Raw genomic sequence first — 143,583 nt, forward strand, 5'->3', positions numbered from 1 at the left:
CCAATTCTTTCTTCTTGGTTACTAGGGAACAAAAAGAGTTGAAGGCATAGTCTTAAACTCTTTTGCACAGGAAGAATTACACTTGAATGCTAAAGCCTTCCCGAAGATGAAGAACTTAAGATTGCCCAAAATCCGTAATGTGCACCTTTCTCAAGGTCTTAGTAATCTTTCTAACAATTTGCGAGCCATTGATTGGCAAGGATATCCTTTAAAGACTTTGCCATTGACTTTCTCACCTGATAATCTCGTTGAACTCCATATGCCTTACAGCCGCATTGAACAAATATGGATGGGAAAAAAGGTAAGATCTTCACTTATGCATGTGTGTTGTTTTTTTCCTTTTCAAATTAAGTTGATGAGTGCTTAAATGTTTTTCCATATGTTTATTGTTTTATCATAGAGTTTACCCAAGTTAAAAATCCTTGACCTTAGTGACTCTCGGAAGTTGATCAAGACTCCGGACTTGACTGGAGCCCCAAATTTTGAGAAGCTGATTTTTCAAGGTTGTGTGAGCTTATTTGAGGTCTACCCATCCATTGGAGTTCTCAAACGACTTACATTACTGGAGTTTACAGATTGCAAATCTCTTACTAGCTTTCCAAGATTAACATGGATACCCTTGGCAGTGTGATTATTTCTAGTCTTTTGAAGATCATGAGGTTTCCAAAAATTGGGGAAATATAAAATCTTTGTCGGGACTTTGTTTGAATGGGACTGCCTTAAAAGGACTTCCATTATCAACTGAGAATCTAATTGACCTATTCTCAAATATTTTACTCCATGATGCGAATCACCATTGGATTTTGGATGGGTTAATCTGGATATGATATTTTAAGTAGTAAGCATTTGAAAGTACATGTAACATTTCTCTTTGAAGAAATCTGTTGAGGACCAACGCTGCAAAAGTGACTCGGCGCCCATCCGTTTGAAAACAGATCTTCAGTCATTGCTTTTGAGAAATGCTATGAGGTCTCTCTCTCTCTCAACACCATACCTCTATATTTTACAGGTAAACCATGTACAAATATATTTTTTCCGTTAAGTGAATCACCGTTATGGTTCAGAGATCATGGTAGGAAGGTCGCAGTTAACAGCCATCTGCCTCCAATTTATATGATAATAAGAGATGGATGAGATTTGCTCTATATGCTCGGTATTCGATGATTAGCCCACTGCTTCCTGTGATAATCTGCATTCAACAATTTCTCACAACTTCTTTGGTCTTTTGGGTACAGATGATCATGATCTCGAATATTTTATGGTCTTCTCCCTCTCCAGAGACATCTTTGTTGAGTCACATAGACTTTTGCTATTTCATGTACCACGTGTGTTTTTCACTGATAAGTTGAATCAACAGAGTTGCATTTGAGCTGCATTTGGAAGCTTTAGCCCTGGTGTGGAGGTTGAAATGTGTGGAATCAGAGTACTAATGCAGCAACACTTGAAAAGGCTTGTCCAAACAATAGCAGAGTGCATATTAAGGAGTCCGGATAAATACCATCAAGGTTATTTCCGAAGTCTTGAAGATCAAGCAAATGGGCTGCTGAGCGATGTTCCTGAGGCTGTATCCATTGAGTGCAATCCCTTAAAAGGAGAACAGTCTGTTCCTTTTGATCTATGTACCTCATTGCAAAGGTAAACCTAAATGCATACATCATTATTGAATCGTCTAATGTTAGCTGATAAAATATCTTTTTTCTGGACAAATGTAGGAGGGTTCAATTCTTAACTGCTGGAAGGGCTTCAAGAGATTCAGATTCCAATGTATTCTTTTTGGTTTAAAAATACTTTCAGGTAATCAGCTCCCTCCCTCCCTCCCTCATCCAAAACCAAATTCTATCTTTCGGGGCTTTTCCTCCCTCCCTCCCTCAAAACCAAATTCTATCTTTTAGGGCTTTTATCCATGCCATGTAACTGATATTGTTTTACCTCACACTGACATTCCGGAGTGGTTCAAACATCAAAGTAGGGGGCCTTCTGTGACTATCCAGCTACCTCCAAATTTGTATAATGATAGTGACTGGATGGAGCAAGAATCAGCTACAAATATGATCGATGCTCTGTATATAATTCTTGCTTCTCATTATCTTATTTGTTGTTTGGCAACCAACATTGATAGTATAAAACCACCCCCATGTCTATTGCTCCACTAGAGGAGATGTCAAGTTGTTACATCTAGGTGGGTTCATGTGGCTATCCTATATTCCACGGAGGTCACTTCCAGATTGGTTGAATCAATGCAGTTGCATTATGGCTTCAATTTTCAGCAGCAGCCCAAGCTTGACAGTGCAGAATTGTGGGCTCCGTCTTGTATACTGGCATGATGAGGTAGAGTTTAAGGAAGCAATAAGGCACTGTATTGCCTCATTGTCTGATAGTTGGGGTCTCGTTCATCATTTGACGGTTGATCATAGACAAAGAAATAAGCAAATTGCCCCAGTAGAACTGGCAGCTCCAGTGAGGACGCTGACCCTAAAAGACTCAGAGGATCCGTTGATCACAGGATTAAAGACAAAGGCAAAAGAGTTCTAGAATGATTTAATTTGATTTGAATGATCGATGATAAATGTACTGTGTTGAAATTCTCTATTGTTAGCCGTTATTGTGGAATCAAGAAAATAAATGGATGACTGCGATGTAGACTCAAACAAGGACTCCATTTTGCTACATTGATTGAATATTTCAGAACAGTTTACTGGGCATTACTCTATCTGTTTGTTATTTTTTTTTTTTCATTTTTTATATTACAGATAGCAGCTAAATTATTCTATTGAAGGATGTTATGATATAAATTAGCTACACAAAATTTCGTTTTATGGCAAGCTTGTGCTAAACCTAGGCCTTGTTTGATAGAATACAAAACAATACAACACTGTTCATGCGTTTTTTTTTTCTTTCATTTTTTTATATTTTTCACCACCAATCAACATCAAAGCATTCCTACTTTTTCACTTTTTATATCACATCAATAATTTTTTATTCACTACAATCTAAAACTTTTTCACTTTTCTATACATTTTTTAAAATTTTTATATCTCATCATCACTTTTTACTAATTCCAAAATTAACAACCCATTATTTTATTATGTTCTATTATGTACAGATCTTTGCCAAACAAGCTCCTAATCTCACGGGATTCAAGCCATATAAAACTTTGGGCAACTCCTCTCTTGTTTGAATTGCATATCTTAGTCAATTTCATTTGCTTTAGCTATAGTGTTTTTGTCCTGTAGCAAAATATGTCAAAAAAAGTGCTACATCCGGCTCTCTAAAGTACCCAGAATTTTTGTCGGGTGTAAACTATTCAACAACAAAGCAAAACACGGTTGAAACAACAATTAAAGGATTCAAAAAATCCCCATTCTTTCTCTCTCTCTCTCTCTCTCTCTCTCTGAAGTTTCTAGAGCGAGCGAGTTTTCTTTGTGAGAGACGTTTCACCGGGGGGGGGGGAGGCCCTCTCACCTCCCCCTCCCGGCGCTGTTCCTCCCCTTAGCCTTCGGCTAGTGGGGTTTTTGTCCTCCTGGCTTGTTGCAAGTGGAGGTTTTGTTCACCCGGTGTTTGATCCGGTGGTGTTTGTTTGTTGTTTTTCCTTTGTTTTGTTGTTGTTTGTTGGAGCAAATAGAAGATTTTCTGGTTCAGATCCGTGACAAACGGCGGGTGTTAGTGGTTTCGGCTGAGGTGTTGCCAAAGCTAGATCTACAAAACTCGGCTGGGATTTCATCGACAAGGATCTTTCTGTTGCGGTCGCCGGCCTTTCTTGGTCATGGTGGTCATTCGGCGAGTCCGTGTGGTGCGCTCCTGTTCGGCGCGTGACCAACACGCGCCGGGGTTTCTTTTCCATGGTCTTGCGTGTGAGAGTCACCGTCTGCTTCTCCGGCCTTGGACGGTGACTATTTGGACTCCATGAAGGTCGTCTGGTGCAAGAGAGGTTCCCGGAGATGGTTCGTGTTCTACATGTGTTGTCTCCGGCGGCGGTTTCTTACGGTTTCTGGTTTCCGGAGTTTTTTCTATTTGTTTGGTGTACATTCTTGTCTATGTTTCACAGCTTACCGTAATGGTAGCTGCTCTAAGCTAGTTTTCTAGCTTTGTGGTTAGAGAATCTTCTTCCCTAATCACTCCTATGGCCTTCGGGCTCTGATGGTTGTAGATCAGCTTGTGATGCCGTGGTTCTTTGTTCTGTTCTTTGTTTATATTGCCATTTGGGCGTATGTTTCAGTAATGATGATACCACTTGTTCAAAAAAATAAAAAATAAAAAAATAAAAAAAAATCAAAAGACGGCCTTTTTTATTCGTCCATTCTCTGTCCTGTCAATATTTTGTTGCCTTTTCAATTCTCTCTCCGTACTCTCTCAAGTCTCAACACAAAGAAGGCTGCTGAACCCCTCGACTGCCACTACTCCGTGTCACGCCGCCTCAGCCCTGTCACCTACACTGCCGCCAGCGGCTCCCGCGACTTCAACGGGGAGTTTGAGATGGTTTGTTCTCTCTCCCTATGTTATATTATGTGAATAGAGATTGGAAATGAAACTAAGATTTTAGAGTTTTATGCTGATTTTGTGCTTGGGATTGGCTGAGAGGATTTTGGGGTAGGTCTTTCTCTGTGCGGTGTTTTGTCAAAATGCTCTTGTTTTTCTGAATTGTGCATTCTATTTGTTCAGAAAGTAGTAGAAATCAATAGTTTCAAGTTCACTATTCTTTGTGCGTTTTATTTGTGCATTTAGAATCGATTTAGCGTGAGAATCAAAAGTGCATCTGTTTAGCAGCAACTGGGATTCAGTTTATGAAGAAATCTTATAAGATAAATAGATGCTGTATAAGAGTAGGAATTTCTAAGTTAGCTTTATGATTTCTCTTGCTTTCTTCTTGTCGAAGATCTTATGCTCTTTGCCCCTGTAATTTTCCTATTTCATTTTTCTTTTCTCTTATAAAAAATCCTAGTTTAAAATTGATACCTTGGGGTCAGCCTTCCATCACAAATATCTGTTCCTTTTCAATTGCAGTATATATGTATTATGACAACTAAAACACGAGCTCTTTTGGCTTTAGAATTTTCCATTTAAATCTTGACAGTGTAAGAGTTGGTCTTCATTTGACATTGATATTATACCAAAGGTTGTTTGCTGGTTCTTCTGTCTGTCTATATGTGTTTTTCTGTATGAGGATTGCTAGACATTTCCCTGTAGCAGATGGAAGTTTCACCTGATTAATTCACTGAGCTTAGTTGTTTGGGGATGCATTCAACTTTTTAATTCTACAAAAACTATGGAACTTGATATGTTATTTGCAAAAGCATTAAGCCAGGGGGCTGTAAAATTGTTTGCCTTCTTGTCAACCTAACCATGTCAACAAGACATTGTTAAGGAATGATGCTGAGGGCCTTTTTGTTTACCTTTTGGATTCTTGTGGCTTCAAAGTTTAGGTAATGCTGATATTGTTGTTTTAAGTTGATGTTATTAGTGGTTGATTAATTTCTTCTCCTCCTCTTCTTCTGGCTTCATATTCTGGCTTGATGCAGCCCTAGCTTAACTTTTTGGTTCTGTGCTTGAGGTGGAGGGTTTGTCACTCCACACCAACCCTGTGCAAGTACAACATTTCTAAATTCTATTATCCTTCCTCTGTCATTTTTGCTATTAAATAGATCATAAAAATTATTGTTCTTCAATTAGCAGGACAAATGACCATTAAGAAAATAAAAAGGTTTTAAAAATGTGACCGTTAAGAAAAAAAAAATCAAAAATATGATTATTGGAAGGAAAAAATAAAGAAAATATATTTAAATAGATAGCTAAAATAGAGTGACATGAATAGTGTATTGAAAAATTGATAGCTAAAAGAAAAAAAAAAATTCAATTAAATTTTTAACTAAAATTTAGCTAAACTTTGATTAGCCGGATGTGAATGCTCTTATTATGTATTGGATTTCATTCCATGGATCTTTATGATAGTTGAATTTTTGTTATTGTTTTCTGGCACTTTCTTTGCTATGAATTGAAATGTTCTTTCCATTACCTGACCTCCATTTCCTCATTCCCCTCATAACCCTAAAGAGCTTTCACAGATAAACCTTTGTTATTATCATCCCCATGGTATCCATGCTGACCTAATGTAATCCACTCTATTAGTTCATATTAATCTAGACATCTCTTCCATCTAGAAGCCATGACAACACATAATGTAAATGAGAACTTTCCTACAACCTTCATATTGCCCAACAAGCTACAGAAAGAACCATAGATAAGAACCACAAAATTCCATAGTAGAGCAATAGCCTGCAAAAGGAGGATACCTATTGAAAAACAATATTCTGAGAAGGGAGGAGAGTTGAACCAACATTCTGAATGCACAACAAGGTAGAAGATCCAATAGATACAATTATATTAGATTAATGTGCAAATTAATACAAAAATCATGCACAGAAAATTTACCAAAACCAGCCTGAAATATGACAACATTGCAGCAGCAAAATAACACGGTTGCTGGTTTAGGCAGGCTGGCAACCCCTTCAGGATTAGCGCGATTGGAATTAGATCGGTCCTTGCTTAATAAGGAATAAGGTGGTCGGAAGATTCTTGGCACCATCACCCCGTTGCATCCGAGTTCTCATCTGCCTCAACCAGAGCTTGTAACTCGATCTTATATGAAACAGCAAAAGGAACTTCCTTGGTTACACTACTAATATACAGCTGTTAAGAGTATCATATTGCTAAGGTATGCCTGGGTTGTGAGCTTTATAAGCCTTGAGCAAACCTCTTCCCTTAAGGCGTCTTTTGAGAGTGAGAAAGGCCCATGGACTTTTACATGGTATGTTAAAGTGTCCCACATTGGTAAGAGATCATTGTCTTATAGACTTTATAAGCCATGGACACCCCTCCTCTCTTAAAGCATCTTAGAGAGAGAATTGGGTCTTCCCTCCCGCTGTTACTTTGATGCAATATACGTGTTCAGACAATAGTGCCACACGTGAGGGGACGTGTTAAGTGTCCCCCTTTCCTAAGGCGTCTTTTGAGAGTGAGTAAGGCCCATGGACTTTTATACCTGCAAACTCAAGGTGGAAGATTCTGAAATCTTGAGTTTGAATAAATTTTTTTTTTTTTTTTTTTTTTTTTTTTTTTTTTTTTTTTTTTTTTTTTTTTTTAATGTTGGGTCAGATATGACCCAATTTGGAGAATAGTTTTCTTCTTCTTCTTCTTCTTCATCTTCTTATTTTTCTTCTTCAAGCCAACTGTGGGCTAAATGAGCCTTGGTAGCGAGGTTTCAGGTAGTACCTCAAAGGCTAAACACATAATAGGTCATCTATGGGCCAAAGAAAATAAGCCAACTATGGGCTGCAATAGGCATAGGTTTTTAAAGAATACCTCAAATGCTAAAAGAAATGTGAAGCCATCTATGGGCCAAGATAAGAGCCAACTATGGGCTGAAATGAGCTTGGGTTTGAAACAATACCACAAAGGCCAAATACAAGTAATGGGCCAACGAAGGGCAAAAACAATTTGGGCAACTTTGGCCTCTTTTGATACCATATTGAAGTCACTTGAGCCTTACTCATTCCCAAAAGGCACCTCAATGGAAGAGGTTTGCTCAAGGCTTATAAAGCTCACAACCCAGGCATACATTGGCAATGTGGGACTCTTAACACGCCCCTTCACGTGTGGCATCTTTTGGCCAAACACGTGTTCAACATTGGGAGGAAAGGCCCAACATTGTCCAAGGGCTTGTGGCTCTGATACCATATTGAAGTCACTTGAGCCTTACTCATTCTCAAAAGGCACCTCAAGGGAAGAGGTTTGTTCAAGGCTTATAAAGCTCACAACCCAGGCATACCTTGGCAATGTGGAACTCTTAACAACAGCTAGGATGAACCACCATCCATGACTGCATTGTCTCATGCATAGACAGTAATAAATATTCAAACGTAATCTATCTTGAGCTACAACAACCCATTAACGATCACTTCTATAGAAGATTTGGGTTAACTAAAGAGTGCACAAGTAGCATAAACTTCAATTCTATAACGGATTTGGCTTGCCTCTGGTGATCTCCCATGGCTCAAGTAAACGATGAAGATTGCAAGACAAATTTTAGCCCTTACCATTGTCATGATTTCTTCCCCATTCTTACAATCTTCACCGTTTATTTGAACTATGGGAGATCTCTAGGTATTTAATCACCGGAGGCAAGCCAAATCCTTCTATAACAATTTCAGCCATTTGCTGAAGCAGCATAGGGTTTTAATATTCCCATATTTTTGTTTCTCAATGCTCATCCAAATATTCACCCGCTATATTTACCACATGGAAACTTCCATAAGTAGCCAAATTTCACGCCCAACACCACATACACACTCTCAAACCTCAGTTATACCACTCTGCATCAATCAAAACAAGAAAAATGAACACAAAATACCACCAAACTCGTGAACAAAGTTTTTCTCTAATTTAAGCTAGTAGTGTCCAAAATGCAAGTAATTCTGGTCTCTTGAGGCAAGCATGTTTAAAATGCATCTTAAAATTACGTCTATTTTTGAATATTTCGGAACAATTTACTGGCATTATTCTCTCTGTTTGTGTTTTATTTTATATTTTTGGTCATTTTTTATATAATAGATAGCAGATTAATTATTCTATTGAAGGATGATCTAAATTAGTCTACACAGAATTTTGTCTCATGTCAAGCTTGTGCTAAACCTAATCTCACTGGATTCAAGCCACATAAAACTTAGAGCAACTATTCTCTTGTTTGAATTGCATATCTCAGTCTATTTTAGATGCATTAGCTGTAGTGTTTTTGTCAACCTCGTGTTAGGAAGATTTTCTCATACTGTTTGATTTTTGTCTTAGAGCATTCACATCGTGCTAAAGCTAATTTGGCACAATGTGTTTGGCACAATGTGAATGCTAAAGTAGCCCGAAATTTTGTTGAGTGCTAAAGTGCTTCACAAAAAAGCAAAAAAGAGACTTTTTTATTCGTCCATTCTCTATCTTGTCAATATTTTGTGCATGCCTTTTCATTTCTATCTATCGTTCTCTCCGCTCACAAGCACAAGCTCCTCTCTGCTCTCTCATTCTACACAAAGAAGGTCGCCAAGCCCCTCAACCGTCGCTACTCCGTGCTGCGTGCCGCAGCCCGCGTCTTCAACAAGGTGTTCGAGATTGGTTTGTTTTGAAAATGAAACCAAGATTTTGGGTAGGTCTTTTTCTGTGCTTGTTTTGTCAAAATGCCCTGTTTTTCTGAATTGTGTGTTCTATTTGTTTGGAATGTTGTAAGAATCAATAGTTTCAAGTTCAAAAAACAAGGATAAAACCTGTAAATACACTTGAACTTAAAATGTTTTAAAAATTTATCATCTGGAAGCCAAAATGATGAACACGTGATAGCTGAATTAATTTCATTGCATAACCCTTTAGGCAATTGAAACACATTCATACTGTATGTTGGAATTACTTAAAGAACCTCCATAATAAGAATCTCTTTCCCGGCTTGTGAAATAAATTTTTGCATCCACCCATTAATCTATCCAGATTCTCTCCTTCATTCCCTTGAAAGTACGCGTTTTCTATCTTCCCACTATTTTCTTCTGCCCTTTGAATCAATGAACTCAAGCCTTCAGCACATAAAATAAAAAGATATGGGAAAAATAAGATCACATTGCCTAATTACTTTGGTCGGGATAATTTTCCCATGAGGTTGGCCGTTGATCAACACAAAGTAGCTTACTGATCAGACACATGCCATAATTAGCCCCACCCATCTCTTTGCGAATCCCATTTTTTTCATTATTGCCTCCAAGAAATCCCATTCCACTGTCATACACTTTACTCATGTCAAGTTTAATCGCTATGTAGCCCTTCTTCCTCTGCAATTGGGATTCCATTGCGTGGAGTGATTCATAAACAACTAGAATGTTATCTTTAATTAATCTTCTTGAAACAAAAGCACTTTAATCCTTGGATATAATAGTAGGCAGAATTTTCTTTAGTCCGTACACAAGCATGCACCTTAGAAATTAATTTGTACAAAACATTGTATAAACTAATAGGCTGAAATTCTGTCACACTTCAACGACTGCATATGAGGTAAGGCAAAGATAAAGACGTAAACGACTAGCTCCGTCCTTTGTAAATTTCCTCAGAAGTTGATTATTCATTCACGCCAACCAGTCTTTCAGATTTGAAAAGATTTTTATAATATTAAAGGAAAGCAATATTGATCTCTTATGGTTTCTCATACAAACGTCCGTTCAGATCTTTAGTCTTCCAAATAGAATTGTGGATTCTATTTGTTTGGAAAGTAAGTAGAAATCAATAGTTTCAAGTTAACAAAATAAGAAAAAATCGCTGACTAATTAAAGTGAATCAAAGTGAAATTGAGGAGATTTATTTTATGGTTTAGATTAGAATTCATAAATTTAAATTATTTAAATTTTAAATGATGTGGCATTATGTATAGTTAGAGGCAAAAAAAGAAAGAAAAAAAAATCTTGATAGAAAAATAAATTCTCTATTTCACTTTAAAGGAGACATGACCGGTTATTTATTACATTACATTATGCAATTAAAAATAATTATTAAAATTTTAAGAATTTCACCTAAGAATTACCTCAAACGGATTTGACTTAGGTCCGTGCAATAGTTGAGATTTAACTCCACTCTCTCTTTCTTATTAAAAACTTGAAATTAAATCTAAAGCGTTAAAAAAAATAACTGCACTATAATTTTTTTTTTTTTTTTTTTAATATCACTTAAACCAAATTGGCCTCCAAGAAATGGGTAAGAAAGCTTTTGTGAAAGCCCAATAAACACTTGGCCCAATCAAACCCTATATTTGTATTTTTAATATATTAATATATTTTTTTTAATCAAAAGTGACACGAGTTATCATTTTATTAATGCTAACATGGCAAACTAACGAAATCCGTCAGTTGCTTTTTACAGAATTTGACTTCAAGGACTAAATTGTTAGTATGGCCCACCCTGAGGACATTTGAATTATTATTTATACCGTATGAAATAATTTATAATTTAGGCCAACCATATGGACTCATTTTGTATTTATTCATTTTTAATATATATATATATATATATATATATATATATATATATTATTAAAAGTGATATGTCTCATCATGCTACTAGTGTTGATATGGCACACTAAAGAAATATATCAATTGTTTTGACGAAATTTGACTATAGGGACTAAATTGTTACTTTGACCTACCCCCGATAATTTCTAAATTATTTTTTATACAATAATGAGTGATTTGTACTTTAGACTAACCACATAGACTAATTTTGTATTTATTTCTTAAATTTATATCATTACTATTCAGTAAATCAATTTCGGTCCATGTTGACTGTTGTATAGCTAATAATTCTTATACTGTCTAAAAGAAAAATATTCTAGAGATTATTGATTGCAAGAATAAAATCTTGAGATGACGTGGGCTTTATCTTAGAGGGTGATTTGCTGTCAGTTGTAAATACAATCAAAGCAACGAAAAAAAAAAATTTGGAGTAGATATGGCCAGATCATTGAGAATACATAATAAGTATTTAAAATGATAGGAAGATGACAGGGATATCATATATAAAGAGGGACAATAAAACAAGTCATGAATTGTGAAGTTGTATCCAAAAATTCCAAATTGTATGTATGAAGTTCCAAAAATTTCAAATTTTTAGAGCTTTTGGCTCTAGTTTTATCGATATCAATGAAGATTAATAAAATTTTCAAAAAACAAAAAAAGAAGAAGAAAAGATTATTGTTTATATTTAAATATCTTATAGATTAATAGACTTAATTACCTTTATTTGTAAAACCTAGAAAAAGAAATTTATTCTTTATATGAACCAATTAATATGGAATTTTGTTGATGTATGTTGAGAATTGAGCCGACAGGGTTTTACAGCCCACAAGAACCTCATAACCAGCCCGTAAGCCCATTAGTAATTACAGAGAATCCAACCCCACGACAATAGAATGAGCGCCATATCCAATCTCAGGATTGGATTGAAACGTGTGCCCAAACAGTTAAATGGGAAATCTTATAAAAGAAATACATTGGGTAGGTAAAAATGAATTTTGGGTCGTAAGCTCAAAACTTTCATTTAACACTTATATATATATATATTTAAAAATATATACTGATTTAAAATACATAATTTTTTTGTACTTGTATTTAGTTGATACAATGATTAAATATAATAAAAAAATTAACTGCTGATTTTAACCCAAGTAAACAAAGGCCACAACTATAATACTCGGATTACCTAATAAATTAATTTTAGTCTTCATACTAATTTATAATATATATTTTAGGACGGTTAATGTAGTGTATTTCAAATGATTTTTTATTGAAAAAATAATAATAACTTAAAACCAATTACATCAATTTATTTAAAAAAAGTGCGATAAATAAATCTAAATAAATCGGTTTTAGAATTAACTCTATTACCTATCTTTCTTATAAAAGGTTAGAATTAAACGTGAATAGTTGAAAAAATTATGACAAATGTAAACGTTCTAGAAAAGAGACCAGTTATTTAATAGAAGTAAGTCTTTTTTTTCTTTTTTCTTTTTTTTTTTAAAAAAAAATTGTATATTGGTTCTTGAAATTGACATATATTACAAATTACTTTTTGTTATATAAAAATTATATAATTACCTCAAAAATCAACGGAAGAAAACTGCTATGGAATAAGTTTTATGATTTTTTTTGAAATTTTTTTAAATTTTAAGAAACAACTTTCCTCTAAGAAAGCTGAAGTGAATACTCTAACTATTGAAATAATTACATATGACCCACGTTGGATCTGTAAAGATTCTTCGAAATACAGGAGTTAAATGCATCACGTGAAATAGGTGGCAACAAAAATGACAAAACGCTGAAATTCATGTGCGGAAGAGGCCCACGTTTTCAATTCCACCTGCCCCCAACTATTTATTTATTACTGCATTAAATGCTTCACGTGAAGTGCTTCTACGCTAAAAAAGTCATGTGCGATGAAGCAGAAAATCGTCAGAGCAAAAGAAATAAAAATGAACTTTGCCTTTTGGGGTTGTGAAAAAGAAATAAGAAAAGAGATATTTTATTATTTATCATTTTATATTTTTGTGTGGAAAGAGTTTTCATCAAACAAAAATTAGTATTTTACTGAGGTTATTAGAAATGATTTTCTTTTTGTACTTTCTAGTAATGTAGCTAATAAAAATGCTCAAAATCTGTCCAAATATATATATATATGCTCAAAATATATCTACAATTTCAACAAGTTGGCAATTGGGTTGAAAAGGAATGCCATGGATATGTACAAAGGAAACGTACAATAAAGAAATGAATGACTTTATAAGCATTAATCCTCTTTAGGAGATTTGAGTAGGTGCAAATGGATAAAACTGACATGTGCTTTTGTGCTTATTCTTTATTTTTTATTGAGACAATTTATATACAAGACAAATGAGCATTGTAATGGGAGGTCAGGGAGGACCTAGATATTAATCACATTGACTGATTTTATATTTATCTCATAAATTTATATCATTATTATTCAACAAATCAATTTCGGTCCATGTTGTATAGCTAATAATTCTTATACCGTTTAAAAGAAAAATATTGGTTACAAAAATAAAATCTTGAGATGATGTGGGATTTATCTTGAAGGGTGATTTGCTAACAGTTGTAAATACAATCAAAGCGAAGAAACAAAATTAAAGTACATATGGCCTGATCGTAGAGAATACGGAATGAGTATTAAAAATGATAGGAAGTTGACAAGTAGATCTAAATAAAAGAAGTGTGTCAAATAGATCTAAATAAAACGGTTTTAAATTTAACTCTATCTTTTTTATAAAAAGTTAGAATTAAATGTAAATAGTTGAAAAACTATGACAAATGTGAACGTATTAGAAATTAAAAGAGACCTGTTATTTAATCCATGTAAGTCTTTTTCTTTTTTCTTTTTTCTTTTATTTTTTTTTAAATAAAAAAATTATATTATTAGTCTTTGATCGATGTAAATTACATATCACTCTATGATAAACAAATGAAAAATGCTAAAAATATATTTTTACATATTCATTACACATTTATATATATATATATATATATATATGCTCTACTATATGTGAAAGGGTGAGCATACAGTAAATGTGTAGGGCCTTACCATTTGCAACATGAGAAATGCTTGCCTTACAATCTTCACCTAATTCATATGGGTTCTACACATATAAGTAGGGATTATGTGAGAGTTGAATGGGAGTTGTGTGTGTATCATCCCTCTTGTACTACTCCCTTATAAAAATTAGGAATTCTCAAGAATTAACCGTACAATTATTGAAATAATTACATATGACCCACGTTAGATCTCTAAAGATTCTACGAAATACAGGCGTCAAATGCTTCACGTGAAGTAGCTGACAACTATTGAAAGTGTTACGAAAACTTCTCCAAGAAAGCTACCCCACAGGTGAGAGACAAAAGTCATAAACATGATGACCCATGAAGTAAAGTGATTGGAAAACTTTTTCATGGCCTTATTTGGTAAGAAAAAGGGGATCGGTTGCGAGAGTTATAAGCATGTAATATAAAGAAAAAAAAATTTTATAAAAAGATAAAAAAAAAATTTGTTTTGTAGTAAAATTTTTTATTTAAAAAAAAATTATTGATATAATATAAAATTAGAATGTTTTAAAGTTAATTATTTTTGAGATAAGTGAAAAGGGAGGAAAAAATTTTTATTGCCGTTCCTAAACAAGCCTAATGAAAAATGCTACAAGTGAGACAAAAGTTAATGAAAAATGTTTGTTTTTATTTTCTACTTTTTTTGGTATTCATCTAAAAGACATAAAAATTTAATAAAAAATATATATTTATTTCTTTTTAAATAATATAAATATAATTTTTAATTTTTTTTATTACATCTACGTCGTTCTAAATAACGCTAAAAAAGCTTTAGTATTCTCAAAATTAATTACTTGGCTACTACGCGGAAAATGCTACAGGTGAGACAAAAGTCAAAAAGTTAAGAGAAGGCTTGTGAAATGCAATTTCGACCAGTTTTCCACGACGCCCAAAGCGTGGATTTTTTTTGGAGCAATAACAGGGAAGGGGGAAGGAGGGAGGGGACGAAAGCGGGGATCGGATTTACTTGCATAGATATTTATAGCACTAGTCCGAGCTTAGTATGTTTCCTATGGCTTCCATAACCAGTACTGAAACATCTTCTTCTTCTTCTTTGCCTCGACCGAAGTACGAATATGATGTTTTTCTCAGTTTTAGAGGCAAAGACACCCGCAACAACTTTGCGGACCATCTGTACGCTGCTTTGGATCGGAAAGGAATTAAGACCTTTAGGGACGACGAAGAACTTGATAGAGGAAAATCCATTCGGCCAGAGCTCCTGAAAGCCATAGAAGAATCGAGGTTTGCCGTCACCATTCTCTCAAGAAACTATGCGTCGTCGACGTGGTGCTTAGATGAACTTGCAAAGATTGTTGAGTGCATGAAACAGACGAGGCTCACAGTTTTGCCTGTTTTCTACGGTGTGAATCCATCTGACGTACGCCAAGCTGGGAGGGGGAGTTTTGAGAAGGCCTTTGAACGTTTCAAGGAGAACAGACAGAGGGTGCAAAGATGGATAGATGCTTTGAGAGAAGTGGCCGATGTATCCGGATGGCATTTACAGGACAGGTGACAATTTTCTTTCTTCTTCCGCTGAGAATTTTCTGATTTTGACTGCAAAAATGAGATATTTATGTCATACTTCTTTTCTCGTATGCCAAGTAAATTTATCTATCATGCACTAGTTAGCTAATACGTATCAATTAGAGCGAAGTAACCAATCATATTATGTGTGTACAGGAAGAAGTTATAGAACTAAAATAAGAGCTCAAGCCAATGTCACAAACACATAACATTATATTTATAAACAAAGCGTATAGATTGCAGTCTAACAAGAAGCCCAGAGATAACATAGGTCTCGTTGAGGTTATGAGCTCAAATTGAATTTGCGGTACTCTTACCCGCATTCTTTTCCCTCCCCCTATCAGATTTCTGTTATTGAAGAACAAATCAGAGAGAAAGTATGAAGCGTGCGAGAGAAAACTTTGAGAGAAGAAAGGATTCTCTGATTTTATTGATCAAAAACTTATCAACTGTACATTACTTGCAGTATATATATACTAAGTTACAAGACTTGCATTGTAAGATACATTCTAACAGAATATCTAACTAACAGAAAAAATCACGTGGCTATATAAAATTAAACACGTGTAAAATGTAATCTAATACCCCCTTTGGGGTTTCAAAAGGAGACATTGATTCCACGATCTGGGATATGTTAAAATTTAAAATAGGAACTACACTTAGCCCCACCAATTATCACCCAATTTAATTACAATGTTTTTAAAACTTTAAAAAGTTGCAATTGATCTCAAATTACTTAGCGTTTTCACTTTACTTAATCTCTTGTTGTTAGAATTTTTTGTTAAATCCGATGGAAGACAGGTCATGTGCAATTAATACACAGTAACCCCTATCAAATAAAAATTTCAAAGAAGACAAAAAAACATATGATAGTGCATAATTATACTTTTACATTGACTTAGATTGATAAAACAGTGTATTAGTGGCCTGCATCCTCAATGAAGAAAGCCCATATATTTTCATTCACTAAGATTGATAAAACAGTATTACGACCTTTATTTATAATGGATATATATATATATATATATATATATATATATATATATATATATATATATATATATATATATATATATATATATAATGTGAGCAAGTAGTAAGTCTAATATATTCTATATAACTAACTATAATATAAGTATAATATATAACTATTGTTAACCATGTGTGATGTGATATATGCGTTTATATATATACACTAACTATTAAACATTGTTATATTTTTATATACTAACTATTAATAACTTAATATGTTAGTTTAACATACTAAATACTATTATCAAAATATTATAATTAATATGTAACACTCTATTTACGTAGCTAGTATACTATATGCGTATTTAGTGTGTATATATATATAAAGAAATATTGAATAACATATAGTTAATTACATTTACTTAGTATATGTTAATTCGCTAGAAAATATGTTAGTTTATGAACTAACTCGTTAGTATGTTAACTAATACACACACATATAAATATTAAGTAACATATCTAACATATATTACTTAATTACTAATATACATGCTTAAATTTATATAAATCATTTTTAGTAATACACACACACACACACACACACACACTTTCCAAAAGTCGTGAATGCAAATAAAAAAATCTCCTGGATAAGCTTCGCGACCCGGTGGTCTTCGTAATAGAAGAGACATTTGGCAGCAGTGGGGAATTTTCCGCAATGGGCGAAAACCTGACGGAGCAACTAGCTGTTACCCCACCAGTAGTAGGAGATGTAAGGATTGATATATAAAATAACTTTTTATTTACTTGATAATCATATAAAGCGGAAGATATTTTAGCCATTTGCATCAAGCTTAAACTTCACACACACGAGAGATATGAACGAATTAACGAGTCGGAGTAACGAGTCGGGCAACCAATCCGGTAGAACTTTTAATGAGCTAAGCTCGTGAGCCCCTATCAAGTTTTGTCAAGTAAGTCGGGTATGTATCACTTACTAATTGAACGGGTTTCTACAGTAATGAGCGAATTTCTACGGTATCGAGTTCGAGTTCGGATCGGGCTAAATCGAGCGGGTTGTCGAACGGACTGATTTATTTATATCCCTAATGTTTGGTTTAGCGCATTTTCTTGTTCATGTTTTTTTTATAAATTTGTCTTTGTATTGTGTGCTTCAAGCTGTTCGTGCTTGACGGTAATTATTAGAGTATGTTAGGGTTTAGAGTATATAGGTATTTTAATCATTCTAATATTTTTCAACCTATATAATAAAATATGTGAGGCTAAGTGAGGAGGAACAAGCCTCCATCTTCTCTCTAAACTTTTCATGCAAACTACTACACCTTCATTACCATATTCATGTGTGCAAGGTTTTGTTCCATCGACAAAACCAAGGAGGTCATGGCTCTTCAAGAACGGTAAAAACCAGGCAAGCCATAGTTAGTTCGATCAAGTTTGATCAAAACCACGTGTGAAATGTTGGAGGTGTAGCCATTGTCGTAAGACTCATGGCTCTGATACCATAAAGGATTTAAAAGGAACTTCATAAAAGTGAACTGAATACAACAAAAGAAAGAAGAGAAGTGCAGGATTTTCTGCAGTAGATTTCTTGTATTCCAAAGTTATCTTTCCATCAAGTAGGATCACCTATTTATGTTACAAGTATACACCTAATTATAGCCGTACAAAATTCAAAATACAAGCTAATTATGTAATAGTTTAACTAGATGAATCCCCCATTGATGTTAATGAATTTGAAGCAGACGTTTCCTTCAATGAATCCCCAATTGATGGTGATGGATTTGGAGCAGATTTGATGGGATTTATTTGATTTTAGTCAGCCCTTCTATGGATGGGAAGCCCTTGAACACACCCCCCCCCCCCCCCCCCCCCCCCCCCCCCCCCCGTCTTCTCTTCCCCCTTCTGGAAAACGAAGCTAAAGACACATTTACTAAATGTTTTCCTTTTTTTGACAATCTGTCTCATAAAAAAGATTATTTGATCTCCTTAATTTGCAGGCTTGAGTCAACAGTTATTGAAGAAATTGTTGGGAAGATACTTGGTCAATTGGATTCTATACCTCCGTTTGTTTCCGATGATCTTGTTGGAATAGACTCTCGGGTAGAGGAACTGATGAATTTATATTTAGGAATAGGGGTGGGTGATGTTCGCTTTGTAGGGATCTGTGGTATGGGTGGAATTGGTAAAACAACTCTTGCACGTGCAGTTTATGGAAGAATTGCTTGTCAATTTGAAGCTAATTGCTTTCTTGCCAATGTTAGAGAAGAAGCGGGAAAACGTGGTCTTGTTGCTTTACAAAAACAACTTCTTTCCAATACTATCCAGACAAAAAGCAGTATTAATATATGGGATGTTTACAAGGGAGCTAATGTGATTAGAAACCGACTATGTTCTAAAAGAGTTCTTATCATTCTTGATGATGTGGATCAATGTGAACAATTACGTGCATTAGTAGAAAAGCGTTGCTGGTTTGGTCGAGGGAGCAGAATCATCATAACAACAAGAGATAAGCGTGTGTTGATTGAACACGATGTGGCTGAAGATGATATATATGAGGCTAACAAATTGAATCACAATGAAGCACTCCAAGTCTTTAGTCGGAAAGCCTTCAAAGAAGACCACCCCGCTAAAGATTTTGTGGAGCTGTCCAAGAAGTTTTTAAAGTACGCTAAAGGCCTTCCTTTAGCCCTTGAAGTTTTGGGTTCATCCCTGTATCTTAGAAGTGTAGATGTATGGGAAAGTATGCTAAGTAAACTAAAGGAAATCCCTGATGAGAAAATCCACGATAAACTTCAAATAAGTTTTGATGGACTCCCAGAAGTAGAGAAAAAAATATTTTTAGATATTGCTTGTTTCTTCAAATGGGAGGACAAAAATCGTGTGGAAGATGTCCTAGAAAGTTGTGGTTACCACCCAAAAATCGGTATAGATAATCTGATTAATAAGTCACTTATAACCATCTTCGGAAAAAAATTGTGGTTGCATGATTTGTTAGAAGAAATGGGTCGGGAGATTGTTCGGCGTGAATCTTTTGAAGAGCCTGGTAGACGTAGTAGATTGTGGTTTTGGGAAGACATCCTTCATGTGCTGAAGAATAATACAGTAAGTGGCAAGTAAAGAATATAAGCTAGTGTTTTTGCATATATTTTCTGCACTTCTAGTTTTTAATATATCTTTCACTACACCAATACTTTCTTCTTGGTTATATACTAGGGAACAGAAAGAGTTGAAGGCATAGCCCTAGACTCTGCTGATGCTCCAAAGGAAGGAATACAATTGAATGCTGAAGCCTTCTCGAAGCTACCAAACTTAAGATTTCTCAAAATTCGTAATACTGTGCACCTTTGTCAAGGTCTTACTTATCTTCCTAACAAGTTGCGGGCTATTGATTGGCCTGGATATCCTTTAAAGTCTTTGCCGATGAGTTTCTCACCTGATAAACTCGTTGAACTCAATATGCCTTGTAGCTACATTAAAGAAATATGGAAGGGAAAGAAGGTAAGATCTTCACTTATGCAAGTGTGTTCTTTTTTTCCTTTTCAAATTTGTTGATGATTGCTTGAATTTGTTTTCCTTATGTTTATTGTTTTATCACAGAGTTTACCCAAGTTAAAAATCCTTGACCTTAGTGATTCTCCAAACTTGATCAAGACTCCAGACTTTACTGAAGCGCCAAATCTTGAGAAGCTGATTCTTTCTGGGTGTTTCAATCTCAAGAAGTTTCCAGAAATTGTGGGAAATATGAAACGTTTGAAGAAACTTAAATTGGATTGTACTGACATAAAAGAACTTCCATCATCAATTGGGCATTTATGTGGCCTTACTATACTAGATCTAGGAAACTGCCAGAGACTTTTGACTCTTCCAAGTGTCATTTGTAATTTGACCTCTCTCCAAAATCTCACTCTATGCGGTTGCTCAAAACTTGATAAAATGCCAAAGGACCTTGGGAACTTGAAACGACTGAAGGTACTTGATGTCGGTAGAACTGCTATAAGACAAGTACCATCCTCCATTCAAAAATTGAAGAACCTTAAAGATTTATGCTTCAGTGGATGTAAAGGTCTGTTGGTGTATCCTACTTCATTCTTAGGTTTATGCCATTTGACAACATTAGATTTGAGTTATTGCGATTTACCGGATGGAGCAATTCCCAATGATCTCAGCAGCATGTCATCGTTGCAAATTCTAGATGTACGTGGAAACAATATTGAGCACATACCTGAGAGCATCTCTCAACTTTCTAAGCTTAAAATAATTTTATTGAGAGATTGTAGCAGGCTTCGATCATTGCCAAAACTTCCACCAAATGTACTATATGTACAGGCTGATGATAGTACCTCATTGAAAACGCTTTGTAGGGAAATGTTTGGATGGTATACAGAAGGACAACACCTCTCGGTCTCTCTCTCTCTCTCTCTCTCTCTCTCTCTCTCTCTCTCTCTCTCTCATACCCGTCTACCTTTAACATTTTTTGACAGGAAGTCATTCGTCATCTTTCCAGACTAAAGACTGAGATGCGGAAATCGCATTATAGGGAAACTCATGCACTGATATCAGTAAGATACCTCTCAGTCTCTCTCTCTCTCTCTCTCTCTCTCTCTCTCTCTCATACCCATATACCTTTTAACATTTTTTGTTTGGACTATTTTTGACAGGCAGTCATTCGCCATCTTTCCAGACTAAAGTCTGAGATGCGGGTAACACTTTTAAGTAGAATTGAGACACTGATACCAATTCTCCTCTCGGTCTCTCTCTCTCTCTCTCTCTCTCTCACACACACACACACACACACATACTCGTCTACCTTTAACATTTTTTGTTTGGTCTATTTTTGACAGGTAGTCATTCGTTATCTTTCCAGACTTAAGTTTGCGATGCAGGAAGCACGTTCTGGGGAAACTGATGCACCGATTTCAGAAAGAAACCTCGAAGTCTCTCTCTATCTCTCTCTCTCTCTCTCTTTTCTCTTCTCTCTCACATACCCATCTACCTTAAACATTTTTTTGTTTGGTCTATTTTTGACAGGCAATCATTCGTCATCTTTCCAGACTAAACTCTTGGATGCGGGAAACACGTCCTTGGGAAACTGATGCACTGATATCAGTAAGATACCTCGGACTCTCTCTCTCTCACACACACACACATACCCGTCTACATTTAACAATTAATTTTTGTTTGGTCTATTTTTGACAGGCAGTCATTCGTCATCTTTCCAGACTAAAGTCCAAGATGCCGGAAACACATTCTACGGAAACTACATTGATATCAGTAAGATACCTCGAAGTCTCTCTCTCTCATACCCGTCTACCTTTAACATTTTTTGTTTGGTCTATTTTTGACAGGAGGCCATTCATGATCTTTCCACACTAAACTATGCGGCCTCTGCGGTGCGGGAAAAGCAATCTAGAGTAACTTTTATGTTAATTCGCATGCTACTTCAATTTGCTTGCCATATATTAATGTTTTGGGCAGCTCTAAAGTACATCAACAGCTTTAAATACTTTCTCTTAAGATCAACCATTGAACACTTAGAGTTTATATGTGAGAAAACAAATTCATGGTTGATCATAAAAATTTGTGATTGGTGCATAACACAATTGCACAATTACATATGTTATATGACCCATGTGCCGGGTTGCACTCACAGGAGTCTCTTGTTTGGTGCACGTGTTTTGATATTGTGCCATGCAAAAATATTTTTCGATCATGAAAAGTATAAAATGTAGTTAGAGTTGTGCAAGAAATAATTTTTTTTTTTTTTTGGATGAATTGTGCAAGATACCTTATTCTATATGTAGAGGCCGATGATTGTACCTCATTGGACACGCTTTCTATGGTAATTGTTGGATGGACTAGAGAATGACACATTCTCTCTCTCTCTCTCTCTCTCTCTCTCTCTCTCTCACCTGTCTACCTTTAACATTTTTTGTTTGGTCTATTTTTGACCGATTAGGATTCCTTACAATTTCTTTAAAATTGTAAATTATCAAATTATGTTAATTTATGTCGTTTCATGTATCGAACGGCATGTAAAATGTTACATATTAAAAATGTGATATAACAATTAATGATAATTGAATATATTTTTATCAGTTTCTTACACTTATGTCGCAGAAAAACTTTGAGCAAAAAACCGTTTTTTGGTTTAGTAAAGAAGAAGGGTCACTTAAAAAATGAATAAAAAACATTTTTGAATGAATTTTTTTTTTTTTTTTGTGTCTCAGTAACATGTTATATATATAATATATAATATTTTTCATGTCGTTCGATGTAAAAAGCGGCCTCTATTCATATAATTTTAGAATCTAATTTTTTTTTTAAATTATAGAGGATTCTAATCCCATTTTTGACATGCATTCATTCTACTGGGAAGGGGCTTTCACTTAATCGGCAGCATCTGGTAAATGGTTGTGTGGTGAAATTTTTATTTGAATGGTAGCAAGAGTCCGGTGATTAATATGATATAAAGTATAAAAAAAAAAATTTAAATTGTTTTATAGAAAAGTGAATGATTGATATGATATAAAAAGTAGAAAAAAAAAATGTTTTAGTGTTGACTTTTTTGAGAGATGAAAAAAAAAAAAAAAAAAGGGAAAAGAAAAAATGGTTATATACCACTCAGCCTCTCTCTCTCTCTTCTCACACATGACATACCCGTCTGCCTTTAACATTTTTTGTTTGATCGATTTTTGACAAGAAGCCAGTCATGAATCCATATTGATCTTTCCACACTAAACTATGCGGCTTGTGCGGTGTGGGAAGCGCAAAAAGCACAATCTAGAGAAACTGTTATCTTTAGAAGATAAATAATTAGTTATCATTACGTTGTCTATATTATATAGATGTTTTCTAATTTATTTTATAAGAACTAGCCTATAACCCAGGCTATGCGCCTTTTTTTTTTTTTTTTTTTTTAATTTTAATTTACTTGAAAAGTCTCTAAACAATTATTAGTAACCAATTTCTTGGCAATATTAGTTTTAAGTGTTTTATAAAAAGGAAAGAGAAAATGAGGTTAAATCTTGGTCATTGAAAATACTAGAGCATCTATGTTGATATTGACGAAATTTGCTGATAGTTGTAAATGCAAGTAAAGCGACGAAGCAAAATTGGAGTAGATATAACCACCAGATCGTTGAGGATACAAAAGGAGTATTAAGAATGATAAGAAGATGACAGATCTCTCTTATAAAAAGATAGTCCAATTTTGCTGCACACATGCTTGCAAAAGCAACAATAAAACAAGTCATGAATTGTGAAGTTGTATCCGAAAATTCCAAATTGTATATATGAAGTTCCAAAAATTCAGATTTTTTAGAGCTTTAATTCGGCTCTAGTTTTCTCGGTATCAACGAAGATTAATACAGTTTTCAAAAAAAAAAAAAAAAAAAAACCATGAAATCTATTCTTTATATGAACCCATTAACATGGAATTCTGTTGATGTATGTTAGGAATTGAGCCGACAGGGTTAAACGGCTCACAAGAACCTCAGAACCACCCATAAGCCCATTAGTAGGTACAATAATCCATCATCACGGCAACAGAATGCCCACCATATCCAATCTCATGATTGGGCTGAAACGTGTGTCCAAACAGTTACATGGGAAATGTTATAAAAGAGATGTTCATGATAGGTAAAAATGGATTTTGGCCTTAAACTCAAAATTCTGATTTAACGCATTTATAGTTTTTTAGTTTTTTTAAATACTTATGGACTTAAGCATTAGAAGCCTCCTACCAACAGGCTTTTGTGCTTATATCTTTTTCTTTGGTAGGTGCAAATTGATCCGGCATTTGTTACTTAGAAATTGTTGTAACAATGGGGTGTTTGGTAACGATTGTTGAGTTGATTTTTTTTTTTTTTTTTGAGTAGTAGCAAGAAGTGATTGACGTGATATAAAGTATAAAAAATTTGTATGAAAACGTGAAAAAAAAAAAAAAATGGTATTGTAGTGAATATTTTATTTGAATAGCAATAAAAAATTATTAATGTGATATAAAAAATAAAAATAAAAAGTTAAAATGTTTTAAATTGATTGGTTTCGGGAAAAACAAAAATAAAGGAGGAGATGGGGTGTATGTTACCATTCACCCTTGTAATTGTAATATTCAACTACGTTTTTCTTTTTGACCCATTCCTTTAAACCTTATTTTATCTATTTTCCTTCCGTCAAATTTCTTGGCTCCCTCCTTATGTTCTTTCTTCTTCTTTCTTTCATATATACGAATCTTCCTTCAAATTTCATTAGACTCGGTCTTTGTCTATGAAGATCTTGTCAAAATTAATAATTATTTGAGTTACTCGATTGGGAGATGTGTAAGTGAGAGTGAATATCTATATATATATATATATATATATAAAACAAAGTCGGGATTTCAATAACACGAGGATAACGATTGGTTGTTTTCAGATGACGAAGTATTCGTCAGCGATAGGGTGAAAAAGCCCTTGAACAAAAGGAAGAGAGAAAGACAAGCAGAGGATCCAAAGGAGAAAAGGAAGAAGACCCCCTATTGACGAACGAGCTCTTCCTTAGAATGACGAAGGGAGGGACTCGATCGGGGGGTTAAGCAGCACAGGGATTGGGACTAACAAAAATGATGAAAGAAGTGAGGGGCAGAGCCGCAAGGGGGTTAGGGATTTTTTAGGTCTTTTAGGTTTAGACAGGACGGGGCAGGGCGGGTGGGTCGGGTATACGGAGTTTTAAAAATTGTATACCCGCAACCCATGCCCGCCCTGCACGGTTTTGCCAGATTTGGACCCAGACCCGTGATTTTCAACCTAAAATTTAGTCTTCACTGGTCGGAGCGGGGCGGGGCGGGTTTTGCCCACCTCTATATATATATATATATATATATATATATATATATATATATGCTTTCTTATGAGACTTGAAAAAGCTATACATATATTATGAGTAATATTATATACCATATTTTCTGAAGATTAGTTTTCTAAGATCAATTTCTAATTTAAGCGGTCTTGAAATTTAGAGATTATAGTTATTGAATATTGGCAATGTTACAATGATATTACTCAGTTTATACTATTTTTTCAATTTTAAAATTAATTTCATATATAATTAAGGACAAAAATTTCTTATAAATTGGTTTATAGGAAATTTCCTACGACTCACATGTAAGAGTGACATGTGACCTTTAAGCATGTGAAAATCACATATTTTTTTTATAGCATGTGCTTCTTACATTTTTTTTTTAATAGCATTAATAAAAACAAAAAACATGTGATTCTCAAGTGCATTTAGGATTCCATTGTGTGGAGTGCTTCATAAACAACCAGAATGTTATCCGTAATTAATCTTCTTGAAACAAAAGCACTTTAATTCTTGGATATAATAGTAGGCAGAATTTTCTTCAGTCCGTACACAAACATGCACCTTAGAAATTAATTTGTACAAAACATTGCACGAACTAAAAGGCCAAAATTCCGTCACACTTCAACGGCTGCATATGGGGGAAGGCAAAGATAACGACTTCGTCCTCAGTTAATTTCCTCAGAAGTTGATTATTCATTCACGCCAACCAGTCTTTCAGATTTGAAAAGATTTTTATAATATTAAAGAAAAGCAATACTGATCTCTTATGGTTCTCATACAAATGACCGTTCACATCTTTAGTCTTCCAAATAGAAGTGTGGATTCTATTTGTTTGGAAAGTAAGTAGAAATCAATAGTTTCAAGATAACAAAACAAGAAAAAATCGAAGTAAGAGGCTGACAAATTAAAGTGAATCAAAGTGAAAGATTTATTTTATAGTTTACATTAGAATTCATAAATTTAAATTATTTAAATTTTAAATGATGTGGCATTATATATACAGATACAAACAAAAAAACAAAAAATCTTGATAAAAAATAGAGTTTCTCTATTTCACTTTCAGGGAGACATGACAGGTTATTTATTACATTTTGTAATTAAAAATAATTATTAAAATTTTAAGAATTTCACCTAAGAATTATCCCAAACGGATTTGACTTTGGTCTGTGCAATGGTCAAGATTTAACTCCACTCTCTCTTTCTCATTAAAATCTTGAAATTAAATCTAAACCATTAAAAAATAACTGCACTAACTATAATTTTTTCTGTAATAGCACTTAAATTTACCTCAAAAAAATGGATAAGAAAGCTTTTGTGAAAGCCCAATAAACATTTGGCCCAATCAAACCCTATATTTGTATTTTTAATATATTAATATATATTTTTTTTTTTAAGAGTGATACGTGTCATCATTCTATTGATACTAACGTGGCAAACTAACGGAATTCGTCAAGTATTTTTTACGGAATTTGACTTCAGGGACTAAATTGTTAGTATGGCCCACCCTGAGGACATCTGAATTATTATCTATATCGTATGGAGTAATTTGTAATTTATGCTAACTATAGAAACTCATTTTGCATTTATCCATTTTTAATATATTAAATTTTTTTTTTTTATTAAGAGTGATATGTCTCGTCATGCTATTGGTACTGATGTGGCACACTAAGGAAATATATCAAGTGTTTTGACGGAATTTGATTGTAGGAACTAAACTGTTATTTTGGCTTACCCCCGATGATTTCTGAATTATTTTTTATACCGCAATAAGCGATTTATACTTTAGGCTAACCACGTGGACTGATTTTGTATTTATCCCATAAATTTATATTATTACTATTCAATGAATCAATTTCGGTCCATGTTGTATAGCTAATAATTCTTATATAGTCTAAAAGAAAAATATTCTAGAGATTATTGATTACAAGAATAAAATCTTAAGATGATGTGGGCTTTATCTTCGAGGGTGATTTGCTCACAGTTGTAAATACAATCAAAGAGATGAAACAAAATTGGAGTAGATATGGCCAATTCGTTGCGAATACAAAAGGAGAGTATTAAAAATGATAGAAAGATGACAAGGCAACAAAATTGGAGTAGATATTGGCAAATCGTTGTGAATACAAAAGGAGTATTAAAAATGATAGAAAGATGTCAGGGCTACCATATATAAAGAGCGACAATAAAACAAGTCATGAATTGTGAAGTTGTATCCAAAAATTCCAAATTGTATGTATGAAGTTCCAAAAATTCCAAATTTTTAGAGCTTTGGCTCTAGTTTTCTCGGTATCAACGAGGATTAATAAAAATTTTCAAGAACAGAAAAAAAAATAAAAATAAAAAAGATTATTGTTTATATTTAAATATCTTATAGATTAGTACACTTAATTACCTTTATTTACAAAACCTAGAAAAAAAAAATTTTATTCTTTATATGAATCCATTAATATGGAATTCTGTTGGTGGATGTTGGGACCGGCCTACAAGAACCTCATAACCAGCCCATAAGCCCATTAGTAGTTACAAAGAATCCAGCCCCATGGCAACAGAATGCGCGCTATATTCGATCTCACGATTAGGCTGAAACGTGTGTCCAAACAGTTAAATAGGAAATGTTATAAAAAAGATATTTAGGGTAAGTAAAAATAAATTATGGGTCTGAAGAGCATTTCCAATGAATTATCTATTTACAACTTTAAGCTAAAGTAGTTAAACAAAATATTAAAAACACACTCTATTGAATTATCTAAACAAAAATCTAGAATACATTTTTCTTAATTCCGTAATTTGTACCGCTACATGAAGCGTTGTGAACACAAACGCTACACCTTCTGAAAAGGAAGGATTTCTCTTTTTTATTTCCTTTTCTCTCTCTCTCTCTCTCTCTCACACTTTCCTCATCTTTTCTTTAAGCTCTTCACTTCTTGTTCTCCACGTCTCTCTCTCATCCTCTTTCTCATTCTCTTTTTTTTGCTTTTCCCTTCTCCATGTTGAACTCGTACGCCACCGAATGCCCCACCTGCGCTTCCTTCACAGCGAACCCCGAATCGCCGAAGACCACCTGACTGTCGTCACCCACAAGGCCACAAATCAACGGAGATCACCTCAACAAAGATTGCCGGCAGTCACCCAGAAACCCACTAGAAACCCGGCACCAATCGAAACTGTTGACCCTCTGCCAGTACCCACAGAAAAGCACCGAAAAATTCATTGTGTTTTGAGAACCATGGGCTTGGTCTGTATTTGTGTATGAGGAAATTAACGGCAGAGTGAGGTGTGATCTTGGCCGTGGAAGATGAGGATCCAACTCCCCTTTTTTTTTTTCCTGTTGTGCTTGGAAACCAGGGGGTGATGGTTGTGTAGAAGTTTATGTGGGCTGGGTTGGGTGTGGTGCGGTGTGTGTATAATGTTCTGGTGTTTTATTTAGTGTTTTTGGTGAAGATGTGATTTTAATTAAAATGAATAAAAATAAAAATTGATTATTTTAATAAAATAGAGAAGAAATTTAAATAGGCTGATGGAAGAAGGTGTTGAAAAGTGGTTATCTAAACTAACAAAAATGAGTTTTCGTTAGCTATTTTAGATAAAAATTTACATAAACTATTAGGAGTACCCTAAGCTCAAAACTCTAATTTAACACTTATATATATATATATATATATATATATATATATATATATATATATATATATATATATATATATATATATATTGATTTAAAATACATTATTTTTTCACATTTGTATTTAGTTGATACAATGGTTAAATATAATAAAAAATTAACTGCTGGTTTTAATTCACGTATACAAAGGCCACAACAATAATACTCGGATTAACCATTGGTCCATTATCTAATAAATTAATGTTAGTCTTCATATTAATTTATAATATATATTTTACGACGGTTAATATAATGTATTTTAAATAATTTTTTATTGACCAAAAAAATAATAACTTAAAACAAATTACATCAATTTATTTAAAAGAAGTGTGATAAATAAATCTAAATAAAACGGTTTTAGATTTAACTCCATTATCTATTTTTCTAATAAGAAATTAGAATGAAACGTGAATAGTTGAAAAAACTATGACAAATGTGAACGTTATTTAATAGATGTAAGTCTTTTTTTTATTCTTTTATTTTTTTTATAAAAAAAAATTATATATTAGTTCTTGAAATTGACATATATTACGAATTATTCGTTGTTATATAAAAATTACATAATTACCTCAAGAATCAACGGTGTAAGTATTGAAATAATTACATATGACCCACGTTGGATCTATAACGATTCTTCAAAATACAGGCGTTAGAAACTTAGAAGTAGTTGGCAACGCGTTAAAGGGAAATGACAACACGTTAACACTGTCAACGAAAATGACAACACGCTGAAATTCAGGTGGGGAAGGGATCCACGTTTTCAATTAGCATGATGCTTCACGTGAAGTGCTTCTACACTGAAAAAAGTCATGTGCGTTGAAGCAGAAAATCGTCATAGCAAAAGAAATAAAAATGAACTTTGCCTTTTTGGGTTGTGAAAAAGAAATAAGAAAAGAGATATTTTATTATTTATTATTTTATATTTTTTGTGTGGAAAGAGTTTTCATCAAACAAAAATTAGTATTTTACTGAGGCTATTAGAATTGATTTTCTTTTTGTACTTTCGAGTAATGTAGCCTAATAAAAATGCCCAAAATCTGATCCAAAAAAAAAAAAAAATGCTCAAAATATATCTACAATTTGAACAAGTTGGCAATTGGGTTGAAAAGGAATGCCATGGATATGTACAAAGGAAACGTACAATATAAAAATGAATGATTTTATAAGCATTAATCCTCTTTAGGAGATTTGAGTAGGTGCAAATTGTTAAGGTTTGGTGACTTGAAAATCAAGTCGGTGGACCCACCTATTTGCTCTTTCCTTCTCAAGTGTTTGAAAATCCTGTACAAGTTACTTTTTTGGATTTGGTCATTTATGTGTTGACCAATTACTTGTAGGAGAGGGAAAGATTACACCTCCTATTGATTACTTTTCCAAGTTGGGGATTTCTTTCCTTCCTTGGTCGGGTCCTTTCCAAGGAAGAAAAGGAAAAGGTGTGGTCCTCAACCACTATAAAAGGAGAAGTGTGCAATCAAGGATTGTGTGGGAGGGGCAAAGAGAGAGAAATGAAAGGTGAGAGTTCCATAAAAAAAGAGGTTTTTCTTTTTGTTATTATTCTCCTTTTGGGTTAAAGTGAGAATTTGGTGTATTGGGGCTTTGGGTTTGAGTAGTTTTCTCGCCCTGTTATTTCCTTGTACTCACCTTTTGATAGTTAATTTTCTCCGGGATTGCCTCCGCCAGTGGACGTACCTCGGTTTGAGGGAACCACTTAAATCTGGTGTCGTGTGTGATTGCTTATCTTTGTTATTCTGCTTTCTTCTTATTTTTCGCCTCTCACGTTCTGGGGAAATAGGACAAAATTTCCCAACAACTGGTATCAAAGCCAATTTTGGTTCGGGTGGGAGCTATGGCAGTAGAAGAAGCAAAGATTGGAATTGAAAGGTTCAACGGCACAGATTTTGGGTATTGGAAGATGCAGATTGAAGATATACTCTATGGGAAGGATCTTCATCAACCCCTTTTAGGAAAACAGCCTGACGACATGGATGATGACAAGTGGGCTTTGCTTGATCGCAAGGCCCTAGCAGTTATCAGGTTATCATTGTCAAAATCAGTAGCGCACAACGTTGTAAAGGAGAAGACCACAGCAGGTCTAATGACGGCCTTGTCAAGCATGTATGAGAAGCCGTCGGCTAACAACAAGGTGCACCTGATGAAGAAACTGTTTAACTTGAAGATGGCGGAAGGGGCATCGGTGGCGCAGCATCTGAATGAATTCAATACTATCACAAATCAATTGTCTTCCGTAGAGATTGATTTTGATGATGAGATCCACGCATTGATTGTCCTGGCATCTTTGCCAAACAGTTGGGAGGCCATGAGAATGGCTGTGAGCAGTTCTGCAGGGAAGAGTAAACTCAAGTATGAGGATATTCGGGATTTGATTCTGAGTGAGGAGATGCGCAGAAGGGATTCTTGCGAAGCCTCATGTTCTGATGCTGTCTTAAACCTCGAGACGAGGGGTAGAGGAAACGGTAGAAACTCTGGTCGAGGCAGATCAAGATCCAGAAAAGGTAGAAGCGAATCCGGATATGGTAACCAACTAGAATGTTGGAATTGTGGCAAGACTGGCCACTTTAAGAAGAACTGCAAGGAACCAAGGAAGAAGACTGTGAATGACTCTGCAAACGTGGTGACAGAAGAAATATATGATGATGTCCTAATTCTCTCTGTCGACAGTCCTCTTGATTCTTGGGTCTTGGACTCAGGAGCTTCTTTCCATACAACCGCAATTCGTGAAGTTCTCGAAAATTATGTTGCCGGAGATTTCGGGAAGGTGTACTTGGCTGACGGATCGGCGTTGGATATTGTGGGCATGGGTGATGTTCGCATTAGAGTCCACAGTGACTCGGTATGGAAACTGCAGAAGGTCAGACATGTTCCGGAACTGAAGAAGAATTTGATTTCAGTGGGACAGTTGGATGAAGAAGGGCATGCTATTAGCTTTCACGGTGGTAGGTGAAAAGTTAGCACTGGAGCTAGGATTTTGGCTCGTGGATACAAGACAGATACTCTCTATATGACTGCAAATAGAGATAGAGTTAATGAGACATTTGGCCATGGGTTTTTGGATGACCAAAACCGAAAAATTATTAGAAGTAGGAAAATTACTTTTAATGAACATGCTGTGTACAAGGACAGGTCAAGTGCAGACAGAGCTCAAGAAGGTGAAGCACTGACTGACAGCCAGAAAGGAAAACAAGTCGTGGAGGTGGAACTTGATAAACAGCGCTCACTCACAGATGAAGGTGATGACGAAGAATCTTCAGGAGATTCACGGCACAGGAAAGAGCCTGGTAGCGGAGATCCATTGTCTGTTCAGAATGGTATTCCGAAAGAGGTGGAGTTGCTACAGAAAGGTAAAGCTTGGGAGTCGGTAGGATTGCTCAAGAGAAAAAGGGCTAAATGTTGCAGATGGGTCTACAGGAAGAAAGAGTCATCAGAGAAAGCGAGGTGGCCAAGTGGGCTGGTAGAAAAGCATGGTGGTCTGTCTAAACCATGTCACATGCTCAAGTTCAAGAGACACTTGGACTTGAGTGGCACTTGTGGATTATGATTGCCCTTTGAGGGCAATGGGCGGAGGCATACTGAGAGGTGATTGCTAGACTTGATGGGTTTCAAGTCAAGGTGGAGATTGTTAAGGTTGGGTGACTTGAAAATCAAGTCGGTGGACCCACCTATTTGCTCTTTCCTTCTCAAGTGTTTGAAAATCCTGTACAAGTCACTTTTTTGGATTTGGTCATTTATGTGTTGACCAATTACTTGTAGGAGAGGGAAAGATTACACCTCCTATTGATTACTTTTCCAAGTTGGGGATTTCTTTCCTTCCTTGGTTGAGTCCTTTCCAAGGAAGAAAAGGAAAAGGTGTGGTCCTCAACCACTATAAAAGGAGAAGTGTGCAATCAAGGATTGTGTGGGAGGGGCATAGAGAGAGAAAGGAAAGGTGAGAGTTCCATAAAAAGAGAGGTTTTTCTTTTTGTTATTATTCTCCTTTTGGGTTAAAGTGAGAATTGGGTGTATTGGGGCTTTGGGTTTGAGTAGTTTTCTCGCCCTGTTATTTCCTTGTACTCACCTTTTGATAGTTAATTTTCTCCGGGATTGCCTCCGCCAGTGGACGTACCTCGGTTTGAGGGAACCACTTAAATCTGGTGTCGTGTGTGATTGCTTATCTTTGTTATTCCGCTTTCTTCTTATTTTTCGCCTCTCACGTTCTGGGGAAATAGGACAAAATTTCCCAACACAAATTGATACAACTCACATGTGCTTTTGTGCTTTTGTGCTTATTCTTTATTTTTTTTATTGTGATGAGAGAATGATATATATATATATATAAGACAAATGAGCAATGTAATGGGAGGCCTGGTAGGGCCTAGATATTGATAGATTTACAAGACAAATTCATATTCTCTTGGTTTGATTAGCATAGCATTCCTGATAGCCTCACCAAATTTTACTCACTAAAATAACTAAAATTCACTTTTTTCTATTCTGGTGAGCCACTTTATTAAAATTCCCCCAGCAGTCTCACCATTTTAACTAGTCAATATTCACTATTCCATTTAAATAATAATTTTTTCATATTTATTTATTTTTTTCTCTATATAATCTTTTTACAAAAAATCATTCATATCTATGATAAGGACATTATCGTGTGAGAGATGGGAGATGGGAGAAGAAAATGAGAGAAAAAAGGAAAAAAGTGTGCTAATCATGTGAGAGAGAAAGGTAAAACAAAATTTGGTGAGTGTGTTGTTGAGTGAAAATGCCTCATCTAATTTGGTTAGTAATTTTAGTCATCAAATTTTTTTTGGTTAAAATGGTGAGGCTGCTGGGAGTGGTTTTTCAGGATTTTCATCAAATTGGCTCACCAAAATGGCTAAAAAACTATTTTGGTGAGGCTACTAAGAATGCTCTTAATCAATTAAGGAAATTGAAAAATTATTGAAGGACGATATTATATATTAATGGGTCTCAAGTGCCTGATGGCTAAGATAATCCAAAGAGACTTAGAAAGATGCATATACCAAAAACAGAGCCAAGTTGGCAATTGGGTTGAAAAGGAATGCCATGGATATGTACAAAGGAAACGTACAATATAAAAATGAATGATTTTATAAGCATTAATCCTCTTTCGGAGATTTGAGTAGGTGCAAATTGATACAACTCACATGTGCTTTTGTGCTTATTCTTTATTTTTTTTATTGTGATGAGAGAATGATATATATATAAGACAAATGAGCAATGTAATGGGAGGCCTGGTAGGGCCTAGATATTGATAGATTTACAAGACAAATTCATATTATCTTGGTTTGATTAGCATATTAATCAATTAAGGAAATTGAAAAATTATTGAAGGACGATATTATATATTAATGGGTCTCAAGCGCCTGATGGCTAAGATAATCCAAAGAGACTCATATACCAAAAACAGAGCCAAAACCATGTTAGGACCGGGCCTAGTAGCTAAGCCTACACCCGGCCCAAGACCAACAACGAGATACACCTCCATCGCCATGGAATACACCTCAAACGGCCTAGCATTTCAGGCTAATGCAAATCTTATTAATACAAATAAACAAATTAAATTATCAATCAGAGGAGAATGCCGTGTGAAAATAGGAGATGTGAGCAGTACACTTTATTCGTCTCTTTTACTAGAAAAATCACATTCCACGAATCCGGAATCTTCCCTTTATAGTGCATAGGATTTGGTTTTAATGTTTTTAAAAGTTTTTTTTTTTAATGTTTTGATTTTTTGAACTATGTAATTTTTCTAGTTTTTTAAATTTTAATTATATTTTTAATAGGGGGCATAAGACAAGTGTCGGATTGTCATCGATACAGAACGACGACTTGCAAATGGCATAACAACTCATATTACCCATTACTACAACGCAAATCACAAAATTAAAGCGGTGCAAAACTACTTATTGGCAAGTCTCATTTTATTTAGATTAGATTTGTAAGCTCAATTTTTAATCTAAGCGGTCTTGAAATTTAGAGATTATGATTATTGAATATTGGTAATGTTACAATGATATTATTACTCAGTTTATACTATTTTTTTTATTTAAAAACTAATTTCGTATATAATTAATTAATTTTTATATATTAATTTTAATCTTCAAAACTTAAAATATTTTTCATTTGTATTTTTTGACCTCCCTATTTGATGTCTTGCCCTTCCAATAAAATTGTCTGGATCCATCCGAAGTCACCTAGAAATTTCTTCGCTTTGACGACTTTTCCACTGCACGGCAAGAGCATTCACATCCATGATGACCCACACAGTAAATTTATTATCAATTTTAATTTTAAAAAAATGATTTTATTCTATTTTAGCTAAAGGAGGCTTAAAAAGATGTATATACCAATAACAGAACCATTATTTTTTTTTAGATGAGTTGTCTAAGCCCAATTTCGAATTTAACAGGTCTTGTAATTTAGAGGTTATAATTATTTTTTTCTTTTGATAAAAAAGATTATAGTTATTGAATATTGATAATGTTACAATGATATTACTCATTTTATACTATTTTTTTCTATTTAAAAATTAACTTCATATATAATTAATTTATTTATCTCTGGATCCGTAGTCACCTAGAAATTTCATTTATAGGTGACTACTTTAAGACTTTTAAAAGTCTGGATCTGTAATTACCTAAAAATTTCTTCGCTTTGACGACTTTTTCACTACACACGGCAAGAGCATCCACATCATCCATGATGACCTACACAGTAAATTTATTATCAATTTTAATTTTTTTTTAAAAAAAAATGATTTTATTCTATCTTACCTATCGTGTAAACAATTATTTTATTGTATTTTCAGTCATTAGTGTTATTAATGACTGAAAAAAGGCGATGACGGAGGTAGTTTCCTCGAAATTTCCTCACTTTGACGAATGTGAGCAATAAAAGGGAAGGGGGAAGGGGGGAGGGGACGAAAGCGGGGATCGGATTTTATTGCATACATATATAGAGCGCTAATTAATCCGAGCCTACTGCGCGCTTAGTATGTTTCCGATGGCTTCCATGACCACTGAAACAGCTTCTTCTTCTTCTTCTTTGCCTCAACGGGAATACCAATACGATGTTTTTCTCAGTTTTAGAGGCGAAGACACCCGCAACAACTTTACGAGCCATCTGTACGCCGCTTTGGATAAAAAAGGAATTAAGACCTTTAGGGACAACGACGAACTTGAGAGAGGAAAACCCATTCGGCCAGAGCTCCTGACAGCCATAGAAGAATCGAGGTTTGCCGTCATCATTCTCTCAAGAAACTATGCGTCGTCGACGTGGTGCTTAGATGAACTTGAAAAGATTGTTGAGTGTATGAAAAAGACGGAGCTCACAGTTTTGCCTGTTTTCTACGGCGTGAATCCCTCTTACGTACGCAAACATAGGAGGAGTACTTGTTTTTGGATGAATAGGAGGAGTACTTATGCGCAGGCCTTTGCTAAACATCAAAAACAATTCAAGGAGAACAGAGAGAAGGTGCAAAGATGGAGAGATGCTTTGATAGAAGTGGCCGATGCATCCGGATGGCATGTAAAGGACAGGTGACAATTTTCTTTCTTCTTCCACTGAGAATTTTCTGATTTTGACTGCAAAAATGAACACTTAATTCTCTTGCGTTAGATATTTATGTCATACTTCTTTAATTTTCTCGTACACCAAGTAAATTTATGTGTCATGAACTAGTTAGCAAATACGTATAAATTAGAGCTAACCAATCGTATACTCATTATATGTGTGTACGTGTACGTACATATACAGGAAAAAGTTGTAGAACTGATAAGAGCTAATTAAACAAAGGTCCCAATTAAACACATAACATGTATTTATAAACAAAACGCATTCAGACTGCACTGCAGTCTAACAAGAATCGCACGCTTGGAAATTATTTGGGTTGTGCATAAATTCTTGTTAATAACAAAATAATATTAATTCGAAATTAACAATAAGATAAATATAACGTAATATGTTAAAATAAGTGTAAGAAAAAATCTCACAATACAATAAAATCACATGATAATATCGAAGGTTGATTTCTTGTCTTTAGAGTATTCAACTCGGTGCGATTGAGTCTTTTGACATGCAACCTTTTATAATTGAACTCTAGCGTCTAACTTCGTTAAGGAAGTACTTCTAAATACGAAGGTCAAATGAAGAACCCGTCCATTTCCTTGTGTATATATAATAATCTCAGATTTTTTATTTTTTATTTTTTATTATTTTTTTATAAAGCAATATAATGAAATAATATATATATATATTTTTCAAGTGCTCTTTGTTGAACCACTTTATATACACGTGCTTCGTTCTTTTTTATCAATAAAAAAAATATATCATAATAGGAGGGTATTATGTAGTTTGAGAGGTCAATGGTAACTTTTTAAAGTTTTGGAAGATTGTAAATTGGATAAAAAATTCAAATAATAAATTGGATGGTAATGTTTAGGGAGAATTTTACTTATAACTCTCAATCTTTCATTACTTTTACAATTAAAGTATCTATTTTTAAAAAGTGTCAATTTAGGGTATTTATTTTTTAAATTTTTTCCATTTCAACCATCCGTTATAATTTTTCGTTAAATTCTATTAAAATTTTTAAAATACGTTTATTTTTTTTTTAAAAAAAAAATTATAAATTTTTCAAATATTCAGACACTAGTATTTTTACAAATTTCGCTAAATTCTTATCAATACCAAATCCTTGAATTTTTTTTTCCTAAAAAAAATGGGGTATTTTGAAAATTTTGATAGAATTTAACGAAAAATTATAACGTAGGGTTAAAATTAAAAGAAAAAAAAAATGAAAAGATGGATACTTAAATTGACACTTTTTAAAGATTAATACTCTAATTGCAAAAGTGATAAAAGATCGGGGGTTATAAGTAAAATTATTTCTAAAAGTTTATGTTGAATTTACTGAATGTTCCCTTTTTTTTTGACAATCTGTCTCATAAAAAAGATTATCCATCTCCTTAATTGCAGGCCCGAGGCAGAAGTTATTGAAGAAATTGTTGTGGAGATACTTGATAAATTGAATTCTATAGTTCGGCCGATTGTTTCTGATGATCTTTTTGGCATAGAGTCTCGTGTAGACAAAATGTTGAATTCATATTTAGGTATAGGGGTGGATGATGTTCGCTTTGTAGGAATATGTGGTATGGGCGGAATTGGTAAAACAACTCTTGCACGTGCTATTTACGAAAGAATTACTTGTCAATTTGAAGCTAATTGCTTTCTTGCCAATGTTAGAGAAGAAGCTGAAAAAAATGGTCTAGTTGCTTTACAAGAACAACTTCTTTCCAGTACTATCCAGACAAAAAGCAGTATTACTATACAAAATGATTACGAGGGAGCTAATGCGATCAGAAACGGACTATATTGTAAAAAAGTTCTTATCATTCTTGATGATGTGGATCAACTTGAACAATTACGTGCATTAGTAAAACATCGTTGCTGGTTTGGTGGAGGGAGCAGAATCATCGTAACAACTAGAAACAAGCGTCTGTTGATTGAACATGATGTGGCCGAAGATGGAATATATGAGGCTATGGGAATGAATTACAATGAAGCACTTCAACTCTTTTGTCGGAAAGCCTTCAAGGAAGACAGCCCCCCTAAAGATTTTGTGGAGCTGTCCAAGAAGTTTTTAAATTACGCTAAAGGCCTTCCTTTAGCCCTTGAAGTTTTGGGTTCATCTTTGTATCAAAGAAGTGAAGATGTATGGAAAAGCATGCTAAGAAAGCTAAAAGAAATCCCTGATGAGAAAATCCACGATAAACTTCAAATAAGTTTTGATGGACTCTCAGATTTAGAGAAAAAAATATTTTTAGACATTGCTTGTTTCTTCAAAGGGGAGGACAAAGATCGTGTGGAAGATATACTAGAGAGTTTTGGTTACCACCCAAAAATCGGTATAGATAATCTCATCAATAAGTCACTTATAACCATCTCAAGTAAACGATTGCAATTGCATGATTTGTTAGAAGAAATGGGTCGGGAGATCGTTCGGCGTGAATCTTGTGAAGAGCCTGGCGGACGTAGTAGATTGTGGTTTTGGGAAGACATCCATCATGTGCTAACGAATAATACAGTAAGTGGCAAATAGAGAATATAAGCTAGTATTTTTGTATATATTTTCTGCACTTCTAGATTTTAATATATCTTTCCCTACACCAATTCTTTCTTTTTGGTTATATACTAGGGAACAGAAAGAGTTGAAGGCATAGCCCTAAGGGATGGTCCACCTAGATTACACTTGAATGCTGAAGCCTTCTTGAAGCTGCCGAACTTAAGATTTCTCAAAATCGTGTGCGCTGATCCCCTTAGTCGTCGTCGTCCTAACATTTTGTGGGATATTAATTGGGAAAGGCTTAGTCTTCTTAACGAGTTGTGGGCTAATGAATGGAAAAGTCTTAGTTATCTTCCTAACAAGTTGCGGGTGATTGATTTGCCTCTATATCCTATGAAGTCTTTGCCATGGAGTTTCTCACTTGATAAACTCGTTATACTTGATTTGCGTTTTAGCTTCATTATAGAAATCTGGAACAAAAAGAAGGTAAGATCTTCAGTACTACTTATGCAATTAAGTGTGTTCTTTTTTTCTTTTTTCTTTTATTTCATTATTATTATTATTTTCAGATAAGTTGATTGCTTGAATTTGTTTATTGTTTTATCACAGAGTTTACCCAAGTTAAAGATCCTTGACCTTAGTCACTCTTACGACTTGATCAAAACTTCGAACTTCACTGGAGCCCAAAATCTTGAGAAGCTGATTTTTTATCAATGTGAGAGGTTATATGAGGTGCACCCATCCGTTGCAGGTCTCAAACAACTTACTTTACTGAACTTGGAAGGATGCAAATCTCTTACTAGCCTTCCATGCAACATTAGCTTGGATTCCCTTGAAATTTTGATTCTTTCTGGTTGTTGGAATCTCGAGAAGTTTCCAGAAATTGTGGGAGATATGAAACATTTGAAGGAACTGAAACTGGATGAGACTGCCATAAAAGAACTTCCATTATCAGTTGGGCGTTTAAGTGGCCTTACTTTACTGAACTTGAAAGGATGCAGATCTCTTACTAGCCTTCCATGCAACATTAGCTTTGATTCCCTTGAAATTTTGATTCTTTCTGGTTGTCGGATGCTCAAGAAGTTTCCAGAAATTGTGGGAGATATGAAACGTTTGAAGGAATTGAAATTGGATAGGACTGCCATAGAAGAACTTCCATTATCAATTGGGCGCTTAAGTGGCCTTACTTTACTGAACTTGAAAGGATGCGAATTTCTTACTAGCCTTCCATGCAACATTAGCTTGGATTCCCTTGAAATTTTGATTCTTTCTGGTTGTCGGATGCTTAAGAAGTTTCCAGAAATTGTGGTAGATATGAAACGTTTGAAGGAATTGAAATTGGATAGGACTGCCATAGAAGAACTTCCATTATCAATTGGGCGTTTAAGTGGCCTTACTTTACTGGACTTGGGAGAATGCACATCTCTTACTAGCCTTCCATGCAACATTAGCTTGGATTCCCTTGAAACTTTGATTCTTTCTGATTGTTGGAATCTCGAGAAGTTTCCAGAAATTGTGGGAGATATGAAACGTTTGAAGGAACTGAAATTGGATGGGACTGCCATTGAAGAACTTCCATTATCAGTTGGGCGTTTAAGTGGCCTTACTTTACTGAACTTGAAAGGATGCAAATCTCTTACTAGCCTTCCATGCAACATTAGCTTGGATTCCCTTGAAATTTTGATTCTTTCTGGTTGTAGGAAGCTCAAGAAGTTTCCAGAAATTGTGGGAGATATGAAACGTTTGAAGGAACTGAAATTGGAATGGACTGCCATAAAAGAACTTCCATTATCAATTGGGCGTTTAAGTGTCCTTACTTTACTGAACTTGGAAGGATGCAAATCTCTTACTAGCCTTCCATGCAACATTATCTTGGATTCCCTTGAGATTTTGATTCTTTCTGATTGTTGGAAGCTCAAGAAGTTTCCTGAAATTGTGGGAGATATGAAACGTTTGAAGGAACTGAAATTGGATGGGACTGCCATAGAAGAACTTCCATTATCAATTGGGCGTTTAAGTGGCCTTACTGTACTGGATCTAGCAGACTGCAAAAGTCTTTTGACTCTTCCAAGTGTCGTTTGTAATTTGACCTCTCTCCAATATCTCATTCTATTCGGTTGCTCAAAAGTTGATAAATTGCCGGAGGACCTTGGGAACTTGAAACAACTGAAAAAACTTGGTGTCTGGAGAACTGCTATAAGACAAGTACCATCCTCCATTCAGTATTCTTCAATGGAGGTCATTTGGCTTCCTTTGGTTTAACTTGGTTACTCGACATTCTTAGCTGAACTAGGTTTCGATGATTACTATTAAAATTTTCAATGTGTGATCAAAGCGTTGTCCAAGCCCGAGTTTGTGAACAATCTCTATACATTTATTAATAACATAAATATATAATATATAACAATATAAGACATATAACAAAATATAGTACATAACTATAGTCTATAAATAACAAATTAACAATATGTTATTTTATATTTGTAGAGAGTATAAACTACGGTATATGTATAATGTAAGCATGTAGTAAATATAATATATTCTATATAACTAACTATAATACAAGTATAATATATGACTATTGTTAACAATGTATAATGTGATATATATATATATATATATATATATATATATATATATATACGAGTTTATCAGCAGAAACTACTAATTGACTTTGGAAGTTTCTTTCCTCAAATTGGATATCTGGAGGGGTAGGCTTAGGATACCAATTCTTAGTGAAACTTGTTAGGGGAAACTTAGGCTTATGGATCCTACTCAACTCTAAAGTTGAAAGGGCTTTTTCAACTTTTCTGATATTTTCATCTGAATCAGATTCCGAAGAGAACTCTATCTCTGATGAATTATCAGAAGACTCAGGGATCTTAGTAACAAACAAAGTATTGGAACTATTAGGCTGTTCTTGTTTGGTCTTAACCAAATCCTTAAGCATATCCTCTATTTTCTCAACAAAGGGCTTTTCCTTATTAACCTTTAATCCAGTTCCTGATTTAAGATCTGGAAACTTGATTATTGGTTTCTCTGACTTAAGAGGCTTATGTTTCTCTTTTGGGAGAGGCTTATTATCGAGCTTTTCTTCAATCTTATCCAACTGGTTTCCTATGGAGTTTAGGTACTGGTTGGTATAGTTGGCTTGCTCAATGACTTTCTTAACATCTGAATTCTCAGATGCAACCTTAAAGGGTGAGGCTTTAACCATAGTGGTTCTATGTTGGAACACTATGGTTTCTTGTGGAGGGTGACTTGAAGAAACAACTGTGTTATCTTCTTTTACCCACTTTTCCTTAGAGATGGTTTGGACCTGGTTTTCTACAGGGTAAAACTCATCAACAAAATTGAAATAAGAGATTTGCATATCTATTTCACTTATGTGTTTCTTAAAGTGACTTAAGATTCCTTTCTTTTGTTCAAGATTGAATCTTTCCTTATAAACTTTTGTATGTGTTTCATCTATGCTCGCCACCACTCTGTCCACTACACAACCACCACATTCTACTATTAAGCCCCCACTCCCTGCTTCCGCCCCCCTTTTGGTATCAGAGCATAAGTGTTGAGTTGAGTCCTGTTATAATCTGAGCATCCGCCCAAGTGGCTGGTTATTTTGCTTATTCTGCTATTGTTTCAAGTTTGTCTGTTACACCACTCTCTGTTAAGATTCTAGGGTGAATAGGAAAAGGACACTGCCGTCAACGTGCCGTCAGCGCAATCGAGAGTCGAGGGAAGGGCCAAGTAAGTTGGGAGGACACACGGATAGGACACAGACGTATGACCTAGGAGACCTAGTTGGAGAACAGAGATGAAGTGTGGTAGAGAGATGTCTCGCGGTAGAGAGACGGAAACAGTAAAAGTCTAAGTCAGGTAACCCTAAACTTGCAAAGATGAATAGATTGTTCAAATCTAACTCATCAGTAAGCCCTAGATCCACTCAGATCCCTGAGATTCCAGAGGTAGTCAACGAAGAACACGTTGAATACCACGATGAGGATTCCTTCATTGATGTCAATGATTGGAATATACCTAAGGCTCCCAGTAGAGAAATCTACAAGAAGAAGTGGTCCATGACATCGTTCAAGACTGAACAACATGTCAAGACCGTAGAGCAAGTCTATGCTCTCAATAAGGAACATGAGTTTTGTCAGCTTTTTAGCCCAGAAGCTATTAAGAGACATAGAAGGGAAGGCCACAACTTTATCCACATAGGATTAGTTCAGGTCGCCATTAAGCCCCTAACACGAAAAGGTCTTAAAGCCTCTGTAATGCTAGGATTAAGAGATGCCCGTTTCATTGACTGGCAGGATAGTCTCATCGAAGTCATTGAAGCAACTATGCATGATGGGCCAGTCTATTTCGACTGTTACCCTGATTTCACCGTAAGTCTGAGTGATCCTCACATCCTTAAGGTTTTGACCCTGAGTATTAGAACCCAAGGATATAAGATTCTAGAAGGTGTCCAGCCTCTAGCTTTGATTTACAGGATCTACTATAAGTGCACTGGAACTAACATGAACTTCCAGGCAATCAATAGAAGCCCAAGGAACCAAACTATGTTGATCCAAAATAGACGGAGTAATGCGAGTATTTACGTTCCTCGAACTATTAAATGGAATGAGATTGAGTTACCCAAAGAATGGACGGTAACCAATGATAGTTTTAAGCCTGAAATCATAAGCCATAATCTAGGAGATCTAGATTATATCCAGCAGTACCTGGATGGTACTGTTAAGATAAGTTTCGACCGAGGTTCCCAGTCGACCCCTAAGTCAAATCTTCTCATAGAAGGAGTTGCAAGATCTAGTGCATCTAGATCTGAAGTGCCAAGGTCTAGATCATCTAGACAACGTAAGGATAAGACTCCAGCTAGACATTCGTTTGCTGGTTCAACCACTACTGAAGAACTAAAGCGACGAGATCTAGAGTTGGAAAAAGAACTGAGAAAACTTAAGTTAAAGGGAGTCCAGACAACCTCCCAAGTGAGTCATCCATGTTACACAGCTGACACACAACTAGAAGATGAAGAATCCCAGGAAGGAAATGCCTCTCCTACGGAATCTGATTTCATAGTTGAAACGGCTGTAGACCCCCAGCTATGCACCATAAGGAAACCTTTTGAGATAGATCTTGACTGGTTAGGCAAAGATTTTCACTCTATTGCCAATCTTGAAAGGAGAAAAGTTTATAAGGAAAGATTCAATCTTGAACAAAAGAAAGGAATCTTAAGTCACTTTAAGAAACACATAAGTGAAATAGAGATGCATATCTCTTATTTCAATTTTGTTGATGAGTTTTACCCTGTAGAAAACCAGGTCCAAACCATCTCTAAGGAAAAGTGGGTAAAAGAAGATAACACAGTTGTTTCTTCAAGTCACCCTCCACAAGAAACCATAGTGTTCCAACATAGAACCACTACGGTTAAAGCCTCACCCTTTAAGGTTGCATCTGAGAATTCAGATGTTAAGAAAGTCATTGAGCAAGCCAACTATACCAACCAGTACCTAAACTCCATAGGAAACCAGTTGAATAAGATTGAAGAAAAGCTCGATAATAAGCCTCTCCCAAAAGATAAACATAAGCCTCTTAAGTCAGAGAAACCAATAATCAAGTTTCCAAATTTTAAATCAGGAACTGGATTAAAGGTTAATAAGGAAAAGCCCTTTGTTGAGAAAATAGAGGATATGCTTAAGGATTTGGTTAAGACCAAACAAGAACAGCCTAGTAGTTCTAATACTTTGTCTGTTACTAAGATCCCTGAGTCTTCTGAGAATTCATCAGAGACAGAGTCCTCTTCGGAATCTGATTCAGATGAAAACATCAGAAAAGTTGAAAAAGCCCTTTCAGCTTTAGAGCTGAGTAGGATCCATAAGCCTAAGTTCCCCCCAACAAGTTTCACTAAGAATTGGTATCCTAAGCCTACCCCTCCAGATATTCAATTTGAGGAAAGAAACTTCCAAAGTCAATTTGCAGTTTTTGCTGATAAACTATACGAGTGGAATATCGATGGTTTAGCAGAGCAGCAAATTCTTGATAAGTTGACCCATATGACCATGGTTTCTAGCAGTTATGTTATGAACCATGATCTAAGCCAACCAGAGGTTGTTGACCTCCTGGTTAAGGGTTTCACAGGAACCCTTCAATCCTGGTGGGAAAAGCATCTCACCGATGAGTCAAGAGCCAGCATAAGAAGTGCTGTGAAAACCAATGAGGATGGAATCCCTATATTCAATGAGAAAGTTGGATTAGAAGATTCTGATGCTGTCAACACTTTGTTCTATACGATTGTAGAACATTTTATTGGCACGCCAAGTCACCTTACGTCTAGGGTCCATGATCAGCTAAGTAACCTTAGATGTCCAACCCTGAGCGACTTTAGATGGTATAATGATGTTTTCCTTTCTAGAGTCATGCTAAGAGATGATAGCAACCAACCGTTTTGGAAGGAGAAATTCATAAACGGTCTGCCTCACCTCTTCGCCCATAAGATCAAAGAAGTCTTAGTTAATGAGAACAATGTGATAGATTATGATAATCTCACTTACAGGAATATCATAAGTACTATCCAGAAAAAAGGTCTAAGAATGTGTATCGATATGAAAATATCGAATCAAGCCAATAAGGATAAGAAAAAGGCTAAGTATGAAATGGGTAATTTCTGTGAGCAGTATGGTCTACCTTCGGTAGCTCCATCTAAGAAGCATAAGAAGTCTCGTAAGCATGAAGAATATAGAAAGCATAAGAAACGGTTTAAAAGATTCAAGAAAAGAAGCTTTGAGCCGAATGATTTCTATAAGAAGGAAAAGAGAAAACCTAAGAAAAGGTTTAAGAGATCTAAGAACAACAAAGATGGTTGTTATAAGTGTGGTAAGTCCGGTCACTTTGCAAAGGATTGCAAAGCTAAGGAAACCATTAAGTCTCTAAAAGTCTCTAACGAAGATAAGGAAAATTTAATAAGAATGTTAGAGATAAAAGACACTGAACCCAGTGACTATGAGTCTGAACTAGGTATTAGTTCAAGTGATAACAGCTACCGCTCATGCAGTAGCAATGAGTCTGAGTCTGGCCCAGACATAAGTTTTGGTTGTAATGACACTTGTTGCAAAACAATTGGTGTTATGACCAAAGAAGAACTGCTTCTTGATCTTGTAAGTAAAATTGAGAATCCTGAGTTAAAAAGACAATATTTAGAAAAGCTAAGAAAACTTCTAACAAAAAGAGAAGTTAATAAGTCTAAAAGCCTTGAGATAAGTTTAAGTAATACACTTAAAAGATTTGATAAACCAAAGGAACAAATCACAATAAAAGATTTGCAACTTGAAGTTAATCAAATTAAGTCTGAGATTAAAATACTTAAGGAAGAAAATCAAGAGTTAAAACAGGATGTTAATCTCTTGAAAATTGAGCACAAGCTTAAGTGTAGCGCCCCAGTTTTTAAAACATATTAATAATTTGATTAAAGATGAAAAATGATTATTTATGTGAATAAATAAACGATCAATTGTTTTATAAATATTTTCAACTGATTTAATAAACTGTGTTTTAATAAAACTGATAATTAATTTATAACCGTAAATTACCGAGTTAAAATAGACTAATAATTAATCAATAGATTAATTAGCTTTATCTTATAATGGTGCAAAATATTATTTGACAATTTATTATTTAGTGTAATAATAATGTGTATTTATGTTCGAAATAAAATATCTTTTTATAAAACGAATAGGCTAAAAACAAGTTTAGAATAATAGTTGTTATGAGACGGATTTTATTAAAAAGACCCGATGTATAAAACTCTAACAGCTGAATATTAGAACAATCAGCCGTCGTCATCCCTGCGTTTTATTTCATTAAAATGTTTTTAAAACCCTTTATTCAGACGACACGTTCTCCAGCTCCCTCCACTCATCACCCTCACAGTTTTTAAAATTGACTCAGCACCCTGCGGCACCAACCCACGGCACTCATGACTCTCACAATAATAAAGCAGATCATTTTCTCTGCAAAATCGCACCCTTCTTTCCAGCTCTTCTTCAATATTATATGTACTTATTATATTCCATTTCTTATAACAAAATCGCACTCCTCTTCTTTCTAGTCCATCACCAATATTATATGTACTTATTATATTCCATTTCTTATAACAAAATCGCACTCATTTTCTTTCTAGCCCATCACCAATATTATATGTACTTATTATATTCCATAGTGGCCAGGCATCATCATGATGTTGGCTTTTTATTTTATTACCCCTTCATTATTTTATTATCTCCTTCTTCCTCCTTATATTCCTTCTTCACTTACTCGAAAATGGACGGAAGCAGAGTAATAGAACCTAGCAGTAGCTGGCACAAATCCATGTTGCAGTTCCATGAACCCGGAAGCCATATCCGGTGTGCTGACCCGGAATCACCAGGAATCCGGATCTTTAGCCAAAACCCAGCTCATGCAACCCGTACTTTGATCGGCAGCAACCTGAAGCTCAGCAAACCCGGAACCCATGAACCTGCAATTCAGGCCTAGAACCCGCCGGCAACCGAGACCCGTAGCAGATCCGGCATGAGCCCAGCCCGATCATGACCCAGTAGCAAAAATCCGACGAAGCCGAGTCTTCTGTTCTTCCAGATCTGATCAAATCAGTGACACCGTGACCCCGTAAATCCCGAAGACCACCAATGAAGACGAAACCAAGCTAAACCCAAACTGAAGCCTACCGATCGTGAAACCCGAACCTTTTCTGTCAAATGACCCGTGCAACCAAAGTGTGCAGTTTGACCCGTAGCCTGGAACCCTTGAGCCCATAAACCTCGGCCCAACCCCGAGACCACTGAAGCCCATAATCCGAAACCCTTAAGCCCGAGACCCATAAGCCCAGTAGCAAGCCCAAGACCGAGACTCAAGCCCTTGACCCGAGACCCATCGGCCCGAGACCCTAACCAATGAGCCCGACCCATGACCCGAACCCGGTACCCGACCCGGAACCCTGACCCGCCGGCGACTTTTCCGGCCACTTTCCGGTGACTTTTCCGGCTATTTTTCCAGCGACCAAACTCACCGTTTCGCTGGATTTTCGAGTGAAAATCCTTAATGTGAGTTTCTAAATTAGCCTAAAAGTATATAATTGCATAAAATCAATTAATTAGTATTTTAGATTATAACGTTAATAATTGTGGAATTGAATATTTTTATTATTAACTTATTAACGTATATTAATATGTTTGATTTAAGAATAACTTTTATATGTGCTAAGGATAATAATATTCTCGGTTCATATATTTATAATTATATTAAGTGTTTAAACCAATTGTGGAATAAATTGATAATCCAAGCTATTAAAATAGGATGTTTTATAGAAAATGAGATAAACTAATAAAAATTATGTAAACGATTTTCCGAGTAAAACAATAAATGTGTCATTGTGAATATAATAGGTAATATTTATGAATGATGATGAATAATGTTTTATGTGTATATGTATTTATGATTATGCAGATGATGAACTGAAAAACGGTACAAAAGAACTGTGAGTATTCCTTACTCACTCAGGGTGATACAAGTAGAGCTTTCATTAATGTTTGATTTATGCTTTATTTAATAAGTATGCATCTTGTTTGTAGCATATTGTTTGTATTAGGTCATATTTTAGTATTAGGGCATAGAGACAGATAGGAAGCCGTGAGAGAGTGACAGACAACCCAGCAGGTGGGTTTGAAACTCTGTGATGGATTGAGGCTCTGCGTGAGATAGACATCCATGGATTTTGTGGGATTTGAGGCCCTGTGAGAGATAGACAACCCTAGTATGTGGGTTTGGTACTCTGAGAGGGATAGACAACCCAGGAACTGAGGCCTTAAGAAAAGGATCCTTAGTGAAAGGCCGTAGAAAATGATAAGGATTTCAGATTGTCATCATATTGTTGCACTGCATTTTGTTGCATCACATATATTTAAATAAATCAGTAATCTTTTATTATTGAAAGCAGTTGACTGACCCATATATTTATATATGGGCGGTTTAGCCAATTATGCAGGTACGAAAGATTAAAGCTCAAGAGATGTTATAGCTATGGATGCATAGTTTATATTCTTCAGTGTTATTAGCATTTTATGTTGACAAATTTACTAGTGATTTTATATGTATGCTTTCGTGTCATTATGGACACCTATTTCCTTGTATTTGTTACAAGTATTTTTCTAATGAAAATCTAGAGGTATTTAATTTAAAGGCTCTAATGTGTTATTTAATCCAAACCTATTAGATAAATTATATTTTCCGCTGCCAATTTATACTCTGATGATGTAGTAATGTCACGTGGAAATCGAAATTTTCACTTACGCCTTTTTGTAAAAGGCGGGGCGTTACATTAAGTCAGCCGCTAGCAGTCCTAATGATAGCAAAGCCGAACCTGAGCCTAAACCTGAAGACACTCCTCCATTTGAAGAGAGTTGTATAAGTCTAATCAACCGAATCCATATTAAAAAATGGTATTCCAAGGTTAGAATTAAGATTCAAGATTTTGAGTTATCTGTAGTTGTATTAATTGATACAGGTGCAGATCTGAACTGTATACAAGAAGGACTTGTTCCTACGAAGTATTACAGTAAGTTTAAGGAGAATTTGCGTTCTGCTAATGGCAGCAAGATGCAAATTACTTTTGAGATTAGCAAAGCCCATGTGTGTCAAGAAAAGGTTTGTTTCAAAACATCATTTGTCTTGGTTAAGAATATGACTAATAAAGTCATACTAGGTTTACCTTTCATTACTCTGTTGTATCCTTTTACGACAGATCAGGATGGTTTAATTACCTATCCTATGGATGAAAAGGTTAAGTTTAAGTTTCTGGCTAAACCAGAATTAAGTCAATTGAATGCTTTCAAAAGCAATTCAATTTCTAAGTCTGTTAACCTAATCAAGTCTAAGACCCAACAGATAGGGTTTTTACAAGAGGAGATTAAGGTTAAAAGAATTGAAGAACAACTGAGCCAAAAGACCCTTCAGCAAAGAATCCAACTCTTTGAGGAAAGGATCAAAAGTGAAGTTTGTTCTGATGTCCCTACTGCCTTTTGGCATAGGAAGAAGAACACTGTAAGCCTTCCTTATATCAAAGACTTTGATGAAGGAAGAATCACCACTAAGGCTAGACCCATCCAGATGAGTCAAGAAGTTACTGAATTTTGTCGGAAGGAAATAGAAGATCTTTCAAGCAAAGGCATAATTCGTAAGAGTAAGTCACATTGGTCCTGTTCAGCCTTTTATGTCCAGAAAAACGCTGAACTTGAGAGAGGAGCCCTTAAGTTAGTTATTAACTACAAGCCCCTCATCAAAGTCCTAGAATGGATAAGATATCCAATTCCAAATAAGAGAAACCTAATCAATAGGTTAAGATCCATGATCTTCTCTAAGTTTGATATGAAAAGAAAATTTTGGCAAATCCAAAATCATAAGCATAAAAATACTCTTTTCATGACTTTTGATCTAAGTAGTAACTTTTCAGCCCTATAAATAAATACTCCATTTATTGGATATGTTTAAGTTTATTATTCGATCCTTTGAATAATATATCTAAGTATTTTCCAAAAATGTTTTTTAAGCATAATGTCATTTCTGAATTTTGGATTGTTTCTAACCTCTTCATTTTTCAGGACAAAATGACCCCTCCTAAGTCTCTTTCTTCCACAGAAGAAAGAAAAGATAAATTAGCTAAGATAATTAAGAAATGGAATTTCCCACCGGAAATTCAAAATCCTGAGCACCTAACCCTAACAGGGAAAGGGATAGCTAAGGTAGACTATGTAGATGGACCAGCGGAAAGTCTGAAAAAAGTCTCCCAACAGATTGAGTTCTTCAATCTGGAAAATCCTAAGCACCTGACTCCAGCGAAGGAAGGAACAGCTAAGGTGGTTGAGTATGCAGAAAGACCAGCGGAGCGTCTGCAGAAAAAATCTCAACAGATTGATCCCTTCAATTTGGTAAATCCTAAGCGCCTGACTCCAGCGGAGAAGGGAAAAGCTAAGGTAAATGAGTACGGAGAATCTCCAACAGAGATTCAACAGAAAGTTCCTCAACAGATTGAGTTCTTCAATCTGGATAAGACTAATAGTATTATCATGGAAGAAGTCCTTCAAACTTCAACCAAATATTCAAAGGGTGATATCAACAATTACCCTCTTCATATTCAAATACTATTAGATAATTTAACTCAAGCTTTCCTAAAATGTCATAAGAGTCTTCATGACAAGTCTATGAAAGCCACTGAGTATCATTTAAGCTGCAATAAGATTTTGCTACAATCTGTTGCATCCACAAGTTCTAAGCGGATTCGATCTCCCACTGAGATCTACCAGCTCCAAAGGATCAGTCCTAAGGAAATGGGAAAAATCCGACAAAGGGTTCTCGACCTTCCTAGCGAGATCCAAAACCTAATTTTTCTAAGTCCAGTACACACTGAATTCTTTGACAGGTGAATTCGGAGAATGATGCTGATTACTAATGGAAAAGATTTTGAGTACAAGAAAGTCTTTGGAATAAAGACTCTTCGTGTTTTTTAGCCTCACTGTGAGTTCCCAGGGTTAATTTATGTCCCTGACAAAGAGTATGGCCTCTCAAGGCAACTATGGAATGGTGACTGGGATCACTTTGAGATTGGATGTCCTGAATTAGGAGCTCAGCTCTTTGAAGAAGGATTCCTGTATTATTACCCAGTTAAGCGCCTGGAAGAATTACGTGGCTTTCCTAACATAGTCTGTGATACTGTCAAAAGCATCCAGGATGAGCATCTGAGAACAAGGACGAAGATCAACAGTCCTATTATCCTAAGGATCTGGAGCAAAGTTCCAGAATTTGATCCCAATAATTTCATGGAAGTTAAGCCTGCTAAGCATTGCATCCTCATTAATCCTTCAGTTAGTGATTATGCTGCAGAACTAAGGATGTGAAGAATCCCCTTGAAGTTTGAAGATCCCCTGAGCATTATGAATCTCTGGAGAATTGTTAAGAAGGGATTTATGATGAACGCGGTCCAAGAAATAAGAAATAGACCCGTTTTAGCAAAGAATAATAGAATAATTATTTTTGGCAAAGACATGTCTGTTCTGGGTATTTGGGGCAAACGCCTCAAAGTAAGCAACTACCGTTACAGCAATGGGCAATGGTGGAGCAAAACAGATAAGGATCCAAAAGACCTGATAGATCACAATCAGTTTTCAGGTTCTGACGGAACATGGCATCTGGACTACTGCACCACCTGTGAAGAATGGGGTCACAATGACTGTGACTTCGTTGATGATAGGGCATGGGAAGGTTCTCTTACCCACTATGATCCCTATGATGATGAGTACGTCGATGATGATTAATCCAGAACTAAACTGTGTTTTCTACCATCGGCACAAAAGAAAGTTTTAAGCAGTGCCTTCACCCGTCGGCACAAAAAGACAAAAGTGAACAGTATTTTGTCGGCCACCCGACACGGTACTATTCATGAATAGTGACTTTTTCACTGTTCATCCTGATTTCACCATGCTTTCGGTGTGAGTTACCTGAAGTTAAAGCAGAAAGAATTCGCTTTCGGTGCACGCCTGACAGAACGCTGGCATCCCTTGATTCCAGCCCTAAGCCCTTCTAAAGCCTTTATAAGCAGCAGAAGACTGAAGTTCAAGACAGAGTTTATTTGAGTAAAAGAGTTACTTCTTAAACTCACCCTGAACCTCTCATAAGTCAAACACTTGTAATTTGTAAATGTATATTTTCAGTGTTTCTGAGTATAAGCTTGTAATCGCCAGTTGCATTCTGGCCTGAGTTTATTTGTAAGTTTTACATTCAAGTTATTTTGAATCTAAGCATTACTTTAAGTTCATTTCATGATCTTTGAATACTCTCTTATTTTGTATTCAAATTTTGATATGCAAATTAATATGCACATTTATTTGTTCATCTATGCTCGCCACCACTCTGTCCACTACACAACCACCACATTCTACTATTAAGCCCCCACTCCCTGCTTCCACCCCCCCCCCCCCCCTTTTAGTATCAGAGCCATAAGTGTTGAGTTGAGTCCTGTTATAATCTGAGCATCCGCCCAAGTGGCTGGTTATTTTGCTTATTCTGCTATTGTTTCAAGTTTGTCTGTTACACCACTCTCTGTTAAGATTCTAGGGTGAATAGGAAAAGGACACTGCCGTCAACGTGCCGTCAGCACAGTCGAGAGTCGAGGGAAGGGCCAAGTAAGTCGGGAGGACACACGGATAGGACACAGACGTATGACTAGGGAGACCTAGTTGGAGAAAAGAGATGAAGTGTGGTAGAGAGATGTCTCGCGGTAGAGAGACATCTCTACCAGGGGGACTTAAAGCCTTTTATGGTCTTAAAGCCTAAGCCTACCAGGGGGACTTAGGAAAGTAACGTAATTCTTCCAGGTGCTTAACTGGGTAATAAGACAGGAATCCTTCTTCAAAGAGCTGAGCTCCTAATTCAGGACATCCAATCTCAAAGTGATCCCAGTCACCATTCCATAATTGCCTTGAGAGGCCATACTCTTTGTCAGGGACATAAATTAACCCTGGGAACTCACAATGAGGCTCAAAAACACGAAGAGTCTTTATCCCAAAGACTTTCTTGTACTCAAAATCCTTTCACTAATATATATATATATATATAATAACCATTAATAACTTAATATGTTAATTTGACATACTAAATACTATTATCAAAGTATTATAATTAATATGTAATACTATATTTACTTAGCTAGTATATTATATGCTTATTTAGTATATATATGTTAATTAACTAGATAATATGTTAGTTTATGAACTAACTAGTTAGTATGTTAATTAATACACACACATAAAAATATTAAGTAACATATATAACATATATTACTTAATTACTAATATATAACTAATTTTTAGTAATATATATATATATATATATATATATATATATATATATATATATATATATATATATATATATATATATATATATATATATATAAGAAATATGAATGAGCTAACGAGTCGAAATAACGAGCCAAGCGAGCAATTCGGTCGAGCTTTAAACGAATTGAACTCGTGAACCCCGATCGAGTTTTGTCGAGCGAGTCAAGTATGTATCACTTACTAATCGAGTGAGTTTCTATAGTATCAAGCTCGAGTTTGGATCGAGCTAAACCGAGCAGATATCGAGCAGGTTGTCGAATGGACTAGTTTATTTACATCCCTAGATGAATCAATTGACAGAGAGAGAGAAAAGTTTCTTTAGTTATTCTCGTTTGTACGAGAATGAGATTTGAGTGTATTGGGGTTTTGAGATTTGAGTGGTTTTCTCTCAATAACCATCTTTATGGTGAATTTCTTCGTGATTGCCTCCGTCAGTGGATGTACCTCATATTGAAGAAACCGCTTAAATCTTAGTATCATATGTAATTAATTTAATTTTGCTATCTTCTTATTTTTCGCATCTCACGGGTATTGGAAAATAGGATTAAATATTGTATTACATATTAAATATAAAACTTTGATAATAGTATTTAGTATGTTAAACTAACATATTAAGTTATTGATAGTTAGTGTGGAGGTTGTTCATAAACTCGGGCTTGAATTCCGCTTTGATCATACATTGAAAAATTTAATAGCATACATTGAGCTCTAGTTGAGCCTACTTTGTCGAGTAACCCGATTTGGCTCGGCTTGACTCGAATGTCATTTTCAAAGCTCGAGCTCATCCGAGTTTTAAACGAGTCGAGCTTGAACACGCATTTTATAGCTCGGCTTGAATTCAACCTCGACTATTTAAGCTCGACTCATAAACGAGCCAGTCTTGAAATCTTAAAACTCAACTGGGCTCGGTTCAATTACATCCCTATTTGCCCCTATAATTTTCCTCTTTTATTTTTCTTTTCTATTTTTAAAAATCCTAGCTTAAAATTGATATACCTTGGTGGCAATCTTCCATCACAAATATTTGCTCCTTTTCAATTGCAGTATATACATGTATTATGACAACTAAAACATGAGCTCTTTTGGCTTTAGAATTTTCCATTTGGGTCTTGACAATCTAAGAGTTGGTCTTCATTTGACATTGATATATACCAAAGGTTATTTGCTGGTTCTTCTGTTTATGCGTTTTCTGTATGAGAATTGCTAGACATATTTCCCTGTAGCAACAATAGTAGGAGATGGAAGTTTCACCTGCTTAATTTACTGATAGTGGTAATTAAGAAGCATGGGACTTTTTTTTTAGTTAAAATTTAGCTAAATTTTGGCCAGCGGGATGCGAATGCTTTTATTGTGAATTGGGTTTCATTCCATGGATCTTAATGATTGTTGAATTTTGTTACTCTTTTCTGGCACGCTCTCCTCTATGAAGTGGAATGTTCCTTAACTTCCTTCCATTTAACTCACATCCATTTCCTGATTTCCCTTAACCCTAAAGAGCTTTCACAGATAAACCTTTGTAATCATCATCCCCATGGTATCCATTTTGACCTAATATAATCCACTCTATTTAGTTCATATTAATCCATACATCTCTGCCATCTAGAAGCGATGACAACACAGAATGTAAATGAGAACTTTCCTACAACCATAGGATTGCCCAACAAGCTACAGCAAGAACAACCAGAGATAAGAACCACAAAATCCATAACAGAGTAATAGCCTGCAAAAGGGGGATACCTATTGAAAAACAATATTCGGAAAGGGGAGGAGAGTTGAACCAGGAAGCAACATTCTGAATACACAACAAGGTAGAAGATCCAGTAGATACAATTGTATTAATTTTTTTTTTTTGATGAATAATACAATTGTATTAAATTAATGTGCACATTAATACAAAAATCATGCACAGAAAATTTTTCCAAAACCAGCATGAAATATGGCCACATTGCAGCAGCAAACTAACACGGTTGCTGGTTTAGCTAGGCTGGAAACCCCTTCAGGATTAGCCGGATTGGAATTAGATCGGTCCTCACTTAATAAGGAATAAGGTGGTCAGAAGACTCCCGGCACCATAACTCCATTGCATCCGAGTTCTCATCTGCCTCAACTCCAGCATTCCAAATTGATGAGAGAAAGATATATAGAATCAATGGAAGAAAAGCATGAATAATAGACCAACCAGAGCTTGTAACTCTTATACGAAACAGCAACAGGAACTTCCCTGGTTACATTACTCATACACAGCTAGCTAGGATGAACCACCATCCATGACAGCATTGTCTCACGCATAGAAACAAAGTGGACAAATTAAGAGGCCAAGACAGTAACATATATTCAAACGTAATCTATCTTGAGCTACAACAACCCATTAACGATCACTTCTATAGAAGATTTGGGTTAACTAAAGAGTGCACAATTAGCATAAACTTCAATTCTATAACGGATTTGGCTTGCCTCTGGTGATCTCCCATGGCTCAAGTAAAGGATGAAGATTGCAAGACGAATTTTAGCCCTTACCATTGTCAGTGTTTCTTATTCTTGCAATCTTCACTGTTTATTTGAACTATAGGAGATCTCTAGGTATTTAATCACCGGAGGCAAGCCAAATCGTTTATTTACAAAACCTAGAAAAAGAAATTCATTCTTTATATGAACCCATTGATATGGAATTTTGCGGCCTATAAGCCCATTAGTAGTTACAAAGAATCCAACCCCGCAACAACAGAATGCGCGCCATATCCAATCTCATGATTGGACTAAAACGTGTGCCCAAACAGTTAAATGGAAAATCTTATAAAAGAGATACGTAGGATAGGTAAGAATGAATTTTGGGTCCTAAGCTCAAAACTCTAATTTAACACTTTTATATATATATATTTTTAAGATATATACTGATTTAAAATATGTAATTTTTCGTACTTGTATTTAGTTGATACAATGGTTAAATATAATAGAAAATTAATTGCTGCTTTTAACCCACGTAAACAAAGGTGACAACCATAATACTCGGATTAACTTGCATTGACCTATTATCTAATAAATTAATGTTAGTCTTTATACTAATTTATAATATATATTTTACAACGATTAATGTAGTGTATTTTAAATAATTTTTTATTGACAAAAAAATAATAACTTAAAACAAATTACATCAATTTATTTAAAAGAAGTAAGATAAATAAATCTAAATAAAACGGTTTTAGGTTTAACTCAATTATCTATCTTTCTTATAAAAGTTAGAATTAGACGTGAATAGTTGAAAAAACTATGACAAATGCGAACGTTCTAGAAAAAAGACCTGTTATTTAATAGATGTAAGTCTTTATTTTTTTTTTTTTTTTCATTCTTCTATTTTTTTTTTTTTAAAAAAAAAATGTATATTGGTTCTTGAAATTGACATATATTACAAATTACTCTTTATTATATAAAAATTACATAATTACCTGAGAATCAATTGTGCAACTATTAAAATAATTACATATGACCCACGTTGGATCTGTAAAGGTTCTTCAAAATACAGGCGTTAAATGCGTCACGTGAAGTAGGTGGCAATGCGTTAAAGCGAAATGACAACACTATCAACGAAAATGACAACACGCTGAAATTCACGTGCGGAAGAGGCCCACATTTTCAATTCCACCTTCCCCCAACTATTTATTTATTATTGCGTTAAATGCTTCATATGATCGAAGTGCTTCTACGCTGAAAAAAGTGGACTTGGATCCTCTCCATTTCAAATGAAATGGAGAGTATCCATTTAGTTATAAGTTAAGGGTATTATTGTCTTTTCACATTCAATGAAAATGTGAAAAGACAACTATACCCTTAATTTTATACTAAATGGATACTTTCCATTTCATTTGAAATGGAGAGGATCATGTTCCGAAAAAAGTCATGTGCGATGAAGCAGAAAATCGTCGGAGCAAAAGAAATAAAAATGAACTTTGCCTTTTTGGGTTGTGAAAAAGAAATAAGAAATGGGTAATTACCTTTTCCCCCTCATGAACTACCGGCCAATGTCATTTTGCCCCCACGAACTACCACTTCGACCAAAAGAGAGCATCAAACTACCATTTTTATACACTTTGCTTCATTCCGTCAGGAATTCCGTTAATTTTGGATGAAATATGCCATTTTTTACCGTTAATTTTGACTTAAAGACCAAAATATCCTCTACAGTAATTAATAAAAAATATTAAAATTAATATATTTTTTAAAAAAAAAAAAAAAAAAAAAACCCAAAAACCTAAAGGAAAAGGGGTGGTTGCCGCCACCCCTGTGGTGGCCGGGTGGCCTGCGAGCCACCCCCAGAGGTGGCTCCGGCCACCTCTGGGGTGGCTCGCGGCCCACCCCGGCCTAAGGGGTGGCCGCACGGCCTCCCCAGAACCTGGGGGGGCCGCGCGGCCACCCTAGGTCATTTCTAGGGTGGCCTTTCGGGGTGGGCCGCGAGCCACCCTAGAGGTGGCTACGGCCACCTCTGGGGTGGCTCGCGGCCACCCTAGGTCATTTCTAGGGTGGCCGGAGCCACCTCTGGGGGTGGCTCGCAGGCCACCCGGCCACCTCAGGGGTGGCGGCAGCCACCTCCTGCCGCCACCCCTTTTTCTTTAGTTTTTTTTTTTTTTTTAAACGAGGGTATTTAAGTCATTTTTGAAATTTAGTTAGGGCATTTACGTCTTTGCATGAATTAGACTGACAAAAGGGGGCAAAGTATGTAAAAATGATAGTTTGATGCTTTTGGTCGAAGTAGTAGTTCGTGGGGACAAAATGACATTGGCCGGTAGTTCATGGGGGAAAAAGGTAATTACCCCAATAAGAAAAGAGATATTTTATTATTTATTATTTTATATTTTATATATTTTGTGTGGAAAGAGTTTTCATCAAACAAAAATTAGTATTTTACTGAGGCTATTAAAAATGATTTTCTTTTTGTACTTTCTAGTAATGTAGCCTAATAAAAATGCCCAAAATCTGATCCAAAAAAAAAAAAATGCTCAAAATATATCTACAATTTCAACAAGTTGGCAATTGGGTTGAAAAGGAATGCCATGGATATGTACAAAGGAAACGTACAATATACAAATGAATGATTTTATAAGCATTAATCCTCTTTAGGAGATTTTGAGTAGGTGCAAATTGATACAACTCACATATGCTTTTGTGCTTTTGTGCTTATTCTTTATTTTTTTATTGTGACGAGAGAATGATATATATATATATATATATATATATATATATATATATAAAAGACAAATGAGCAATGTAATGGGAGGCCTGGTAGGGCCTATATATTGATAGATGTACCAGACAAATTCATATTCTCGCATATTAATCAATTAAGGAAATTGAAAAATTATTGAAGGACGATATTATATATTAATGGGTCTCAAGTGCCTGATGGCTAAGATAGTCCACAGAGACTTAAAAAGGTGCATATACCAAAAACAGAGCCAAAACCATGGTAGGACCGGGCCTAGTAGCTAAGCCTACACCTGGCCCAAGACCAACATCGAGATACACCTCCATGGCCATGGAATACACCTCAAACGGCCTAGCATTTCAGGCTAATGCAAATCTTATTAATACAAATGAACAAATTAAATTATCAATCAGAGGTGAATGCCATGTGAAAATAGGAGATGTGAACAGTATACTTTATTCGTCTCTTTTACTAGAAAAATCACATTTCACGAATCCGGAATCTCCCCTTTATAGTGCATAGGATTTGGTTTTAATGTTTTTAAAAGTTTTTTTTTTTTTAATGTTTTGTTTTTTTGAAATATGTAATTTTTTTAGTTTATTAAATTTTAATTATATTTTTAATTGGAGGCATTAGACAAGTGTTGGGTTGTCATCGAAACAGAACAAGGACTCACAGATGGCATAACAACTCATATTACCCATTACTACAATGCAAATCACAAAATTAAAGGTGCAAAACTACTTATTGCAAGTCTCATTTTAATTATATTTGTAAGCTCAATTTTTAATCTAAGTGGTCTTGAAATTTAGAGATTATGGTTATTGAATATTGGTAATGTTACAATGATATTATTACTCAGTTTATACTATTTTTTTTTTATTTAAAAACTAATTTCATATATAATTAATTAATTTTTATATATTAATTTAATCTTCAAAACTTAATATTTTTTTCATTTGTATTTTTTGACCTCCCTATTTGATGTCTTGCCCTTCAAAAATGTGTGGACCATCCGAAGTCACCTAGAAATTTTTTCGCTTTGAAGACTTTTCCACTACGCGGCAAAAGCATCCACATCCATGATGACCCACACAGTAAATTTATTATCAATTTTAATTTTAAATAAATGATTTTATTCTATTTTAGCTAAAGGAGGCTTAAAAAGATATATATCCGTAAAACCCATAGCAGATTAGCAGAACACAACTCCACACCTCGCCTAGCCGCCTCAGCTACAGTAGGATCCATGAGATACGGCATGAAATGACACAAAGAAACCTGCACCTGACCCCTTGAGTCCCGGGCAACCAGACCCACACCCATAAGACCATTTTGGTGATCCGTTGCAGCATCCCAATTGAGTTTTATCCACCCCACCGGTGCCTTTGCCAAGAAAACTGCAATAACTGCGGAGGACAAAGGGGCAGAGAAGAGGAAGCCATTGCCGTACGAAACTCCTGAAGCTCCGCTCTGGTACATTCCACCAAACACCTAGGGGACATAACATTATATAACCTCCAAAGATGATCCTATTACGCTGGAGCCACGCCTTATGAGCAATTACAGCCACCAACTCCAGGTCAGTAAAAGATCCACTCTAGAACTTATATACTGTAAAATGGATAGAAAATCAACGCCGCTCATTTTAACGATTAGGTGCACGATTGTTATTAGCCGTTAAAAAATGCCTGGAAGGAAAGATTGATATCTGGACCAAGTATTGCCTTTGTGGCATTTTATGAGAAAATATTTAGTTAATCGTGTTGGGCGGAGCCAGCCCCCCAAGTTGGGGGGCAAAATTGAAAAAAAAAAAATTTGAGGGTTAAAATTAGAAAAAAATAATAAAATTTGAGGTAAAATTTTAATTTTTTTAATTTTTTTTAATATTTTTTTTTGGGAGAACCTTGGAGCTTGAGAAGGTGGCTCCGCCCCTGACTTTTTGAACAACAACTTTAAAAAACACTAACATGCCAATTAGTTTTGATCATAAAAAAGAAATGTTAGTCTCCCTTTGTCTCCCCCTTTCTCATAAAAAATGTTAGAAATACACTTCTTATTTTCTTGTCTTTTATTTTCTTTAAAAAAAAAAGGTTGTCTCTAATGTCATATTTAAGACAACTTTTTTTTTTAAAATCAATGTTTTTATTATAAAAGAAAGATGAAAAAGGAAGAAGGATGCATGCGTAGCGTCCCTCGTCATAAAAAGAAGCGTGCTGCGGCAAAAACTAATCATCACTGAGCTAGTGGTTGTAGTTGTCACCTCGAAAGACTCGTTCAAAGTCAAAGGTGGAAGAACAAATTTATTTTATTTTATTTCCACCAATTTTCCACGACGCCTAAAGCGGGGATCGGATTTACTTGCATATATATATATATATATATAGCGCTAATCCGAACTTAGTATGTTTCTGATGGCTTCCATGACCACTGAAACAACTTCTTCTTCTTCTTCTTTGCCTCAAAGGGAATACCAATACGATGTTTTTCTCAGTTTTAGAGGCGAAGACACCCGCAAAACCTTTACGGACCATCTGTACGCCGCGCGCTTTGGATCGGAAAGAAATTAGGACCTTTAGGGACAACGAAAAACTTGAGAGAGGAAAATCCATTCGGCCAGAGCTCCTGAAAGCCATAGAAGAATCGAGGTTTGCCGTCATCATTCTTTCAAGAAACTACGCGTCATCGACGTGGTGCTTAGATGAACTTGAAAAGATTGTTGAGTGCATGAAACAGACGAGGCTCACAATTTTGCCTGTTTTCTACGACGTGAATCCCTCTGACGTACGCCAAGCTGGAAGGGAGAGTTTACTCATTAATCAAAAAAAAAAAAAAAAGTTGAGAGGGGTAGTTTTGCACAGGCCTTTGCTGAACATGAAGAACACTTCAAGGAGAACACAGAGAGGGTGCAAAGATGGAGAGATGCTTTAATAGAAGTGGCCGGTATCTCCGGATGGCATATACGGGACAGGTGACAATTTTCTTTCTTCTTCCACTGAGAATTTTCTGATTTTAACTGCAAAAATGAACACTCCTCTTACGGTAGGTATTTATGTCATACTTCTTTCGTTGTACGCCAAGTAAATTTATCTGTCACGAACTAGCTAGTTAGCAAATACGTATAAATTAGAGCTAACCAATCATATAATCATATTATATGTGTGTACATATACAGGAAGAAGTTGTAGAACTCATGATAAGAGCTAAAAATTAACCAAGGTCCCAATTAAACACATAACATTGTATTTATAAACAATACGCATTCAGACTGCACTGCAGTCTAACAAGAAGCCCATGTTTGGAAATTATTTTGGTTGTACATAAATTCTTGTTAATAACAAAATAATATTAATCCGAAATTAATTAACAATAAGATAAATAGAATGCAAGATATTAAAATAAGAGCAAGAAAAGATCTCAATACTATAAAATCACAAGATAACGTTGTCTTTAAAGGATGATTTGGTGCCTTCGAAGTATTTAACTTGGTGCTATCGGGTTTCTTGACATGCAACCTCTCATAATTAGTCTTGCTTTCGGGGTTTTTCTTTATCTCTTGACATTCAAATTGTAAATTTGATGGTAAAGTTTAGGGAGAACTTCATTTATAACTCCTGATTTTTTTTATCATTTTTGCAATTAGGATATATATTCATCTTTAAAAAATGTTAATTTAGAGTATTCATCTTTCATTTTTTTCAATTTCAACCTTCCGTTAGAATTTTTCGTTAAATTCTATTAAAATTTCCAAAACGTACACATTGTTTCAAAAAAAAATTAAAGATTTAGACATGAATATTTTTGCAAATTCCGTTAAATTCTTACCAAACCTAAATCCTTCAATTTTTTTCTCTTTTTTTTTTTCCAATAAAAAAGGTGGGGTATTTTGAAAATTTTGACATAATTTAACAAAAAATTCTAAAAGTTCATGTTGAATTTACTTTTTTTTATTTTTTATTTTTTTCTGATATTCTATCTCATAAAAATGATTACTCAATCTCCTTAATCTGCAGGAGTGAGGCAGAAGTTATTCAAGAAATTGTTGGGAAGATACTTGGTCAATTGAATTCTATAGTTCCAATTGTTTCTCACGACATTTTTGGAATAGACTCTCGGGTAGAGGAACTGACGAATTTATATTTAGGTATAGAGGTGGATGATGTTCGTTTTGTAGGGATATGTGGGATGGGCGGAATTGGTAAAACAACTCTTGCACGTGCAGTTTATGAAAGAATTGTTTGTCAATTTGAAGCTAATTGCTTTCTTGCCAATGTTAGAGAAGAAACTAGAAAACATGGTTTAGTTGCTTTACAAAAACAACTTCTTTCCAGCACCATCATGACAGAAAGCAATATTAATTTTAGGAATGAATATGAGGGAGCTAATACCATCAGAAAGAGACTATGTTCTAAAAGAGTTCTTATCATTCTTGATGATGTGGATCAATGTGAACAATTACGTGCATTAGTAGAACAGCGTTGCTGGTTTGGTCAAGGGAGTAGAATCATCATAACAACAAGAGATAAGCGTTTGTTGATTGAACATGATGTGGCTGAAGATGAAATATATGAGGCTAAGGAATTGAATTACAATGAAGCACTCCAACTCTTTTGTCGGAAAGCCTTCAAGGAAGACCACCCCCCTAAAGATTTTGTGGAGCTGTCCAAGAAGTTTTTAAATTACGCTAAAGGCCTTCCTTTAGCCCTTGAAGTTTTGGGTTCATCCCTATATCTTAGAAGTGTAGATGTATAGAAAAGTATGCTAAGTAAACTAAAAGAAATCCCTAATGAGAAAATCCACGATAAACTTCAAATAAGTTTTAATGGACTCCTAGAAGTAGAGAAAAAAATATTTTTAGATATTGCTTGTTTCTTCAAAGGGGAGGACAAAGATCATGTGGAAGATATACTAGAAAGTTTTGGTTACCACCCAAAAATCGGTATAGATAATCTCATTAATAAGTCACTTATAACCATCGTCGAAGAATATTTGTGGATGCATGATTTGTTAGAAGAAATGGGTCGGGAGATCGTTCGGCGTGAATCTTTTGAAGAGCCTGGCGGACGTAGTAGATTGTGGTTTTGGGAAGACATCCATCATGTGTTGAAGAATAATACAGTAAGTGGCAAGTAGAGAATATAAGCGCTAGTATTTTTGTATATATTTTCTGCACTTCCAGTTTTTAATATATCTTTCACTACACCAATTTTTTCTTCTTGGTTATATACTAGGGATCAGAAAGAGTTGAACGCATAGCCCTAACGGATGCTCCACATGAATTACACTTGAATGCTGAAGCCTTCTCGAAGGTGCCGAACTTAAGATTTCTTGAAATCGGTTATCGTAAAGTGGAACTTTGTGAAGGTCTTAGTTATCTTCCTAACAAGTTGCAGGCTATTGATTGGGCTGGATGTCCTTTAAAGTCTTTGCCAATGAGTTTCTCACCTGATAAACTCGTTGAACTCAATATGCATGGAAGCCACATTGAAGAAATATGGAAGGGAAAGAAGGTAAGATCTTCAGTACTACTTATGCAATTAAGTGTGTTTTTTATTTATTTATTTATTTTTTTCAGATAACTTGATGATTGCTTGAATTTGTTTATTGTTTTATCACATAGTTTACATAAGTTAAAAATCCTTGACCTTAGTTACTCTCGAAACTTGATCAAGACTCCGGACTTCACTGAAGCGCCAAATCTTGAGAAGCTGATTTTTGAAGAGTGTGGGAGCTTATATGAGGTGCACCCATCCGTTGGAGGTCTCAAACAACTTACTTTACTGAACTTGAGAAGATGCAGATCTCTTACTAGCCTTCCATGCAACATTAGCTTGGATTCCCTTAAAGCTTTGATTCTTTCTGAATGTTCGAACCTCGAGAAGTTTCCAAAAATTGTGGGAAATATGAAACGTTTGAAAGAACTTAAATTGGATGGGACTGCCATAAAAGAACTTCCATTATCAATTGGGCGTTTAAGTGGCCTTACTATACTGCACTTGAGACAATGCAGATCTCTTACTAGCCTTCCATGCAACATTAGCTTGGATTCCCTTGAAATTTTGTTTCTTTCAGGTTGTTCGAAGCTCAAGAAGGTTCCAGAAATTGTGGGAAATATGAAATGTTTGAAGGAACTGAAATTGGATGGGACTGCCATAAAAGAACTTCCATTATCAATTGGGCATTTAAGTGGCCTTACTTTACTGGACTTGCAAATATGCAAATCTCTTACTAGCCTTCCATGCAACATTAGCTTGGATTCCCTTGAAATTTTGTTTCTTTCAGGTTGTTCGAAGCTCGAGAAGGTTCCAGAAATTGTGGGAAATATGAAATGTTTGAAGGAACTGAAATTGGATGGGACTGCCATAAAAGAACTTCCATTATCAATTGGGCATTTAAGTGGCCTTACGATACTGAACTTGGAAGGATGCAAATCTCTTACTAGCCTTCCATGCAACATTAGCTTGGATTCCCTTGAAATTTTGATTCTTTCTGGTTGTTGAAAGCTCGAGAAGGTTCCAGAAATTATGGGAAATATGAAACGTTTGAAGGAACTTGAATTGAACGGGACTGCTATAAAAGAACTTCCATTATCAATTGGGTGTTTAAGTGGGCTTACTAGACTGAATCTAGCAAACTGCAAAAGTCTTTTAACTCTTCCAAGTGTCGTTTGTAATTTGACCTCTCTCCAATATCTCATTTTATGCGGTTGCTCAAAAGTTGATGAAATGCCAAAGGACCTTGGGAACTTGAAACAACTGAAGTTTCTTGATGTCAGGAGAACTGCTATAAGACAAGGACCATCCTCCATTCAGTATGCTTCGGTGGAGGTCATTTGGTAAATTTGGGGTATCCTACTTTATTCTTAGATTTGGTAAATTTGACGACATTATATTTGAGTTGTTGCGATTTAACGGATGGAGCAACTCCCAATGATCTCAGCAGCTTGTCGTCGTTGGAAATTTTAGATCTACGTGGAAACAAATTTGAACACATACCTGAAAGCATCTCTCAACTTTCTGAGCTTAAAATAATTTTGTTGAGAGAGTGTAGAAGGCTTCGATCATTGCCAAAACTTCCACCAAGTGTAGTATATGTACAGGCTTATGGTTGTACCTCATTGGAAACGCTTTCTAGGGAAATTGCTGGACGGCCTACAGAAGGACAACTCCCCTCGGTCTCGGTCTCTCTCTCTCTCTCTCTCTCTCTCTCTCTCTCTCTCTCTCTCTCTCTCTCTCTCTCTCTCTCATACATATCCGTCTACCTTTAACATTTTTTGTTTGGTCTATTTTTGACAGGCACTCATTGATCGTGATCGTGATCATTCAAGACTAATGTCTGCGATGTAGGATATAATTTCTACGGAAACTGATTCAAGAGAATTTGTTATATCGGTCGCTGAGGGAAAAATGGTCGAGCAAGTGTGAGCCTAGGGAAGGGCGGTAGTCTTTACGCGTGTCGTTGGAGTCAGTCTCGAGCCAAGCATTTCACAGCTGACAGACGGTTCTAGTCTTCTAGAAGTCAGGCTTTTAACAGTTGGCAGTCCTATCTAGAAGAAGGGCACAATGGTAATTTGCAAGGAATCAGTTGGGCTTTGTTAATCTGTTGAAATGGATTGGGCTTTGTTAAGTTGTGATAACTGAATGTAGTTGCTACAGCTATTAGGCTAATCACTTGGTCTAAACCGGCACACAAGTAGGTTATAAAATAAAAGGCCCAAATCTATTTTGTATGGATTCATTCGGTGAATTGTAATATGAGTGTTGCAACTACCTTAGAACATAGATTCCTAATTTCTGCAAAGGTGTAATCAGAATTCTAGTCTATCAATATATGCAATTTCACTCTCTCATTCTTCTGAATTCATCACAAATATTTACCTAGATCAATAACATACTTGTTATAAATTGGTATCAAAGCAACAATTTCTTGGTGGATCAACTATTTCCAGAGATTCTATGGCCAACAGTACAAGGATGAAGGAGTCGCTAGGGATGCAATCGAGCCGAGCCGAATTTGAAGATTTCAAGACCGGCTCGTTTATGAGTCGAGCTTAAATAGTTGAATCCAATTTCAAGTCGAGCTATGAATTGCATGTTCAAACTCAGCTCATTTAAAACTCGAGCGAACTCGAGCTCAAGCTCGAACTTGTTGAAAATGACATTCGAGCTTAAATAGTTTGTGCTGTATTTTGTCAAAATGCCCTAGTTTTTCTAAATTGTGCGTTCTATTTGTTTGGAAAGTAGTAAAAATCAATAGTTTCAAGTTCACTATTCTTTGTGCGTTCTATTTGTGCATTTAGAATCGATTTAGCGTGAGTATCAAAAGTGCAACTATCTGTTTAGCAACAACTAGGATTCAGTTAATGAAGAAATCTTATAAGATAAAAATAGGTGCTCTATAAGATTAAAAATTTCTAAGTTAGCTTTATGATTTCTCTTGCTTTCTTCTTGCTGAATATTTTATGATCTTTGCCCCTATAATTTTCCTCTTTTATTTTTCTTTTCTATTTATAAAAATCCTAGCTTAAAATTGATATACCTTGGTGGCAATCTTCCATCACAAATATCTGCTCCTTTTCAATTGCAGTATACATATATGTTGTATGACAACTAAAACATGAGCTCTTTGGGTCTTGACAATCTAAGAGCTGTTCTTCATTTGACATTGATATATACCAAAGGTTATTTGCTGGTTCTTCTGTTTATGTGTTTTCTGTATGAGGATTGCTAGACATATTTCCCTGTAGCAACAATAGTAGGAGATGGAAGTTTCACCTGCTTCATTCACTGATAGTGGTAATTAAGAAGCATGGGACTCTTTTTTTTAGTTAGGATTTAGCTAAATTTTGGTTAGCGGGATGTGAATGCTTTTATTATGAATTGGGTTTCATTCCATGGATCTTTATGATTGTTGAATTTTGTTTTTCTTTTTTGGCACTCTCTTCTATGAAGTGGAATGTTCCTTCCATTAACTCACCTCCATTTCCTCATTTCCCTCAACCCTATAGAGCTTTCACAGATAGACCTTTGTTATCATCATCCCCATGGTATCCATGCTGGCCTAATATAATCCACTCTATTTAGTTCATATTAATCCATACATCTCTGCCATCTAGAAGCGATGACAACACAGAATGTAAATGAGAACTTTCCTACAATCATAGGATTGCCCAACAAGCTACAGAAAGATCAACCAGAGATAAGAACCACAAAATCCAGAACAGAGCAATAGCCTGCAAAAGGGGGATACCTATTGAAAAACAATATTCTGAAAGGGGAGGAGAGTTGAACCAGGAAGCAACATTCTGAATACAGAACAAGGTAGAAGATCCAGTAGATACAATTGTATTAAATTTTTTTTTTTTTTTTGATGAATAATACCATTGTATTAAATTAATGTGCACATTAATACAAAAACCATGCACAGAAAATTTACCGAGACCAGCATGAAATATGACAACATTGCAGCAGCAAAATAACATGGTTGTTGGTTTAGGCAGGCTGGAAACCCCTTCAGGATTAGCCGGATTGGAATTAGATCGGTCCTCGCTTAATAAGGAATAAGGTGGTCAGAAGACTCCCGGCACCATCACTCCGTTGCATCCGAGTTCTCATCTGCCTCAGCTCCTGCATTCCAAATTGAAGAGAGAAAGAGATATACAATCAATGGAAGAAAAGCCTGAATAACAGACCAACCAGAGCTTGTAACTCTTATATGAAACAGCAAAAGGAACTTCCCTGGTTATATTACTCATACACAGCTAGGATGAACCACCATACATGACTGCATTGTCTCATGCATAGAAACGAAGAGGACAAATTAAGAGGCCAAGGCAGTAATAAATATTCAAATGTAATCTATCTTGAGCTACAACAACCCATTACCGATCACTCCCATAGAAGATTTGGCTTAACTAAAGAGTGCACAAGTAGCACAAACTTCAATTCGATAACGGATTTGGCTTGCCTCTGGACCTCTGGTGATCAAATAACTGGAGATCTCCCATGGCTCAAGTAAACGATGAAGATTGCAAGACGAATTTTAGCCCTTACCATTGTCAGTGATTTCTTCCTCAGTCTTGCAATCTTCGCCGTTTATTTGAACTATAGGAGATCTCTAGGTATTTAATCACCGGAGGCATGCCAAATCCTTCTATAACAATTTCTGCCATTTGCTGAAGCAGCATAGGTTTTTAATATTCCCATATTTATGTTTCTCAATGCTCATCCAAATATTCACCCGCTATATTTACTACATAGAAACTTCCATAAGTAGCCAAATTTCACGCCCAACACCACATACACACTCTCAAACCTCAGTTATACCACTCTGCATCAATCAAAACAAGAAAAATTAACACAAACTACCACCAAACTCGTGAACAAAGTTTTTCTCTAATTTAAGCCAGTAGTGTCTAAATTGCATGTAATTCTGGTCTCTTGAGGCAAGCATGTTTAAAATGCATCTTAAAATTACGTCTAATTTGAACGAACAGAGTTAAAAGAAATTCCTCCTTATTTGGAGGAACACTTTGTTTATATAATAATAATAAAAATAAATAAACAAATAATGAGTGACTAACCTTCAATTTCTTCTCCTTCATCCTCTTCATACTCATCCTCGGTCTCGCCCTCATACCCATCAACCCCATACCTTTCATTCAAATAGTCCACCGCAGCCCGAGTCAGCACCACCTTATCCGCATTCAAAATGTCGAACAAGTTCAACGTCCTCGGCGTCAACATCTTCAGCGTCCCGATATTCCGGCTAGAAAGCCTCACATTGTCCGATATTTCGGTCATCAAGAACATCGACTTCTCTTTCGGGTCGACCCCCCACCTCTTCAACGCCTCAATAAACTCCTTCGTCCTCGGCTTCTCAAACCTGTCCCTAAAATCCTCCACCACGATCGTGTTAACTGCAGCGCTCGCCATTGCTGTCGATATCGCCAGCCTCTTCTCTTTCCGATTGATCTTAATGGACCAGTCTCTTGGCTTGGGCCCGAACACCACACCCCCACCGGGCCGAAGCGGGGTCCTTATGGACCCCTGGCGGGCCCGGCCCGTCTTCTTCTGTGGGTAGGGCTTCCTGCCGCCGCCTCTAACCTCAGCGCGGGTGAGCGTGGAGGCGGTACCGCGGCGCTTGTTCTGGAGGTCTGTAATGATGGCTCGGTGAACGACGGCGCGCGCGGTTTCGGGTGGGGCCGACTTGAGGTCGAGCTGGGTCTCGCTTATTTTCTCGCCGGTGAATGAGAGAACTGGAAGGGTGGCGAGCTGGGAGGTGAGCGAGAGGGGTTTCACCGTTGGGGTTTTAAGCGAATTGGGCCTGAAGATTGAAGAAGAGAGCTTTGGGGTTTGGTTTGAGGAGGTGAGGAAGATTGAGGAGGAGAAGAATGAAAGAGATGGTGGTGTTGTGGAGGTCGCCATTTTTCAAAGCTTTGTGCTTTGTGTGTGAGCGACAGAGAGAGTGGACCGTGGGATTGTTATCCAGTAGCCTATCCTGGACTTTCACACTGATAATAGTACGGAAAATCGGTTCTACTCTGTGGAGTATATATTTTGCTCAAATTTCTTAGGTTAGAATTCTTAAAATTTAAGGCTAAATATGTTTCAACCATGTGTTTTAAGGCCTTTATTTTTTGTTTGATGAAGTGCATTTCATAAAAAAAAAAAAAAAAAAAATTAATAGAAGTCTGTATTAACACTTTTTAGAAGCCGACATCTGTTCTATGCATTAAAAATATTAAAATAATAAAATAATAAAACTAAAAAAATATAGAAGTATTAAAAAATAAAAAATAGAGAAAGGATGGCTATAGCCGGTTTGGAGGTGATTGAACCACCCTTATGGCCTTTGGAGGTGGTTCAGTCATCCCAAAAAGAAAATGAGAGTGGGTTCGGCCACCATCCGGTTTGGGAGTAGATTCGGCCATCCCAAATCACCCAGTTTAGGGGTGGCCGAAACCACCCTCAAAAGCCTTAGGGTTGGTTCGGCCACCCCATTCGAGTGGAAACATGTTACATGCACATCACTTGTACATCACTTTTTTAAATTAATTATTGGATTTGTAAGACTCACATGTGTTATACATCACCTCCTCTATTTTTTTCTTCTTTTTTTTTTTTAATGCTTTTATTTTATTATTATTATTTTTTTTAATGCATAAGACATGTGTCAGCTTCTGAGAGGTGTTGACATGAACTTTCGTCAATTTTTTTATGAAAATTTAGACGGAGGTACCATTTTTATCTTTAACCATAAATAAGATACCAAATTAAAGTACTATCTACGATAATAAATGAACTATAGTGGGGCAAAATATAAAGGCATTAAACCATAAGGGCAAAAACATATTCATCCCTAAAATTTAGTTATTAGATTGATAATTTTGTCATATCAATATATTTTTTCTTCTTAAAAGACTAGGGTTTCTATTTTTTTTTTTAAAAATCAAATCAAATCGAAAAAAAAAATAAAATTAAGCGTCTTGGAACTTATAGTAAAGGCTTTCCCTTTTGCCTTTTTCCATGTTTGAATAGTAATAATAATAATTTTTTTTTTTTTTTAAAAAAAAAAAAGCCTTTCAAGGTTATAATTGGGTATTTGGGTGTAAGGAACTGGAATTTCCTCATCAACAATTAATCCAAAGGAAAGGAGGATCCTTTATTTTCACTTAAAGGCAGGAGAATCTTAATTTTGTTTAAACATTCCTCTTTAGAAATATTTTTAAAGTAAAAATAATAAAAGAAAAGATGCAATGCTCTCCTCCTCTTTTTTTTTTTTTTTTTTTAGAGCCTCTTCTATACGGTAGTGGCAAAAAAGAGGGGGTTTATGCCTACTAATAATCACTTGACATATCAGCTAAAAGCAAAAAAATGCTAAAAAATAAATTTTGGTGAAGTGGACAATCCCTCTCACAACTTCAGAGTACCACCATTCCAAAACAAAAGAAAAACTCCACTGCACGTCCGCCCAACGTCCGCCCATCCGCCGTCTGCCTGTCAGCCGGTCCGCCGATCCACCCCTAATCCGCCCCAAATCACCGCACGTCTGCCTGGACTGAAAAAAAAATATGAAAAAAAAAACTGAAGCTCATCAACCCAACCCGTCAGCCGACTGCCTCTTCCCCATCGCCGGACGGCCGGTCCTCCAGCCACAACGATTCGGTCACAGAGATCCGACAACCACAGACGAGCCTCCAGATCCTCTTCCCCGTGACCTCCCGACACTATCGACAAAGACTCGGCCACAGATACAAACTGAGCCTCCTCCTCTCCCGGGATCTCTCCCTTTTGCCGACCGTTCTTCCCTCTCGCCCTTCTGGTGGTGTTCGGTGATCATATCTGGTCGGTGATCACATCTGATCCGATGATTTGGTGCTCTCGGCATTCTGGTTCAATCAAAGATGGTGAACGACGATGTGGTCGGGGTCGAACTTGGGTCGGCCATGTGGTGGCGCGGCTTCCATGGGCTACGCTGGTTTGGTTGTCGGGGTCGGGGTCAGTGGTCGGTGGTTGGAGCTGGGTTTCCATCTCTCATCTCTATTCCTCGATCTCTTCTCTTCATTTCACTACAGAGAGAGAAAAAAAATCGAGTGTTTTGCTTCTATGTGATTTTCTTGTTCCAGGCTTACGTGTCAATTTTTCATTGGCGGGCAAACAAAGCCTACTTTCTGCCACAGCCGAATTAAAGTTATTCTCTTTACATTTTTATCGTAACAAATTTTAATGTATTTTAATAAGATAGAATTCTTTAAATTATATTCATTATTTTTAAATTAAAAAACTAACATTTAAAGTATTTATCTTGATTAATTATTATTATTATTAATTAATTACGACGTTAGTGATAATTCTACTTTACCATCGACCTTACCTAGAACTTCGTCTATTTTTCCTCTCCACACCTAATATTTCACGCACCACTCCCGGCGCACGGTAGCAACAACCACCACCGTCCCTTCCAAACTTACCACAACCAATGGCGTCGTCGAACTCGACCCCTCTCGACCTCGAAATCACAGTAGTCTCCGCCAAGCATCTGAAGAACGTGAACTGGCGCAACGGCGACCTCAAGCCCTACGCCACCGTCTACCTCGATCCGGGCCACCGCCTCGCAACCCGATCGGACGACTCGGGATCCACCCGGCCCGTATGGAACGAGCGGTTAACGCTTCCACTCACGCGCCTGCTTCGCGACTCCCTCCTCACGCTCGAGATCTTCCACTCCAGACCCTCCGAAACTCCAAAACCGCTAGTCGGTGCCCTCCGTGTCCCGCTCGGCAACCTCGTTGGCGACCCTAAGGAGTCAACTCGCCCGATTCACACCCTCGAGCTTTGTCGCCCTTCGGGCCGGCCTCAGGGTAAGGTCCGGTTAACGCTCGCCCTGCGTGAGCGCCACGTTCCGCCTCCAGATTACCAGATTGCCCCGCGGAACAACCATTATTACTCTTCTGCTCCTCAATGCTCCTCTGGCCACTATTCTCTGCCACCGCCTTGGCCATACTTGAACCGAGCGTCCAGTAGCGTAGCATCAGGTGGCCCATCGGCGCCCGTTGATTTTTCTTCATCGAGCGACCACAATCCGCCGCCGGCTCAGCCGTATCTGGCGTCCAATTACAGCGCTCCAGGTGGGCCATCAGCTCCCGTCGATTTCACGCGGTACGATCACGAGTCGGCAGCGAGGGACAGATACGGTAGTTATCGCCGTGATTACTGAGCACGGAAGGTGAAATTTATGTGATTGATTCATCCGAAAATTTAACAAATTTATGTGATTTCTATGACCAAAAGATTATTGCAATTATCGTGTGATTGCTGAACCAAATTAAGGTCTTTACCTCTAGAAAGTATAATTGTATATATATGTTTAAACAATAGAAGAGAAGTTTGGATTTTGATTGAGGAAATGGCATTGGTGAATTTTTCCTGTTCTATAGGTGTTTGGCACGTCACTCGTTGAATTGTTTCTAGTTTACCTCGTAAGAAATGTTCATACCTTGCTGATTTAGAACATTGGTTGCTCTGTGTTTAGGAATGATTCTTATTATTGAGAGTAAACACTGTGATGGGTTTGAATCCAAAGATGTTATATTAATCTCAAACCATTGTAAAAATGTTCACACAGTAGTGCCGTTGTTATTCATTGGCTCCATCAATATTATATTAACGACTTATTATTGCTATTATTGCTCGAGAGTGGGTATGTGATATGGGATCAGAAAGAACTCTTTTGGTGTGTTAGCCGATTGGTATATTGTCTTTGGGAGTTATACCTTGTGTGCTGGAGGAATCTGATAATACAAGACTACAAGTGCGTTTGGCACTATGATTTCGCAGACCAAAAGTGTAATTTTAAACCATATCGCATAAAATGTATAGTTTGAGAGTGCGTTTTTAAAAAATTTGCGATTTGAAAATGCATAAAAATTTGCGTTTTCAAATTGCAAGCAGAGGGGTATGTTTTAAAACATACAATTTTGAAGGTTAAACTATGATTTTAAAAGCCAAACTGGGATTTTACCAAATAGTTATTTGTGTTTTTAAAAATCGTGTTGTTTTCAAATCGCACGTTTTAAAATCATTATATTTAAATTGAACGTTTTGAAAACGCAAATCCAAACAGACCCTACAAGTGGGGTTTTTTTTTTTTTTTTTTTTTTTTTTTTTTTTTTTTTTTTTTTGGTTTTTTTTTCTTCATCTAATAAGTTTGAAATCTGGCATGTCAACCCTTAGCTTGTTTTGTAGTGATGTTAGGTTTACAAGAAAAATTTTCTAACTTGCTGCTTTGAGTATTATGATGAGAAGAATTCAACTTTGCTTCTTAGGTTGTTTTGGTTGTTGGTGCGTGGTGGTGGCTGGATGATCTCTTACAAGGTAGCCAGCCATATGTAGAGCTTTACTGGGACACTTAATTTTATAACCTAAGTGTCTTTATTGCTTTTGTGAGTGCAACTGGTATTTATGTGTTGCTAGAGTGTGGTCACAACTTTGCTTCTTGGCTAGGCCGCAATTAGCTTTGATTGTTTTCATAATGAAGCGTAGGCATTGTAGTGTTTGTCTACTCCAGCAATTTTGAATGTAATAATTCTGCTAACAGTCTTCATTATAGATCAAATGTTTCAAGTCTGCTGATTGGCTGATATGTGAGATTCTTGTTGCCCCAGATGGTTGAGTAGGTGAAATGTGGGAATCTTCAACTGCTAGATTCATTGAAAGAAATTTGTTGTGGCATTTATGTGATACATGATTCATGCGTTTGGATATTCACATCTTTTTTTGAGTGGTTACACTGAGCATTATGTATACTCTACACAATAATTTTTGGCCTTTTTGGGTAATTTTGTGACAAATGAACGGTGGTACAAGTTGAAGAAAGATGATTGTAGGTGTGAGCAGATTTGACTTACCTTAGACTAATGAAGGAAAGGTGTAAGAGATTTTCTAATTTATTGATGCAACGGCTTTTAACAGGGTTGCTCTACCATGATTTCCTTTGGTTGACTGCCAACTGCTATGAATTATAATGCTGGTGATAATCTTGGGAAGGCAGAGACTGGCGTTAAGCGCGATGGCATGCACAAATTGATGTCTAAAGTATAATTAAAGCAGCCACAGAAGGGAGAGATTGGAGCTTTAGCTTCTGCAATTGTGGTGAGATATAGATTAAGGGGGTGACTTTCTACTAGTTTAGCTGGTAAACAGGACTTGGAATTTAATTCTGCCTAAACCAAGCTATTAACTCGTAAAAGGGTTGATTATAAGATTAAGTAGGCATACTTAAAAGAGGATAAAGAGCGAAGATGATATCAGCTGAGTGCGTGCATGTGGTTCGAAAGGAGATTGGATTAATCGAAGTAGGAGTTTGTTATGTAAGAATAGCTTTCCTTGCTTCAATGTTTCAAGCCTCGCAATCAATTTCTTCACGCAATGTCTTGATTTGTGATGGTCTTTGGGCATGTTTGTTAACGTATATTGGAGGTGTTTTTTTGTCTGAAAAAGTGTTCTGACCTAATTTATAGGTGAAAACAACTTTGAGTGCTTTGTGTTTGTGTTATTTGTTAATGTTTTGGTTTTGATTATTGAAAACAAAAGACATAAGAATAGAATCTTAACAAATGAAACCAAGGTTTCAGAATATCTTTGTTGTGCAAAGTTTTAAGTTCCTTAGAGAAAGATCAATGATTGGTGATCACAAAGAAAGAGTTTGAGGATCCCAGTCCAGATGATACGAGATTGGATTTACTTCAGGAGTCTTTAACCTTGTCCCCTGATTTTCACGTGCTCAGATTAGTGTTCTCTAATTAGTACTCACTATATATATATATATATATATATATATATATATATATATATATATATATATATGTCCATGAAGATTCACATGACACTATGGATGATACCCCCGGCTAACAGAGTTCTAGGAGGAAGTTCTTTTTTAAACTCGGTTTATAAATTTGATATGTTTTTTAAGGGATAAGCTAGGTTGAAGAAATTTTTTCAATTCAATTTTGGGAAAGTTTTGTCCACTCCATTTTTAAGTCCCCAAATGTGCTTCTTTGCCATTTTTAAATTCTCGCCGTATTTTTGAGGATAGTGTGACAAACGTGTTCTTTTTATTTTTTATTTTTTTATTTTATCTCTTTTGAATTGGGTTCTTGTTAATATTCCTAACTTTGTCCCCATAAATTTGGTTGATTTAATTAGCTTTTTACAAATTTTTTTTTTTTTTTGAACAAACATTTCAATCTTCATTAAAAAAAAAACTGATCACAAACATTAGGATTTAGAGACAACTTGTTCCCTAATTACAATACCAAAGATACTCTTAGGAATATCCTCTAACCAAACTGAGTCTACATTATTTGCTACTGCTTCATTAGCAAGAACACGCGCAGGAAAGTTACATTCTCTTGGTACAAAAACTATACTTGAAGTACTTAAGCCTTGTAACTCCTGTTGGATGCTTTCGATAAAATGGCCAATCCGGGAAAGATGAGGAGGATCCGAATTAGCTTCTCTAACAATCTACAGTGCATCTCCTTCAAGAATAACATCATAAAACCCCACTTCTTTGCTAAAAGTTACTGCATAGAGAATGGTCATAGCCTCAACAGCCTTAGGATCGGCCCACACCTTTTAAGTCACACTTCTAGCTCTCAAAAAATTTCCTCCACTGTCCTGGGCTATAATCCCCACACCTAAGTACTTTGCATTAATATTAACTGAAGCATCCCAATTTACCTTTATTATATACTTTCAAGGGGGGCTTTTCACATTTTGGATTTGCTCATCAGATCACTCTCCTCAGCCATGGTATGACGGTACTCTCCATATATTGGAGGATTTGATTTAATCCTCATTAATTGTAATTGATTATAATCAAATCAAATTTGAATACATTCAATTTTGATTTGATTATATTCTCTCTACATACTATTTTGTATTCTCTCTATATTCTTATAAATAGGGATTATTTGTATTGTAAATAATCAAGGAATAAGAGCAACAATGTAACCTTTTGGGCTTTACCTTGTAGACATAGGTCATAAACCGAATCACATAAAATCTCGGGATATTTCTCTTTCTAACCATACAATTACTAGTACGCCTATTGTGATTCCCAATACAAGAATCAAAATAGGAACAAGCATCCATAGAATTTCATAGACCTCTTTTAAAGATTCCACTCTGTAAAAAGAATGGATATCTTGTATTTCCGTTGTATCAATTATCATTTCAACGATCAACTTCTCCCATAATGATATCTATGCTACCTAGTATTGTCATAATATCAGCCAATTTCATTCTTTTAACTAACTGAGGAAGAATTTGCAAATTGATAAAACCCTTCTCTTTTTATGTTGTTCCTCATTATTTTATTTTAGCTTTATGCTTTATTTCACCTCAAAGACCAAATAGTTCCTCCTTAACCATATTCTGCGTGCAATAGCTGCCAATAGGTCCAAATCATCCTTGCTGAAACGTCTCATTCAGTGCTCAAAAAACAACAAAAAATTTGCCCCTTCACCACTACATTTCTGAAAACAAGATAAACTTCCACCACACATCCTTTTCTTCTTCTTCTTTTTTCAATAAAATTTGAATTATTTAAAAAAAAAAAAATGTTTCTTTGCCAATTCATTTTTTTTTGCTAAGGACTTGACCTTTCTATGGCAACCGACACATTTTTTTTTTTTTTTGAAACTATATTTACTCTCTCTAACTTCTATCATATTACAATATCTTTTTAATATTTTAATTTTTCCCAACTTACTATTGGGGTTGCAATGATTCATTTTCACGATAAAAATTGTAAAAACACTATACATAAATTGAAAATTCCGGGAAAAAAAAAAAAAAAAAAAAAAAAAAAAAAAAAAAAAAAGACAAAAATTTCAGAAAAAAAAAATAGAAAAAAGCAACAAAAAAAAAAAAAAAAGCAAAAAGAGGATATTTTTCTCATTTTAGCATGCCAAAGGAAGGCATTGCAATCTCAATGTTAGATTGGGAACATTACAAACATAGAAACATTAGGAGACATTGTAAAGAGAGTGATAATTATAGGAGGTAAATATAGTTTCCCAACCAAATTGTAAAAAAAAACTTTTGGATCAACGTCTTCTAGAGTTTTTAAAATATTCTATTATATAAATTTTTTTATGAATTTATTTAAATTAAATTATTTAGATTGTATCACATCAATACCTATCGTTTTTACTAATTCAGTATTCATTGTTCAATATTTATCACATTTTAAAAATAATAAATACTGATATTCAAAGCTTTTTTATTTGAGGCCATCATCAGAGCATCAAATTAAATATACGAGGTATACAATTTATTTTATTTACAAAGCCCTTTGTATTATTCGAACCTGAAAAGAAAGACGAACAAAAAAAAGAAAGATTTTTTTCCCATCTACATCCATGGGGAGGGGAATGTCGCAGAAAGAACAATAAAGGTCAAAAAAATTAAAAATTAAAAATTATATATCGGCCAGACAGGGCCTCCAATCCATTAGGTCTTTTCTGAAACGGCGAACATTTTGTTCAAACGACGATTGCAAAACCTCGAAAAAGGAAAAATGGAAGAAGAGCCGAAGAGCAACAAAGTGGAAGCAAATTGCTAAAAGACCCATCTCGGAAAAGAAAAATATTCAAGGCCTGAGATTCGATTTTCGGATTTCAAATGCAAGAAAGGCCAAAACCCAAGAAATTTAGAATTCTTTGGACTCCTATTTTGCATTCGTGATTCAGAGTCTTCAAGAACTAGACTAGGAGAAATCGAAGATGGCGACCGAGAATACCCGAATCTACCATGAGAGGCAAAGATTACAGTTCTGCCTTTTACACTCCCTCAACAATCTCTTTCAGGTACCTTTTCCAAACCCATCTTTCTCTCTTTCTCTGCCCTTTACTTTTTCCAAAGCTTTGTTTGGTCAGTGAGAAAATTCTTGAGCAAAAGAATGAAACGATTATTTGGAACCCAAGAAATTTGATTCTGGTTCATTTGAGACGGGTTTTTATTTATAGGATTGAATTTTATTCAGTATTATTTTATTTTCACAATTTCTCGTTTTTTTTTTCTTGGGTAAAAAAAGAATGTTTCTTTAACACATCTGTTTAATTCGATCTTCTTAATGGGTTTGTTATTAATGCAAAAAAATTACGCCAAACAGCAGAAGGACGCGTTTACTCGTGCTAGCTTGAATGAAATTGCTGAGAAACTTGTTCTTGATGATCCAAACAAGGAGACCTGGACACCGTTCTCTGTGCTCTTTAAGCCTCATCATAATGCAATGACAGGAAACTATGACATAAATGTTCTAATTGCGGCCTTAGAAGGGGAAGGAAAGAGTGTAGTTTGGCATGATCGGCGCAATGGAGCGTCTTTGATCAATCTCGATGCCTCCGAGGAATCTTTGATGGGTATTGTGCTTAATGTGTCGGTTAGAAAGTTTGGTGGGCTATGGAAAAGTAGGCATTGGATTACATTGAAAAAGATTGATGAGGTTTGGTATAATTTGGATAGTGATCTTCTTGCTCCTGAGACTTTTAAAGATACTGAAGAAGTAAGGGAATTCTTGGATTACATCATTGATCATGGTGGGGAGGTTTTGCTTGTCATGAATGGTAAGCAGTGAGCTTTGTTTGCTGAACTTCTGAATATGTTTGTGTGTATATGATGTACTTGTACAAAAGAAGAGGCAGTTTGTAGACGAATTCAGTTTCATTTTTGCATCTTTGTCAAAGCTTGGACTTCTTGAGATATTGTGGTAAATCTGTTCCTGAGGGGTTTATTGTTAGCAAGTTTTGTAATAGGAGCTATTTAGGATGCTCTTAATTGTTTCTTCAATGAATTGTTTTGATCCTGAAGGGGTTCTGAATTGGATCAAAATTCAGAAGTTGCTGGTAAATAACAATTGGTGGATCAAAACTCAGGCATATTGGCAAAGACTCTCTGACCAGTATCTAGATATAGAATACATTTTCTGGCTTAAAATCCAAATAGCATCTAGCTTGAATGAAAAGAGGTCTCACATGTTGGAAGTAAGTGATCATTTTCTGACTGCTTACATATCAGATGTTTTGAGTGAAGATACATCTGGAAACTGTAGATGGAAGGAATACGATTGTGCTCCTTTCAAGCTTTGCTGGTTAGTTCAATGGTCTCTTAACCTGTCTTGTACTGTTTAATGCTGTGTAGAATGAATGATGTTGATAAAGAAACAAAATTAATAATGTGAAGTGTAGTATTGATATTGTACTTCCCTAAATGCTTTCTTTCAAGTTTGAAGTGTTGATAAACAAAAAGGTCTTGAAATGCATGTTATTTTAGCTTCTATACAGTAAACTCTTTATCTCAAAAGTTATGTGACCTTCTTTTGCTTGAAACGGAGTTGGATACTAATATTGTGTAACAACTCCAGACCCACATTTAGAAGATGAATAGTCCACAGAAAGATGATGGATTTTTATATATATATACACGTAATGCAAATTCATTCAAACCGAAGAAGGATGCAATCTTAATACACAGGATAACCCCTAAAGTGTATAAAAAGAAGAAATAAAATTCAAAAACCTAGAAAAATTAGAAACAGGCAAACTATTTCATGCTATTCTCCAAGTATAAAAAGATTGGAACATCTTCTTAATCTCTAACATTATAATCTCATGATCTTCAAAGCTCTTTGCGTTTAGCTCTTTCCAAATACCTCACATTAAACATATGGGTGGATTATAAAGCATTTATGGGTGTTAGTTTCAAATTAGCTTCTTACTAGGTTAGACTAAACTTTATGAATGATATTAGGAAGCTTCAAATTAGGTAGTCATTTTTGAGTGATAATATAGATATGGCTAGCGCTTTGATATGTGTTGCTTTATCTTGTGGAAAACTTTAGTTTTGATTACAACATCTTGGGTCTTCGGTCTTCCGTTATGGTAAAGTAAATTGTATGTATGCTTAGCCCCCTTTCCGGAAGAAGGGAAACATCTTGGTGGAGCATCTAACCCACTCATTAAATTTTGAATGCCAAGTAATTCCGTTTGATTTGAAATTTTTACCAACTTACTGGTAAAAGTTGCACCAACCTAAGAAGCAAGATGTAATCAATGCTCTGAGATCGTATGATCATATTGAATTTTATCAACATTTTACCAAAAATGTATTCTGTCTGTTTCTACCAACTAAAAGTATGTCTTTTTCTTTGGTTGGGGGCATAAGAGCTATCAACATAGGGATTACGTATCTTTATCTTGTTTGATAATTCTTAATATCTTTTTCGTGTAAAAGGGGGAAAAAAAAAAAGTTCACAATATCTTCAACCTAGATTAAACCTACTTCTCCTTGAAGAAGAAGAAGAAGAAAAAATTAAAAAAATAAATTCTTTATAGAGTTCCAGTTTGAGGGCAGGAATTGGGTGCAATGAACTGTCGGAATTACATTTGAAAATGTAGGTGACACCCCACCTACTGGGGCAGGCTTAGGCAACTCTAATAGATGTTCAAGCACCTATTCAAACGAGAGGAGGCCCATTTACCTTTTCATATGAGCTGTTATGCTCGTTTGCATGCAATACAGACAATTTATTGCACCCGATACAAATCCCTGGTTTGGAATTGAAGTTCAAACACATATTATTTTGAATTGACCTAGTTTTTATCGATAGATTTCTCACTAATGTTCCGTTTGTTTGGGTGTAAAACATTTTTTGAAAAATATTTTCTGATGTTTAGTGCAACCGAAAATGATGGTCAACAAAAATCATTTTCAGTTTAACCATGAAAGCCTCTTTAATTTTTGAAAAATAATGTACAGTTTTGAAAACCGTAAATCGTATTCTAAATTTAAACTTTTCATTTTTTAACGCACGTTTGTGGGGATCGGCCACCGTTGGACATTTGAGCTTGTTGGTAGCCCAAATCTATCGTCGAAGGTCCTAGAATTTTGGTATTCAATCTCCGGAATCCGGTAGCACGGACTGGAATCGACAGCAGCTGAATGTCATCGAATTCCAGCGGTGGTTGCCAGATTCCATTTTTTTGCTGTTGGTAATTTTTTCGTATGAGCCAAACGCCAAAAAATATTTTCAGATAAATTATTCTTTAAGAAAAATTATTTCGTTAAAAATATTTTACTTCGAAAAACATTTCACGTCGAAACAAACGAAACATAAAGATCATTTGTATTCATTTGTTTGGAGCTCTTTCTAAGCTATAAAAAGCTGTAAAGTTTTGATATGGATGTTGCATATAAATGATATGATTACCAACAGATTAGCGAAGAGTTTATCAAAGATTAGATTTTTATAAAGCAAATAGATGTAGACCTTTTACCCCACTTCCCCCGTCCACCTTTTCTTTCCTTTTCTATCTCTTAATGGACGGTATGGATTCCTTTAGAAATTCTAACGAAGGATCAAAAGCACTTGGAAAGCAAGAAACACTGATTGGATTGTTTCTTCTTTTTTCAAAAAGAGATACACTCCTTCGACTTTGTCCACACCAGGGACCCTTTTCGGGATTCCTTTGTCCACGACCACATATTAATAGTAGGAGCCTTCCTTTTATTCCTTGATTTGATGGAAACATCTTCATGTTGTTGTCACTATAAAACTATAATTTATAACTATCTATTTATAGATAATATATACTTGTAAGCTCCACAGGTGGTGCTGGTGATGGTGGTGATCATTGATGAAAACTAATATTGAAATTGAGGACAAACAGTTGGCGATGTTTTGGCTTCACTTTAGAAAGAAAGGATTAACTTGGATGGTTTACAATATGAGGACCAGAAAAGGGCATGATCACCTAGATTTTAAAGAGTTAAGTGACGGGTTATGTGGAACCTGATCTCTATGTAGAGTCCGCGAGAAATTCACAAGAAAAGTACGCTCCGGGGTCTCTAGTGATAGTTAATTAAACAGGACAACATGTATATTCATTAGGTTGTAAACTCTTATGTATTATTATCTTCATCATAGTGAAACATCGTAGCAACTCCGTGGATGTAGCTTTGGTTTAGGTGAACCATGTAAATCTGAAGTTCCTATGTGTTTGTTTTGTTTATTTCTCCTGTTTCGTTTCCCAACATGAAGAATCTAAGTTGCACCACAAGCACGTAAGGCTGACAAGTTTTTACAAGATCTGCAAATTTGACATAAATCCAAAACGAAATTAGTAGGTTAAGGTTGAGGAGTTTGACCCGTTTAATTAAATAAGTCGGGTTAAAGTTGATTTATATAATCTTATATACTTATGTCTCGACATGACTCGAACCTGACTCACGAATACGAATTGTTACCCTTACAAACACACGCTTTTAGAAGATGGAGGCTAAGAAACTCAATGGTTTGCTTAAGCTTGAATTTTTCTGCTATTTTAGTTTAGCATGATAATAGATGATGGTAGCAGTACCTAATTGACCAAAATTATTCCTTTCTTTTCCCTTTGGGTATTTTTATTTGTTTGGTTGCACTCACTTTTCTATGCTTGCACTACATGCAAGCAAAAAGATGCGCTCATAGTGTGCATCAGAAAGTATAGCAAGCAGAATTTTTTTCACTGCTCATGCCCTCTTTTCTCACCGCCCCAATCGACCTTTTTTTGGCATTTCTTTTTGGCCCATTTCTATAATCTGTTCCACACTCTTTCACCTAATACACCCACAACTTAATATATATTTGCCGCAGCTCTCCACACATTTCTGCTATACCAACTGCAAAAAACTGTGTCTGTCTCTGTCTCTCTCTCTCTCATGGACAAGAAAACCCCTTACTCTTCTTACAAACAAAGCTACAGTGAGAGTGCTTCGGGAACTCCGAGGTTTGCTAGAAACAATTGCAGATTCAAACTGCCAAAAGGGTCTGAATTACCCATTAGATTTCTTAAGCAGCTTGCTGATAAGGTAGCAAGAGCTCTGCATTCCGTGTCTATGAGGAGGAGACACTCACCTAAGGATTCTTCATTAGGAAGATCAAATCCATTCGTAGCTCCTGTTGATTGTCATAGAACAGAAGCGATTGAGGATTGCATCGAGTTCATCAACTCTTCTTCTTCTACTTTCTCAAGATCAAATTCTGTAACAACCAACTCTTGATATTGTAAAATCTATAATATTCTGTACAGTAATTTATGTTATGGACCTTTCTGCTCATCTCAAATTTTCTTTCTTTCTAATAGTAAATTCCATCTTTGTTGGCTTTAGCATCCATTTAGGCAGTTTGAATCTGTAATCATAAACTCTCTTGTGATCAAACTCATATGAAAAGAACAAGCAGCCATCTCATTTGGTGTTTGGTACAAGATGTTATAGACTTTTATGTTTTTAATTAGAACACTTTTTTCAAACCAAAAACAAAAGACACCCTAAAACTCATTAACAAACATCCCTTAATATGCTTTCATAGGGAAATATGTTCATCATATGGTGCTAAACATGTTTTTCCCAAATTGCTTCCACTATCCATGATTACAATCTGAATCTAGGATGTGGGCATCCCATTCAGAAAAAAAAGTGTTTGTAGCCTGATTTTTCTTTTTTAGAAATTTTGTTGCTATCCTGATTTCTGCTATTCCAATTTTGTTAAATGACCCTGAAGGGACAATAGTATAAATCATAACTTCGGATTGTCCCTCTGCATGTACCAAGAAAGAGTTCTCTTAGTTCCTGTCCCTGATTGCTACCCAATTGGCAGAATTTAGGAATCTGTTTGTTAAGGTGTTTTGAATGGCCTTTTTTTTCTGCTTTTATTTGAAAAAGTGTTCTGGAATGTTTTGTGTTTCTCGGAGGCAAATTAGATTCAATGACATATATTCTTCTACTTCTGTGATCAGTCTTAATTCCCATTTCATGCATTGTTCATGATCAATCAACCAAAAAAAAAAGGTCAAAAGCACAAAAGATTAAGATTAATGCTACTCTTTATATCTTTTTACACAGGCTCTGGTGTGTTTTAAGTGATTTTTCCTTTCCATCACTTCAAATAAGTCACATCAACTGCTCATAAATAGATAAAAAGACTCAAAAGAGTAGTATTACTTGCGTCAATATAATAGAGTAAACAGCTGGAAGCTGATCCAAAATGAATTAATAGTAATCCTTAGCTACACAATATCAAGAAGCAAACAGAACTTAAGCATTCCATAATCACCAAAGGTTGAAAGCAAATTAGACATGAAAATGCATGGTGGCGTACGTGAAACGACAGAACATGACCCAAAACAGAGTCATCAGTTCTTAGCAAAAAGCCCTCCGAAGCCACCCTTCTTCTTCTGCGGGACTGCCACAGAATTCTTGCGCCCACCGTTGGAGCCACTGCCGCCATTCTTCTCATCCACCTTCTTGAGAACTGGGTCGGTCTCAAGCAGCTGATCCTCCTTCTGTAACCCTCCAACAATCCAGTCCAGAAGCCCTTTCTCCTCCTTGCTTCCGCCGGCACCCTTTTCCGCCGTTGCAGCAAACACCACTCTCCCGGCAGCTGGAGCAAACGCCATTGTCAGAGAAGCCATGTTTTAGCTTTCTTTCTTATCTCTTTTAGACCAGTTGAAACGAACAGAGTTGCAGAGGCAAAGTACGGGCAGGGTATTATATCCCCTGTGGCTCTTCTCAAGTGAATATGAGCCGCTGGATGTGGTTTGAATGGTGATGTAAAATTGAATGGAAGTGTTTGAAGCACGAGCTCTCCACAAGTGTCTTATCCTGATTGCCTCTATTTTTCATGGTACGAATTTTACGAGGAGGAAAAATTATGTAAAGATGAGAGCTCATCATCCTAAGCAGATATGGCTTTGAATACAACACGTGGCACCTCTGTGACCAATGCTCTCATGCAGTCACTCATGGTGGGCTAACTGGGCCTGAGCCCATCAAAATTGGAAGAGATGTAGCCTCGTGATTAAGGAGTCCAAAGACCTCAAGAAAGTGAATTTTCTTTCTTGTTAATTTCAATTGTGTTATGTTATCCATATGAACAACTAAGATTTTTCATTCTGAATGTCAAAGTAGATGTCAAATTTTATTTTAGCAAGGGTTAAACTTATTATACACATATATTTATAGTTCTAAAAACTATATTTTTATTTCACATTTTTCTACCTTGTTGATGTGGCAATGTCAATCGGTTCTTAAATTATTATTTTTTTAATAATGGTTTATCCAAAAGCTGATTAACACTATTATATTAGCATTATGAAACAAAAGTGTGGTTTTTAGAGTAATGTTATATAATACATTTTTATCCCATAACTATCATATAATTAGGGGTGTATATGCGGGTGGATAACAACCGCCCGCACTTGCAATTCGCATATACGGATGCGGGTATGGATAGCAAAAATCATAACAATTTTAAGGTATGCGCATGCAGATAATAACTACATATGCATACCCTTTATATCTAATATATATTTCTTTATATTCTTATATATATTCCACTTATGAATCTGTAATATTCGGACAATTTATGTTTTTATGTTATGAATTTGCAATATTATTTTTTTTATATATTGAATTTGTAATTTTTTTTTTTTGCTAGCATGATTGTTTTGCTCATTAAATCATGGATAATAATAATAAAAATAAATAAATAAATAAATAAATAAAATAAATAAAGGTGTTTTTAGAGAGCATTTATTACCATTAATATTTTGAGGTCGTATTCATTATCCAATTTTTTTCTCAGTTCTACATGTTTTTGGTGTTGCATTATATTTTCAAAACAAGCTCAAAAGGCTAAAAATCAGTCAAAATTATTTTTAAAAGCATTTAAAATATGTTCATTACCTATTTGTGGATAACGGATAATAAACGTAATAACTGGGCGGATACAGACAATATAAATTATGCAGATGCAAATATTACTTTTTAGATATCCGCATTTTGCAAATGAAAGTGCGGATATCGCAAATAACCACACGAATATCCATATGTACACCCCTACCTATAATGTTGAAGAAGTAATCTAAACTAATCCTTAGAACTTTTTGTATTTTTTTTTAAACAATTACTAATCAAAAAGTTGGTTGGGGAGTAGTTATCACCCCCGCATTGTAGAACAATTGGATAAAAATGTAGTTTCTAACATTACTCTTCTATATATAATTTAATTAAAAAAAAAATTGAAAATCATGGGGCTATGACTCTATGAGCCCACTTTGGTATATACGTAATTCTATCCCTGAGTACGAATGTACAACTAGAATCTGCTATTTGGCTCATTTTTTATCACCCCTCTGGACCAGCTTTAAATTTGGGTCATCCTCTAATGCACGGGCATATAGCCGATTGGAGTTATTTTTTTATAACCGCAATTAATTTAGGCGGTTATTCATTTTGAAATAACTTCAACTACTAGGTCGGTTTAATGGTTAACTATAATCGACAGTTATGAAGTTGTTAAAGGCCGATTATTAACCGATAACCGATAACCGCTTTTTATAAATTGTTGATTTGTAATAACGCGAATACATTTCATGTCATTTCATTATAAGCGAGAACGCAAGGGCAGCTCCAAAAAAACAAAAGGAAAATAAAGAAGATGAGCATGGGGCGGGGGCGGGGATGGGGTTTTTTTGACCCCGCCCCGCAGGGGTGCAGGTTCCCCAAAGAGAACCCGCGCCCTGTGAAAAATTCCCTGCACCCGTGCGGGGCGAGGGGAAAAGGGGCGGGGATTAATGGGGCAGGGATCCACGGGTATGCAGGGATCCCCGCGGTTTTTTTTTTTTTTTTTTTTGTAGCCATCAGATGAAATTGCAGGGCTATCCATCATCATACATGTTGAAAATATGCATCCTCCAAATCTTCTTAGGGGTTGATGACTCATCCAATTCTGACCCATCATGGAACCCGTCCCTGCTCTGCTTCATTTTCAGTGTAAACGCTAGGTGACTCAGGTCTGGGTCACCCAACTTCACATCCCCTAGCTGACAATAACACAATGGGAATGGCACTTTAGTCATGAAAAACACAAAAGTGGAAGAAGAAGAAGAAGAGGAAGCAGCAAGAAAGAAACAAGGTAGGTGAGAGCAGGCACAAAACAGGATAAGCAAACAAAATGTTATTCAAAGTAGTTTCCAAGAAAACTTCTAACACGAAAGGGGGTTAGAAAACAAAATCTTTGGTTATCTCTTCCCAAAGAAGAAATGGGAAGAACTGAAGAAGAACGAAATCGTGAAGAAGTCTCTGGAAGATGAAGAAAAGAAAAGAAAAATGAAGGGGGGGAGGAGGGTACGGCGCAGGAGAAGTGTTTAGGGATTTAGGGTTAGACATTTTAATTTTATATATATATATATATATATATATATATATATATATATATATATATATATATTTTATGCGGGACGGGTTCCGGGCAGGGTGGGGATCCGAGAAAAAAAAAACATTAAAACCCGCGCCCCACCCCGCCCCGCACGAGTTGGTTAAAATCTAACCCACACCCGTTAAAAAACCACTAAAACCCGCATTTTTAGGGGTGGGTTGGGGCGGAGAATGCGGATTTTTGCTTACCCCTACTGAGTGGTTTATAACTTACACAAATGATATTTAATTGTATACCTTTTTTTGTAAACATACTCATATTTGGTGTGAGATCTATCCCATATGTATGGATTCTACACCAAATATGAGAATGTGTACAAAGTCTGTACAAAAAATTGTGTACAAATAACACATTTCTATAACTTAATATATTATCACTGCATGGACTGCAACTAGGCTGATTTTTCAATGGACCATACATTACACTCACATGCAAGTCACAACAAAGCCTTCTTTCTCAATGAGCTCATAAGGTCCACAAATTAAATAAAAAGATTGCAAAGAAAATCAAACAAACAACAACATTACAAATTCAAAATCATTCTGAAACCAATTTCTTCTATAAGGCTTCCATAAAAAAAACATTACAAATCAAAAACAGAAAAAAAAAAAAAAAAAAAAAAAAAATCAGAAATGCACCAATGAAGTCGCTGACACTTTCCCAATGGTCCCACCCTTGTGATTGGGAACTAGGCAAAACTTGAGAATTTTCTTATGCATTATCTAATCACAATATATGATATGAGTGGTATGTAACACACATGTAATTTAAAATTTTGTAACAATGTATATGTATAGGTAGTATGTCAAACCCTTTCCGTGTATAATTTCACGCACTCTCTTTGTACAATAACACGACATGGCACTTTGAACCTAGATTCCAATACATTAACAAATTGTTTAAAGCCCTCAATCTCCTCATGCCCGTATCAACTTGGTTGTGACTAATTTTTCTACCTTTAAGCAAAGAGCAAAGGAATCAACCCACCAAAACAAGTTAATTTCATTGTTTATAATTAAATAAATTTCCTAAAAATAACCAGCAAACTCCAGCACAACAATCTTGAAGCAGAGCAACAATGGATTATATACTAGATAACTGCAAGCCAAATACATCAAATGCATCACCAGGAGGTCCAAGACACCATCACAATTCACAACCCAAAACCAAACAAATCAGGCAATATCAATTAATTAACAAAGTTAATCTTCCATTATCTAATCACACAAGACACTAATTCAGAGTCTCACTAGTTACCACCACTACTCAAGCTTTATCTGACCCAACAAAGAAGGACAATGAATGAAGCTCAATATATAGAGGTGGCCGGCCTTGGTGATAATCCGTACCAGAACCCTTTCTTTTAATTTAAAACGTATTTTGGAACCAATTCGATCGCACTACATGTGTTCGAATATAAATATAAAGGATTAAATCTACTATTTTCTCTATCAATTTCAAATAAGTGGTAATTTAATATAGATTACATTTGGCATTGTGATTTCGTAGATCAAAAGTGCGATTTTAAACCGAATCGCTGAAAAATGTATCGTTTGAAAGTGTATTTTTAAAACATTGCGATTTGAAAACGTAGAAATATCTACATGTTAAAATTACAAACAAAATGAATAAACTGCGATTTTACCAAACGCTTAACTGCATTTTTAAAATTTGTATTTTCAAATCGCAATTTCTAAATCACATGTTTTAAAATCGCAACCCCAAAATAAACTCATAACAGAAGTTATGAGTTTTTCAAACAGTAGCTTCACAATTTATCTCTCATTTCAGTTAAATATTCTACATTCAGGTCTCACATATTGAATAGAAGTTTGATTTTACAAGTGAGAGAAATTGTTAAAATATTAATTTAAATGATTAAGCTAAGTACTCCACTTTTTTTATTAACTTAAACTTGTGGAATAATTTGATTTTATATATATATGAAAATGAATTTCAAAAAAAAAAAAAAAAACTGCTATTGAAAGGAAAGCCATCAGCCTTGATATATAGTTGATAGGGTCGGCGCCATGTGGCGTGAATTGGCAATACTCGTACAGACTATGGTTGTGGTGGTTGCATGTAGACGCGCGTAGCTGTAAATTATATGGACATGGATGAAAAGAAAAATAAAATAATAGGTGAAAAATAAATTTGGACATATATATGGACTAATGGACATGAAAGTATATATGTATTCTGCTTTCCATTTGGTCTTTAACTTCGATGTAAACCCTTTTGGTAATTTCATTTTTGCATTGCAAAGATCTGATCGAATTGAAATTCTCTGTTATTTAAGCTGTTCAAATTTTGGATAGTGTAAGAAAGAGGGTACAGGGCTCATGACTTACGTGCCATTAGAAAATTTGAAGTGTCTAACATATTTTAAGTATAATCTTAATCACTTGTATATGATTTTTTGAGCATCCTTCATTTAAATGAGTTTTACTTGAAGTTTGTATTATTTTGCATCAGAATCAGGCACTATGTTTGATCGCCATAGGTTCGGGTCATGGAATAGGCGACGTATAAGATAGAGTGAGCTATTATGGACGTTGAATTTGAAAGCGCTCGATAGTATGTTATGATAATAAGTATTCCTCATGGTTTAAGTACATTAATCCTAACCACGTGTGTGTGTGTGTGTATATATGTAAGCTTTTATACAGTACTCTCCGATTGCAATCCAGTTTTATGAGTGAGATGCAGTCTAATAAGAAAGGGATCTTTCTCAAAGTACTATTAAACTAAAAATGATAAGGCCAGGGTTGGTGTGGGTTACCCTAAGAAAGGAGAAAGAAAGAATATTTGCTCGTGATTGCTTGATCACTACAACGTTAATTTCCTCCTCTCAGAACTACTCACAGAAAAGAGAGTCAATATTTGTGCTTCGCCTCATGAGGTCCCCAATTGTCTTTCTTTTTTCCCGGTTTTGAAATATACCCAATTTCTCGTTTTGGGTATACCCTCTCTAACTAATATATCTTCCCTCGATCTCTAGATCTCAAACAAGCAAGAAAGCCAAGAAAAAAAAGAAAAGAAAAAGATAGCTTGGAAAGCTGAGGTAGGTCAAAAGTATACTTGCTGCTCCTCCGTTGCCGTTACACATACGCTAAAGAAAGTCTCTCGTAAAAACTAATGCCCTATTACCGTGAATTTGAAGGCAAATAAAAATAAATGCAGTTAATATATATTTCTAAGTTTTACAAATAAGATTCTAGCTCTCATTCTCAAAGCATTCAATTTCATTTGTCCTTGCTAACCAGGATAGGCTTAATAGATTTTGAGTCGGAGACAAACTTTGGTGAAATCATTTTTATATTTAAATAATTTTAATTTTAAATCATTCTTCTTGTTTTTTGCTCTTTATGTTTTTCCTAAACGACTTGCAAAATTCATCATTGTTAGGAGACATTTAATTTCAACATGTGCTATATTATGTGTTGAGCTACATATAATTCTTTTTATGTAGAATTTAGTAATTTAGTTTGGGCAAAATGAAATTTATTTTATTCTAAAAATTATTTTTATGAGAGTACTTATTCAAATGTTAGTTTTAAGTACAGGTGAAATTATGAATTTAGTAACTCGTTTAGGGGTTCAATTAATGTAACTTTCAATTTTTCTTTCTTTACATCGTTAATATCTTGGAACTTAATTCTTTATATTTATTTTTTTACCATAATTGAAGCTTTAATTAAAGAGCATTAACTAACTTTTTTTGTCATAATATCATTTTTTGAACAAAAATTTCCTACAAAGCAATTTGTAAGAAATTTTATACAACTCACATATAAGAGTGATATATATCCTTTAAACATGTGAGAAACACATGTTTTTTTATTAATGCTATTAAAAACGTATGTGAGAAGCACATACTATTAAAACAACATGTGCTTCTCACATGTCAAGAGACACATGTCAATTTTATATGCGGTTTGTATGAAATTTCCTACAAATTAGTTTGCAGGAAATTTCTGTCCTTTTTTTCTTTCTTTTTTTTTAATCATAATTGGGTAAAGAGCATTGACTAATTTTTTGTTATAAGTGGGGAATTAATATTTTTTTTATATATATAAAATGAAACTTAATTATACCATCGTTATTTGAGGCCTTAATTCATTGAGAGCTTTAAGCAAATGTCTAATTCGCCTAGGCATTCAATCGGCTCCGTTGCTAACTTAGGTTTCATTTAGTACACAGAATAGGTATTCCATTAGAAAAATGAATAATGATTATTGGAATGAAGAATGGTGAAATGGAATAATTATTCAAATTTCTCAGTTATGTGGCAACACATATATCACAATTGGAATTAAACTAAAAGTACTAAAAAACCCACATAATTTTTTATTTTTCTAAAAAATTCAAATTTAAAAAAAATAAAAAATTTAAAGAGATTAGATATATGGATGGTCGGCCACCCACAACAAACCCCAAAAATGGTTGCACTACCCCCAGAGTACCTCGTGATAGACCCGCAAGGCCATTCGGGGGTGGTACGGCCACCCTCGATGTAGATCAGAAGTGGTTGCAACCACCACGATGAAGCTTGGGGGTGGCCGCAACCACCCCCAGAGGGATTTAAGGGTGTCGTGGCCACCCCCGATCTGTATCAGGGGTGGTCTTGGCCACCCCCAATAACACTAGGGGTGGCTGTACCACCCCTGGAAGGTCTCGCGGGTCCACCACGAGGCACTCCAGGGGTGGTGCGACCACCCTCGAAGTTTGTTGTGGATGGCCGGTTATTCATTGAGGTGGTCAACCACCTACATATCTAACATCTTTAATTTTTTAATTTTTTTAATTTTGTAAGTTTAGTTCGAAAAAATTATAAAAAAATATGATTATTTTTTTGAAAAAGCTATTCCTAGGACTATGTATTTATCAAATAAAAAAATAATTATTTTAAAAAAATAGTCATTTCAATCCACAAACAAACTCCGCAAATCAATCGAGGTCTTAATAATCAAAGATCGCTCCGGTCAGCATTCCCGGTAATCTAACTCTTTCTTGCATGTACCCCGAGTCTGACCATGCGCCATTAAGAGATAGGCAAATATATACACGACATTTTCCATTTAAAAAAAAAAAAAAAATCATAGATAGCTAACCTAATACATGAACGTGTCGGCTTTCTTCATGAAAAGACAAATATTTTTTTTTATTTCAGACACAACACGTACGTACCTTTTGCAATCTAAACCATGGAGTTAAACTGGCCGGACTATACAGGGTAGCTCGATCTACGAACACCTAAACTGGAAACAACTTGAATATTTTAAGAAAGTTTCATCGATCTTTAAGCTAATGACCGCAAGTAATTAAGTAACTTCATCTAATTAATAATTAATTAGATGACTAAAACAACATAGAACCGAATAACAAATAGATCTGCGTGCTTAAAGTATTTCGGTTTTTACTATAAGTTTTTTAACAAATAATGGATGAAATAATTAAGCAAAAAATTTTGCTTAGTAATTTAATTAATTAATGACTTACTTAACAATCATACATTTTTTTAACTAAAGATGCATGGTTTTCGTGTACATACATACTCTCGTGCACAGTGTTTTAGATATATATATCAACTCAACAGCGAATTCAAACCGGCGGACCAAAATTCCCAACAACTCTTCCTAAAACTTCCTCCTTATGTTTAGTATATATATATATGGCATGTGGGGCAATCTCTTTGTCAAAAACCAGTCTAAGCTGAGCTCTACCATGGAAACCCTAACTATTCTCTTCGCCATAGCAGCTGCTACATCAGTCTATCTCTTCTGGTTTTATCTCCTAGCCCGAAAGCTCACCGGCCCCAAGGTATGGCCAGTCGTTGGGAGCCTCCCGTCTCTCTTTATGAACCGGTCGAGATTCCACGACTGGATGGCTAATAACCTTCGCGCCGCCGGTGGTTCAGCCACCTACCAAACTTGCACCATCCCCTTTCCTTTCTTCGCTCGCAAGCAAGGGTTTTTCACCGTCACTTGTCACCCAAAGAACATCGAGCACATCCTCCGAACCCGGTTCGATAACTACCCAAAAGGCCCAGACTGGCAAGCCGCTTTCCACGACCTGTTGGGGCAAGGGATCTTCAACAGCGACGGCGAGACGTGGCTCATACAACGTAAAACGGCGGCGTTGGAGTTCACCACCCGGACGCTAAGGCAAGCCATGGCTCGGTGGGTGAACCGGACCATCAAGAACCGCCTCTGGTGCATTTTGGAGAAAGCAGCTAAAGACAACGTGTCAGTGGACTTGCAGGACTTGTTGCTACGCTTGACGTTCGATAATATATGCGGTCTCACATTCGGTAAAGACCCGGAAACGCTCTCTCTGGACCTATCCGATAACCCGTTTGCCATGGCCTTTGACACCGCCACCGAATCCACTCTCCAACGCCTTCTCTACCCAGGTTTTCTTTGGAGATTGGGAAAGATATTCAGTATCGGAGCGGAGAGGAGATTGAAAGAAAGCCTTCAAGTCGTCGAAAACTACATGAACGATGCCATCACGGCGCGCAAGGAATCTCCGTCAGATGATTTACTCTCTCGCTTCATGAACAAACATGACGTCGACGGCAAACCCTTCTCAATGTCCGTCCTCCAACGCATCGCTCTAAACTTCGTCCTCGCCGGCCGCGACACGTCGTCGGTGGCGCTGAGCTGGTTCTTTTGGCTCGTCATGCACTACCCGGAGGTCGAAGACAAGATCGTCAAGGAGATTTCAACAGTCCTGAACGACACACGTGGCGCAGACCACCGGAAATGGGTCCAAGAGCCGTTGGTGTTCGACGAGGCCGATCGGTTGGTCTACCTGAAAGCCGCACTTGCCGAAACGCTGCGTTTGTTCCCGTCCGTGCCGGAGGACTTCAAGTACGTCGTCTCGGACGATGTTTTGCCGGACGGCACATTCGTACCGGCCGGTTCGACGGTGACGTATTCGATATATTCGGTTGGGCGGATGAAGAGTATATGGGGCGAGGACTGCATGGAGTTCAAACCGGACCGGTGGCTCTCAGCCGATGGAGACCGGTTCGAAACTCCCAAAGATGGGTACAAGTTCGTGGCCTTCAATGCTGGACCGAGGACTTGTTTGGGGAAGGACCTGGCTTACCTGCAAATGAAATCTGTGGCTTCGGCTGTGCTTTTGAGGTACCGGTTATCGCCGGATCCCAATCACCGGGTGGAGCAGAAGATGTCTCTCACGCTGTTCATGAAGAATGGGCTCCACGTGTACTTGCATCCACGTCAGCTCTCTGGTTGAAAAAGGAGGGAGCTAGGGGGCAACATGTTCATTCAGTTGGTTATTTTGTGAGGGCATAGTTGTCAACGTGGCAGTTGAAGGGAAAGGGTGTAAAAGTCATTCAATTTGTTGTTTTGCTATGACGTGTTACTTTCCATTAATTGTTTGTTGGGTTGGGTGAGTTGAATTCGTCTAATTAAGTTGGTAGATTAATGTCTTTGTGACGTTCATGTATATTCCATGTCAATAGATATGGGTTTTCTTTCGTATATGTTTATCAATAAAATATAAAACAAAGTTATTTTCTTTAATCCCTACGAGTGATGTTATGATACTTGCAGCATTTACTTTAAATTATTTTATAATATTAATTTATTATTATGATTGACTCCTTCATTAAGTGATTTAGGCAGTCGCCTAAGGTCAGCTCTATAATTAGAGCAATTTGTGCAATAGCATTACATAATGTGGTCCTTATAATAACGTCAATTTCAACGATTTAAGAAAATGAGATTGTAACACTTTAATCCCAAACTTAAAGAAAATTAAGTAGCTTTCCAGCAATAATGGCTTAGCTATTGAAAAAGTACAACTTTTTATTTATCTATTAAATTTTTTTATATTATCTTCAACAGATTCTTCATTATACTCTCTACTTGCATTAAAATATTATTTTATGTACGAAAAAGTGCGAAAGAAATAGAGAGAGACAGAAAGAGAAAGAAGGAAATGTAGAGAGAAATTAATAAAGAAACTTTTTGTAATGTGAATAATGAATAAACATAATAGCTAACTTATTATTCATATTAGAAGGAAAAAATATATTTTACATATTTTGTTGAAAATGAAAAATTAACTATTATAAATTATTTATTTATCTTGTTGAAAATGCTTTTACGGGCATTAGCTCTTTACTCGATAAGATTAAACTTTTTTAGTTTTTCTAAAATAAAACTTTAAATTAATTAATTTTTTAAATAGTAGCGTAAATATATTTATTATTTTTCTTGTGACATTACAATCACGGTCTGTAAAATATGTCTTGGTGCAATGTTTGATTAAAAAAAAAAAAAGAAAAAAAAGCTCTTCGTTATTATGCGAAACTCAAATAAGTGAGAAGTTTGTTTTTTTTTTTTTTTTTTTTTTTTTAAAGATTCCGTCAAAGAAAGGGGCTCCATTCATCAAAGGCTGGTGGCACGGAAAAGTGGGCCAATTTTTACTTTTATGAAACAACAAAAGATCTTTGAAATGGAAAATGTTTGGTTGGACACTCTTATCCTACTCTTATCCCACATTTGTCTACGTGAACTAATAATGTTGTTAAAAAAATAGGGTCCTACTATACTCTCTCTACCATCTCTCATATTATTGGTTCAAACACACAAGGGTGGGATAAGAGTGGAATGAAAGTATACAACCAAACATTTCTCCTTTTAAATATTCCTCTGCAGTTGAGGCCAGTCATTGTACGGAGACTGATGGTAAAGTGGACCCAGAAATTCCTGTAAAGGCTGTAAATGCCAAGGTAAAAAGCTGCTCAAGAACATGCTTGAAGAACAAAAAAAGTTAAACTTTATTTATTAAAGTCAAATTCGTATAATTTTAATTTTTATTATTTTTATAATATTACTTTTAATTTTTGTATTTGTGAAGTATTCAAAAATATAAAAACGAATTAAATATATCTTGAATATATATATATATGTAATTGTGAGTTTTTATATAAATACATGTGTATTTGTATGTATATGAGTAGGTTTATGTGTATGAATATACATGTGTGTTAGAGTACTAACGACAACTTCCTTAAAACTCATTACCTTTTTTAAATGTAGAAAAAATTCTTAAAAAATCACTTGAAACAGATTACCTTATTGTTTCCTAAACTAAATGAAACATTAAGGGAACCAAAAGTTGTTCCTTAAATCTAAAGAAGCAAAAGTGTTTTTCTTAATATTATTTTAGAATAAAAAAAACTTTCACTTTCCTTTATCTTTTATTTGAAACAATATTTAAATGATTTATCTTTCCCTTATTGTTTAACTTAAATTATATTAAAATGGTACAGAGAAATAATAAGGAAAGCTATTGTACAGTTTATTTGAACAGGGGAGCAAAAAGTAGTTTGATTCCTCAAATTTAAAGAAAATCTAAAAGAAGTTGTTAGTGTTCTTAATTTAGAGAACAACAAATAAATCTGTTTCAACGGTTTTTTTAGAAGTTTTCTCTACATTTAAGGAAGAGAATGAGTTTTAAAAAAGTTGTTAGTGCACTTAGAGTAGATAATTGCAGCACTGCACCACAAGGGGGAAGAGAAATGTGAATGCCTAATGTGCTGTTTGGTTGCTGAGAAAGCGCTGGAAAAAGAGAGAAAAATTGGAGAAAAAGACTAAAGCTTGACGTTAAGTCAACATTAAGAGATTCTTTTGTGAGATGAGTGATGTGTCAACATTTTAGTGGAATGACCACCCCCTTCGTTTTCTTTTCTTCTTTTTGATATATATATATTTGGTTTTTAATATTTTTTGACATTTTTTTATTATAAGTGACATGTGTTACCGTATGATTAGTGTTGTTGTACCACGTTAACGGATTCTATCAAATTTTCTAACGGCATGGACTTATTTGTGGTTTTTTTTTTTTGCTTACCATAGATTGTGTTTAATAAAATTTTAAACCCCACAGACTATTTGTCAAAACTCCAAACTACAATGACCAATTTTACATTTATCAAAAAGATAAAATAAAATTATATTTTTGCGCCATGGGCGATGGGTGATAATTTATATCGAACTGTCTTGAATTGTATTAAAATATGTGGTATTTATAGAGGAATTTAATAATGGTAAACAATGAAAAGTAGACAAACTAAAGTAATAAAAAAGAGCCATGATTGTTGTAATTAAACACTCAAAAACACTTTTACATTTATATCACATAAAAATACTTTTTTCAAAAAAAAAATAAAAAAACTTCATAAAAAACATTAACAAACAGAGCCAATGTCCACCGGATACAACCAAATTGATACTTTATCCCCTTACAATTGTGCAATGGTGATCACAAATTCAGGAGAGCATATATACTAGGAAGCAAAAAATATAAGGATGAAAGAAACAGAGCTATAGCCGCCCAAGAAAAAAATTTGTTGTTTTGCTATGACGTGTTACTTTTCATTAATTGTTTGTTGGGTTGGGTGAGTTGAATTCGTCTAATTAAGTTGGTAGATTAATGTCTATGTGACGTTCATATATATTCCATATATGTCAGTAGATATGGGCTTTCTTTCGTATATGTTTATCAATAAAATATAAAACAAAGTTATTTTCTTTAAACCTCTACGAGTGATGTTATGATACTTGCAGCTTTTACTTTAAATTCTTTTATAATATTAATTTATTATTATGATCGGCTCTTTCATTAAGGGATTGAGGCGGTCACCTAAGATTAGCTCTATAATTAGAGCAATTTGTACGGTAGAATTATATAATGTGGTCCTTATAATAACGTCAATGTCAACGATTTAAGAAGATGAGATTGTAACACATTAATCTTAAACTAAAAAAAAAAAATAAGTAGCTTTCATGCAATAATGGCCTACTTATTGAAAAAAGTACAACTTTTTATTTTATCTTTTTTTTTTTTTTTTTTATATTATCTTCAACAAATTCTTCATTATACTCTCTATTTGCATTAAAATATTATTTTATGTAGGAAAAAATTGTAAAAGAAATAGGGAGAGACAGAAAGAGAAAGAAGGAAAAAAAATATTTTACAATTTATCTTGTTGAAAATGCTTTTATGGGCATTAGCGCTTTACTCGATAAGATTAAACTTTCTTAGTTTTTCTAAAATAAAACTTTAAATTAATTAATTTTTTAAATAGTAGCGTAAATATATTTATTATTTTTCTTGTGACATTACAATCACGGTTTGTAAAATGTCTTGGTGCAATGTTTGATTAAAAAAAAAAAAAAAAAGCTCTTCGATATTATACGAAACTCAAATAAGTGGGAAGTTTGTTTTGTTTTGCTTTGTTTTTTTTTTTTTTTTTTTTTTAAAAAGATTCCGTCAAAGAAAGGTGCTCCATTCATCAAAGGCTGGTGGCACGGAAAAGTGGGCCGATTTTTACTTTTGGCCCCGTTTGAAATCCCCTTTCCCTTTCCCTTTCCTTTGGAATTTTTTTTAATGATTGAAAAATAGGATTAGTGTGATATAAAGTTGAAATAATTTATATGAAAAAGTGAAAAAAAATTTGTATTGTAGTGAGTTTTTTATTTAAAAAAGTAATAAAAAAAGTGTTGATGTAATATAAAAAGTAAAAAAAGTAAGAATGTTTTGAAATTGATATTTTTTAGGAGAAGTGAAGGGAAGGGGAGGGGAGGGGAGGGGAGGGGAAGGAGGATTTCAAACTGGCCAAATTATGAAACAACAAAAGATCTTTGAAATATTCCTATGCAGTTGAGGCCAGTCATTGTACGGAGACTGATGGTAAAGTGGACCCAGAAATTCCTGTAAAGGCTGTAAATGCCAAGGTAAAAAGCTGCTCAAGAACATGCTTGAAGAACAAAAAAAGTTAAACTTTATTTATTAAAGTCAAATTCGTATAATTTTAATTTTTATTATTTTTATAATATTACTTTTAATTTTTGTATTTGTGAAGTATTCAAAAATATAAAAACGAATTAAATATATCTTGAATATATATGTAATTGTGAGTTTTTATATAAATACATGTGTATTTGTATGTATATGAGTAGGTTTATGTGTATGTATATACATGTGTGTTAGAATACTAACGACAACTTTCTTAAAACTCATTACCTTTTCTAAATGTAAAAAAATTCTTAAAAAATCACTTGAAACAGATTACCTTATTGTTTCCTAAACTAAATGAAATATTAAGGAAACCAAAAATTGTTCCTTAAATCTAAGGAAGCAAAAGTGTTTTTCTTAATATTATTTTAGAATAAAAAAAACATTCACTTTTCTTTATCTTTTATTTGAAACAATATTTAAATGATTTATCTTTCCCTTATTGTTTAACTTAAATTATATTAAAATGGTACAGAGAAATAATAAGGAAAGCTATTGTACAATTTATTTGAATAGGGGAGCAAAAAGTAGTTTGATTCTTCAAATTTAAAGAAAATCTAAAGAAAGTTGTTGTTAGTGTTCTTAATTTAGAGAACAACAAAGAAATCTGTTTTAAAGGTTATTTTAAGAGTTTTCTCTACATTTAAGAAAGAAAATGAGTTTTAAAAAAGTTGTTAGTGCACTTAGCGTAGATAATTGCAGCACTGCACCACACGGGGGAAGAGAAATGTGAATGCCTAATGTTCTGTTTGGTTGCTGAGAAAGCGCGGGTAAAAGAGTGAAAAATTGGAGAAAAAGACTAAAGCTCGACGTTAAGTCAACATTAAGAGATTCTTTTGTGAGATGACTAGATGAGTGATGTGTCAACATTTTAGTGGAATGACCACCCCCTTCGTTTTCTTTTCTTCTTTTTGATATATATATATATATATTTGGTTATTAATATTTTTTGACATTTTTTTATTATAAGTGACATGTGTTACCGTATGATTAGTGTTGTTGTACCACATTAACGGATTCTATCAAATTTTCTAACGGCATGGACTTATTTGTGGTTTTTTTTTTTTTGCTTACCATAGATTGTGTTTAATAACTTTTTAAACCCTACAGACTATTTGTCAAAACTCCAAACTACAATGACCAATTTTACATTTATCAAAAAAATAAAATAAAATTATATTTTTGCGCCATGGGCGATGGGTGATAATTTATATTGAACTGTCTTGAATTGTATTAAAATATGTGGTATTTATAGAGGAATTTAATAATGGTAAACAATGAAAAGTAGACAAACTAAAGTAATAAAAAAGAGCATGATTGTTGTAATTAAACACTTAAAAACACTTTTACATTTAAATCACATAAAAACACTTTTTTCAAACCAAAAAGAAAAAAAAAAAACTTAATAAAAAGCATTAACATACAGAGCCAATGTCCACCATATACAACCAAATTGATACTTTATCCCCTTACAATTGTGCAATGGTGATCACAAATTCAGTATAGCATATATACTAGGAAGAAAAAATATAAGGATGAAAGAAACAGAGCTATAGCTGCCCAAGAAAAGATTGGTGAAACAGTATTATTGAAATTATGTGTGCAACATAATCACAAAATTGGTGTGTGTTTAATTTTGAATACAACATTTACAGGGGGTTATTTTATGTGTGTATCCTTTCTCTGTTCAGATAGATGGCATCGAAGTGTTCAGGAGATGGGGCATTCACTCTGCTAAACTCAAGCTCCATGCCCCATGCATGTGGAAAAGAATTCTGCAGATCTTCAAGCATAAGAATACCATTAAAATGATCTTGCTCTCCTCAAATTTGATCTCTCTTTTCCCTCTTTCCAACATTCCTTACAGTTGAACTCTTCTATATTATTAGCTCAGGCTTGAAGTGCCGCATATGAAGGATCAAATATCTTAGTTAATCCAATATCTTCTCCCCAGTTGAGAAAAGGTTCCAAACTACAGTGCCAAACAAGTAAAGCCCAACAGCGACCTTGAAAACATCGTCCCATGAACCTGAGAATTGTCATTGTGGAGAGGGGAGACATGTAAAAGAATCAGTTTATTGTCTCAAATAACAAACACGAGGGCAGTGACTCAGTGAGAATAAGACCAGGAGCACAAAGGCCACAAGAGTAGCAGGTGGGAGACAGGTAAAGGGTAGGAGTTTGGTAACCGCCTAAAGAACATCAGCAGTGTAGAGCTGTCCTCATTGGGAAATTGAATAAGAGCAACGTTTAGAATGGTATTATCATTTTTCACACCCCTCGGGAGTCTTCACCAACTAAACTTAGCTAAATTCTGGAAGAGATACACCTAGAGGATGTTATTGTTAAATCACTATTTATTTCAAAAAGGTTAAGCTAAAGAAATGATAAATTTAATCATTTAATTAATACTTAAACATTCATACTCACGTGTGGAACCATCCTACACGTGGAATATGAGAGTAAACTGTGGAGTCAAAGTTTAAACTCAGAATCTCTGCTCTAATTTTATGTTAAATTACCACTTATCCTAAAAGGTTAAACTAATAGAAAATGATTAATTTAATGATTTGATTAATATTCTAATACTCCTCTTTATGTACATGGTGTAGATATATATACATTAGAACCGTGAGTCAGTTCTACGTCAGGTTATAAGTCAACATATATGGTATCAGAGTTCTTTTTTTTCTTTTTTGGGGTGTACCAAGAACCAATATTGGCTTCAAAGTTACTAAAAAAATTGCAAGAGAGAAGTTCTAACCATGTTGCAAGATGTAGCCTGTTGCTGCTGTTCCGAAAACACCTGCCAGTACCCCAGCAGTATTGGATAGACCAAGCAAAACACCCTGAGGAAATAATGGAAAATGAAAAATAAAACCCACCAACTTTTTCCCTAGTGTTCACAGTATTAGACGCCTCCATTAAAATTCCATGAATGAAAGCACATGTAAACAAAATCTAGGACTATAGAACTAATACTCACAGAATATCGAGGGGCAATATCTTGGTGGTTTGAATATAGACCAGACTGTGAGAATGCATCAGTACCCTATTGAAGAAAGATGTTAATTTTGGTTAGGATGATCCTATAGCTATTAGATGTGAAGCTAAAGAGAACACAAAAAACAAGTACATAATAAATGTAGTAAATTATTGGAAATAATAGTGAAGTTCAAAATTGGAATTTCAAACTATAGGAATTTAAGTCCTTTCTGTTTAAACGTGTTGCAAGAAGCAAACCTGGCTGCACGCCATGCAAAAAACAGCCATTTGTGGAGAATTCACATGGCTCAACTGAGTTAGGAAGAATGCAGGACCAAGAAATCCAATTGTTTGCATGATCTGCAGGGAAGATTTAAAAAATACTTTATTAGGAGTACAGAAAAGTGAACCAAGAAAATTTACTAACGGTTACAGCAAAGCAAAGTGGGAAGATGACTTAAACTGGCAAATTATTTGAAATCTGTAGTAAGTAAACCAGTTCTTTTCTATTTTTAAATCTCAATAGAATGTCATTCCCATAGTAAACTGAATTGCAAAGTATTAATGTAAATTGTAACATAAGAAACGAAAAATGATTGCTACCTTGCGAACCGTTGTCACAGATAAACCTCTGCTAACAAGTGTATCTGCAATCCACCCTCCAAGATTTGCAGAAAATGCCATTGTAAGCCAAGGCAAAACACAAAAAAGCCCGGATTCTGTAAGATCAAACTTCAGGACCTAGGAAGTTATCAGAGGAAATGTATTTACTCTGTCAGTATGATGAATGCAAGCAGCAGCATCTCTTCTCTAAGATGCCCATGAGATTATTCAGTTTTGCAAAATTTGCAGCCCAAAGAGCCATCAGAATTTAACAGTGTTGTTCCAGGTTTCAACATATCACAAAACAAAAAAAATGGTAATTAAGTAGGAATCCAGCTTTAAGCATTTATGTTGTCACACCAAAAGATGGTAAAGCTGAACACTAGAATATTCCAAACAAAAAAGTATGGTTTTACTGTTTCAGAATTTTCTGTATCACACATTAACATATGAGAAAATCATAACTCCAGAAGATATAAAGCATGTTTAAGGCAATCAATGATGTATGAAAGATACTCCTTATAATAAGGAAAATTATCCAAATTAGCAAGGTTTTTGTTCTGCAACATTTTTCCATCTTTTCTTCCATCATTCACAAGGGTACCAGCGCACATGACTTGCCCAACACCAGAGGGCAAGGGCACATGAACCAATCCAACAAGTTCCCCCTCCCCCTTTATTAATATAACTTGTGCCTTGCCTTTTTCTTTCTTTCAATCACAACAGCACCATTAACATTTCCCATGAGCCCTCACAACTTTCCTATTTACCTCTACCCGAAGCCACAATATTTACGGATTGTCTGATTGAATTGTCCATGTATGCAGGTAACAGCAAATTAGTAATGTTTATTGAAGTTTTGTATACATCCAGCAATAAAAACAAAAAGCTAATGATTGCACCAAAACTTTTAATTCCAAAAAAATTGTTGGAGATGATTCATAAAGTAAACTAGTAAGTATAAAGACTTACTTGGTTATAGTACGTTGGCATCCATGTTAGAAGAATAAATGTACCCCAATTGTGACAGAAGTGACAGACTATTAGGGCCCATACAGGTGCTTTTGACAAAATTAGTTTCCAAGGTATGGTTTTAACAGGTTCGTTGGAAACACTGTTGCTAAGGATCAGCTTTTTTTCTTCGGGCCGCAGTTCAGGATCCTCAAGAGGAGAACTATGTGCCTACAACAACAATTCCCAGAAGAAGAGAACAGGTGACATAATTACATCTGAGATTTCAATTCTCAAAGATATTTAAAAAACTAAAACTAAAAATTGAACTGGTGATCCAAAAAGTTTCAAATATTAGGAACAAATTACAACTAATGAAACTTTGTAATGGTAAAATCTCTCCAAAACTAAAAATTGAACTTGTGATCCAAAAAGTTTCAAATATTAGGAACAGATTACAACTAATGAAACTTTGTAATGGTAAAATCTCTCCAAAAGCGACATGTTAATCTGCAATGCTTCCATAAATGCTGCAAACATTACCTTACTTAGCCACACAGCAACCCAAACTGTCCCTAGAGAACCAAAGGAGTAGAAGACTGATGGCCATCCATATTGATGGATTAAAAATGGAGAAAAGGCCAGGCCAGTGACTGATCCAAGGTACATCCCACTGTACACCAATGCTAATGATCTGCTTCTCTCTGCTACAGGAATCCATTTAGACAAAATATTATTCATGGCAGGCATAGCAACACCCTGAAAGAGAACCAAATTACTGAGCCATGTTTGAAGAGAAAGATTATCGTTAAATATAAATCAAATCTCTAATGGCATAATGTAGGAACATATTAAATTAGTCAAGACAAGTGTTAAAACATAGTACATTAGTCATCACCTCATGGGATAAAAGCATATGACAACATTTTCTTTCCTAAAAACAAAATTGGGGATTTTACAAGATAGATAGAATAGCACCAACCTCACCGATCCCCATGAAAGCACGAACAACAAGCAGGAAAGGCAACCCAATTTTAGCAGCAATGGGAGTGAGAATCGTAGCGATTGACCACCAAACTACACCAAATCCCAGGACAGCCTTTCCACCTACTGTGTCTGCCCATATGCCACCAGCAACCTTCACTCAAAATTACGAAGTTAAAACGAGGCCATTTATCCCAAAAGGTTAAGTTGATGCAAAATATTTAACTAAAATTGATGTTTATATAGGTTCGAATTCAAAACCTCTGCACTAAAATCACGTTAAATCACCGATTATCCTAAAAACTTAAGTCGATAGAAATGATGATCGAAATTAATGATTTAATTAATACTTTATCATCTTCCATCCACATGCATCACAGGTAATAAATCTTTCCTTCCATGAACAAAGAAAGTTTAACGCATGGGATTAATATATAACCATATTACTATAGCAGGATGGTTCTGTGCCAAAATTCCAAACAATTGGGCTTTAATATTGAAGTCACAGATAGAGTAATGGACTCGATTAAGACAAGGCTGCGTTAACATACCTGAGTAAGGAGGTAGCCCCAGAAAAAAGAAGACTGTATCAAACCAACTGTCGTCGGGTTCCAATTGTACTCTGCTGACATTGGGAGTATGGCAATGCTCATATTTACCTGTCAAACATAATCTGTTCAACCTTCTTTAACGGCTACTTTAACCGTATAACGATTGTAATTAACAGAAATAACCGAAAAAAACATTGTAACTCCTATTATTATTACTTCTCATAATCATAACTAATATTCATGATTCAACCATGACAATTTTCTAAGCTTCATTTCGAACATAACGCGCGCGCGCGCTCACACACACAAGAAAACAAATGAGAGGGGAAAACGAGAAACAAAAGCTACTTACTCTATCCATATTGCAGAGTAGGAACGCCGAGAAACACAAAACGACAATGACCCATCGTTTTGGAAATTGTTCTTGCAAGGAAACTGAGCTCTCCAACTTTTCCTCCTCCCCCTGCACGACACCGTCCAGAGCCTCCTCAAACTTCACGGAATCCGGAACCGAGTCGGATATACCGCAAGTATCCGATTTGACATCTGCCCACACTTTCCCGGAGCTTCTTCGTGCCGAGACCCGAAAGACAGAGTAACGTTGTTCTTGGGAGGAGGAGAACCGGACCCGAATCAGGAAAGGAAACGGGCACCTGGTTTTAGAATCGGAACCGGGATTTTTCTTTCGAAGCGAAATATCGGGTGGGGCTTTGGGCGTGAGGGATAGAGAGTAGAGAAGAGCTCTGGCGCTCATGGCGTTAGAAAGTGAACAGTTCGTTACAGAGAAACAGTGAAGAAGAGAGAAAATTTTTAAAAGGGTGAGCAAACGTTTTGGGAGAGAAGTGTGGGGGATATTTTTACGGGCATTGGTTCTGGTTTTGACACGTGGAGGTTGCATGGAGGGGATTGGGCTCAGAAGGGTAAAGGGAATGGGTTTGATAAAGGTTCGCGGAAATTAACAGAAAACAGACTCCGTTAAGATAGTACACATTTTTTTTAAAAATTTTTTTAATAATGCTACGTTTCATACCATTTATGAAACAATGTCATTGGCCGACCCTCTGTGTATGTTTTTTCAGGGACTTTATACTTTTTGTTTTTAAGTAATTAATATTATAAATCACTTAAAATACGTCAAGTCAGTTAGTGTGACATTAATGTGATAAATATGTGTAAAGAGTAGCATTATTCTTCAATATTAGAGTAATAATAGAACTCACTTTTTTACCTCACTATGCTAACGATGTATTATTAATTCCTGTTGATTTTTTATTTTATTTTATTTTATTTTTAAAAAAAGCTGATCTAAGAGTAGATTGGCAATTCCACGTTAGCAAAATAGAATAATTGTGAGATAAAAATATAATTTTTAGCATTACTTTACATTTTAAGTTTTTAAATCACATTTTCATTTTATAATTATCTTACGATACTGATGTGACAGTCCTTTTACTATTTTTTAAGGAAAAGTATACATAACCCCTTAAAACTACAACATCATTGTCAATGCTTCCAAATTACCAATTGTGTCAATCTCTCCCTCTAAACTACTAAAACATGTCAATGTCTCCCTTAATGACAAAAATACCCTTCATAAAATTATAATAATAATAATAACTGAAAAAAATATTTTTTAAAAAATTAAAATAACAAAAAGTTAATACAAAAAAAAAACAATCGTAAAAAGAAAAATAAAATAAAAAATAAAATTGGGTTTTTCCTTTATTTTTTTTAATTTTTTAATTTGATTTTGAAAAAGTTATTTTTTTTAGTTTTATTTTTTTTATTTATATTTATATTTTTTAGTTTTAGTTTTTTTTTTCGAATTTATAAGGAAAAAAAATATTAAGGTCATTTTTATCATTTTGTTGGTCTTTGGGGGGGAGGGATATTAACATGTTTTAGTAGTTTGAGGAGGACATTAATACAATTGATAGTTTAGAGGGACATTGACAATTGAGTGGTAATTTGATATATATATTTTTTATTTTTTCAACAGGATTGTGGAACTGAGAGTTGGGCTGGCCTGAGGGTCGTCGATGTCACCATGAAATACAGAGCGTCACAGCCCAAGAGATTGGACTGGCGGTGTATTTGTACTTCAAAGCCCTTTGTTACTTAATTGAGCCCAAAATATAAGAAATGGATTTCTTGTGTCTTGTGGGTTAGCTCGACTAGCAAGGGTTGATGGCATTCATATCATATCATATCATAAATATTGTTTTAAAATTTTGTAGTTTTGGACTTTTATCAAATGGTTATCTCAATTTTAAAAATTATTAAAAATGGTACCTGTAATTTTTTCAATGACCTTTTTTGTCCTATTATTTATGTTTCATCCAATATTTTAAGAGTAATAATTTATTACCACTTAAATATACAATTTTTCACTACCTTGTCTATATGGCAAGGTGGTCCCTCACCTTAATTTATTTTTGAAAAATAAAAAAACTCAAAAAGTAGTGGGAGACCATCTTGTCACATAGACAAGGTGGTGAAAAGTTGTATATTTGAGGAGAAATGATCCATACACTCATTTCTCACAACAATCTCACAACAAGCTGACGTGGCTGGTAATATTTTATTATTTTTTTACAAAAAGAAAAGAAAAGAAAACAAAAAAAATAATAAAATATTATCAACCACGTCAGCTTGTTGTGGGGCTGTTGTGAGAAATGAGTGTATAAATTATTTCTCATATTTGAGTGGCATTGAATCATGAAAAATGATTATTACACTCACATTGCACAACTCCGGCACTCATACTAAACACAAGGAAGTGGGATCCATTATATCTGATGTGAGTGCTGAAATTGTAGAGTGTGAGTATAATAATCACATATTTTAATGGTCTGCTCTCATAGGATTCAGATTCTCTCCAGTTTATTGCCAGTTTACGGTTGGAATTTGTTTAAAGAGATCTAAGGCTAAAAATAAGCCACGTGTCTTTTTTTTTTTTTTTTCTTTGAATACAAAAAAATCTGTTCCTTGGAATCTCTCTTTTTCCCTTCAGCTGTTCTTCTCGGGCGCCGTCTCTCTCTCTCTGGCCGAATCCAAAGAAATCTCTTCCCTCCGACCGTTACGAGCATACAGATTGCCCCTCCATCATCGAGGGTCACCGTCCGGAAACAAAGACACTGCCGAATCTTCCAAATTTCCACCTACCCGCGATGATCTCCGCAGAAGCCAACCAGGAAGTCCATCACAGTCGATGGGTTTGGGGGAGCTCTTCCCTCCGAAATCTCTTGCTCTCCGATAATCCCTCCACCCATTTCGTGTTCTACGCGATGCTTGATCCACCGGATGATTTTGGAAGATAATGATTTGTTATGGAAGGAATCCTTGGAGGTTTATCATTTCGTACAAAACCAAAGGCGGCCGACAGTAGAGAGAGACAGCACCGGTGGGAGAGAGGAACGGCCAGAGGGAAGAAAGAGAGATTTCAGCGAAGAGAGAGAAGACGGGAGACCTTGCAAAAAAAAAAAAAAGAAGAAATGGCTTTTTTTTTTGCTTTTGATGTGTCAAGTTTTACAACTTTGATTTCTTAAAAACAAATCCCAACCGTGAACTAGCAGAACTGGAGAGGATCCGGATCCTCTCTCATATCACATTATTCATCCAAATCATCACCATAAGTACACATTAGTGCCGCGTGTGTAAAAAATGGCACATCACTGTATAATATTTTAAAATAACAGTATAATATTTTATATAATTAAAAAAATATTTTAAAAATCATTCGTGAATCTTATTGTATTCAATTTTTTTAATATATTATTCTAAATATAAAAATGACTAATTTATTTATGATCCGTTTGTTTCGGCGTAGAATAGTTTCTAAAAAATGATTTCAACATTTTTCGGCGTTTGGTAGGGGCGAAAATAATGATCAACTGGAAAATGATTTTCGTCTGACCAAAAATGCTTTGTAAATTTCGAAAAATAATTTACAATTTTTAAAAGTGTAAATCATTTTCCGTAGATAGCAGACGCAGCCTATCCCCCTTTTAAATGATGCAGTCGACTATCGCCGGATTTCGACGAGCCAGATTCCGGTACCGGTTAGTGCCGAAATCAAAAAAATTATGCTTGATTCTGGCGCTACTGTGCCAAATTCCGGTTGAAATCTAGCCAGATTAATCGAAAAATGGCCAGACTGGCCGAATCCGACCATTCTGGCTAGGATCCTCCCAGAATGGCAAGATCCCTACCAAGATGGCTAGCTTCCGGCTAATTGGCCGGGATTTGGCTGATTTGTGCTAGATATTCGTCGGAATCCAGCACAAATGGCTGGATTCCGACAAAAATATTTTTATATTATTTTTCATTAATATTTTTTATATTGTGAATAAAATTTAATTTTTATAAATTAATATGATTGAAAAATAAATAGAAAAAAATAATTATAATTTTTTTGTACACATCAAGCACAAAGAAAATAATTTCGATGAAAAATATTTTACCGAAGAAGACTATTTTACATCAAAACATACATAGCATTTATCGTAAATAGGATTCAAGGTTCACCCTACTATCAGTCACCGTACAAGTACTGGGCCTGAACGGTGCAGGAAAATTTTCAGAAATAATTCAGGCGATGATTGTGTTGGTTTCAGAAAATAGGAATAATAATTGCTACTTGGTGGGTATGGATGGAGATGGAGCCCCATTCTTTGGCGGAGTCTATAAAATATTCAAACTTCTAACTTTTGTTATCATTCGTTCAAAGGGCCCTTCCAACCTTTTAATCCGGGACTCCCTTCAAAAGCGGGCACCCTCTTTCCCACTAGGGCAGATGACAGGTGGCATTTTTCTTTTTCATTTTCTGTTTTTAATAAATATTTTAATTTATGAACATACTTACACTATCTTAATATATAATATCATAAGATATTATCAAAAATCAACTAGTTTAAGATATTAATTCAGCAGTTTGATATATTGAGTACATAGCTCTTCCTTTTTTGGTATTTTCATGCAAAATAATAATAATAATAAAAAATACATATTATTGAGTTCTTAAACATTATATGAACAAAATAATTTAATCTTTGATTAATTTAAAATGCTTTTGCAGAAGTATAATACGAAAAATGTTTATTTATTAGACATATATATTAATATATGTGTGTTAAATTGACATAAATTATATGTTCTTATATCATTTGAGTTTCATATAGAAACCAAGAGCTCTTTTTTTTTTTTTTTTTTTTTTTTTTTTTTCGAAACATGCATAAAATACAAGAACTGTGGCATATTTTCCAAACCGTGATATATGGTGGCCTGCAGCAATAGATGGAACAGTTAATTATTGATTACAAATAGAATAAGGAAAATGTTGTTGATGCTCATGATCATTAGAACTAGCTTCAAGCTTTCCACCGTGCCCAATTAAATAAATATATATATATATATATATATATATATATATATATATATATATATATATATATATATAAGCATGTCCATAAATAAATATTACTTATAAAAGAATTTGAAAAATAATTAGAAAAAAGTCATGCTTTGCTGTGACATCATATGGTTTGCTGCCAAAAAAAAGAAAAAGAAAAATCAGTACAGTAGATATAGAATTGAAATTAGAGTGACTCTTTTTGTGCATAGTCTCCTTTCTTTTGTCTTTCTCCTCTATTTTTTATTTATTTATTTATTTTAAACGTCGATTACTCATTTTTGCTTATGCAAAATGTCAGATTCAAATCTAGTGTTTTCCAGTTTTAACCGCCGGACACTTCCCTTATTAGATATCGAATAAAGCTCTTCTTCGATAGCTTGGGGATAAATTCAATCTCAATGTAATCTTTTTTGCTATGGTTATCTAGTTTTCTTATCACCATCTCCAAGTAGCTTATCATATGGAATACCTAAATTTTTTTTCATTTTTTATGCTAATAAGTTATTGGCCGGTCATTTATTTAGCTAATTCTCTTTTTTTTTTTCTTTTTTTTTTTATTGAATCATAAAGTACTTCTTTATTGATATATTTATTTATCTATTTACTTTTCCAAAAGCGAGTACTGAATAGTATAAAAACACTGTCGGCAGCTTTCTATGTGGCGGTAGCTGGCGGGAAAAAAAAAAAAAAAAAAGGAGAGAGAGAAAACAGAAGAAAGCTTTTAAAAGGGAGTCGCAGGAGAAAAGAACCAGAGCTTCTTTTACCCCCTTCTTTTTTTTTTACTGTCTGATCGTTTACTTCTTCACCAAGAGTCAACAGCGTGGTCAAAGTCAATTCCATTGAAAGGCAACATAGTAATAATATGCCTGCTTTTCCAAATTCTGCTTTTTCTAAATGGAAATTAAGCAAAAATTAGAGGAAGTAATTATTCTCTTTATTAATAATTTATCCACTTGGGACATATATAGTGACTGGATCAATATGTTGTTGTATACAAAATTCTTATAATATTGATATTACACGTTTGCCTTCACAAAATCAAAATATACAGAATTTAATATTTCAAAGACTAAAATTATATTTTAAACCCCTCCCCCCCCAAAAAATTAAAAAAATAAAAAAAATCACGGGGCACGCTAGCTTAAAGTGGCCATTTTAGTTGACTAGATAAACCACCTAATCAATCACCTCAAGAAATCCTACTGCCTTTGTTTGATTTCTTCTCCCTTTTTTGTTTTTATTTTAAAAAACAAAATATATAACAAACAATTTAAAATATTTACATGGTATTATTATACAAAACACAGTAAGTGGGAGTGATTACAAACAAGTGAGGTTAATAATTTAATGAACGGGGGACACGGAAGGATCGTCAGGATATTTATCGGCCGAGGAGAAGATCATATTGGCCCACCCCATACAAAAAGCCAGACATCTCTCCTTATTCCCAGTGGCCTACATGCATTGATCGAATTCGTTGGGTGGGATATATAGCATCCAATATGTCGTGACTCGTGAGAGATCATTCTGCCCAACGTACAGCCAGCCATGCATATATCATATCGTGAGGCGAAGAGGAAAATTAATCTGGAACATCCTCAAAATTAAACACCAATTATTACAAGCTTTTTTACTAGCTAGCTTGTACAACGGGTACAGTCTTAGAGATGAAGATGATGTCCCAGCTGCTTGATGCATGTTTGTTTTTGTATAGCTTTTGTCTTGTAACCGACATGCTTTTGTACCATGAAGAATCACAACCATAGACACCCCTAGCTAGCTTGCTTTGCTATTTACTATTTACTATTTACTTGATGGAAGGGATGGAAAGAAGGGAGGCCGACATAGTTTTTTTTTCTTTTTTTTTTTTTTTACTTTTTCAAACGGGATTTTTAAAAAAATCTTACGCTATTATCATATATATTTGGGTTTTGAAATCTCATGTTGATAAGTGAAAAGATAAGAAGATGGAATAGTTTTTAGGGAAATTATTTTAGAAATTTAATTTGCATGTGGGCTTTTTTGAATTTTACGTTTAGACCTCAATTTTTAAATTGACCAATTTAATACTTAAGTCTATAAAGATTTTAAATTTAAGATTTTTGGTCATATTTCCCTCTTTTTTTTTTCTTCAAATAAATAACAAAAAGTTATATTAAAAACATAATTATGTCATTTTTATTATTTAAAAAAAAAAACCAAGTGGCTCACAACCACCCTGTAACACTCCAGTCTAAACTAGCTAGGATTAATAATTACCACTTAATAAATTTTGAAGGCTTTACACTGTTACACACCTTCAAACCACTCTCCAATAGGGGCTGTACGTGGGTTCAACCGTACAAGCCACCCCTCTGGCAGCCATCTCCCAAGAGAAGGGTGGTTCGCTGCCAACGGTATGGTTTATTATTTTAATGAGAATGACATAATAGAGTTGTAATTCAACATTTGACAGGGGAAGAACAAAGATTTGTATTAAGTTTGGCACTGAAAACAGTTATTCATATAATTTTCGTGGGATCGAGTTAACTCAACATGCACCTCCTTAAAGAACTTCTCGATCCATAGAGAACGGGGTAGTTTTTCTCTGCCATGAAAATTACAAAATTAATATAAAAATTAATATATATTTAGCCTTCAGTTAAGAGTAGAAAAAAGCGTTGAAAAAAAGAAATTAAGCAATCAGACAGTATCACGTGTCATCTGATTGTATCTTTCAAAAAGAAAAACAACAAAGTAAAATAAAATAAGAAATGAGCATAAGAGAAGGCTTTGGATTCTAGCTCTTTATATATATATATTTAATTTATTTTTATATAAGTACATGATCGATCAGGATTTTTTTGCAGATCGAGGATTTTAGATGCATTCCATTGATTTATGCGAAAAAAACTCAACCAAGATGGATCTGCCACTTAAGGGGGAAATCTGCACATGCAAAGGCATGTCTTTATCATATATCTAGGAGCTCGAATTACGTTCTTTTTCCAAAAAGATATTGGTACTTCAATCTGAGGTGAACATCGAAGGAAGATAAGAATGTGGTGACAATGAAGTGATTATGGCTTGTTTGGCAAAGACATGTACAAAATAGAGTAGTGAGTTGTTAGTTTTAATTGAAATTAGTAAAAAGTGATGATGTGACATAAAATAAAAAAAAAAATTTGTATAAAAAAGTAAAAAAAAAAATTGTATTGTAGTGAATTTTTTTATTTGAATAGTAATAAAAAATTATTGATGTAATATAAAAAGTGAAAAAAGTAAAAATGTTTTGATGTTAAGTAGTAGTGAAAAATATAAAAAAATATAAAAAAGTACGAGTGAATAGTAACATCATTATGCTGTTCTGTATTGTTGCTTGACAAACAAGCCCTATATATTCTAAAGTTTTAACAGATAGAAAATAGTCTGACAAATCTCAACAAGGTATCAGTAGAACTCAAGATGACTAATACTAATAAGATTGATCGAGAATTACCATTTTGGGAGTCGAATTAACTCTCACCCTAATTCATGTCCAATCGCTTTGAAAATTTCTTTTAAAGCTACTGAACCACCACCACCAATGTTTCTATGCAATTTCTTACATGTGTTTCAAAGCATTTGTTTTTGTCGCTCTCAATGAACGGAATGAGATTTTCTGAAATTTTGTTACTCAAATTATTTGAGTAGTAAATATATATGAGAGATTTTTTAAAAGATTCATGTGTCGAAATAATATGTCTCGAACAACATGCTTACTAATATTTAAACAAATGAATAGCATAAAAACTCTATCACAATTGGGGCCAAATTACTAATAACTCGAAAAGCAAATGGTTAGAACTTTAGAAATAAAGATCCTTCAAATTAAGAACAGCCAAGGAAGAGAGGGAATAGGGAATGGCAGACCGTTACTTTCGGTTAAAGGTGATATTAACTGACCCCTCCGATACAATAGACAATAGAACGCAAACCGATTAATTTTCTCATCTCTCAGTTGGGACGAGAATATATCATAATTTACAGACAAAAACAGAGAAGAGATGCCAGGAAGATGCGTTACACCTACTCCTAGCTTTATTCTTCCAAAGCCCCCACCCACGCTTTTCCATTTCTTTCTTTCCTTTCCTTCACTTTCTTCTACCTTCCCCCTCTCTCCTTCCATCATTCACCTCATCCCCCACCTCTCTCTCTCTCTCTCTCTCTCTATTCATGGGCTAAAACAGAGCCCAAGCTGAAGCTCCTATACCAATGGCAAGAGTTGTGACTTTGTGCAGCAAGTTCCTTTCAATCTTCATCCTCCTGCTCCACCTCGGTTGCTTCATTTTAACCACCAGTACCAAAGACCACCGACATTCAAAGAAACGCAGAGCTTCTCACCTTTCTCTGCCCTCTCCTTCATTCAAAACCAACAAAGCTCTCTCCTCCTCTTGGTCCTTCTTCAAACGCATCTTCTCCTCCAAACCCTGCCAAACCAGCAGCGCCACCCAAACACACCCAACCACTCCCAACACCACGCTATCCTCCGCCAGATCATCCCAGCACTCCATCGTCCCGATCATCCCACCCGAAACCTACTTATCTGACGCTGGCGGCCGTAGAAAACAATCCGGGTCTTGCTTAGAATCCGATATCTCCGCCGACAACCCGTTCTTTCCTCTCCGAAACGATATCTTCCCCTGCACAGCCTGCGGCGAAATCTTCCCGAAACCCCAGCTCCTGGAACAACACCAGGCAATCATTCACGCTCTCTCGGAGCTTGTCGATGGCGATTCGAGCAAGAACATCGTCCGTATCATATTCAAAACCGGTTGGACCGACAACCAGAAGACCCCGAAAATTCATCGGATTTTGAAGATCCATAACTGCCCGAAGATACTCACGAGGTTCGAGGAGTACAGAGAGTTGGTGAAAGCTAAAGCTGCGCGAAACGGCGCCGTTCGGAGGCGAGACGAGAGGTGTATAGCCGATGGTAATGAGCTCTTGAGGTTCCACTGCTCGACTTTTCTCTGTGATTTGGGAGTCGATGGGAATTCCAGCATTTGTAGCCAGCAGTATTGTAGCGTGTGTGGGATTATCAAGTCCGGCTTCTCCCCCAAGTTGGACGGAATTTCCACGCTGTCGACTAGCTGGAGGGCACACGTGGCGATTCCAGAGGAGATCGAGGAGGAGTTCAGGTTCATGAACGTGAAGCGGGCCATGCTGGTTTGCCGGGTAGTGGCGGGTCGGATCGGGTGTGAGTCGGATGAGGATATGGACAAGGAGGATGGCGGGTTCGACTCGGTGGTCGGGAGGGGTGGGAGTGGGGCCCACACGAGAGTGGACGAGGAGGAGCTGTTGGTGTTTAATCCTAGGGCTGTGCTTCCTTGCTTCGTGATTGTGTACACTGTGTGAGTATGTACTGTGTATGTATGAAGTATGATCAAAGGTGGTCTTTCTTTCTTAGTCATGGAATGTGATTTGTGATGTGTGGTGCTGATTGTGTATTACTGCTTCTGATAGGCTTCGATTTGTCTGTGACCCAGTAGTGGGGTCACAGTAGGTGTAGGGTGTCAGTCCCACGTGAACATAATGTTGCAGTCAGTCCCCCATATAACTGATTTTGGTTCGATTATTATTTATTAGATGTCATGTTGTAATATATAGTTCCAATGTGGTTCTAAATATTTCGCCTCAAATGTAAAAAGAAAACGCCAATTGTGTCATTGTGTGTGGGAAAATCAGTTTTGTTTTGTTTGTTTCTCCAAGGGATTTTCTAGTAGTCGATATTCAGCATGTATTGTGATGTGCTTCTTTGTGGGGATACACATTTGTCTTCTTTATGTCAGGTGAAAATCATGTAATTCATGTTTTTTTTTTTTTTAAAAAAAAAAAAATTATAAGAAAATGTTTGAATACTATAATCTTTTTATAAATTGATCGTGGCAGCTCACATGTAAAATTATGAGAAAATGTTTGGGTTGATGCTAGGGGGGGGGGGGTCATGGCCCATGGGCAGTGTCGGTGGTGCTGGTGGCACATGGCTCACTTACCTTTTTTATTGCTTTGTTGGGATTTTAAATGCCTCTCATCGTTACAGGCAATATATAAAATTATAAATGTATATATATATATATATATATTTTTTTTTTACAAAGTTATTTTTTTTTCTAAATTAAAAAGAGTATATCATTTTTAAATATATTTTTAATATAAATTTTCATTTATCACATCCATTTAATACATGTAAAAAATACGTGTTTTAAGAATATATATTAATTTAATAGATTAAATGATCAGAATTTCCTTCCGTCCGGTTTAAAAGATCTATACAATATAATGTTAATGGAAAAAATATTGGCCCACTCAGCCTTTGTTTTCTGGGGTCATTGTCAAACACATTCATTTTAGTGGGCCAATATTACTCAATTTGGGGCATTCTCCAAGGTCCAGGTTGAGGTTTGAGCTATGGGCATTCCATTTACTATTATTACCGGGACAATTTTTATTTTTATTTTTTAATTCAGTTTATTAAATTGACATATAATTTTAGAGAGTGTGATTCTCACATGCAAACTAAAATAATAATAATAAAAAGGGAAAAATGCTCTAAAAATCCTTGAGGTATCACTTTTTCTAAAGTCTCTCCATAAAATTTAAATTTTATCAATTTACTCCTTAAGGTTAGAACATATATCAAATAAATCCTTCCATTCACCTTTCGCTAAATTTTTAAAGATGTTGCCACATCATACCAATCAGAAGGCGACATGCATGTGTTCCCTTTAATAAAATATAATAAAGAAAATATAAAAATAACAAATTATTTATGTGTGTGTGTAAACAGAGGAGGTGGCTGAACTACTCCTAAAACTCAAGCATAAGAATGTAAAAAGACAATTACACCCTCACTTTTACATTAAATGGAGAGGATCCAAATTCTAAAGCTTGGGGGTGGTTACGCTACCCCTCATTTTTTTATTTTTTATTTTATAATTTATTTATATTTTTTTATTAAAATAAATTTGTGACTTTTTGATTATTGGATATGACTTTAACGAAATAGTGTAAAAAAATGATTTATTTGATAACCGTTCTAAAGTTAGGGAGTAAATTAATAAATTTAAACTTTAGAGAAGTATTTGATATCTCAGCACCTCTAAAGCATTTTTCCCTAATAATGATTGATTAATTAGAAAGTGACTTGAACATGTTCAATTAATACGTATTGATTCGGACAATTTAACAAAACAAATAATAAATTAATCAATTGAAAAGCGTCGTGAACATGTTCGAGCCAATATATTGGTTTTGAACTCGGTGGAGTAAGCGGCTGTTTGCGATACAAAGGAGGAAAAAAATTAAAAAAAACGAGTCAATCCAAGTTTATAAAATGATAAACATTTTAATAAATAAATAAATATTATTTGATAAACATTAACAATGAGGATGGAAGCTAGATCTATCGTTGTCTGTTTTTGCTTCCTCCATGCATGCGCCCCTCCACTAGCTTTTTCGCTTCCAAATCTTTCACGAGCCACCGCTCGCTAGCCTCTCCACCCGTGCATGGAGCTCACACACCGCCTGACTCCATGGTCACTTCCGATGGTGTTTAGTTTCAGCTCTTCCCTTCATGAGCCCATCCACACCTTCTTCCTTAATTAATAATATGTGAATGATTTTCTGTTTTGCTTGAATCTATTGCCAAACATGCTCTTTTGTCCAAAGAAGATTAAAATGTGATCTTTATCAAGCCCTCATCGCTATCACCAGCAAATGCATCCTTCTCTCAACACTGTCCAATTTTTGGGCAGCACCACCTACCATATTAAAAGATGGCCATTTCCTTGACTTTTTGGTTAAAAAACTATGAGATTGAATATGTTTACATCAATTTCCTCTTTTTAATTTTCAGCTTTAGTTTCTTTTATTCCTTTTTAATGTAATAATGGATCTATTTTTCTCTCTTCTATAGATTTGGTTTTTAATTCTACTTTATTCAAATCATGAATTCCTGTTTTTCACTCTACGGATAAAAATGTTATACGTACATTCAAATGTTTATTCTTTGATGTGATAATAAAAATTACTATTGAATTTTAAATGAATTATTTTGTAAATTTCACATCAATAATTATTCACTTTATTTCTTTCAAAATTTAATAGTAATTTTCACAACCACGTCTCAAATTAGAACATCTCCAACAGAATACGCAAATAGCTCATAACAGTCATTATTTTTCATATCTAGTAGAATAAGTAGAATAGAATTATTTCTTATAGTGTGAATAGAAAATAGGTTCTTTTGCCTATTCAGTATTTACTATTCACACTATAAAGAATTTTTATAATTCTCTCTTTCTTTGTTTCACTCTCTTTTTGTATCTTTCACACTCTTTTCCACACAAAAGTAATAATTTTTTTTAAAATAAAATAAAATAAATAGTAGAATAAAGAATCCATTGAAGTGTATATAGAAAAATAAATAGTTAAAATAAAAACTTATACTTTTTTAGTAGTTATTTTGGGATTAAGATTCTCTCAAATTATTTATCTGAATTTGAGAGTTTTCGAGCACGTGATTGTGAGAAACCACTTATAAGACCTGGTTGACCAAATAAAAATTGGGATATAGAATTACTTATTCGGTCATATAAGCCTTATAAAAGGTCTCTCACAACCATCGATTTAAATTCTTTTAAATTTAAATAAATAATTAAAGTTAATCCTGATTTATCATTTTAACGGGTCTAGGATGCTCACGTATCATTTCTCCACTTTTATCTTCAAACTGCCAAAACATGGCCCCCAGGCCCCCCCACCCATATTTTCCGCGCAAAAAAGGCTCGGTACTGAAAACCTGCATGATTCACCAACTTTGCCGCTTATCACAGACTTCTCTCTCTGGCCCTGCCGATCCCAAGAAACAAAGCCCCTGGAACACGCACACACATACACACAGCTCGTGAACTCGCTTTCTCCATTCGAAGAGAACAACCTCTTTGACCCTTCAAAAAACAAAAATAAAGAACTTCTTTGACTTTGGAAGCCTTGGAAATTGTTCCTTCTTGGATTATATATATCCTCCTCCTCCCTCGCCAGGAATCTCGCTCCCCTCCGATCCATTTATTTCTGATCCACGTGAACCTTTTCTTCTTTTCCTTCCTTCCCTTTGCGTGCTCTTCAAAAAGGATCTCGCAGTTACTTCTCTACCATGCATGGTTTTCTGCTTCTTCTTCTTCTTCGTTCTGCCGCACACCTCGCTACTACTTCCTTTTATGGCTCACTAGTTGGTATAAATAATTCTCCACCTCTGTGATTTTCCGAGACTGAAAGGATATCGTAAGGTACGAAAATCTTAATGGGAATTCTCCCATTTTTCGAGACTGGTGTGTTATTATATATCATTCTGATTGATGTTATGATTTTTCACTTGATTTCCTTCTTCCTCTTTTCTTGAATTCCTGTTCTTGATATTATGTTTCTCTGCAGCTTTCCACTTTTCATAATAACCACAAATATTACACTGAGTTATTAAAGAAAAGAAAATATATCACATTGAGATAATACTTCAAGTTCCCACTTGGTGCTGCTTGTCCGAAGAAAAAAAAAAGGTTTGTTAATAAAAAAAGTCAAATATTGAGTATGCTCATTGATTATGCCAGAGAAATTTACAAAATCTTAATTTTGTGGTCCATCCATAGCCTATATATGCAACTTGATGGAGTAAGAAAGTATATGGGATTTGGATAAAGATAGTAAATTCACAGCAATTTATTAGGTGTTGGAAATTGTGACAGCAAAAAAGGAGAAAAAAGGGGAGAGGGGTTTGCTTGTAGTGAAAGGGTGGCAGTTGGGGTGGCCAAACTAGCCCGTGGCCAAAGGGGTGGCCGACCACTTTTTTTCCTTTTTATTTGTTGTCATGATTTTGGCCGTTTTAAGAGAATGCGCCGGCTCTCAATCCGTTTAAAACGGTAATAATAGTTTTAAATTCAAATGAGTCTGGATCCTTCGTTAATTTAAGTTCATTTTCGTTTTCCCATTTCCAGGTTTGTGGCATGTCGGCCGAATTCAAGTTAGATGTGGTTAATAGCCATGGCATTGAGGAATCCGAGTTAATTAGCTCTAGAAATGGAGAAGTGACATTGAATGATAGGGTTAATGCAACATATAAAGCTTTCAACGACATCCGTAAGCAAGGAAATGGATCAATTACCAATATTGTGACAAATGCAGAACGTAGAGCTTTCACTGACAGGTAGAGATTTCTTTTCCTTTCCTCACTTCCAGTTTCATTCTCTTACTTGTGTTGGAACAAGTGGCTCATATTCTCTCAGGCATAAAGAGTAATGCTAAAATATCAGTATAGTGACCAGTTGTCGGAGCATAGGATATTTTGAGATTTTCCAAAATAAGTTCGTACAATTAGGGTCTTCTTAATTGTAAGTATGCTATTAAGTAATTTATAATCATATTCTAATAGATAGCCGCACTCCGGTGGACGTAAGCACATTGTCAAACCAGATAAATTTGTGTCTTGATTTTCTCTTGCAGTTTCTCTTTTTTATTCCATATTATTCATCATTATTGTACACAATAACAACTTGGCATTTTAATTAAATCTTACTATTATCATATAATTCTAGAAAGATGCTTTCTTTCTTTATAGTTGAGGCTTCAAGCCTTGAAGTTTCTGACATGAAAGGATATAGGGAAATTGCTTTCTAAACATTCTCTCCTACTTGATTTGATTTTCGGTGGCATGCTTAGATCAACTTTGGCATTTTGTGATATATTTTAAGAGTGTTGCTAGGGGTATGTATTACAACTTTTACTACAAATTCCTTACAAACTGACGTGATATTCCACGTGATACGTATTTACTATGTCAACCATTAAACAATTAAATTTAATTATGACTGACATGGTAAGTGTCACGTAACGCTTATTATATCAGTCACTAAACAATAAAATTTGATTGTAACTAAAGTAGTAAGTATCATATAGACTGCCACATCAGTTTGTAAGGATTGTAGTACTTGACGTAGCAAAACCGATAGACGTGAAACTGATAGAAAGAAACTGAGTTCTCAATACACAAAATCAACCCACGTTGATAGAAAGAAACTGATAATATTATTGATAGCAAAGCTGATTATTCCAACACAATTGATCTTTCCTTCTTTGACGACATCTGTAGTTGACCATTTCCTTTCTTGATTGAATCTTCTTGATTTGATTCATTAATATTATATCTGTTATGAATTTAAAAGAATCAGTCTCATTGGCATTTGACACATCAAAAATTAACTAATTAACCTCGTCGGTATTGAAAGAACCTGACCATAATTTACCTTTCACCTTGAGCTCGACGGTCTGTCCTACATTAGTACCCAAAACATTTTCCTACTTGTAGTACTAGTCAAAATCTAATGCTTTGGTAGAACTTACTAATCTTTTTGTTCTGAATTGTTATGTATTTTGTTTGTTATATATGCAACTACATGAAAAGAGTTTTTATTGGGGAAGCAGATTTTGGAAGATTAGGAGTTCATGGATGGTCAGTTTGGGGCATTTTACTGATGGCAAATTGACGGGTTAAACCTGTTTAATTACTTCCTAAGCAGGTTTTCTAGAGGGAAACGAGGTGCAGTTGATAATAGTGTCTATCTTCCGGTTGTGGATGATGAAAAGCGTGAACATGGATCAGGAAAAAAAGCTGGACCTCTTTTGTCTGGGACAGCTTATTGCATATCCTCTTGCAGCATGATATTGCTAAACAAAGTTGTTCTATCAACCTATAATTTCAATGCTGGAGTATCACTAATGTTTTATCAAGTATGTTACTTATTTGTGATCCATTTTCTTTTCTAATGGGGTGCGTTAGAATATTAATTAAATAATTAAATTTATCATTTCTTAACAACTTAAAATTTTGAGATAAATGGTGATTTAACATAGTGTTAGAGCAAAAGATGTTTGTCAAAATCCTATCAAAATTTCCAATTCCAAAATACTCGCTTGTTAATATTTTTTTTTTGTCTTCCTGTGTTATTACAAATTAATTCATTTATCCATGATGAGACCTAATTTTATTTTTCATATAATTTTAAACAGAACCTTATCAGTTCTCTAGTTGTGGTGGCATTGGGCCTCTGTCGAGCCGTTTCTGTGGAAAAGCTTAACTGGAAGCTGATCAGGGTCTGGATCCCTGTCAATTTAATATTCATTGGAATGCTTATATCTAGCATGTATAGGTAGGCTATGAACTGCAATTTTTTTGGTGCTCCAATTATGATCACCAACTGTTTGATTATTATTCTGTATAACATTCATGTTTGATTGATATTTTCTGGTGCACATTTTTCTTTTCAGTTTGAAGTACATAAATATAGCAATGGTGACAATTCTGAAGAACATGACAAATATTTTAACAGCAATTGGAGAACTATATATATTTCGGAAAACTCAGAATCAAAAAGTGTGGACTGCAATGTTTTTAATGGTAAATTTCATTCTTCCTCCAACCTGTTCAGCACAATTCCTCAATCTCTTTGCTGGTGATGATGACTAGTTGCAGTAAAGGATATTCCTAACATTGTTTTTGCATCAGAAAAGCACTTTGGTACAAATGCCTCTTATTGGAATTTAATTTTATGAAAAGAAAATTTTGTGGTTTACTCTGTTTGCACATTGAAATATATTGGAAGAGTTGGCAACACCCAAATCTTACTTCCCTTGGTGATATCAGCCAATACTTGTCTAAGCTCTATAAGTTCTAATTGGGTCCCTTTATATGCATTTGGAAAGAGAATGATCAGCTCAATATTGCATTGGTTGATTAATCTATAAATCATGTTATTTCTTCCAATCTAACAATTTTTTCTGCTTTCCAATCATTTGTTTCTTTTACAAATATATAGTTCTTCCTTTTTAAGAACAAGAAAAAGAGTTTTAGGTGATCTGTATCTCTGTTCATTGCAGATTATCTCTGCTGTCACTGGTGGTATAACGGATCTCTCCTTTGATGCAGTGGGTTATGCATGGCAGATTCTGAATTGCGTTCTAACAGCAAGCTACTCTGTATGTATTTTTTTAGATGCAATATATTGTTTATTCACCCTGCCTTCTTTCCCTTAAACAGCAGTGAGATTAGTGTTTGCTTTTGAGAGATCAATAATTTTGAGCTTGGACTGTGGGAACCATGCATGATTAATGTTGTGAAGATCTCTCTATATAATATATATAATTCCAGAATTCTGAATCAGTAAGCAACATCTGCCCTTTGTGATATATAGCTCACCCTGCGGCGTGTCATGGATGAAGCAAAAAAGTCAACAAGATCTGGATCTCTTAATGAAGTTTCAATGGTGTTGCTGAATAATTTATTATCTCTACCTTTTGCGATCTTCTTGATTATACTGCTTGGTGAATGGGAATATGTAATTAATGTGTAAGCCATGTCTTTTAACTATTAAACTGGAGATAATTAACTTCCAGGCTTTTCTTTCATGCAAGCAGAGCAATATTTTACTTGTTTCACTGTTTCTTTTTGGTCGTGATTTCCAGGGATGTAACTAAATTGCCAATGTTTTGGGCTGTTGCCACGGCCAGTGGATTCCTTGGACTTGCCATTAGCTTCACTTCTATGTGGTTCTTACATCAAACTGGCCCGACCACTTACAGGTATACAAATCTTAGTTGATCATACCGTACCACACGGTGTTATTAGATTATTCTGATTCTGTTGTACCGATTTAGAGAAAGCGCTAGATGTATCTGTGCTATTACTCCAAAATGACTAATCAAGTTACAATTAGAATTCTCTAAAATCACATATAAAGCCTAGTCTCGCTAAAGAACGGATAGGACAAACTTAACACTTACGAGTATCTTTATAATTCACTAATTCAATGTTTGCAATTCACTCCCCCAATGTGAAACTAATTAACTTTCTGGAGTGTCACAAATAATGATCATTTCCCTGTGTATACCACATTGATCCTACATGGGGCAATTCTCGAGACTAGCAATTTTTTACACAACCTGCAAATCTAACACAAACCCAACATAGAATTAGTGAGTTCAGGTGGAAGGGTCTGACCCGTTTAACTAAATTGGTTGATTATGGTTGATCTATATAGTCTTATACTCATGTCCTAACACAATCCGAACGTGACACGTGACATTTATGGCTAACAATTTTTTATACGACTTTCAAACTCAACACGAGCCTTACACGAAATTAGTGAATTAGAGTTAAAGGATCTGACCCGTTTAATTAAAATAAATCGGTTATGATAGACCTATATAATCATATATTAGCAAACATAAATTGTCACTATAGGAGGAAGGAATAATGACTAGTTGTGTAGCACAATTTTGCATGACATCCGGCACAAACTTTTGTTCTGTTCAATCTGCTGTTTGCCTACACGAGCCACTCTTGAATGCTTTTTTATACTAATTATATTTACCATTAACGTTGTGCTTCTGGTTTACAGTTTGGTGGGTTCCTTAAACAAGATTCCTATCTCCATTGCTGGTTTAGTGGCCTTCAAGGTTCCGCTTAGTCTATCAAATCTCTTCAGTATACTGTTTGGTAATAACAAAATCTACTGTAAATACCATGAAAACATTACTAATGTATTAATTACTTATATATTCTTAGGCTGATCATGTCAATGACACTGTCACCTGGCCTCTTTCAGGTCTATTTGCTGGAGTATTCTTTGCCAGGGCCAAACTGTCCTGATCGACGATCAAACTTCATCGGGAACGAGAAGCGTCTGATCGAGAGGCCGTTCAAATGGCCTTCTGCCTGATGACCGACTGCAGATTCTCCGGCACGGAAGAAGTGAAAGCTTACATGGCAGCTGCTTTTACGCACAGTTTCCTAACGTACAAGAATTTAAATGGCCAAAGAGATTCATATTAATTTAAAGAATTTAAGTATATTCTTAAGAGGTTTTATTTCTTCAAATTTTTTTATTAGACATAAAAATTGGCATACTAAAAATTAATTATCTTCATGTTGATTTGGCATGTATTAATTTTGGGAAAGAATATTGTCAACGAAACATAGTAATTGTATTCTTTGACTGATCGATTATTTGGAGTCTTTAATATATATATATATATATATATATATATATATATTCGAATAAACTTCAATCACCTAAGGGTATAGGACTCCCTAAAAATAATAACACAAATACAAATTGGGGTTTCTTCAATCCAAACTCTATCTATTACACATAAAATAGCCTCTTTGGCTAAGGTATGAACGGCTAAGTTCTCATTTTGCTTGACATGTTCGATTCTCCAAGTCATCATCTGGCTCAATTCAGCTTTAATGACATCCACAATGTGTCCAAACTTACTCCAATTATTGCCTATTTGTTTTGACTGCATAGTCTGCATTAACAATCTATAAAGTGTCGTCTTACAAAATAATATCAACAAATTAAAGCCCGGCCATCTTATTTCATAGTTCCACAGGATGAAAAAAAGTAAAAAATAAATTAAAAAAATTGTTCTTGTTGTTGATCTATTGAAAGAATGGATCATGGTCAGGAGAATTAAGAAATTCCTTCGATTGCGTTTATTAATGAGCGGTTATTAATGAATAATGTCAATTTATTAATGCGTTTATTAATGAGCGGCTACTAAGGACAAATGTCAATTTAATAGCCTAAATTGATTTTTTTTTTTTTTCCGCTCAATTTATTTGAAGGAAAACTTTAATTTTTTTTTTTTATTAATGGTGTCGTTGATTGATCATTTCTTATTAAATATCAGCCCTACTTTTTTTCACATGGAAAGAAAAATGTTTTCTTGTGTTTTAAAGTACTAATTTATATTTATGTCCTTGTTCCAATTATATTAGATGTGTAACCGAAAATAGCACCATAAACAATAATAAAAACGTAATTAAAAGTAGTAATTACGACAGTGAAACCGTTACTTTCTCAAGTATCGGATAATATATTTTTCAATGAGTAATGAGTAATTATGTATACTGGCATTCTGAAATGTGTAATGGCATTCTCGATCCATGGTTGCATTTTTCTTTTCTTTTAATTAAGATTGATTTAGGGGTGAATTTACAATGCCACGTCAGCATAGATCGAGAATGAATTAAATCAATCTATATATGTTGGCCTGGCATGATCTAGTTAGTAGTTTTTTATTGTAGAATTTTAATACAAAATAACAAGAAAATACGAAATAACATTTCTCTTTCACAAATATTTTACTATATATGTTGACCTGGCATGATCTAGTTAGTAGTTTTTCATTATTATTATTATTATTATTGATCAAGGATTGAATATCAATGGCTAATAGACCTTGTCACGTTAGCAGGATGAAATATTTGTGAAATATTGATATATTATATAGCATTTCTTTTCAAAATAACACGTTTAAACAATGAGTAATGCCAAAAATCAAACTTTTATCTCACTACTATACTACATTACTGACATAGCCCTGTAACAATCCGCGTTTGAATTTTTATTTTTATTTTTCTAGTAAGGGCTGATTAGAAACCATAATTTTTTTTTAAAAAAAAAATTAGAAGCACGCTAATGCTTCTATTTATATCGGTGTAAAATAATTTACAAAAAATATTTTTCATATTTTTTGTTGTTTGGTATGACAAAAAATAGTAGTCAACCGAAAAATTTTCTTTAATTTTCGTAAAACGATGAAAAATATTTTCAACTTAAACAATTTTTTGAAAATTAATTTCTTTAAAAATATTTCTTTACAAAAAATATTTTGTGTAGAAACAAACGTAGCCTAAATTAAAAAATGCATGTATGTTGAAATTCCATGCATGTCTCTATTAAGTGGGGAGGAATGCTAGAGCATCTTCTGGTGTTCTCATAGTGTTCTCCTGGAATGACATAGATGTAATTTTTTTGATTAAAAAATTGCATCTATGCCATTCAAAAAGACATAGTTGTAATTTTTTAATTACATATATGTCATTCCAAGAGAACACTAGGAGAATACCAGGAGATGCTCTAGCATTTCTCATTAAGTGGGTGAGACATTTTGATTTTTCTTTTTTATTCTGAAATGTTTCCTTATAAAAGGATAAAAATATCATAAATAGGTGAAAGAAATTTTTTTAAAAAAAAACTTTATACAGTAAAATATATGCTATTGATCATTGCCTCATTGGCAAATATTACACCGTTTCACTGGTATACATGAATATGTAAATTTACCCAGGAAAGAAAAAAATATATTAGATATATAAGAAAATAATAATATATATCCATTTCAGAACAATGATCGGTACGTAGTTTCTTCGTGTTGGCCGAAGACTCTCGTCCTGTCAACAACATTGTAAGAATCAAAAGCCGTTGAAAAAGCAAAGAAAAAGACGTAACAGAAAAGAAGAGAAAAGAAAGCAAGAATTCCCAGTAAAATGATTGCAGTCGAGCTACAAAACAAAAACAAAAGCCACTTGTTGACAAACAACCAACACAGACAGTAACTCCATTCCCACCATGATAAAAAGCCCAGAAACGCTCAGCATCATCCTGGAACATACTCTAACAGCTTCCATGTACCTTTTCAAGTGTCAGTACTCCTCCTCCTACCCCAACAGTTAATTATATCCCAATTCTCCCATTGACATGCAACTGGGATTGTTCTTCATACTCTTATAAGATTAATTAACCTACAAAGAAGCTGCTGTTACTGCCCTGAGAGAACTGAGAATTTGATGAGACCAACTCTATCAAATCCATCTCTTTCTTTGCATTAGAGGAGTAAGCTTGATGATCTGTCAGCAGCAACTCCATGTTCATGTCGTTCGACTCGTAGCTGTAATCATTGGCGGCAGCGCCCCCATTCAGCAGGTAAGACAGGTAGAGGTCAGAATACAGGTGGGTCTCTTTTGTTTGGAGGTTAACGTTGTTGTTGGCCGTCTGAAAGCTTGAACACTCGACAACATCAGGATCAGTCAGCAGCTGACCACCATTGTTTTCAACAACATAAAATGTCTCGGGTTGATTAATGTTGTCAACATGCGGCTGGTTTGCAAAGAAGTTTTGCATGAAGAGCAGTTCATCGTCATACGTTTGAGAAATGTTCAATGTGGGAGAGTCAAGAAGCTCTTCGGAGAGGGTGGAAGTGTTACTGAGGGTGGAAGTGTTACTGGTGGTGGTGGGGGTGCAAGTGTTGTTGTTGTTGAGCGTTTTGCTTCTGATGTAGTCTTGAAGAACAGAAGACTGGGGCTTTCCCTTTTGACGATCTGTCTGCTTGTTCTTTCTCCTTGAATTCTGCCTTCTTTTCGTGGCATTCCAATGGTTCTTTATTGCATTTTCTGTTCTTCCTGGAATGAACTTAGCGATCTCCGCCCATCTGTTCCCAACCTTCTCATGAGCTTCAACTAATACCCTCTCCTCCTCCTCACTCCAGCTATCCTTCTGAAACAAACCCGTGCACCAACAAAAATGGTTAAAAGTATTGATTAAGTGCCTAAATTTACCACTTTTCATGATTTTAAGAATGATTTAACAAGAACAAAAACATTGGGCTGTAGCATTGTAAAAGCTAAGAGAATTAGCCAATTTCACATAATTCTACATATATAAAGGCATCAACTTTTATAACGCTAGGGTATATATGCATGTATAAAAGAGATGATGAACAGTTAAAATTACTCACTGAAAAAAAAAACGGATAATTAAACAAATTTTGGAAGGAGAATATATGGTGTCAACCATCAAATTTAGCTTTAATTGCATGTCATGGTAATTCTATGCGAATCTAAAGCCATGGATCACAAAGAAGAAGGATCTAATGAAGATAATGAAATAGATCTCCTACATAGATCCTTTAGAATCTGAATCTGTATCTTCTATACATTGACTAGGAAACTAGTGTAGATTACAACACAAACCAAATAATTAACGAAACCTATGATTAATTTTTCTTGTCGAAATAATGGTTTAGTTAATTATATAAAATCTAAGAATCTAATACAAGTTTTCAGTTCTTAGATACCCATAAAAGTTCTAGAGTTCCAAACCAATTACATGTGTGTATATATATATATATCACAACATGAAGAAAACCTTGATATCTGGGCGTAAATGATTGTGCCATCTCTCCCGACACTGCTTGCCAGCTCTTCCAGCCAACTTCTCAGCTATCTGTGCCCATTTCCTCACTCCATATTGCTTCACCAACCTGATTAGTGTCCTTCAAACCATGAAAAAAAAAACCCTAAAATATTTCAGTCTATTGAAACAAGAAACAAAGATATATATATTAATATATACTACTTGTAAAAATATAAGGAAATACAAAAAAGAAAAAGAAAACATCAAGCCTTTTATTTCACCTATCCTCCTCATCTGTCCATTGCCCCTTGATCAAAGCTTCAGACGAGCCTTTTTTAGCTTTCTTTCCCACACTTTTAGAGTTCTTCTTCACCGCTTTCACTTCTTCTTTGAAAACCATATTAGGGTTTCTCTCATGCATCCAATTCAGAGGCTCTCCATCCACAAAAAACCCATCAACAAGGCTGAACAAACCGTTATCTGAAACAAGCACTTCTTTGTTTTTTGCATAGTTCTGAGCCTGTTGCTGAGAGAAATGGCTCTGCCCATACAAGAACCTGTCTATGGCTGTTAATGGCGGACCGGAACGGTATAGGGGAGGGTTATTCTGGGAATTTCCATTCCCGCAAGCACCTCTCCCACCACCTTCTTCTCGTCCTTCCATAACAGGAGCTAGCTTGAAGAGGAGAATGAAAATTAACCAGAAGAGAAAGGGGTGTTTTGTGGGCTTGATTTTTGGGAAGGTTTTGTTTTGTGGGTTTTTTTTTTTTTTCGCTTAGCTTGTGAGACAACCTCCATGATAGGAGCTGGACAAGAAGCTTATACCAAGCCTTGTAATTAGCCACATGGCATGATAGCCGTTGATCCGGGGGAACATCCAATGGCTGAGAATCGGATTTGGGTGTAACTCCTGAGCTTCCTCTCTTAGACAAAAGTAGAAAGAGTAGGGGAGAGATTAATGGGTTCGTTATTAAACCCACAATTATTGTTAATTTAATTCCTTGTCTTATAAAAAAAAAAAATATACAAATTATTGATAATTTTGGCGCCATTATGTTGAAAAGACGAATATGGCCCTATTTTAAGGCAATTTTGAGGGTGATTTTGATATGTCAATGCCAAAACTACCAAAAAAAAAAAAAAAATGGATGTCATAATTATTAAAACAAAAAGAAAACGTTGGCAGCTAAGGTCATTTTTGAAAATTAATTGTGATTAATTAGGGTGAGGAAATTGGGGAGAATTGTAAGACCTAGTTTTTAATTGCATGCTTGGATGGCTGCTAATTGCCTCCACATGGAGGTATATTTGCCCTTTTCTTTGTTTCTTATCTTTTTGGCTTATAAAAGCTCACTATTAATTTCACAAATGGGAAACACCTTAAATTTGCATGTTGATGGATCAACATTTTAGAATTCAAAGAGGTAATTTAGCTAAAAGTAATGACGTTTTATTTTGGTATTTTAAAGCTTTTTTAAGTGCATGCCCAATTAAAGATCGCAAGGGTCAAGCATGTATAAACTAGTTTTTTCCTTTCACTCTTTTTTTTTTTTTTTTTTTTAGAGAGAGAGAACCATGTTTAAAGTGGATGGAAAATGATTAGGAGGGATCCAATATTGCACTAGACATCGGCTAATTAGAATTTGGTCAAATTGTGGAAACCACAATTTTATTCTATTTTTATTTTAATTTATTGATGTAGCACTGTCAATAAGCTCTTCTTAAAAAGAAATATTTAAGGGTTGATTGACATGGTCGGTTCAGCAAAATAAGATAAAGGTTTAGAGTATAACATTACCCTAAAAAAATTCATGTTATCCTTACAACTTATATATATTAGTAATCACTTATTCTTTACTATTTCAAAAAAAAAATCACTTATTTTTTACCCCGGCCCTTGTCCAGATAGATCAACAGGGATAAATTTTCCTCCAACCTAGTAATTTGATATATGTACTTAAAATACGCAATTCTTATATGCATTTTTAAAATGCATCTAATCATGGGCGGAATCGAGAATTTTAGTGTTGGGGAAGGGGGGCAAAACTAAGCGAAAAAAAAAAAAAAAAAAAATGGGAAGGAGGAAATTAATTTTTGAGGGTGGATCTACTCAAAAAAAAAAAAAAAAAAAAGGGGGGGGTGGGGAAGAGATATAAGAGTGACGTGTCATTTAAGCATGTAAAAATCACATGTTTTTTTACTAATGTTATTAAAATAACTTGTGTTTCTCATATGTCAAGAGACACGTACATGTCAATCTTAAATATGATTTGTATGAAATTTCCTACAAATCAGTTTGTAGAACATTTATGTCCAAAAAAATGTATGTAAAAATCACTTACTTTAATTAGGATATAAGTCAATTTAATATATTGAATTGAAATAATTTTCTCCTACTGAGTTTGGATGAAAACTGAGTCCACTCAAGAGGCAAATATACAATAAGAAGAACAAAAATTTCATTTTATTTTTCTTTGATCGATCTATATATCAAGAACTTTGCAGTTTAAAATCTTTTTTTTTTTTTATACCAAAAATCAGCTTATAGGAATACTACATTTCCAAATAAAGAAGAACTACCTCCTATTGTATGCCTTATGATGACCCGTTTGTGAATGAAAAAAAAAAGAAGAATTTTCAGCTAAAATTTTATGAAACGAAAAGCCTTAGTCATTTAGTTATGGCTTCTTGGGAAAAGGGACCAAACTGATTAGGAAATAAAGAAATTCGTGTATATAGTTAATGTTATATATATAGTGTACGTTGTTAGGGTACATATTTTACTAGAAATTTCTTTACAAATTAATGTAGTTGTCCATTGATGAAATGATTAAGCACAAAAAAATTGACTTGTTAATTTAATTAGCTAGTAGCGGATTTGTCAAGCATACGCCCATCATTTCACCGATTATAGAGTGTCTTCCTGCAAACTGGATTGTAGGATCGAGTTCCTACAACCCAACTTTTAAAAAAATGGCATGTCCTGCTTCTTCAATGCTTTTTTATTAATACTAATTAAAAAAATATATATTTCTCACGTGCTTAAATAATACGTATCACATTTTCTTGTCTGGGTCGTATGAACTCTCGTAACTAAATTTGTAGAAAACTTCTCTATATACGGTACAAGGTGTAGTATCCTAAACATTTTCCAGGTTATTAATCCAAATTTCAAAAATACAAACAAATATCTAAGAAGATAATACTTCTCTTTTGGAATACAATTATTTCCTTGCATATTTGTAATGACCAAATTGTGTTAAAATATGCTTATATGCATATTTATAATTTTGTAGATATTATCCTCCATTTTTTGGATATTGGACTGGACGGGGATCTAGAGGGCTCAAGCACATGAAGTGCCAAATTTAGTATCCCATTACCTATTGGGCCTAGATTCGAGCCCAACTATGTCTACCGTGAGAGAGTCTGTCCAAAGAATCTTTAGGCATGAAACAAGTTAGGCCATTCTTTAAAATCTCAGATTTTTCTTCCCCCCATGACATAATCAAAAGGTTAATTTGATAAATATTCTGATTTTAACAAAAGTAATCTTATATACTACACCCCATCTCACCTTTATTTTATTGGGTTAATATGACAAAGCCTATCGGTCCTTGTTAAAAAGGGAAAAAAAAAAATAATTAATGGATATTGTCACATCAACCCAATGAAATAAAGGTAAAATAGAAGTTTAGTATGTAGCACTATACTCTTTTAATAAAGATATTTAGGTTGATATGACACATGCAAGGACATAACCAAGGGGTCGGGGGCATAATTTTCTCTTCATGTATATGCCCAAAAATTAAGTTTGGTCTATATCAAAATTAGATTTAACCCCTCATTCATGTTTTGTCTCCCACGAAAAATCCTGATTGCACAGTTTTTTATTCCTTTAAAGATAAAATGAGATATTAGATTATAGAGAAAAATTCACTTATAACCCTTGATCTTTCATCATTTTTGTAATTAAGTAGTCAAATTTTAAAAAGTGTCAATTTAGGGTATTCATCTTTCAATTTTATTTTATTTTTTTAATTTCAACTATCCGTTAGAATTTTCTGTTAAATCCTGTCAAAATTTCAAAAATACCTCTAATTTAGGTGTTGGTCAGAATTTAATGAAATTTACAAAAATACCTATGCTTGAATCTTTTTGAAATTTTTTTCTTAAAAAAACCAAACAGATGGGTATTGTGAAAATTTTGATATGATTTAACGAAAAATTATAACAAATGGTTCAAATTGAAAGATAAATATTTTAAATTAACACTTTTTAAAATTTCAGTAATTAATTTTAAAAATAATGAAAAATCAGGAAGTTATAAAGTTTTTCATAGATTACATCTTAGGGGCAGCTCGTCCATAAATAAATATTGAAAAACTTGTATTTAAAAATTCCAAGTTTAGAATTCCAGGTTATCCATGTATGGAAAGCACCGCGAGAGAGGCGGATGGAGACATGGGGAAAAGGGGCGAAGCTCAATAATCGCCTCCTTCATTTCACGTGAAAAACCCGTCATTTTCTGCTTGGCCTAACCTAATCCCTAGGGAGACCATGGGATCCCTGCGCTTGACGCAAAGTGTTTGTCAATTTTCCATTCATTGTTATTTATTTATATCTATTTCCTTTGAGTAGGTATTGACTGATTGAACCTCTGTTTCCAAGCAACAACAAAGAGAAAAAGACTATGAATTGGGATTCTCTGCAAGATTACACGGGTAAAGCTATTTTAATAGACTAATATATGATTATTATTATACACCTTAATAATGTGTCAGTATTATTATGTCATCTTTTTTATATGAGAGTCTTATATTAGTTAGTTGTTGCACACCTTATGAGAGTCTGCTTGCTACACCAGCAGCTGCAACAAGCTGGTTTCTACTTTACATTACATACTATGAGTTGATGCTTTCCTCAGGTTCTATTCAACCCAAACAAGGCTTTGCTGCTTGTGTTAAGATTGCGCCATCACCATTAAGCATTTTCAAAAAAAAAAGGTAAATTTCTTATAATAATTAAATTGTAAATAGTTTATAATTGTTAACTCTTTATTTTTTAAATATTATTTTGTATGGAAGAGAATAAAAGAAAAAGGGAGAGAGAGTGTAAAAAAAAAGAGAAGAGAACAATAAAAAACTGTTTGTAAGGTGAATAATAAATACTCTTCTAACTATTTACTATTCATGGTAAAGAAAATATTTACGAAAAATAACTCATAATAATTACAGTTTGGCTATTATAAATCATTTGTTTATTTGGTTAGAGATGCTGTGATAGAATAAAAAAATAACAACTAAAATAAAAATTTATATATTTTTTAATAGCTATTTTTTCGCCATTATAACTGATGATGATCATAGGCAAATTATTGGCTTAGGAAAAGAAAAAAGAAAAAAGAAAACAAAAACGAAAAAGGTCAAATTATTGGCAATCAACTGGAGTTCGTACTGCTTTTTCAGGCACTGGTACGACGTGACTGAAAAAGAAAAAGAGATATCTCTTTCGTTTGAAGCATCCTTTTTTCTGTCATCGTGCATCACGCAATCTTCTGTACTTTTACAGATTGATGCCTCCCCATAATCACGAATGCATATTTATTTGTTCAATTGTACCCCACTACCCAGATAGACACAGAGAGAGAGAGGGAGAGAGAAGCATAAGCTTCATTGCTTAATTTATAATGCTCGTCTGCTCCTTTTCTTTTCTTTTCTTTTTTTCTAATTTAAAACAAGCATATATTAACAAGAGGCTTAATTACACTTTGCCATGTGAATTGTGTCACCAAAAAGTTTGAAAACTGTGCAAAAAGCAAAACCCCAGCAAGCATTCCCCTGGTTCCCACTGGTCCAAGCTCAACCATAGATCTCCAAGCTCAACCCCTCCTCGCTCACATGCCCACCGCCCAATATTTTCCCTCACCACCCCCACAATAAATTCAAAAACAACAAAGACAAAACGTCAAAAAGAAACAAACAACAATTTCTCTCCTTTTTTTTTTTTTTTTTTTTGCATATTGTCATCCGAGTAAAGAGGAGGAAAACAAAAAGAGGGTGGAAGTATGGTATTGGTATGGTATGGTGGGAACTACCCCTTTTTATTTTTTTTTTTCCATTTTTTTTTTGGGGGGGTGGGGGTGTTATTTTTTAAGCTTCTTGAGTGGTGTCTGGGGAGTCGAGAGGGAAACAAGTGTCTTCTCCGCCAGTGTTCCAAAGGAAATGGGCATAGTTAGCCGCATAGTAAGAGTTGCTGGGGTCGGCCGAGATGGCCTCCAGGAACGTCTCCTCCGCCGCCCACAAGTCCTTCTTCACTCTCCACAAGAAGGTCGCGTACTTGCTGTATGCCTCCGCGTCGTGGGGCTCCACCCCTGCCGCCCTCTTGAAGTAATCCTCCGCTCTGTTTACCATTAAACAAACAAACACACCGTCAACACCAAGAAATAAAAAATAAAAAAATCATATTTTACTGTGGCTATGATCTCTTTTTTTATATATATATAAACCGTGGCTATGATCACAATCCAAGTTTTGTACCCCATATACAAAGTTACTAAAAATATCACAGTGAAGTCAACGAGATTATAGTCAAATTGAAGATATTTTTCTTGTGAAGCACGTGGGTGTCACGCAAAGTGACATAAAAAAGATAATTTGCCAAGAAAGAGAAGCTAAACCACACATTCCTGATTCCCCCATCATCAAAACCCAAATTCAATCAAAGCGACAAAGTGGCTTGAAAATGGAAAAAGATCTCAGTCTATGGCCCTTGGGGTATCGGAGAGTGGGAGGAGGAAACAAAGGACAACAAGAACTCCTAGTAACTTACTAACATACGGCGTCGTTCGTGGACTTGGACTTGGACTTGGACTAAAATTATTGTAATATCAATGGCAAAAGAAAACGAAGACTTAATTGTACCTGTCGTAGTCGTGGGCGACGAGGTAGAGGAACTGAGCGAAGTTGGCGAGAAGAAGAGGATTGCTGGGCTCTTGGGCCAGGCCAGTTCTGTAGAGCAGCTCTGTTCTGAAGTACTCAGCGTAGTCGTTGTCCGCTTCGATCTTAGCCGTCACGGGCGAAACGAACCGTTTCATTGTTTCTTCATCCAGAGCTTCGTCTCTGAGTACGGCTTGCATTCCCGAAGCTTCTTCGACTATGGAGTTCCAAAGAGTCGCCTCTTCTTCCTGTGTCTCTGCCTCTGCCTCTCTTGTTGTCCCGTAAGAGGAAGATGACAACTGCGAGGAAGACGCGTCGGGGGGAACCGTCCCGTACTGGTAATCCGACCCGTCGAACCGTCCGTCACCGTCGGTTCCACTACCCACCGGCCGCACCTTCCCTCCACCGCCATTGTTGCCACCAATCGAGGCCGTCTTCCCCGACGAAGAAAAACTCTTAATCGCCGAAGAATCAAACCGTTGAAGCTTCTGATCCTCATCAATTTCAACCACCGAACTAATCTCTGTCGTAGTAGAATAAGACCCAAGTGACGGTGAGGCTGCGAGTGCCACGTTGTTGTGGGCCATCGAGTACACAGTGAAATTCGCGAGGAGGATCATCACATACACCATTAGAGTAGGAGTGTGAGAGAAGACCTGTTGGAACAGCCACACGAACGAAGCGTGCATCTCCTTCTGGACACGTGCGAGAATCCCTTGTAGGTCTTCGTAGAAGAGGAACTCTCTCATATGCAACGTGTAGCTCTGGAGCTCTCTGATGATGAACACCATCGACGAGAAAGCTTTCTTTACAGAGCAACAAGCCGATTCACCGACCTCTCTGAACCCCTCCTCCCATTGCATCTTCCGCTTGATAATTCGGAGCGAAAGCGGGAGATCCACGCTGTTCGCCTTGCGCTCGATGCTCGCCGGGATGATTTCGTCTCTTCCTGGCCAATCCGGTGGCTCATGCCGGATCTCCGGCCACGGAGGCTCAAGCTCCAAAGGTGGCCGTGGTATTCTATGAGTCTGATTCTGTAAAAAGCCGACGCTACTGTTGAAACTGTCAAAACTATCTATGGAATCTGGAACCATGTGTGATTCCGAATCATCCATGGCGGTACTGTTATCGTCGTCGCTATCCTCCGACAGTTGGAATCGGAGTGCCAATTCTTGAATCTTCTTCGAGAATTCTTCGTCCGAAAAAGCGTCTAAGCTGGCACTGCAAGCTCGTTTCAGAGTCCCGGCTCTCGGTTTCGGGTAATCAAAAGATTGGGACCGGTAAAGCTTCGTCGGTGGGACTCCGAAAAAAGCCGATCGGTCCAGTCTCTGCACGTACCGGCACACGAGTGCTCCTCCATCGCAGCTACGACGTCGTCTTGAAGGAGACGAGATTGCTGAGGCTAGGGTTTGAGATGAGGAGGGAGAGCGAGGAAGAATCGGCTGTGACCAATGCAAACAGGTCGTAGCCACCTTCACTCCCATATCTCTCGAAGGGACGGTGGAAAGGGAAACAGCGCAAAGACGAAAGGGTTTAGAAATTAGAAACCAAATGAATCGGAAGTCGGTGAAAAGGTTTTCTCAAAAAGAGGAATTTTTTTTTTTTCTCTTGCTCCAACCGGAAATCTCGCTACCTTTTTTCAATCGGATCCGAGAAAGGTCCTCGCGTATCTTCCTTTTAATTCACTATTCACCTGAAAAATCAAAAGAAACCAACCAAATAAATCAACAATTCCATCCCCAAGTCCCACACAAAAACCAATTTCCCACCAAAACCCAGAGTTTTCCCAGAAAACTCAAAAGAAAATAAACGCAAATTTTGATTCGCAAAAATCTTTTTCATCTCTGTCATGTCTTATAGAAAGCTCATTCCCATGGCCACTCATTCTTTTCCCATGAAAATCGGATCGGGAAAACGCGCACCAAGACCAACTCACGCGTTCGCGAAAATCGATGACAGTGAGATTCCAAACATGGAAAATCTCTAAAAAAAATTCGTCACACACTTACTCTGATTTGCTCAGGTACTTAAATAAACTTTTCCGGCGAACGTTCCCGGCTATAAATCAAAGCGAAAGTACTAACCCTTCTGGTCCCTTCACTTTTGTCACAGAGAGAGCTCTCCCGAATCCCTTATATACAAAGTCTCTACGCTCTCATAAAAATCTCAGGGAGGGGGTACAGCCTGTTATTAAAGTATTAAAAAAAATTAATAATCGCATCGTAGGTATACCTGACCGTACAGTATGAAACGGGGAGTTCAGGTAACCGGTCAGATCCGTGTGGGTCCCGGGTCAGATGCCAATATGCAAGCATTTGGGAAACTACTCGAGGACTATTCAGTCCCACGCGGCTGTTTTCACGGACTACTCGGATCCGATCTGACCGTCCTTCATGTGCCACGTGCGGAACCCGAAAGCCACCACAACTCTGAAAATCGTGACACCACCGACTCTTGTTGTGCTTTGGCGACACGTGTGGTCTCATTACTGTAGCCGTTCTCGTCTCTGCTTCTGAAAATGACGAAAATACCACCATTTCTGTAAGAGTAAAGTTATACTTTTGTAATTTCTTTACAATTTAGTGACACTAAGCAGCATATGATTGGAACTACGTCAACTATTTGAAAAACTTAACAAAAAAATTCAGCATAAGCTGCATAACGGCTATATTTGTTAAAAAATTTGTTTCTTTTTTTTTTTTTTTCTGTTTGCAAAACAAAAAAATATATATTAACAACCAATTTAAACCACAAAATATATTAACAAACATATTTTTAAGGGTAATAATTTTTCTACGTCAAGACACATAAGTCCTATATACATGGATATCATACCCAATATGTCTTGTTATTGTAGAGTTGATGTAAGCTAATGTGATGTAAAAATAACACATCTCTATTTTTAATATCCTATAATCACATGCCGGGTGAAACCATGTTTTGAGATAACGGGACGAAACTGAAAAATGAAAATCATTTAAAAGGAAAAAATTAGTTTTGGGAGATTTTTTAAAAAATTTAAAAGTTCTTTAAAATTTTGAGGGGCTTATGTCCCCAAGCTCGGGCAATTTTGTCCCTAAATTCGTAATAATACATGTCAACAAATTATATATAAAAATTAAAAAAAAATTAAAAAAAAATAATAATAAAAAAAAAAATCGTCTATCATTTTTCAACTGTTGAACTTGAAAATAAGACTCTTTTTTTTTTCTTTTTTTTCTAAAGTACAAATTATAATCTACCGAATGAGCACTTAAATGTGTTTTTATTTAGCATGTGAAAAAAAGTTCACTTTAATTTTTTTAACAAATTTAAGCTAAATAATATTGATGTTATGGTTGAGAGCTGATACTCCATTAATTTTGAGCTATAAGAGCACTCCCATCAGTTTCTCTACCATTTTTTCTATATTTAGGGGACAAAACTACTTTTTACTTCCTTATAAAAAAAATACACCACAATAGATTCCTTAAATTTTTCCAATATCAATTAAATAATATTTCCTTATCTTATTTTATTATTTTTTCTCTTTCTTATTTTATTTCTTTTTTCTTTTTTCTTTTCTTCTCTCTTCCTCCCTCTCGTCTTCTCCATAAACTTCCCCAAACCCCTCCTCTCTCGCCCTCGCCTCCGCCTCCCTCACCCTCCACAGCCTCCTCAATCCTATCCCCAAAACCTCTATCTTCAACCACAGCAACCTCAATTCCTTGCCTTTCACCGGGCCGCATCGAGGGTGACGCCGCCGATTTTCGCCCGGCCGTGAAGGATGGGGTGCACAGCAAGAGCAATAAGCTCGCCGAGTCCTGCTGCTACCGCCTCCGCAGGAACCCCAAGAGCCATAACCAAACCAACAACTTCACCGACGACGAGCTCCAGTAGATCGGCCTCAGCCACACCGCGCTGGGTCGACGCAGTAGAAGTTGAGGGCACGATTCTAGTGGCTTGAGGTGCGAACTTCCGGTGAAACAAGAGGAAATTTCCGGCGGAATTCCAGACATTTCAAACTGTGAAATTTCGATGGAATTCCGAACACTCTGGGTTTTTTTTTTTGTTTCTTTTTTTTTCCGATTGTTCTAGCAGTTGGATTTTGTGGATTTTGCGTGTGATTAAAAAGGTGGTTATTTGTTTATTTGGTGAGAAAGTGAGGCTGTGGGATTGGAAAATGGTTTCTGGCAAACCAACGCGGGAAAGGGGAAGGAGAGACGAGAGAGAGGAGAGAGCCGTTTTTTTTTTATTATTATTATTAAAATAATAGGTAGGGAAGCAACAGTGCTTCCCAACCAAAAAACCCAAAATTAGAGTAGCTGCTGGAGGTTAAATTTTGGTGTTTTTTGTGATATTTTCCCTAAACATAGGAAAGTGAACCACTTTAAGGAACCTGATGGGAGTGCTCTAACTAATCTCTCCCCCCCCCCCCCCCCCCCTCCCCTCCCCTCCCCTCCCCTCCCCCTCTTCTTTTTTTTTTTAGATCTCTCTCTCTCATCTCCTCTTCTTTGTGAGGACTTCCTTTGCATCTAGCGAGTTTTCCAAGAGAGGAGGGATTGTGTTCTTTTCCCTCCCTCCTCTCTACCCCCACCCCATGCCCTCATACTTTTCTTTTATTTTCTTTTATCTTTTTTCTCCTTCCTCCCAAAAACGCATTGCCAACCCATCCTCCACTGTAAACCCGCCGCTCTCCGCCCATCGTCCATCGCATCTCTCTCAGCCTCAGCCGCTCTCGAAATTGACTTGGTTTTCAAATCTAGGTTTTTCCAAGACCGATATGTCATCCTCCATCAATCCCGGTCACCAACGCGCCTCACAACCGTCTTCTTTGTTGTTGCCCTCTGCTTCGCCTGAGCCTCATGCGCCAACGCATGGATCTCATAGGCCCATGCATTGTTCCCATGCTCCACACCGTTGCTTCTTTCCCCCGTTGATGCTGCCTTTTTTGGTGTGTTCATTGTGTTTTTGTATTTTGCTTTGTTATTCTATTTTTATCGATAGGTTTTATGGGTTATAGTCTCTATGTGCTTATGTGGTT

General features: G+C 35.3%; 13 protein-coding genes, 1 long non-coding RNA gene and 1 pseudogene across 16 annotated transcripts; 10 read left to right on the forward strand and 5 right to left on the reverse strand.

Annotated features, from left to right (window-relative positions):
* The first annotated feature begins 15,050 nt into the window (after window positions 1–15,050).
* On the forward strand, window positions 15,051–16,008 carry LOC133877920 (disease resistance protein RPV1-like). Its single transcript, XM_062316377.1, has one exon. It carries the CDS (start codon window positions 15,181–15,183, stop codon window positions 15,688–15,690), a length of 510 nt encoding a protein of 169 aa, XP_062172361.1. The 5' UTR covers window positions 15,051–15,180; the 3' UTR covers window positions 15,691–16,008.
* Window positions 16,009–18,613: 2,605 nt separating this feature from the next.
* LOC133876921 (disease resistance protein RUN1-like) lies at window positions 18,614–32,155 on the forward strand. Its single transcript, XM_062315145.1, has 10 exons — window positions 18,614–19,793; window positions 19,905–20,189; window positions 20,289–21,092; window positions 21,173–21,250; window positions 21,350–21,391; window positions 21,533–21,625; window positions 21,720–21,797; window positions 21,888–21,962; window positions 22,037–22,102; window positions 30,986–32,155. Exons 1-10 carry the CDS (start codon window positions 18,804–18,806, stop codon window positions 32,153–32,155), a joined length of 3,681 nt encoding a protein of 1,226 aa, XP_062171129.1. The 5' UTR covers window positions 18,614–18,803.
* A 3,946-nt stretch (window positions 32,156–36,101) lies between these two features.
* On the forward strand, window positions 36,102–41,629 carry LOC133878542 (disease resistance protein RPV1-like). Its single transcript, XM_062317102.1, has 4 exons — window positions 36,102–36,755; window positions 38,194–39,301; window positions 39,413–39,766; window positions 39,890–41,629. Exons 1-4 carry the CDS (start codon window positions 36,211–36,213, stop codon window positions 41,540–41,542), a joined length of 3,660 nt encoding a protein of 1,219 aa, XP_062173086.1. The 5' UTR covers window positions 36,102–36,210; the 3' UTR covers window positions 41,543–41,629.
* Window positions 41,630–47,501: 5,872 nt separating this feature from the next.
* LOC133877985 (uncharacterized) lies at window positions 47,502–49,518 on the forward strand. Of its 2 annotated transcripts, XR_009901809.1 has the most exons (3): window positions 47,583–48,375; window positions 48,779–48,809; window positions 49,305–49,518. It is a non-coding gene; the product is annotated as an uncharacterized LOC133877985 (long non-coding RNA). The 2 variants fall into 2 exon arrangements; XR_009901808.1 differs by lacking the exon at window positions 48,779–48,809 and having other exon boundaries at window positions 47,502–48,375.
* A 12,285-nt stretch (window positions 49,519–61,803) lies between these two features.
* On the forward strand, window positions 61,804–67,268 carry LOC133876922 (disease resistance protein RPV1-like; annotated as a pseudogene).
* A 1,379-nt stretch (window positions 67,269–68,647) lies between these two features.
* On the reverse strand, window positions 68,648–70,954 carry LOC133878380 (large ribosomal subunit protein uL4c). Its single transcript, XM_062316931.1, has 2 exons — window positions 70,002–70,954; window positions 68,648–69,045 (listed from the first exon to the last, which is right to left on the reverse strand). The coding sequence occupies exons 1-2, from the start codon at window positions 70,843–70,845 to the stop codon at window positions 69,008–69,010; spliced, it is 882 nt and encodes a 293-aa protein (XP_062172915.1). The 5' UTR covers window positions 70,846–70,954; the 3' UTR covers window positions 68,648–69,007.
* Window positions 70,955–73,291: 2,337 nt separating this feature from the next.
* Window positions 73,292–76,461, forward strand: LOC133878592 (uncharacterized). Its single transcript, XM_062317161.1, has 2 exons — window positions 73,292–74,146; window positions 75,892–76,461. Exon 1 carries the CDS (start codon window positions 73,400–73,402, stop codon window positions 74,135–74,137), a length of 738 nt encoding a protein of 245 aa, XP_062173145.1. The 5' UTR covers window positions 73,292–73,399; the 3' UTR covers window positions 74,138–74,146; window positions 75,892–76,461.
* A 2,926-nt stretch (window positions 76,462–79,387) lies between these two features.
* LOC133878066 (josephin-like protein) lies at window positions 79,388–81,186 on the forward strand. Of its 2 annotated transcripts, none has more exons than XM_062316556.1 (2): window positions 79,388–79,793; window positions 80,102–81,186. In XM_062316556.1, exons 1-2 carry the CDS (start codon window positions 79,710–79,712, stop codon window positions 80,561–80,563), a joined length of 546 nt encoding a protein of 181 aa, XP_062172540.1. In that variant the 5' UTR covers window positions 79,388–79,709; the 3' UTR covers window positions 80,564–81,186. The 2 variants fall into 2 exon arrangements, with proteins under 2 accessions (XP_062172540.1, XP_062172539.1); XM_062316555.1 differs by having other exon boundaries at window positions 79,391–79,793; window positions 80,099–81,186.
* Window positions 81,187–85,937: 4,751 nt separating this feature from the next.
* LOC133878067 (uncharacterized) lies at window positions 85,938–86,575 on the reverse strand. Its single transcript, XM_062316557.1, has one exon. The coding sequence runs from the start codon at window positions 86,436–86,438 to the stop codon at window positions 86,160–86,162; it is 279 nt and encodes a 92-aa protein (XP_062172541.1). The 5' UTR covers window positions 86,439–86,575; the 3' UTR covers window positions 85,938–86,159.
* An 8,359-nt stretch (window positions 86,576–94,934) lies between these two features.
* On the forward strand, window positions 94,935–96,801 carry LOC133878143 (cytochrome P450 86A1). The gene has a single exon (XM_062316652.1). The coding sequence runs from the start codon at window positions 94,973–94,975 to the stop codon at window positions 96,509–96,511; it is 1,539 nt and encodes a 512-aa protein (XP_062172636.1). The 5' UTR covers window positions 94,935–94,972; the 3' UTR covers window positions 96,512–96,801.
* Window positions 96,802–102,643: 5,842 nt separating this feature from the next.
* LOC133877063 (sodium-dependent phosphate transport protein 1, chloroplastic) lies at window positions 102,644–107,978 on the reverse strand. Its single transcript, XM_062315298.1, has 10 exons — window positions 107,513–107,978; window positions 107,161–107,268; window positions 106,608–106,763; window positions 106,169–106,384; window positions 105,647–105,856; window positions 104,675–104,812; window positions 104,330–104,431; window positions 104,073–104,138; window positions 103,851–103,935; window positions 102,644–103,115 (listed from the first exon to the last, which is right to left on the reverse strand). The coding sequence occupies exons 1-10, from the start codon at window positions 107,912–107,914 to the stop codon at window positions 103,018–103,020; spliced, it is 1,581 nt and encodes a 526-aa protein (XP_062171282.1). The 5' UTR covers window positions 107,915–107,978; the 3' UTR covers window positions 102,644–103,017.
* Window positions 107,979–116,690: 8,712 nt separating this feature from the next.
* On the forward strand, window positions 116,691–118,219 carry LOC133877654 (uncharacterized). Its single transcript, XM_062316045.1, has one exon. It carries the CDS (start codon window positions 116,807–116,809, stop codon window positions 117,947–117,949), a length of 1,143 nt encoding a protein of 380 aa, XP_062172029.1. The 5' UTR covers window positions 116,691–116,806; the 3' UTR covers window positions 117,950–118,219.
* Window positions 118,220–121,388: 3,169 nt separating this feature from the next.
* LOC133877653 (GDP-mannose transporter GONST2-like) lies at window positions 121,389–127,610 on the forward strand. Its single transcript, XM_062316043.1, has 10 exons — window positions 121,389–121,881; window positions 122,584–122,792; window positions 124,162–124,372; window positions 124,652–124,791; window positions 124,910–125,039; window positions 125,519–125,617; window positions 125,833–125,987; window positions 126,104–126,220; window positions 127,039–127,136; window positions 127,246–127,610. Exons 2-10 carry the CDS (start codon window positions 122,593–122,595, stop codon window positions 127,287–127,289), a joined length of 1,194 nt encoding a protein of 397 aa, XP_062172027.1. The 5' UTR covers window positions 121,389–121,881; window positions 122,584–122,592; the 3' UTR covers window positions 127,290–127,610.
* Window positions 127,611–130,227: 2,617 nt separating this feature from the next.
* On the reverse strand, window positions 130,228–132,286 carry LOC133876923 (transcription factor MYB119-like). Its single transcript, XM_062315147.1, has 3 exons — window positions 131,904–132,286; window positions 131,635–131,761; window positions 130,228–130,983 (listed from the first exon to the last, which is right to left on the reverse strand). The coding sequence occupies exons 1-3, from the start codon at window positions 132,284–132,286 to the stop codon at window positions 130,228–130,230; spliced, it is 1,266 nt and encodes a 421-aa protein (XP_062171131.1).
* Window positions 132,287–137,284: 4,998 nt separating this feature from the next.
* On the reverse strand, window positions 137,285–140,726 carry LOC133877247 (uncharacterized). Its single transcript, XM_062315489.1, has 3 exons — window positions 140,570–140,726; window positions 138,546–140,253; window positions 137,285–138,024 (listed from the first exon to the last, which is right to left on the reverse strand). Exons 2-3 carry the CDS (start codon window positions 140,042–140,044, stop codon window positions 137,775–137,777), a joined length of 1,749 nt encoding a protein of 582 aa, XP_062171473.1. The 5' UTR covers window positions 140,045–140,253; window positions 140,570–140,726; the 3' UTR covers window positions 137,285–137,774.
* Window positions 140,727–143,583: the final 2,857 nt, after the last annotated feature.

The sequence above is a fragment of the Alnus glutinosa genome, chromosome 9, assembly GCF_958979055.1.
Source record: "Alnus glutinosa chromosome 9, dhAlnGlut1.1, whole genome shotgun sequence".
NCBI classification, from domain to species: Eukaryota; Viridiplantae; Streptophyta; class Magnoliopsida; order Fagales; family Betulaceae; genus Alnus; species Alnus glutinosa.

Excerpts from the sequence above, each read along its gene's own strand:
- LOC133878067 (XM_062316557.1), bottom strand. The coding sequence starts at position 86,438 with ATGGCTTCTCTGACAATGGCGTTTGCTCCAGCTGCCGGGAGAGTGGTG.
- LOC133878592 (XM_062317161.1), top strand. The coding sequence starts at position 73,400 with ATGGCGTCGTCGAACTCGACCCCTCTCGACCTCGAAATCACAGTAGTC.
- LOC133878143 (XM_062316652.1), top strand. The coding sequence starts at position 94,973 with ATGGAAACCCTAACTATTCTCTTCGCCATAGCAGCTGCTACATCAGTC.
- LOC133877063 (XM_062315298.1), bottom strand. The coding sequence starts at position 107,914 with ATGAGCGCCAGAGCTCTTCTCTACTCTCTATCCCTCACGCCCAAAGCC. Across the intron at positions 104,813-105,646 it reads TGCCAACGTACTATAACCAA|GTCCTGAAGTTTGATCTTAC; the intron begins GTAAGTCTTTAT and ends ATAACTTCCTAG. Across the intron at positions 103,116-103,850 it reads AGGCTACATCTTGCAACATG|GTTCATGGGACGATGTTTTC; the intron begins GTTAGAACTTCT and ends GACAATTCTCAG.
- LOC133877654 (XM_062316045.1), top strand. The coding sequence starts at position 116,807 with ATGGCAAGAGTTGTGACTTTGTGCAGCAAGTTCCTTTCAATCTTCATC.
- LOC133876921 (XM_062315145.1), top strand. The coding sequence starts at position 18,804 with ATGAATTTATATTTAGGAATAGGGGTGGGTGATGTTCGCTTTGTAGGG. Across the intron at positions 20,190-20,288 it reads AAATATGGAAGGGAAAGAAG|AGTTTACCCAAGTTAAAAAT; the intron begins GTAAGATCTTCA and ends GTTTTATCACAG. Across the intron at positions 22,103-30,985 it reads TGCGGGAAAAGCAATCTAGA|GACAAAATTTCCCAACAACT; the intron begins GTAACTTTTATG and ends CTGGGGAAATAG.
- LOC133877247 (XM_062315489.1), bottom strand. The coding sequence starts at position 140,044 with ATGGGAGTGAAGGTGGCTACGACCTGTTTGCATTGGTCACAGCCGATT. Across the intron at positions 138,025-138,545 it reads GTCGCCCACGACTACGACAG|AGCGGAGGATTACTTCAAGA; the intron begins GTACAATTAAGT and ends AATGGTAAACAG.
- LOC133877653 (XM_062316043.1), top strand. The coding sequence starts at position 122,593 with ATGTCGGCCGAATTCAAGTTAGATGTGGTTAATAGCCATGGCATTGAG. Across the intron at positions 122,793-124,161 it reads CGTAGAGCTTTCACTGACAG|GTTTTCTAGAGGGAAACGAG; the intron begins GTAGAGATTTCT and ends CTTCCTAAGCAG. Across the intron at positions 126,221-127,038 it reads ACTGGCCCGACCACTTACAG|TTTGGTGGGTTCCTTAAACA; the intron begins GTATACAAATCT and ends TCTGGTTTACAG.
- LOC133876923 (XM_062315147.1), bottom strand. The coding sequence starts at position 132,286 with ATGGAAGGACGAGAAGAAGGTGGTGGGAGAGGTGCTTGCGGGAATGGA. Across the intron at positions 131,762-131,903 it reads TGGACAGATGAGGAGGATAG|GACACTAATCAGGTTGGTGA; the intron begins GTGAAATAAAAG and ends CATGGTTTGAAG. Across the intron at positions 130,984-131,634 it reads ATTTACGCCCAGATATCAAG|AAGGATAGCTGGAGTGAGGA; the intron begins GTTTTCTTCATG and ends GGTTTGTTTCAG.
- LOC133878066 (XM_062316555.1), top strand. The coding sequence starts at position 79,710 with ATGGCGACCGAGAATACCCGAATCTACCATGAGAGGCAAAGATTACAG. Across the intron at positions 79,794-80,098 it reads CCCTCAACAATCTCTTTCAG|CAGAAGGACGCGTTTACTCG; the intron begins GTACCTTTTCCA and ends TACGCCAAACAG.
- LOC133877920 (XM_062316377.1), top strand. The coding sequence starts at position 15,181 with ATGTTTCCTATGGCTTCCATAACCAGTACTGAAACATCTTCTTCTTCT.
- LOC133878542 (XM_062317102.1), top strand. The coding sequence starts at position 36,211 with ATGTTTCCGATGGCTTCCATGACCACTGAAACAGCTTCTTCTTCTTCT. Across the intron at positions 36,756-38,193 it reads GGATGGCATGTAAAGGACAG|GCCCGAGGCAGAAGTTATTG; the intron begins GTGACAATTTTC and ends CCTTAATTGCAG. Across the intron at positions 39,302-39,412 it reads ATGTGCTAACGAATAATACA|GGAACAGAAAGAGTTGAAGG; the intron begins GTAAGTGGCAAA and ends GTTATATACTAG.
- LOC133878380 (XM_062316931.1), bottom strand. The coding sequence starts at position 70,845 with ATGGCGACCTCCACAACACCACCATCTCTTTCATTCTTCTCCTCCTCA. Across the intron at positions 69,046-70,001 it reads TGAAGGAGAAGAAATTGAAG|GAGCTGAGGCAGATGAGAAC; the intron begins GTTAGTCACTCA and ends TTTGGAATGCAG.